Here is a 144,179-nt window from a genome sequence, read left to right on the forward strand (position 1 = left end):
GCGTTTAGGTGGTGGCTGCATACGCCTTTTACAAACTCTACCTGTGCCACGGTAGCACGTTCCGCGATTACGTGATAGGGAAAATATTCTTTTCCCCGCAGATGGATGGACAACGATGGATTTCGATATGGTTTGTTTGACAATCGATGTATAATTGATTTCACAGAAGTGTTTGTTTTATGCGGATAAGATTTACTGGTAATTTTCAATAATAATAAAGATGATTCTTCCCTGGTTGGATAAATAATTATGAAACTTAATAAAATTTTCTTGATTATTTGATCACAGTCTATAAGTTTTCTTCACTTTTTATAAAAGTATAAGTTAAAATTGAAAATTGTTTTTTTATTGTATAATTATTGGATAAAAAAAATACTGGTAATTTTAATAATCGTAATTGATGATTGAAAATGGTAAAGAATCATTCGATTAAATTTTGCAATTTTCCCTTATTTCGTGAAAAATGGAAATTATTTCTTTTTTATCTAATAGACAAAAATTACCAATAATTTCAATGATTACCGATAATTCTTAACGTGATTACGGACAAAAAATTATTCTCACCGTTCAACGAAATTTTTTTTATTTCTTTATAAAATCAATCAAAAATCTATCTCTATCTCCAGAAAAAAAATATATTTACGTATAATAAAACAGATCTCGAATATTCATAAGGTGTCGCGGGAAATTCAAAACGTCCAACTTACGAAACGTGTTCCACTCGTTTAATAAAAGTTTGTATCTGCAAATAAAAGGGAACGCATCCCTCTTATCATACTAATGATCTGTCAAAGCACAAAAGAAGCGAGCCGATGAAATCGATCCTGCAGACGTAACCCGCGCGTAATTTACACGCGAATCGGCCTTCGCCAAAATATCGTACGCTGTCTATACGATAAAAAGATTTCGGGTACATGCAAGGTCAGGAAAGCGGACGTAAACCTTGTTGAATTATAGGAATATGCCCGATGAATACCGCATTTGCCGTTTCCATGTATCATTCTTCTTCGATATTATGGCACAAGGGCGCGAATTTTTACAAATACACATGCTTACGAAACAATTGTGAATTATAATCTAAAACGCACAACCATCCGCAATCTATTCACGTCCATTTAAACGTTTTTCCATTGTTATTGCAAAAACGTTTCAATAATTACTTCGAAACTCATTGAGGAATGAAATTAACAGAAGTATTAATTCTGAATTCTTTTCGAAGATGTTAAACGCTATAAAAAAAATTCAATTATATAAAAATTGTATTACGAAATAAGAAGAAATCAACAATACTCAGATTTCAAGTATCTATTCTATTTACCTTAAAAATACCTTCTTCACACTTGTCATAATTTACATTTTTTTTCTTCTTCTTCTTCTTCTTCTTCTTCTTCTTCTTCTTCTTATGCGCATATAATAAACGCGCAATATTCCCCCTAATCTTCTGCCAATTGAAATGGAAATAACGATCCCTCGTTTCTATAGTTCTTGCAAAAAATTTATAATTGGACAATAAATTTTTTTCTCGGCTTCATCCATAATATATTCTATTCGTTGCACGGGCGTATTTATTTAAAACACACGATTAAATAAATAATCCCGCGGTGACGTAAATATTCGATGGCGGCGCGTGCTCGATAGATTAAAATGTCGAAAAGGAAAACGGCAAGTGTTCCTGTTCCGTTTCACGAGGAAGAAATATGTCTATATCGTGCGTGGATTGATCGATCTGGCTGTGATCGATCGTTCGATAAATGGGGGAAAAGATACCACGCTCGAGATACCTGGGGCATAAACTGGGTATAAAATGAATGTTACGCAAGGGGTGACAAAGCCACGGTGCCATACCATAAACCATATTTTTGTATACCTGTGCATAATGTAAAAGATCATTCCTTTTTTTATATATTTTTAAAGAAAGAAAAAACTTTACGTAAATAATTTTTCCTTCTTCTTTTTCGTTCAAGTTATTTCGAATTAAAAAAAATATATATCGAATTTTATCGATATGGGGTAAGGTAATGTAATATTTTGTATTGCATTTTTTTTTATTTCTTCCAAATCCGAGTGTATTCATTATCAATAATAAAAATAATTGTCCAATAAGTGCGTACGTATTACGTAAAGTTATAGAGCGGTCAATGTAAGAAGAATTTACGACGATGTAATGATATCCTTGCATCCGTTAAAAGGACGCACCGTCGACAAATTACTCGTGCAACAAATTTACGATTAATTTAATGTTATGCAAATACCTTGGGAACCCGTGGTATGAGAATATTCTATCTTTACACTATAAATATAATTTGTACACCATTGTTTTTTAAGCAAACGTGTTTCCTTTAACCTTGTAGCTAATACGAAATTTCCATCGAGTTCAATAATAAAATTAAATTTTACTATTTTTAATTCTCCAATCTCTGATAAATTTTAAAATAATTAAACAAAATTATTAATTCAATTAATTCGTTACATCTGTTACGATAATTGAAAAATGTTGACAATTAACAGATGCTTACCAAGAGATCTGATTTCTATTTTCTCAACAGGAAGTGGAGGAATCGTGGATTCTATCAAGATGTCGACAAAGGCCAGTCAGAGATAAGCCTTTCGAGCTACTTGTTTCAAGCAAGTGAATTCTTGACGAGTTCTCTCTCGATTCCTTTGTGATATGAAAGTACTCGGCAGGAGAGAGAGCTTATTTGCATTCGATAACAACTGAACGGTTAAAAACAGGATCGCAAGTCTTGGAACCAAGTGGGTACCAACTCTCCTGACTATTCGACTGTGAAGACGGATTTCTATCGATTTCGTGCATCTGTAAATTTCGTGATCACTGTATGAAAGTTTCGATTCAATTTCCCTTTGAAACGAATATAATAATTTGTTTTGAAAGGGAAATGTTTGAAAAAATGAAATTTTGTTAATAAAATCTATAATAATAATGTTGAATTGGAATTTAGGCAGAATTCTTTTTTAAGATTATACAAATATTTATATACAATTGATATTAAATTCGAAAAAACTTTTAGAATTCTTTTAAATATTTTGAGAAATTGAGATCAGCTTCTACATTTTTGTTATTAATTGCACGATGTACTGAAACATGTAAAATAATAATTCTATTGTTCAGTGAATAAACATCATTGAAATAATTATTGAAATAAACCTGCAATACACTGGACGATTCTGCATTGTCAAGGCTGTAACAACTTCTTGCCTGATGTAATTGGATAAGAATTTCACAGGATAATTTACAATGTACACGGTTTGTACATAAGACGATTATATACATTCTATCTTACATCTGCACGGCGCCATATTGGGAAAATCTTCATTTTCCACTTACGGTTAAATTATTTTACTAGAGAAATCATTAAACGATGAACTAGATGACTAAATGAGCAAGGCAAGATCCACATTTATAATGAATCTAATCGTTCTCTTGATTAAACACAATATGAATTAAAATAAAATTATTTTATAACAATCTCAAAAAAGTATTTAAAAATTTATTTTCTTTCTCTTGCGATTCTATTGCAATTGAAATGGAACAATCAATCGTGCAAAAGTTATACTATACAAAGTTGAAAATGAATAGTAACCGATTAATTTATAATGAGTATGGAAAATTTACATAAATTTCTGAAATGTCACGTATTACGTACCACATTAAGGAACGTGTAAGAGACCTTAATTGCGTTTGCTAGAGAAAGGTGAGGAGTAATTCATTGAACGTAAATTTGTATTACAAAAGACGCGTTGTGTACGGCATAATTTTCTCTTATCGCGAATTTATTATTGAACTTATCGAACGAATATCGAGCGCGTATCTTAATTAAAACCAATTAAAAAAAATTCTCCACGAAGCGAAGAAGAATTGCTCCTCTTTTTTTTGAACGAGGGAAAGGGCGCGAAATTTATATAAATAAATATTACGAGAAATTTCGCAGACAGATACACAATTAAAACCAATTTCGCGTTTCGTAAGCTGCTGCAATTTCACGTGTTCGCAAGGACCTTGTGTGCACAGGTTTAAAGGAAGCAATTAGATTTGAAGAGGAAGGACAAAGGTTTTTTAATAAGTCATTTTTTTCTTTCTTCATAACGGTACAACACTCGAAGGACGCCTGTTGCAAAATTATTAGGTCTCATCGTTGCAGAATGTCCCTTCCTCTAACGCAATTTCTTCTTTCCTTGTTCCCTGCTGCCTAGGAACACCTGCTAGAGAAAGTATCGGAAAGTATCATGAAATTGTTTCCTTATTTATCTCGAATCACAATAAAATTATATCGAACAATTAGAATTTAAATTGGACACAGATTTAAAGTGTTGCGAATATCGAAAAGAAAATTCGAAATATCGTTTATGGTAATAAATTATCCTCTATTTTTGATAAACAAGCTTCGTTTCAGTTCATTTTCAGTTGAAAAATTTCCCAATCCTCCTTTATGTAATTCAATATTATATTTTCAAAATTAAACAAAAATAATATATTTTCAAGAATTGTGAATTCCAATTTTATCTTCCTACACTAATCCATCTTCCTGTTCTACATTCTAATCTCTCCAATTTTTTCTCAAAATTTTCAATTCAAATTTTACTTTACCAAACTCTTCTACTTGCACGATCTTCAACGATCGTCAAGAGAGGAAAAGAGATCGCTGAAAAAAGAAAAAGGGGGAAAAAAACATCGAACTAATTTCACTTTTGACTCGGTTTCCCTTTACACGTTTCTTCAATTACACACCGATGGATTCGTTCTCGTCCCCCTTCCCCCCCTTCCCTGGGTTGAATCCTGCCTTATTAAATCGTCGCCTGGCGCACACACGCGCGCACGCACACGGTCGAAATCGGGTTTTACGTAATCGATCCACCTCCGAACGCATTTCGCCTCCTCGCATTCCGACGTTGGTAGCACCCGTGTGATGTCCGTTTCGTGGAGGGCCCTGCTTCTCTCCGCCTTCCACTTTCTCCACAATTACGTCACACGCCATGACACCCCATTTCCACAGCCGCGGGTTGCTTTCAGCGCCGCCACAGGCATAAATACCCGGTGAATTATATTTCTGGTCCATCCGGCTACGAATATTAGCGGCGATAGGAAAGTATTGAATTTTTAGGAAACGTGTTATTTCGTTATTTTGTAAACGTAACATTCGTGGAAAAGGATGGATGGATCGAGCGATGGAAATTTTTGTACGAGAAGGATTAAGAGCAGAGTATTAAATTTTGGAAAGAAAAATTATCTTTCATGATATTTCTTGATAATATTTAAATAAGATGATCGATTATCGTTGGGGAATTATTCGAAGATTTATTTTTATTTATAATAAATTTTCTGTCTATCTGTGTATCTTTATGTATCTTTGAATATGTATGCTCGTGAAATATTCTGTAACAAATATCGTCTCGTTGGATTTAATAAAGAGAAAGAATTATATCGCAAGGATTTATGGCAATAAATTTTCGATCTACGGTGTGACACTCGTATAATAAAAACTATCGAAAGAGTAAGTATCGTCAAAACCGATTCGATTTATATCTCACAATAAACGATCTTCTTCCCGTGTTATTTATATACATTTTATACTTCTTCGATTTCTCGTCGCATTTCCTGAGAGAAATTTAACATATCCTCCGATGAACACCGTTAACACGTTGAATCAAAATTTAATATAAAAATTTATTTTCAATCAATTTTGTCCACTCTGAAAAAATAAAAGGATAAGTTTAAGGATAAGTTAAAACTTATCGTTAAAATTCTCAACTCACCCTCGAGTATTACATAATTTTAATCCTTCTTTCTCTCTCTCTTTCTTTCTTTCTTTTCTTCTTTTTCTTTTTTTTTACGAAATCAAGTTTTTAACTAGTTTCTCTTTCCACCATTGTCACTCGACCATCAATCAACACTCTCTCTATTCATCCTATATCGGCGGTATCGGTGCTAATCCACCGTTATTTTAACGATACAAAAACTTTCGCACAGTCATTTAAAAGTAATCGTGATCTCGCCTTACGTCACTCCGTAATTCGAACTATTGTAAAAATTATTCGATCACGAAGGATACGTGCGTGTCAGGCCTTGAATTGTGAATTCGCTCCTGTGTGATCTAATCGGATCGTTTAGATCGTCGGGCAAAGATCTCTTAAATCTTCGAGTCTCATAAGTATCTTCGTGTTATATCATTGATCATGATGCGAGGACAGGAATTTATTCGGAGAAAACTCGAATTATTTTCAACGAAGGATGAATTTTGTATTCTTTAAGAAATTCTTCTCGGAAATGTTCTCTTTTATCATTAGAATATCGACTAGAAAAAAAATCGACAATTTATTTTAATTAATGATGTGTGAAAGAATTAATTTAAAACTTGAACGTAAATTGAACGATATTATAATTTCGTTAATTAGAAAATAAAATATTGTTTTAATTAATTTTAATAAACTATTGTTCTTTTCTTTCCAAGAGTGTAATTTTCTCTCACAAACATGTGTATATAAATTTTTCCTCCACAAATACGTACACTTGTTTAATTCTCGATTAAGGATCGATTTTTTTTCCACAGAATCGATTAATCGCAGAGATTGCGCGTGTGTGAATACGTCAATATATTTGAGAACTTAATCAGTATTAAACAATGGGGGGGATGTTAAAACAAAAGTAAGCGGAAGGAGTCCAGTTTTCAATGAGGTATCATAGGCAGGAAAGAAAGTTGCCTCGAATCGTACACATAGTATCCTTAGTACCACCTTAAAAGTGGTAAAACAAACAACCAAGGTTCTTGTCCAATGGATGATATGGACATGTCCATGTTCGATCGAAAAACGATCTTGATCTTCCCTAAATACTTTCTATGGATCGAGGAAGTAAAAGCCTAACTGTTTGACAAACTGTACTTACGCGCAGAGAGTGATAAAAATGATACTTGTTCGCGTGTAAAATGTACTATGACATACTTTCATGTATGTTCGATTCGAGAATTGCTCGTTAAAATTTTAAATTTGTTAAATAACTGGTTATTGTAAATAATAGTCGTATTGCATTACAACTTTATCATTTTCATACTAGAAAAATGAAAGAACAAAAGAAATCTTGACACTATGTAAGTCATTGTACATTTCTATCTAAATAAATTAATATATTTTTACTAACCGCATAAACAAAAAGTCTGAAATCAGTTTGACCAATTTGATGATTCCAGACTTAATGTTATTGTATAACATTACAATCAAATACCTCAAAATTCGGACAAAATTTTAAAAATCCTTTTATTCTTATTTGTAAACTCGTCCAAACTCGTGTTAATGCAATCGATCAAATTTCCAAATCGAAAGAGGATCAACATTTTCCGAAAATGGACATTGATCATTCGCCAAAAATTGTTCGAATATTTCATCAACGATGATTAATCAAATCGTTTAGCGGATACGTGACACAGTGAGATGTATGTATTTGCATAATTCATGAGCTTGAGATATGGTGAAGCATCGATGCACCGTTTTGGTAGAGGGACAGACGCCATTAAGGAACAATAGCTGTAGATAAATGGCGAAAGTTGGCGTTGACAAAACGTGTGGACATCCGTGTCCATTTGCATGAAAAATATATTTGATGTAAGTTTTTACTTGTATGTATGCAAACGTTTGGACGTTTATTTAATTAAACGATTCGCTTTTGCTCGATGAAACGTGTTTTTTTACTTAAAAATCGAATCGAATTTTTGTTAAATATAAAAAAATCTTAGGATGAATTTTATTTAGAAAAGAAATAATTAACTTTTATCCTTTTCATCCTTTTATCAATCCTTTGAAGTAAAATATAAAATATAAAATCCAATCAATTTTCGAAATTATTCTCAAACTTAGGCCCAATCGTTATCATACTGAAAATTTAACCAGGCCAATTTTGAAAAATTGAGAATTAGTTACGTATTAAGAAGATTGATTCCAAAAATTTCCAATCCTTAAAACAACACATTTCTATTCCATCGAAGCATCAATAAAGTTTCTACGTTTAATAAAAAAAAAAAGAACAAAATCTCGAGATGTATCTTTTACCCAAACTTTCATTCCTTGTCAAATTACAAGCCGTGTAATGTCCTTTGGTTCACGGAGAACCAGTATTCCGTACTAAAATTAAAACTCGCAATTCCTCCGCGTTATCCAACTACACGAAGAGTTGCGAGTAACGAGCTTGTACAAACGTGTGTAAACGATACAATAAGCTCGTAAAATCAAAATGGGCGTTAAAGTAAACACGTTTCGGTCATTGGGACCGGCAGAAATACGGGGGCCATAAAAAAAATTTGGACTTCATTTAGAAATCCTGTATCCCCGATTTTTCTCGTTAATCCTTTCCTTGTCTCTTTCCTTGTATCTTTGTAGTGACATATTTATACTTTTTGCCATTCAGATAAAGGAGATCGAGATACACCATCGTTTCACGTATCATAAAATAACAATTGGATCGTTGATTATCGAGAAACATACGATTTTGTAATAATTTCGTTATCGTGTATAATAAAATGCAACCAGGTATTGAATCAATATCGAATTAAGATCGGATACAATTTCTATTTTTTCTTACTTATTAATTCAAAAATTATGAAGATCAAATATTAATTTAATTTTAAAAAATTAGGGCGAAGAAAATATGGAAAATATAGACAAATTTCATTCCCTCGAATTGATCCAATTTTGTTGTTGATTAATTTCGATACGGGTCAAGATCGAATGTTTTCTTTTCTTTCGTGTATACCGTTGAAAATTTTTACCTTTGTTTCCAGGGAAAGGATACATCTCGAACCGCCGGTTGCCCGTCTAATTTACGATTACGTTACACATTCACATTTCTCCGGTAGAATGTGACTCGTCATGGTCGAACTATCGCCACGGTCGGCCGGCATGCTTCACGGAACACCACTGTCAATGAGCTCGCCTTGATCTCTCCATATACTTTCAATATAATAAACAAAATCGATCGATTTTTTTTCTTTTTTACATCATCGATCATTACTTGGACGATTTCCTTTTACCTGGTTATTAAGTAGTTGTTAATTTGATGACTTAATTAATTTCAACGAGTGTGCATCGATTAAACATCCGATCTCTTCATTCGTCCAATTTAACGATCGATGTGTCGAATTCGTATTGACATTTTAATTACCATTTGAAAATTTCCATGTGTAAATTAAATGTTATTATGCAATTGTATTATTTTCGAAAAACCAACCATGCCAATTTAACTGAAATATTAATATCACAAATGAAGAGTATGAAATGAAAAAGTGAAAACTACACTATTATTATCTCGAAAAATGAAGAAAGGAAAAAAAAAAAAATATTACATAAGAATATCTGCAATACATCGTTTTAAACATCGGATAATTTCCTTTTAAAAATCTATAAAAATAAAAATTCTATCTATACACGCAGAAATTTTCGATCCGAAGTAAAAAATGGACAATCGCAAAAAGTAACAACTAGCCACGTTTCCACTTCTCTTATAAAAAAAAAAAAAAAAAAAAAATAAGAGAAGTTCGTACGTATTGACGATTATTTAAATTGCATCGAGTGAAATCAGTGCTCAGTTTCTTGCGTGTGTATGTAAATTTGCCAGCCAGGTACTTATTTTTTAACTCTTAATTGTCGCTGCCGTTCGACGATGCTGGGGGCTACGTCTTTAATAGGATGGCCTTAGGGAATGGTCTCGATAGTTGGAAGGAAAAAAAAAAAAAAGAAAAAAGAAAAAAGAAAAAAAAATGAGGGAACATTGACGTTTGAAAGGAGAAGGCGCGGGATTGGACGACGTTCGTGTTCGACGCGGAGACAAATTTGTTATGTGAATTTTTTGAAAGGCAGTCGAAGAATAATAAAATTAAAAAAAAAAAAAAAAAAAAAAGGAATGGAAATATATTCATCCGTTTAAGATTTAAAAAAAAAAAAGGATTCTTTTCATATTTCTCTAAATAATTTTTTTTTTATATTAATTAAAAGTTGTTATCACAGGATGAAATTTATCTCGTCGGATATTTCAAACGAATTAAAAATGTATTACACATTTCATATTGTGACTCATTCGTGCAAAGATAACGCACGATAGTTCGAATGAATCAACTTACTCACTCAGATTGAAATGGCATCGTATTGTATCACAGTGACACGATTCTAAATTTCTTCAACAATCGTTCGATTATTCAGCCAGGTAACCGAGAATATTTATCCTTTCTCTGATAGTTTTTAAGGAATGTATTTCCGTATCAGGATGTGGATAATCGATTTTCCACTCTTCGTCATGATATTCACATTTATGAATCGATTTATTACATGTAATAAAACATAATATATATATAGAATAGAAACGAAATATATGTATATATATATATATATATACATATTGAAAATGAAACTACAGTTAATGCCGAGTATACGAGAAATAAAGAAGATTTCTTTTCTACTATTATTCATTCTATTTATCTATTACTACGTTTTACTTAATCTCTTATCGTGAAATGAAATTTGAATTGAAATCAACGTGATAGAAAATGAATGAAATATTTGGCTCAGGTCCGTGGGTACGCCACCACCCAAAGGACCGAAAAAAGAAAAAAAGGATCGGTCCCCCTTGCGGAGCTAAGAACAGCTTAACGATCGAAAATCCATTGCATTTACAATTATACAATTAATTTTTACTATCTCCGTATTTTTATCGCGCGCGACAATTGACACAATGTGATTAGAAAATATTTTGCTTTCTTTCCTTCAACTTTCCTTAAAAAAGAAAAAAAGAAAAAAAGAAAAAAGAAAAAAAGGAAAAAAAGAAAAAGAAGAAGAAAAAAAAAATCTCTTTTATGCGCACCCCGTACAATAAAAAAAAAATCTCAAGTACCAAGCAACACCAAAACACAGTTCCACAATTTCACAGTTTTTACTACCGCTTTAAAAATAATACATCAAAGAGACGTAGTCACGGTATTTTCAAACTATACAACTCTGAATCCCATCTGCAATTACGATTCCTCGTTAAGCGATTGAAAAAAAAACGGCATTGTTCCAGGGTTTACCGCCGTTCGAATTGCTTCATTGGACCAGGGGCTTAACCATCTGAAGGCTGAATAATTCACAATTAAGCAATCACTTCATCTACGGCCCCGTGCTGAACGAAGATTAACACCTTAACACGATTCCCTAGGCTGGTGTACAAACCTATTCGACAACGGGTATATAGTGTGTAGTATAGTATACATTTGTGATATTGCGAAGATATACGGCTTCTACGGTGATGCAATCCACCCTGGCGCCAGATCCCTACGTGCCCCCGTTTTCGAGTGCCGACGAGCTTCGACACACCGGTTCGTATCGACATTGTCAAATCGGCAAGGCCGGTCCATTGCCGCTAACCCAGACCTTCGAGAGATAACTTGAAAACTCGTTTACTTTATGGAGACTGGACCTTGTTGCGAGAGATTCTTTATTTGCGCCTTGAAATATGTTTCAAGATCATTGTATTTTTTTTCTCTCCTTTTCTTTTTCACTTTTTCACTCTCTCTCTTTCTTTCCAGAATTGAGATCTGGAAGAAGGAAAGTTCATCTTTTTTTAGAAATTATTCACTTCGTTTTATTAGAGAGATTCTTCTTATTTTTCCTGCGCCTTTATCTTTTTGCATCTCTTTGAAGAGAAGGAAAAGTTGGAAAGTTTTCGATCGCGAGAGATCTGGAAGAGGAAAAGTTCATGTTAATTTTAGGATTATTGGATTTTGCAGGAAATTCATCGTCATATTTGTTCGAAAGTATCGTGTGAATTAAAAATAAAATTTCAAAAAAGGAGAATAGACGTACGGATGATTGAAGGATTAGGGATTTGAATGTTCGTTTTGAGAATCCGATCCAATAATTTTGAATCGCTGGTGAAAAGTCAATCTCTATCGTCTTCGAACGAATCTTGGTGCGAATATAACAATGGTTCGGCAGAAAGAAATTATTGTGAGGATAAAAGAACGTACAGGAAGCCATGTGTGCCACTTTTATTTCGACATTAGACACATGGAATACCTTCTATAGAACAAACGAAGTTTATTCCCACCCTTGAAACAAGGTGTTTCGTAATTTTCTATCGTAACTGGCCATCACGCCAAAGTCCTTCGCTTGTTAAGAATTCTTCCTACGAATTATTACATGGGATATGTGTCATTTTCCAGAATGTACAATTAAAAAATTAATATTACCGATTAAAATTCTTCAAAGGAACGTACTTAAACAAGCCTCATTTTCTTCTCTATTCATGCCTTTATGATACTCTTTAAAAATTCACAGAAATATGCATATGTATGTATGTTTCACAAAAATAGTACTTGAATCATATAGAATGGAAATAATGAAATTTACAAAAAGACGATGAGATGAATGATGGACTTTCAATCGAGAAATGTAATGATTATCCCACAATTGTGCGATAACTTTATTATAACGATAAACCCGATGGTATCGTTCGTATTCTTTCGAAAAATTGAAAAAAAAAAAAGAAAAAAGAGGGATTGGATTAAGAAAGAGAGGAGGAACGAGGCCTTGCTCGATTCGAAAATTATGTCTTCGATTGTCCGATTTATATCTTTATATACACAAGCTTAACATATTTAAATATTCTCCCTCAAAAAAAAAAAAAAATATCACTCCTAAAAAAAGAAAAAAAATAAGAGAAATAATCAAGTTCCATTCAATTTAAAAATTATTACGACTTCGATTCGTGTGTAACAACAATGTGCGCGAATATTTCTTATTTATTATTATCCTCGCTAAAAAAGAAAGAAAGAAAAGAAAAGGGAGAAGAAAAAATCCTCGCCAGCCAAAAAATTACGCGATCTCAAGAGTGTTTCAATCCCGAAGAAATCGAGCCGAAACTATCGCGCGAGACATACATGCTTACGCATCATGTAACGAGACCAAGATCGAAAGTGTGTTGCATCGTAAATTGACTAATTTGTTTGCCAGAAAATTTGTTCGCCACGGAATGGAAACGAAAGGATCCTGTCCGTGGAACAAACGGAGGGCAGGATCAACGCGAGCGTGTCGAAACATGGTCCACCTACAACAAGAGTTAATCATGTCAAGGACCCATTCAACTCCTTCTCTCCTCCTGTATTCGCATATAATCTTGTTATAATACCCTCTTAACCCTACGCGATCTCGCGCGCGCGTATCAAGTGAATCAATTTTATTCGGCTCTCTCGATCATCCGTTCCACGATAACGAGTTTAACACTTTTGCATAATAGTGAGAGGCTATCATCCGCCAATCAATTTCAGAGGAGATTGAAAAATAAAATTGACGGATTTATAGTTAGAGTCCGTAAATAGTAGTCTTTTTTTACTTAACATTTATCATAAGTTGGATTATCGTATTATATAAGTGTTAATGTTCTTTTCATTGAGGAGGATCGAACGGAGGATTTTTTTTTTTTTATATATATAAAGATATCCTCTAAAGAAATATTGCAATTTCATCAATGATAATCTATTAATTTTCTGATAAGAATAGGGGAGTTATATATCTAATTTTCTTCTTCTTCTTCTTCTTCTTCTTCCTCCTCCTTCTTCTTCTTCTTCTTTTTTTTTTTTTTTTACGAAATATTCTTCATAAAATTTCCAAGTTTTAATGAAATATACGACAATTATATATACATATGTGTGTTAATACACATGGAATTTATTATTTAAATTGCATATTATTACTCGTTTCTATATAATTTCAAAAGTTATTTCTATTATTCTTCTAACAATAAAGTCCGACTGCAAAAGATTAAAGGGATTCGTGCGCATACCGATGCATTGACAATCGTGTTTCGAAATATCAAGGTTTCAGATTTTACATTACGACTTGTTACGAGTCGATCATCGTATTACAGATTATCGACTTCACGCTACTGAGAAGCGGATTATTTATTGTTCCTACGCATTCGTAGAAAACTGTTACACATCTCATCTTTAATACAACACGATCACACTGTTCGTAGGATGGATATTTAGATCACCCTGTGTAATGCAACGATTGTCGAACAATTACCGTAACAATGGAAATGTCACCTGATTTTATAACGTAGTTTATGACGTAGTGAGATAGAAGTAATCGATGATCGAACTTAAATAAGAAGAATTTAAATAATAATAATAGTGCTTCTCAAGTTAAGAATTAATTTCTATATTTTTCATCTGAGAAATCTACATATTGTAAAAAAAAAAAAAATTTCACGAAACACCTTATACCTTTCTGAATTTTCTCAATTCTTGTCAAAGTCAAAGACAAGACTTTTTTCTTCTCGATGATTCATCCATCTCAGAAGAGAAACAATTTCTAAAACTAGTTTAATTAACCAGCCTCTGATAAAGTTTATCCCACGTGTCTGCTCTCATTTCCCAAAAATGAATGTTCGTTTCCAGCCTCGAATAATATCCCAGCAATTAAGGAAAAACATTTATTTCCTCTCAAAGACGAACGATACAAGGATTTTTCTCCCAATGCCATTTTTCCAGATTTCATTGAAATTTCTTTTTCAATAGAGGGCTACATTCCTTCATCGCGATAACATAATCATCGAAGCCAAATATATTACGCGGCCTCGAAAATTCATTTAAATTCCTTTGTAAAAATCTGTACTCAAAAAACAATAAAGAAACTTTCGAACGAATCCTTCTATATAATCCCTGTATTTGTTTCAATACATCGATGCACGTATCGATCGAAGTGTTCGTCACGTATCGAATCACCGGTTGAAATCGATTCTTGCCAAATTTTCTGACGGGCGAATATTCGAAAGATCCATCTCGATATCTCACGAACTCGCAACGTTTCGGCCATCAAAAAAGAAACTCGTACGGATAATCGCATTATCGGATATAAGGTCGAGATCTTAAGATCGTCATCAAGAGTTATCGACTCGATCGACACTCGCAAATTCCATGGTGACGAGTTGCAAAAGCCCTCTATTCCTCGCCCGAATCTCCTCTGTGGCCACTTTCGTTTTTTTTATTCCCTCCTTCGTGCTCGGAGAGAGTAAACGTGGCGGCCATGCCCGGCCAAAAAGTGAAGGCAAAAGTGCCCTGATTTTTCGATTATTGTCGTTGTGATTAGATTAGAGACGTATTGTTTGATATCATCAGGAATATTATACGGATTATGATTTTCTTATTCTTTTGTTTTTTAATTAATTAAATCTGTCGATCTATTTATACGTTTATTTTCGAGGTTCCAAGTATTATTTTTACGAATGATTTGTGCGATATTTCGTTTCGGATGTTGAAGATATATTTGAGAATTAAAAGTTTCGGAGTGATTATATTATGTTTCATCATTAATTATGTTATACAATTATACAATAAAATAATATTTAAGGAGTCACTTAAGTATTAAATTATTCATTTAGTTATATTAGGAGTTAAAGGTGACAGATTTGATTTACTTGAAAATTTCTTAATTTTAACAGTAAAAAATTTTATGGGCTTGATGATGATATGTTCGTTCGCTTGGAGAATAAATTTTGTGGGGAGGGGGGGAAGGAAAAAAAAAATTGTTGACAATATAGAAAATAAAAATTCGTTAAGAGTTTACGATGAATTTTTGCAATTGTCGTGGAAACCAGTTTCTTCTATCTATTTATAAGTTTTATCTTAATGTGTAGTTTCCTCCGTGTATATTTATTTATGAATCACTATATTTTGCATCAAGAATTAATTTTCTGTAAAAGAGATAATTATTAAAGCTTAGTATTTTTTAATAGGAATACGTTTGAATTGAATAGAAATTTAAAATTTAAAATTTTCTTTGTTTCATGAAATTGCGTTATGCATAATAAATTTCTTGGTTTGCCCATTAAAAATTTTCCTCGAATTATTATCATTCGATTCTGAACTGGAATTCTTGCGATGACAACGAAATTATATCGATATTCCAGATAAAAGTAATCTGGAGCATTCTGAATTATTATCTTTTGCGTATTTTCCAAGCGCGTGCCACGTTTTTATGATGATGATGAAACTGATTGTTATTGTTCTGAAATCATTTAACGCGTAATATAATATTTAACTATGTCAGAATTGTATTGATTTATTCTTCGTAAGATATCTTCCGATGTATATATGGTACAATGTTCAAGTACAAATGCATTTGTATGATGGATATGTTGCAATAATTGTTGACATCGAAGAGACTCATAAACTGATATGACGTTGCGAGTAAAAATAACGTTGATTGGAGCAAGAATTAGGTAGCAAAAATGTTGAAACAATTGATCCATTAAACTTATTCTTCAAGCCTTATAAAATTTCTTATTATTTATTTCCATAAATAATTAGTAGATCAATAATAGCAATCTTTCTTGTAAAATTTATAATTTTACATTTAATTTCCATCTATTTCATCATTCTCATCTTGATTTATCATCGTATATTTTTCTTATTTTAATTTATCTTTGATAAATTAATTGAAAAATTTAATACGCTTAAAATTATATCGAAATATCGAAGCGAAGCCAATTTTAAATTTCCCTCGTAATCGAAATCTACCTTAGAGTCTGATCGATTAACGGAGACTTGGTTGCCCTCTGTAGGGAGTTTCTTGAATTACAAACGATAAGTTCCATTCAACAACACTCGGTGCGCTGCTATCTACTAAACTTGACTATAGTACATTTCGATCAATAAAACTTTGCCAGAAAAAGAAAGATGATCAGCGTTAAAGAAAGATCGAAAACAATCGTAATTTACAAACGATTTATATATAGACACGTGTTATAGATCAATTTAAAATGATTGACCCAATAAATTCTTCTAGATTGCGTTGATTCTATTCGAACTTTCATACAACAATCGTCGATTATTTTTCAATTGTAACCACTTTTACGACTTAGATCGAATTCATTTCCAATTGCAAATAAAATTTCATTCGAATATTATCATAATATTTATTTTTCACGGTACTTTTTCAAAAATTATTTCACAGTACTTTTATCCTTCGCAAATTTCGAAATCAAAACAATCTTAATCTCATTTCATTACTTTTTTTTCTTGACGAATATTTTTCCCCATTCTAACTCTCTCTCTCTCTCTCTCTCTCCGACTAATCTATCGTGCGTACAACGAATTTGAATTGACCAAACTGTACTCCAACGGCATCTGCGCCGTGAGGAGCTGAATGAACAGCTGTTACGATCCGATCAGCCAAAACTCCGATTGGTTGCTCGAAAGTGTTGTCACGAAAGTGTCCGTTCGTGAATAGCTAACTGTATAGCGGAGGCGCCAGCCAGTCGTTCTCAGAAAATTCGTATTCAAATATAGAAAGGGGCGCATGCGTGGCCCCGCAGCATTGACACGAGAAAGCCAAGCAGAATTTCACTCAGTTCTCTAGTGGCCGGTTTGAGAAGGACTGCCACGAGACGAGACGCGACTTTTCGCTCCTCTTTGTCACACGCCTGCGCTTCCCTCCACCTATAAACCTCGTTTCGACGAGTCGCAACGTCATCGGGAGGCTGAATCTTCGTCCAGCATAATGTCGTACTGCACCCGTATCCTTCGGGATCAGGTATGCCGCCCATCACTTCTACGCACATAAAACGATAATAAAATTGAGAGAAACAAACAAATAAATAAATAACACTCTACGATCCATCCACAATTTTGACCGCTTGACCCCGTTTATCAAGGTCGATCGTGTCAACTGTTTAACTGGTGGATAGGTCGATCATTAATTATAACGATAATGATATATTATTAATTTGATTTAATTAACAATATACTCCTAGAGAGCAATAATCTCTCAGTGACCAGACCTCGTGTAATTAACCGTTATCTGCTTATCCATTTTGTCCTTCAGCTATTATATCTCAATCGAGTGATATCGTGTTACATCTTTCTACCGTGACACGTTCGAAGAGAATTTCGACGAGGAAATTCATTTTGTCGAGTTGAGTTTTCGAGAATGTTGCGACTGATTTCTTGACAAACTTGTTCGGTTGTGTTATTTTAAAATAATGGCGGTTCTCGAGGAGTTCGGCTACTCGTCAAGAAAAATTGCGACGCGGTTGTGATAAATTGTGCACGGATGATCGAGAGGAACGATTTGAAAGATATATACGACGCGTTACATAATCTGTTTCGACGTTGCTGCTTCATATATTGGGTATATTTTCGAGAAAATTGGAGGTTAGGTCCGCGGCCATTGCGCAGGAGTGTTTGGCGTGTATGGCGGGTAAAAATGAATGGAAAATATGCATCGTTCGGTAATTTGATCTTCTTATTTTCACTGCAAGCTTCGATAAAATTCGTCGCGCGATAAAAACTGTAGTAAACAAGATAAGAAAAATACACCTCGTCCGATCTTCTATTCCTTCTTTTTCGAAATATTTTATATCGTTTTTTCAGGATCACGATTGAAAAAAATCTTTGTCTATGTGAATAGAATTACGTAACTGACATTGTATGAATACATATATGTATATTCGCAACTATTACGTTACGTGTACATACACTTATACGTAACAAGCTAATAGACACGTAGTAAAACATATTTGTCTAATTATTCAGTTATCGTTAAATTTTTAGCAATTTTTAGAAAATATAAATCAACGATTTGGCTAAATATAAATTTTTAATTATTGGTTTATTTATGAACATATTCGACTCGCCTTATCTGCGAAATTGATATTGACAAAAATTGATTGTGCACACGTCGGTGTGAAGCATATCGAAAATTATGTACGGTATAATCAACGAGTTTGAATTTATATTATATCATAAATTAACTCGTGAAATTGCATCTATCAATTTAACGTTTATAAATATATAATTTCTCTTGAAATATATTTTCATTTTAAACTCGACTCGAATTCAATTTTTTTACTTTCCATTGAAAGTATATTTAATTACCAAATTTTTTTGTTTCCAGAAACTCGCGATATTCGTGACAGATATCCAGCAAAGATGTTTCAGCGCGAGCGCGTTGAGTTTTGCCGCCCAAAAGGTGGCGATGTCCAAATTCGATTCGACTAGTTATCTCCCTTACGACAAGTTGGAGGAGAAATTAAAAGTAGTGAGGAAGAGGCGAGTATAATTATTATTCATCCTCTCTGTATCTAAGATATTTTATTCACTCTTGATTTCTTAATCGACCGTATGATCGTTGCAGATTGAACCGACCATTGACGCTGTCCGAAAAAGTTTTATATTCTCATCTCGATGAACCCGACAAGCAGGAAATTCAACGTGGAACCACTTATCTCAGATTGCGACCAGATCGAGTGGCTATGCAGGATGCCACTGCTCAGATGGCCATGCTGCAATTTATCAGCTCTGGTATAGTGAAAAATATTCGATAATTCAAGTATTCCAATATCAAACAATTGAACGGCAGTTTAATATCGAATATTTCGTATTCCATCTTTATTTGCCGTTATATTTCACGCTGTTCTATATTTATTTTTAACCTCCAGTTAACAGCAGATAAATAACACGATCGTTTATCTTTCCACAATGTTTTTTTTTTAGTACGTAGCAAGAGAATCTTATCAGAATTAATTATACAATTAAAAAACATTTTGTGAAAATTTTTCACGAACGATTGTGGATCGGAGAAATAAATAAAGCCTTCCGCTTTATTAAGAGATAGAAAAATAATTCTTCCTTCGTACATTAAAAATCGATGAAAATAACAAAGTTGCACCGCCACTGCTAGATATAATATTTTACCGAAATTCTGAATTCTGAATTATTTACCGAAAATTCTGAATTCTCTTCGCAGGACTGCCAAAAGTCGCCGTGCCCTCGACGATCCACTGCGACCACTTGATCGAGGCCCAAGTGGGTGGCGAGCAAGATTTGAAACGGGCCAAGGACATCAACAAGGAAGTGTACAATTTCCTGAAGACGGCCGGTGCCAAGTACGGCGTCGGTTTCTGGAACCCTGGTTCCGGTATCATCCACCAAATCATCCTCGAGAATTACGCATTTCCAGGTCTGCTGATGATCGGCACCGACTCCCACACGCCCAACGGAGGCGGTCTGGGCTGTCTCTGCATCGGTGTAGGTGGCGCTGACGCCGTGGACGTGATGGCCAACATACCGTGGGAGTTGAAATGCCCCAAGGTGATCGGGGTGAAGCTGACGGGGGCCCTCAAGGGGTGGACGAGTCCCAAGGACATCATTCTCAAGGTGGCCGGTATCCTGACGGTGAAAGGAGGAACCGGTGCCATCGTCGAATACTATGGGCCAGGTGTCGAGAGCATAAGTTGCACTGGGATGGCTACCATCTGCAACATGGGCGCCGAGATAGGCGCGACAACGTCCATCTTCCCCTACAACTTTCGTATGCAGGATTACTTGAGGGCGACTGGACGATCCGAGATCGCAAACGCGGCCGATCTGCACAGGAAGAGCCTTCTCACTGCCGACGCCAACGCTAAATACGATCAGATCATCGAGCTCGATCTTTCTACGTTGGAGCCACACGTGAACGGACCGTTCACGCCCGATCTCGCTCATCCCATTTCTAAGTTGGGTGAGTAATCGATTGAATTGGATTTTCCATCCAGTTATTTCTTTTAATCGATTCTCTTGTAATATCGATCAATCTCTTCGTTATAAAATAACTTCAGGTAATTAGAAGATTAGTAAAAATTTCCTGCTATGTATATTTTACACGAGGGTTAATTTTAATTCCAAGAGAAAGAGGTAAAGAGTTTGAAGAAAAAGCCAAAGCTCATATTGTCTGCACTAATTCGAACCAGGTGAAACTGCCAAGAAGAATGGCTGGCCTAACGAGATCAAGGTCGGCCTGATCGGTTCCTGCACGAACAGCTCTTACGAGGACATGGGTCGTTGCGCTAATATCGCTAAGCAAGCCATCGATAATGGATTGAAAGCGAAATCGGCGTTCAATGTCACGCCAGGCTCGGAACAAATTCGTGCCACGATCGAGCGTGACGGAATAGTAAGTATATATACGTATATTTCTAGAACTAGATGCTTTGGTATAAAGGATTGGGCGGTAACAGTTGCACAGATTACTTTGAACCCGTGCCAGACATTGGTACATGTCACTTAGAAACAAGTTACGCGACCCACGCCAAATTCTTAATTTGGCTTCGATGTATTTTGACAATGGGAAAGGGAAAAAATAGTGACTTGTCGATTCTCGTGATCGGGGGATCAATGGATGACAATCAGATCGATCCGGGTACAATTAGAGATGCGTTTTAAAATTTTTAGCCAAGTTTAAAAAAAGAATGTTAGAACCTATTGGAAAAATTCTAAATATTACAAAGGGGAGAGGATTTTTGAAAAATGATATTTGAAAATCATTCTTCAATATTTTGAAATCGTTAATGTATAATAAAATTATTTAAAAAAAATATCACTACTTAACTTAAGATTTTCCTCGTTTAATTTAGGCCGAAATTCTTCGAAAATTTGGAGGCACCGTGTTGGCGAACGCTTGCGGGCCCTGCATCGGTCAATGGGATCGTAAAGACATCAAGAAGGGTGATAAGAACACGATCGTCACATCGTACAATCGTAATTTCACGGGTCGAAACGATGCCAATCCGGCGACACACGCTTTCGTCACCAGCCCTGAACTCGTCACTGCTCTTTCGCTCGCTGGCCGATTGGACTTTAATCCGGTTACCGATAAGCTCAAGGCCAAGGATGGAAAGGAATTCCTTCTTAAAGATCCGTTCGGTAAATACGACGTACACTCGCGTATATATATTCGTGAATTATTTTATCACAAACATTTCATTGTTTACGAGATAATTTTAAACAATGATTCGATTATCTTGAACTTGAACCACAACTTATGTGAACAAGAATTAATTCAAGAATAATTCAAAATCGTGGCTTCATTAATAACTTCAAATACAAATGAAATTCTACTTGATTTCTTTTTTCTTTTTTATTATTATTAGTCTGCAGACAGTTAAACATGAGTCACAATCTGTGATATTTATTTTTGTAATGAGTTAATCAATATGTCTGCATATTGAATGAAATTGTTGGTTATTTACAACGTTACATTTAATTTTACTATTTATTTAATAGTAGAAGATTGAATCAGATTTCGAAATATTTGATATAATTTCTGTTTTTGAAATTATTTAATTTGATGACGAGAAGAAAAAATGTAGTTAATTATTTCATTCTACGAGATTATTTCGTGGATAAACAGCGAGAGATTGATAAAATATTCGTGAATCTATTTATTCACTTTTTTATGGAAAGAACAAAGTTCTTCGGTATCTTTGAGACAATTATTTCAACGATAAGTGTGTTTTTCGAAGGAAACTCGTTTATGAAATATTTCACGATATATTTTTTACATACTGGCAATTCTCGAACATTATTTTCCTTGGAAATGTACTTTTTGATAATTTCATAATGAAAGAAGAATTTCTTTCATTATGAAACAATATAGGAAATATTGGAAAAATTTTCCAAGAAATCATGTTATTCCAGGTGATGAACTTCCAAACCGCGGTTTCGACCCTGGCCAAGACACTTATGACGCTCCACCAGCAGATGGCAGCAGCGTGAAAGTCGACGTGAACCCGAAGAGCGAGAGATTGCAATTATTAGAACCGTTCGACAAATGGGACGGCAAAGATCTCACCGATTTGACCGTTTTAATCAAAGTAAAAGGAAAATGTACCACCGACCACATCTCGGCTGCTGGCCCATGGTTGAAATATCGTGGCCACTTGGACAATATCTCGAACAATATGTTCATAGGGTAAATGTTTGAAGATTGAAGATCTTTCTTCTCTTCGCTTATTCGACTGTTCTACAATTTAAACAAATATATTGAATTTCGACCAATTTTATAGAGCTGTGAATGCAGAAAATGGCGAGATGAACAAAATAAAGAACCAGCTTACTGGCGAGTGGGGTAAAGTTCCGGACGTTGCCAGGCATTACAAGAAAAATGGCGTCAAATGGGTAGCAGTTGGCGACGAGAACTACGGCGAGGGTTCGTCCCGAGAGCACGCAGCTCTGGAGCCGAGACACTTAGGCGGCCGTGCCATTATCGTTAAGAGCTTTGCACGTATCCACGAGACCAACTTGAAGAAACAAGGATTGTTGCCTCTCACCTTCGCCAATGCTGGCGATTACGATAAGATTCAACCTACTGATAAGATCAGCCTTCTTGGATTAAACGATTTGGCACCTGGAAAAGTACGTTTTCATTAATGATTCAATTATCTTTCTCGAGAAAAATAACCCAACTACTTACATTTTCCTTTATGTATTATTGATTTAATTAATTGTTCAAAATTCTATTCATTCTTTCATACAAACATCCATGTATCCTTTATGCTTTTCGATTATTATTTTATTTCTAGTTTATTTTAGTTTATTGAGTTATAATATGCAACGCGATATATTTGAATTTAAATTTGTCATCCATATATAGTCGATCAAGAAACATTAAAAATATCTAACATTATGATATATAGCTATCATCGGATTCCATTCAAGTATTCAAGGATATGAGGCAATCCTTAGTTCCTATATAACGATTTTAATCCATATCCTTTCTAGAATAAAAAAAATCTTGGCTAACAACCAAATTTCCAATCGAAAGGTTCTATTCTGTCACCTAACAGTGTCGTCATTTATTAACGAGTCTGATCCTAATTTCTTTCCTCTATTACAGCCCGTTCAAGCAGAAATCAAACACAAGGATGGGAAAGTGGACAAGATCACGTTAAATCACACCATGAACGAGCAACAAATTTCCTGGTTCAAGGCAGGTTCAGCTCTAAACCGTATGAAGGAGATCGCCAGTGGGCAGTAATCGCGTTCGTTCATCGAAGAAAATTCACATTTTCGAGGAAACGTGCACGATCTCGTAGTTAATTGTGTGTTTATCGATATCGATGCTGAGAATGGATATAACAGTATAACACACCAATCTTCCTGTTAGATTTTACGTAAAAAAATATTCGTCAAGATGAGGGCGCTTCGATCGTCGCTTCGATCGTCGCTTCGATCGACATGGCGATCGACGAATAAAGTTACTTAAAAGGAGGAAAGGGAAAGAAGAGGAGAGAGGAACGTGCAGAGATCATGCCAGATATTGGTGTGAGTTAACCAATACCTCAATAAAATTCGTAAGATAACGAATGGAAGAGAGCGACAACCGATGATGAACCGAGCCTGAGTGGAAATACTGAAGAATAAATCTAGCCAATTTTCTAGTTGACGTCAGTTTATCTTAGAAAAGAATGGATCGTATCATTCTTTAGACATTGTTACGCGCTTGTTTCGCACCGTTGAGAATCACGCGTCGAAAGATTCTGCGTTGTTTCGTGCAAATTTTCATCATTGTCGACAAAGAAGACAATGCGACTCGCGCGTGCCGTTGTGTGTTCATTTTTAAATCGTGTACAGCCCGATGATGGCATGTCGAGATCGCAATGTCTTCTCTTGTTTCCAATGGCATGAATTTCGTTCTGGTCCTGACAGAATCTTCTGTACATACTATGTATCGTTCGCAGTGTAGAACACATGTTACGATTATACTATTTTCTAGATACGACTGATACCATCGAATGTAAGATTCGTTGTTTATTGCATCAGAAAGAAATAAAAAATTTTTCTGGACAGCGAATGATATCGTCGTCTCGTTTATTTAATATCGAACGTTATTTTCCTAAGAAGACAATTTTTTCTTCATTTTCATTCGATGTATTCTTCGTTCTATATAATTTCAATGGTATCTTTGACTTTGATTTTGGAAAAATTTGGAAATATCTTTTTTTTTCTTCGAATGTTTATGACCAATTTTTATAATAAATAATTTTCCTCGTTATTATCATTTGCTGATAAAGAGAAAAACTATTTTTTTTTTTCAAAAGGATATTATAAAATCATAATTGTAATTGAAGTACAACGAATGAAATTTTAATAAAATATTTATTTAAAATAATGATTACCTAAATTTCAATTATCAAAAATTCTATTTCTTAAAACGAATAAAAAAAAATAGAATAGAAGAAATATCAGAGACATCAAAATATATACACAATCACAATATTGAATAAAATTTTTGAAAAGAACTATAAAAGATAAGTATTAAAAAATTTTGTAAAATTCTATCCAATAAATCAGTGTCCAATAAATTCATCTAACCTCGAAATCAATATAAACTGGCAATCTTTTAATTTCTGTATGAATTAAAATATTAAATAAAAACCAACTTACCCCTTTTTACAGAAGATGAAGATAGATCCAAGAAGATCCATGTTAAAACTGGCGAAGGATTATTTAGTAGCAACGTATGATCTATGACATCAATGTTTTTCGATGACGATCGATGATGATCAGATCCAAGCATGTGCCATGATTATGACAAAGTCTGGAACATAATTATATAATTGATTATGAAAATATTCAAATACGAAAACAAAATTTATATCAAAAAAAAAAGATTTTCATCAAAGATCATTACAGCATAATTATTTTACTGTTATAAAAATATTTAGACTTTACAGTAAGCTAAAATACTTAAATTACTAAAAATATTTAATAAATAATAGTAAAATCTAAATATTTTATAAAAATTCAATATCAACTTGTTTAATTTATTACCAAAAGAAAAATTATTCTATTTTTAGAGTTGCTTTGACATTTTTACATATTCTTACATATTTAATTTTCTAAATTCTAATGTGATTTCTTATTCCTTAAATATAATTGTTTAATCACAAAATTCTATTTTATCATTATATTGATTCATATTTATACCGTCATCTATCTTTCACCTTCTCCTTCCTGTATTTTCGACCATGTTAAATTTAATTCATCAAATTAAACGAGAATTGCACACCTAGAAATTATTTTCCATCCCCATTTCCTCGATTCTCCTCAATTTCTCCAAATATTTAATATCGCGTCAACATAACTGAATAATGCAACCTGTTATATTAGATAACATGACTGACGCTTTCCTGACTACTAAAAGAGAATATTCCACATTATCTACATCTTTTCACCGTTAAAATGAACCACATGTTACACAAAATCGAGGCGCATGTCTCGTTACCAGGACGACCGATTCGCCTAACCGTACACAAAACGTCCATCAGCATAAATAAACCTATTGTTAGTCCCTTTTCCATTCAAAGGTTATAGCACTGTTCGAAAGAAATTAGATTTAATCCAATTTCTATCCCTAGAAATTTTCTGAAAATATCGTACCTTTTAAACAAAATTAGAATACTAGTAAAGAAATAACGCGAATCTACGTTATTTACGATCATAATAAATATAATGAAATCCAAAATAAATATCGCGAATTTATTGACGTGACGAAAGAGAAAAAAATATCGTAGATCTAAGTTAATCTAAAGAAACATTTCCTAAATAAAAAATACAGTGAATGCGCAAAAATAAAATAAACGAAATATTGTGATATAACGCGGTGCAGAAATTTTTCTAAAATAAAATAAAAAAAACTTATTTATGATTTAAAATATTTAAAATAATTATGGAATAACCAATCTATTCTATGATCTTCATCTTATTATTCCTCGAATAAAATATATCGATATCGATATTAATTATCCCGGGAAACGTTCAGGAGGATTCCAAGTGATAGAAATAAATTAAATAAATATAATAAAGTAAAATAAAATCGATCCTCTTCGTATAATCCTCGTCATGTCGATCGAGGGTGAATTTTTCCTCTCAATCACGGGATCCATCGAATACGCGGAATTTTACGACATCGACAACGCCTACTGCAAATATGGATTTCACTTTGGCCCGGAATGGAGCGTGGTCGCGGTGAGTTATTTTGTTTAGTCATTTGACACGACGTCACATCGGCATCGACGTGTGATTCCAAAGGGGATTTTAACCGTCGATCGACCATTGACTTGTGCAAAATTCCATCAGGGTATCGAGGAGGGTTTGACACAGATATGCAAGTGCAGCGATGACCCGCGAAATCTGGCAGTTTGGAATTTCCCGCTGGAAGTCACGTTCAAGAGTACTAATCCCTATGGATGTGAGTCGATGCTTGATTTGTTTGAATTTGTTTTCACGCTTGGCCATGCGCTATATTTCGCATTCTATTTTTTTTAAAACTGTACATTTTCTCTTTTTCTTATTATTCGTCTTCGGCAAAGGATCGGTAGTTAAATTCGACGTAATGTTATCCATTTATAGTTTTTTCGTTGTACGTATTCGAGGATTGAAATTTCCAGTAAAATATCATAAATTCTCTCCCTTGATTAGTTTGATGGACAAATAGGCTGCATAAATTCATATTTATGATCGTTGTTATAATCGAATGCAGGGAAGATATGCAAAGATGCGTAAAATTAAAATTGCAAGTAAATTTGAAGTAAAATAAAATTCATTATTCTTTTAACTTATAAATAATTCATTGTCGAATTGACGCATAGATTAACATATTAAAAATCAGAATGGGGAAAGAAAGAAGAAGATTAATCGTTATTGTAAATAATTTGAAAAAAAAAAGAAGAACAAATTTTGCCATCTCTCCTCCTCCTACCATTCTTTACGATTCAATTTACACTAAAAATTATAAACTTGAAATACGACGTGAAATGTTTGAAAACGTTATGTCAACTTTTTTTCACTTTCTATGCTAAGCCACCCACGCTATGCTGTCAACTCTAACTAAACACGAATGAGAATGCTATGAATGAAAAATACTTGGAATAAAAACGAAAAAAATCTTAATAACATTGAAAAATTCTCTTAACAAAATTGGAAAATAAAAAATTCTTTATCTATTCTCTATATAAAATTCTAGGGCCCCAGTTAATATTGTCCGTTTATGGGTTGGATGTCTTTGGCCACGACGTCATCAGAGGATATGGAGTGTGTCATTTGCCGCTGAAAATAGGTCATCATGAGAAAAGGTATTAGATTATAACCAGTCTTTATTATTTCACAGCGCAACTTAACACCGTGTTATTTATTACTTATTGCCACATCTCGGTGTATCAATTAACGATATTTCAATCCAAGAGATAAATGAAGATCATCATCAAAGGCCTATATATGCATCGTGGCGATGCCTGATTTTTTAACTTTTATATTATTCGATAGCTAAATCAAGATTGCTAAGAGGAACTATCTTGAAATAAATAATCTAACTTTGAATTATTTAATATGATATTGTCAAGAATGCATGTTTAATCATTTCCTGGATTTATCCAGATTTACGAAAATAATGCTTTGAAATGAGGAATGAGTTATAGAATCAAATTTGGAAATTCAAAATTAAAATAAAAATAAACTAAAATTTTCCACGATTTATCTATCGAATTGTTTCTTCGTTGGAATATTTTTAAAGTGTCTATCAAAAATAATAAGATCGAAAAGTAGACCTAATTCCAAGATTAAATAAAAACAGTCTTAAATAAAGTGAATCAGTGAACAATAACGCCACGATCCCAAAGAAAAGAAAAGAAAAAGAAAAGATTCTTCTCTATAATCTTCAAATACAATCATCCCTCGCGCAAAACAAATAAATCTCCCCTAAATACCTCAAATCACGAATAACTCAATCCAAAAACTCAATCCAAAAACAAACACATTCCAAATTCTCGAAATTGTATCCCAAATTACATTCATTTCGAAATCTTCCCATCAAAATTTCGAACAGCCCCTCGAATATCTATATCCGTTCGAAGCTACCCCGAACTATTTGCCAGAATGAGGGGCAACCCCCACCTAATTATTCGGATAATTATTACGTCGTATCTCGAGTAATCTCGGGCCACCTGGCAAACAACATCGAACCACCACCGCCAACCTAGTTTAATTAGCCAGTCCCCCCTCAATCCTTTCGACGAGCATCGATGAAAACAACGATGAACTTCTTGCAGGGTATCCGTCTACGTGCCAGAATCTTCATCGATGTTGCAACGTTTCGCAGCCTGGTTGACCGGAAGAAGGCCAGAACTAATTGATCCAACGATATTGGCCACGGGTGGTGGTAGAGAACGTAAGAACGCAATATTTCGAGCAACTTTCAGTTTCACATCTCATGGCTGATGGCCCATCCCCACTGTTGACGTTGAATTAATCGAACTTGCAAAGATTCCAAGTATTAAGGACAGGATTCGATATACGTCGGTTGTGTCAACGTACACATTTCCGTATCCGCGGACAGGAAGGAATTAAACTGCCCTTCTCTCTCTCTCTCTCTCTCTCTCTCTCTCTCTCTCTCTCTCTCTCTCACTTCGGTGTCGAATCCGTGACGCGAGTTAATCGATACGTCCAACTTTGCTGATATCAATTGTTACCAAGATTCGGCCATGCACTGTTTTTCCTCTTTGAAAATGTCGAACGCGGGCTTGTCTCTTCTTTGGCATTATATCGATGAGAATTTTCGCCCCGGGGTTATTTGGCTTTTTGGTGGTTTCTTTCTTTTTTCTTTTTTTTTTTTTTTTTTTTAGCGAGTTTCGTTGGCGTTGCAAGGAATTTTCTCTCTTTCGATTTTATCGAATTTTTGATCGTATTTGTGGTATATTTTTTTCCTAATGGCTCGGTTTGCACGAGGCTCGAAGGATAAAAGGGGTGTTCCTTTGGATAAATTTGGTCGAATGGGTTTTATATTTTATACAAGTTTTTTTAGAAAAAAGTTTACTAAAATTTGGTAAAATTTGATGTGAAACGGAATTCGATAGGGATAAATATTTCGAGAATTATAAATCGAATTTCGAATTTTCTTATCTACGTGAAATATATATTTCAATCTAATTATCACCTGAATACATAAAACCGACCCTTCAAGACCCTCTATCATGACAACTATATTCAAAGATGTCATAATTAAAAAAAAGAAGAATAACGATAATAAATAAAATAATAGAAAAAGAGAATAATTCCCATAGAAATTTTCGTCCACTTTTTAATTACACCGAGACAAGGAGAATTATACGGGTCGAGAAATCGTCGCGGACATTTTTACGATTTTCGCGATTCTGAAGAGTAACGCGGAATAAAGTGGTTTGAATGGAAGCACTCGCGCCTCAGAAACACAGTTTATTTTCCACGAGTCCCAGACGCCATAAACCATGGCCGAGAAGCTATATGCACCTGATGTTTTGCCTATTCCCCGCCACCCGAGTGCAATAACTCGTTTTATAATTGCAGTCACGCGCATGAGAGTGGAGGGTATTGTTACCGTAACGTTCAACGTAGTGCTGAAAGATTTCTTCAAGTTGGGATACAACAATGGCGATCATCAAAAAAAGTAACGAGATATTGCCAGGCTTAAGTGTCGTGATTCGCGACACTTCCTATCGGAGGAAAAGAATGAAAGAAAAATTTACATACATCCAATTCACTGCCAATTTAAAATCGATAGTTCAAATAATGTTTAATGTTAGTGTTATTTATAGATACGTGTGTAGGTTTTTATGTATTTTTTTTACATATGACAAAAATAAAATAGTTTTAATATTATTGGAAATGAACGTACGTGATTCATTTTATTATTTATATTTTAATAATTATATTTATTTATTATATTTTATATTTTAATAATTCGAGAAAAGAATTATTAAAATAAAGAGAAAAAACTTGAACTGTTATAATTTTAAAGATTCGAGATCGATGGATGGAAGATCGTAAAAGAAAAAAATGGAATCGTGCTCTTTAAAACGCAATTTGATTTATCTCGATACGAGTTTCGGTTCCCGAGATAAAATATCGTAAAATGATGATAAGAAAGCGATACGGTCAAATGGAGATTAAGAAAGATATAGATAAAGAAACGTAAGAGGAAGATATTTTTTAATCGTTTATCATCTTCGTCCCTATTGGATTATTCACAGATCTTTTGTTTGCATCTAACTCACTAACCTATCCCACATCTTTAGATAAACTGACCACGATAATAGATGCGAGTAAGCAGTTTCTGCTTTATTTCTGGAAGAATGTATATATTTCCAGGAATAAACGAAAGATTCATTCATAATTTCTCCATTATCTTAAACATGCTATAAATTCTTACAATTCGGCAATCGAGATGTTGAAGTAAAACAAAAAGTAACTATAATAATTTTTTCTATTTCCTGATTTTGGATTTGAAAAAATTTTTAATTTCTTTTCATATAATAACCATTCTATATAGTGCTCGTTTCTAGAATTTCTACGTATTATTATTTCAACAAATTATTTTACATTTCCATTCTCTCACTTAATCCTTTCAGCAATTTGGAAGTATATGCATATACAATTAGATAAAATATGCCATACAGGATATCAACATGTTTCATTTATGATTGAAATTTTTAATATTATATAAAACAATTCGATAATAAAATAATATGACATATAAATTATATAATTAAATATGCATATTATATCTGATAAATAAATTTTCACAAATTTATTCATCAGACGCATATATTTCTAAAAGATTTTTATTTATATGTGAAAGGATTAAAGAGAAGAGAGAGAAAAAGAAATTATATGAAAAACTATGAATTTCTCTTTTTTTAATCTTAAGAATAACAAGAAAATTTTTCAAATAGCAAAAAAAAAAAAAAAAGAAAATTTCAAATAACAATATACATTTCTATTTCGCGAAAATTTTTTTACAGAAATCAGACGCGTTTGTTATGTTTATCACGATTAAAAAGGACATAATAATCCTAATGAAGCAACGGAAACACAGAAAGTAAATACCGAGATAAAATGCAAATTAACGAGCACCGCCTGAAGAAAGTCTGATCTCTTTGAAATGAACTGCGCAATTATCGCAACGCCCAAGAAAACAAATATTCATGAAAACATTTTCTAAAGTTTATGAAACATTCGCGATGTATAACAACAACCTAAATTAGATTGAAAAAGCAAAAATATGTACAATTGGTGACAAGATTACGTTGATATATTTTATGAAATATTGTATATTATTAATAAAAAGAAAAAATATAATAAAATCAAATGAAAAATTAATATTATTGTGCACAATTATTATAGAATGTTTCATAAACTATTTTCTTTATAATATTTAAAAAAAATAAATCAACTACTTGTATCAAAAAATATATCAAAAAATGCGACTTACCATTCGTAGATAACATCGTGCAATTTACTACCTTTTCGATCCGCCATTGCAGCGATAAAACGTATCGACACTCACAAAGAAAACGCGCGTATTCTAACACACTCGTGAATACAATATACGCACTTTAAACAGTCGCGAATACAATATACGTACTTTAAAACACTCGAGAATGCAATATATGTGCATTAAACAATCGCGAAAACAATGTGTATACTTAAAATACTTAAAAAACACCCGTATAATTTCAAATAATGTATGAAATCTACCGCATAGTTGCAATATATCTACGCCGTACGAAAATCGAAACGTGAATGCAATTATACGTACTTTAAACACTCGCGAATACAATGTGCACACTTTAAATACTTAAAAAACACGTGTACGATTTTAAATAATATATGAAATCGATCGCGTATCGTTGCGACACGACTACGCCGTACGAAAGTCGAAACGAAACTGAGTCCCCCCACCACTCGAGCGTGGCTCGGCGGGCAAAGTCACGCGTTGTGTCGGTAATAACTTTGCGCGAAAAGAAAATATTTATATATTACTATCAAATTTATATAATATTACTAATTTAATTTATTATCGTTTATCTATTAATTTAATATCGTTTAATAATTTAATTAATATTATAAATAATTTATATTTTTACTATTAATATCGATTCAATATAATAATATATAAAATTATTAATTTTATTGATTTTATAAATAATTTATTCTAATAATTTACCAATATTTTATAATAATAATTATATTTTACCTATTTTAATTTTATAAAAATAGAATAATAATTTAAATCAATTCTAAATACTCGAATATTACATTCCACAAACATATAAATATAAATTTTATTATTATTATTAAATTATATTATATAATTATTAATTTTATTATATAATATTAAATTATTATATTATTTTTATTACTAATAATCAAAAATAACATTATATTGAAAATGATTATTTACAATTTCACATTAAATATTCATTTGAACAGCCAATATTCTAATTTTATTATATTATTATATTGTATCGAACCGATACATTAAACCCTCAAAACGATATTAAAATAGTAATTCCCTAGACATGAAAATGCATTAGAATTCTACTCCATATATCTCGCCCGTGTTAAGACCACTTAAAACATACGACTTACTCCCGTCAGACTACATCATACTGCTCAATGACTTACCAAACGACCCACTTAACTACGGAACTAAATCCGATCGAGACGAATGGAAAACGGAGACCATGAGCGAATTAAATCCAACGATTCGAAGCCGGGCTCGTGACACTCGCGCCTTTTACCTTTCATTTATTGCTTTCTAGAAGAGCGAGCAATCACCTTTGAGGCTGGCGAAGCGTAAAGCGTAGCTATGAGCTTCGCTCTCGTGTACATGACATTATACACTGTTCGTGGTAAGTGAATCGAAAGCAATGTTGCGTTTTGCAATTTTCTTTATGTACAATGAGTTTAATATAGATCCACAGTGTGTATTATAGAGGGGACGAAAGCAAACATCGAGATATGGATCTCGAAAGTCGCCTCAAATAATTTAATTCGAGGCAAAAAAAAATTGCTGGTTGGTCATTTTTGCAGTAGCACTTGACATGAAACTTTTTTATCGAGTTTCAGATTATTTTGTTCCATCCTTTCGGTCGAGATACGACAATTTACACGGAGGATGAGTCGAAATAGAAAATAGGACGGTTAAATATCTACGTTCTATAAAAAAGAGAAAAAAAAAAAAGAAAAGAAAGGAAAAAGTTTCTCAGGGAAAAGTTTATAAAAGTATTATCTGAAAAGTTAAGCATTATTATGACGAGAGACAAATTTTTGGGATATTTTTTTAGAAGCTGTAGAAAAATTATTCTTATATGGTGAGAATTATTTGATGAGAAGTAAATTATTAATTATTAATAAGATCAATGAAAATGATTATTTTTAAATGTTTGCTACATTTCAAATAATTTGTTGATACACTTCAAGTTCTATTATATAAAAGGAATTTAATTTTTATTAATAATTTATTTTTGTAGTATTGTGAAAAACAGAATCGTGTAGAATCGTTAGGATAAATATCTATATTTTGTATTCTCTCAATTTCATTTTATTGAATTATTGGAATGCAAAATTTACGATGCAAACGATGGTAAACTGTAGACATAGCAAGTATACCCTGATGTATATATAAATTCAATCGAGAGTTGTTTCATATATTGTTTCAAAGTTAGTAAAATGTAACTTTAAATAAGTATCATTATAAAAGATGAATTTCAGAAATACAAATCAATTTTTTTTTTATGTTAATCAAGTATAATTATTTTATAATCTTGATATAACACGATAATTGCTTTTACTTTTGATTACTGGATTTTTGTTATAATTACATTTTACTTAAGAAAAATGATTCTGTAAATTAAAAATTTTAATAACTTTAAGAGATAATAATATTTAATTTGACCAGAATAATAATGAAAAAGAAATATTTAAATGATAATTTTTAATTATAAGATAAAAAAGATAAGAAAAAAAAGATAATTCTGTTTTAGAAAAAAGAAAATATTTTAATAAATACTAAATATTTATAATGGAAATATTTAAAAAGAATGAAAATAAAAAACAAGAGAAGAAAAATAGAAAAAATTTTCTGATTTTAAACGATAACAAATTTTGAATTGCAAATTTTAATTAATGTTTTACAATATAATATGCAACAGGGAATTCGATATTTGATAAATAATCCATATTTATCATATATGTAAGAAATATTATACTCGTTTAATTATATTTCCATTCTTTATTTAAAAATCCTATTGTTATTTGAGATGAAAAGAGATTTGGTTAGATTTTGTAAAATGTGATACGAGTATTTTGAGAGTGAATTTTAATGAATAGTATATACTGTACCATCAGATTTTAACTGAAGTAACTCAATATGAACAGGAATAATGCATAGCTGACTTTATTAAATGTTGAATAATTATGTTTTCTAGTATGTTAGTAGTATTTCAATAAATATTTCGTTATCCTATAAATTTATATTAAATTTACTGTATAATGATTAATCTTTCTAGAAAATATATTCTCATAAATAATTCATTAATGAAAAATATGATCCATGAAATTTAATTTTGAAAACTTACTTTTTCTTTTTCTCCAGTATTATATTTACCAATTTTTCATGATAACTATCTTTTTTATTTATAGAATTCAATTTGAATCTCCGTGTAGAAAATAGGATAAAAATGAATATTACATCTTTCATCTTGATTTCTTTTCTTTTTTTATTCTTTTTACATACCATTTATCTAATATTTTTTTCTAATTAACAACAGCTCCTCCCTAAAATATTGTTATTAAAAATATATTTATATATATATCAATTTCTCTGTAACAATATTTCTTAATTTTTAATTAAATCGATTCTTATTGTATCATAAAATAATTCATTCTTATATACATTTGTTATACGCAGTTTAATCCCTTATCTTACAATCTTTAAAATTACATTCCTAAGTGTGACTTGTAAAATTTAAATAAAAAAATTTTCAACAATAATAATAATAAATTATAAAATAATATTAATATATTATATTTCAACATATATTATATGATATAATATAATTAATAATAATATAATAAAAATATTATTATTATGTTACAATATTACAATTTTTCAAGTCACAAATTATACCATAGTACAAAAGGACGCAAAAAATATATATATATATAATATTATACATTTATAACGAGCGATCTAGAATTTTTAGGTACGAACGTGTTATAATAGCAAAAATTTGCTGCTTTTTATAGTTTCAAAAAGAAAAAAAAAAAAAAAGAAAAAAAATCATAAGTCAAGGGGTTAAAGTAAAATATTGGAAGTTTGTCACCATTCTCCATGAGAAACGACCAAGAAACTGATATGCTAATTTTCTAGAATATAACCTACTTATCATAACAATATTAAATTAAAATACTGATGAAGTTGCACACGCAATTATTATACCTTTTTGCATCCATGTCTTGTACACTCGTTTGTGTTCGATTAAAAAAATATTGATTGACACTCATAATTCTTCCAAATTTATATCTCAATGCATAATTTTGATTATTATGAAAAATAATATTCATATGATAATATTTTATATGAAAATTCACTTGATGATTTAAAATAAAAAAGAATCATAATTATTTTAATAAATTAGTAACAATTTGTTAAACTTTATAATGCATTCAAGTTTTAAGAAAACTGAAAATAAATAATATATTTAATAGTTATTATTAATTATTTTTTTTTCCTTTTGTATATCAATATAAGTAACTGATAAAAATGTTTGATTGAAATTTCTTTTTCTTATATTTGCTTCAAGATAAAAGCATATCTATTTTTAATTATTCGCATTTCTAATTATTCATTTAGAATTATTTCGATAAATTTTGCTGAAAATATACATAGACTTGCATCGAACAAACGGTGGGTTTTATAAAACGCGCTGCCCTGTATTTCCGTGTGGACTAGAATCGTTGGAAAATACACGTTGCATTATCACCAATGAAACCTGAAACAAAATTTAATCTAAATTTGACACATTATGCACGCACAATTAAATAATTTCCAGATATTCATCATAAATTGATACCTAACGATTTAAGAAAAAAGATATGATTGATGATTAAAAACAATGAAACTACATTAAAATTAAAATAAAAATTATAAACTTTGAATTCTATATAAATATAAATATCTTAATGATTCCAAATTTAACTTTTTAATCCCCCTTCAACATTTGTTAACATTTTATAATTGCATATATTCCCTTTGTCACATTTTAAAAATTAAAATATTTGAAAAGTAAAAATTATAGAATTTTCATTAATAACATTCTTCTTATATTCACACTTATATACCTTCAATAAAAAAATATGATTCAAATGATCAGAAATTATTTATCTATCTAAACATTTCCATTTGTCACAATAAATCACATCTCCCCTCCATCACAATTTGAAAATTAAAATATTTAACAAATGTATGTAATTTAAAAATTTCTTCTCCAATATCTGAACTATATATTCACTGCAAAAAAAGCATGGTAAGCATCAAAGATACATTTTCCAAATAATACTTCCATCCGTCACGATAAATTAAATCTCCCCTCACCAGGTGAATCCACAGATTGATCATCTCACCTGTTATTGTTCAACCTCGGTTAAGTCGTCCTCGTATCCAACCTCCCTCACCTTGATGCTCGAGAAGGTGTTGAGGAACTCTAAGACCACCCCGTTAGTCCATCCGAACCCTGTCTGCACGTTGTATTCCCCTCCGCCACCGCCTTGGCCGGGCACGATCGAATCGTACTGCAATTAAAACGCTAATTACACCAAGTAATCACGCGTTCTTGTTTCTCAAAGGATGGCAGCACATCCCCTTCGTCCGGTAATTAAGTCATGCAGCTCTTCCTTGTTAACTTTCGACTGAGAGCTGTCTTAAACTTTCGACAAATTTTAAGTTCTTAAGAACGAAAGTGGACGAGTTTTAGAGTGAATTTTGAATTCTCTGCATTTCAATCACTGAGATCGTAGAGATTTGGATAAGGGAATAATCAAACGTATTGTGTATCATTTGGTTGCTCAGTGAGAGAAATTATTCTATTTTTTTTTAAATTTTAATCCTTCAAGTAGAATGGTAAATTTGCATTAACTTTCTTTCTTTTTTGATTTTATTCGTTTAATTAAATAAAGTAAAAATTTTGCAGATATGATGCAGATATGAGATGAGTATGTCGAGAAATTTTGAAGTATTTTTTTTATTTTATAAATTTTAAGTGTGAAAAATCGAAAATATCTTGTAGAAAAAGAAATACAAGAATGTATAAAAAAGAGTGGTGATAGGAAAAAGAATAAATTTTCGACATCAATTATTAAGAATGAGAAACGATAATTTTGAATTATATTGAAATAAAGAAATAAGAAAAATTCAAGTGATTGAAATGTATTCAAAGATACATAGTAAAATTCTTATATAAATAATATCACGAGATATTAAAGTTAAAAAGGACTTACCATCGTTAATTTTCCACATTGAATAATTTCTCTTGATTTTATATTTAATATTCAACACATACTTAATGACATTTATGAAATATCAATCGAACAAGCAGTAAACCAAATTCATTAATTTAGTTAAAATTTAAAAATTTGACAAGTTCTGACAAGATTTGGGAAACAAAAAGTATCTCTCGATTTACGAATGATATTAATTTATGCTCGTTACACGGCGAATATTTAACAAAACTGGAAGCAAAGAAACGAGATGAAAATTAATAAATCACGTTTTGGAAGGAAGAAAGAGGATTTTGGAATAAAGCTTTGAAACAAACGATGAACAGAAATTTCGTTTCACTTGTTCATTCGAAGGTTGTTAAAATATATTATTTAAAAATATGTCAACTCGACGGTATTTGCATTTTCTCCACCTTTATCCCGCTGTTTTAAGAGTAAATGAATGCATTTAATTAAAGAGTAGAGTCGTTTTCAGAAGCAGGGCCAAGTTAAATTAAGATGCAAATCTACTTTCTCAAGAATTTTATGAGAAACACTTGATTATAATCGTTGAATGAATATGATAATTGTTTAAGAGCATGTTAATTATTTCTTGTCTCATTAAGTTAAATTAGTTTCTAAGTAAACCCTCTTGTCTCTTCAAGAAAATTTCAAAATCCTTAGGTTAACAACGTTTAACAAACTTTCTTAATTTGATTTTCAATTCATTCAATTTTAGGCTTGTTTCGAAGACATCTCATTTCTCTTTTAGATGCCAATATTTTCTTTGATTAAATTTCTTTAAATTTCTAAAAATTTCTAAAAATTAATTTACACTTGCTCCAAAGAAATCTGCGTTAGAAATTTTACGTTATATTTTTTAAACATCTTTTGACAAATTATTCGTTCTTATCTCTTACTTTCCCTCAATCAATTTTCCCTTCGATCAAAATTGGTAAAATTAATGGTATCTTATTGTTTAATTAGATTGACGACCATTTATCCCTATATATTCCTTAAATTTAATTAAGAATTATCGTCATTGGTAGCACAGATGCAATTACGGAATAGCCTCTTAAATCTTCTTTACCGTTCGTTATGTATCTATAAGGAAGACCACATGAACGCGATTTCGACTCGAGGGAAAACTTTCTAATTGAACACAGTATCTAAGTTACTGCATATTATCATGCTGTACGAAATTATTTTATCGAAATATTTCGTTTCAATTAGAAAATTTTTCAATCCTATAATATTGATAATACTTTCAAACTATTATCTCTTTTCTTAGAAATCTTAATTTAAATTAATCAATCCTTTGGCAATTTAAATTTTCGAATTTAATAAAAATAATAATATTTCACATTTACAAAATATCTCGCATTATAATAATCTGTTTTATTTTTTCAACTTAATAAAACTCTCTATAAACATGTAAAATAATGATTATTTTTAATCACTTTCGTTAAAATTTAGACAAGACTTATGATTTCTCTAAAAAAAAAAAAAAAAAAGAAACTATTTCACAAATTATAAAAATTTAATCACAAGCAAACAGAGAGTTGATATCTCACAATATCAACTCTTTCTTGAAAAATTCAATATTTCCACGTTAAATTCTAATTTCCTATAATAACACATATTTAACATATAAATATATATTATATATTTTCCATAATAATCACATTACACAGAATATTCCGCGAATTATTGGCAAAACTATGCGGTATATCGGTAAAATTTCACGCGGCAATAATTCAATACTCTGAACCATTTGATCGAACGATAGTTATATCGATTGGCAGAAACCTCGATAAACGAAATATTCCACCATTTCTATTCTACCAACGACAAAGGATATATCGATCTTTTTTTTCTTTTTTTTTTTAACGATTGCGACGAATGTTTTTTTAATTATCGTTGATTTCAATCGACACGTTTTTCATTGTACACCGTTTATACATCTCAATTTCTCTCCCTCTAATAGTTATTTTCCTTCCTTCAATTTCTGTTTCATTCACTGTTTAACTATTTACAGATATGTTAACATATCTGTAAGGCAGATAAATTTTCTTTTTAAAATTATCATTCGTTATGAATCTTGATAATTTAATTTTGTTAATTTTTGAATGGAAATTCGAAAGGAATATATTCCATATCGGATGGTTTATACGCGGAGAATTATCTACGGAATGCTGGAACGAGGTTCGGAATCAATATTGAATTCCTTTCAGCTCGATATTAATCTTTGGATCTGTTTACACCTATGTCCTTTAATAGGTATTATTAGAATAAATAAAATGGATATTGGAAAAATTAAAGTAGGTGGAGATCTGAATTTTAATTTATTGAAAAATCATCAACAAACTTTACGTGTTCGTAAAGTTTGTGAATAATGAAAACGTATTATTTAAAAAGTTAAGAATTGAAAGTAACAGAAAATGATGTGAAGATAATCTAAAATTAATCGTTTACACTCAAAAATATTTAATAATACTTGTACAGAAGTATACGAAATAAATATATTTCTAAAAAATTGATCATTAAACTGACCGAGAAAAAGAAATATTTTTTGCCAATCACGATAAAATTAACAATAAAAAAGGGAAAAACGAAATATTTTTCAGAAATTTCATCAAAAACTGGCAAATTAAAAGCGAGAGAAATATCCTTATAAAAAGAATGAAAGGGATACGAAAAATTGATACGAATGTTATTTACAAACATCCACCGCTATATTTCTTCATACCACCAACAGCGACAATTTTCAATTTGTCCTGAGCATGGAACATTTCAATCAATAAATTTACCCTTTGAGAGAAATTTCTGAAATATACCCTTCCCTGAGCTTAACTTGTCTTGTCCAAGACGGGAGAGAGAGAGAGAAAAAAAAAGGGAGAGAGAAAGAGAAGAAAAAAAAAAGGGAAAATGCGTGGCAAAAAAAAAAAAAACGTAAGGATATTTTTCACCAGTAAGCTGCCCGTTGCGAACAAGTTTCATAAATTTTCCTCCGCGTCACGGTATCGTGGTCGAAATGAGGTATGAGAGGAAGGTTCATGGTTCTCTGTGATGTTTTCTTCGTCGAGCATCTTTCTCGTGAAACATAAAAATGAACGACGAAGAGGAAAAAAAAGAGAGAGAAGAAAAAAAAGAAGAGAGAGAGGCAGAAAAAAAAGGAGGAGGGAAAGGATCGAATGGTTCTGACTATGTGAAAATTCATAGACGGTTGAAAAATGATGAGCAGTGATTCATTCTATCCGTGTATTCGAACCCTCTGCGTTTCCTTTGATGAGAAGGGAATATTTTAACGTGAATTTATCCCTTTGTTCGGCAACATCTGTTGCCTTTTTCGGGGATGGACGTGTGAAGACTCGTTTAAGAAATATAGTTGTAATGATATTTGATTATGTTTGAAGTATTCTGATGATTTTAATTTAATAAGGGAAAATAGATAAATTCATTGGCATTTTATTGATGAAGATGTATAGTATTTGTGTGTGCAGGATTTTGAAATTCTAAAATAAATTCTTAGCAAAATTACTTTGCATATTAGCTATTATAGATTTTTTTATTTTTGCAATTAATATTAATTATGATTAATGAAACAGCAAATCAATTCATTTTGGAATAATTGAAACTTTTAGATCACTTTCAATATAATAAAATTTTATGCCCTGCAATTTAAGGGATGAAAAGACTATTTAAGCTAGGTGTGAAATTTTTATCTTTGATACAAAAGATATTGGATTATTTTATTTTCATATCTTTATTCCAGACATTGTATAAAAGAAAGTTTCGATTAAATTACTTTTAACAGGAGTATCTTTTTTAATATTCCGACCTTTTAAGAAACTTTCGCCTTATTGTTTCAAGTACTATTATCTTTTTCTTCCTTCTAACTTTTAAGAGACCAAGATTTGAAATTGAGACAAAATGATTCCAGAGTTAATAAAATTGATGAAATTGATATTCTGATAAAAGGAGAAAAAAAAAGAAAGAAAGATTTGTAAGAATGTTAATTTTCTTTTCTCTCTTGATTGCCAAGCTATTTAAATAGCTTTAATAATATTTTTTTTTTTTTCAAAAAGTATATCAATTTCCATTGGAAATTTAACAATATAAAATATAAAATATTACCTTTTTAACTTATTTAACTTCTCTTTGTTTCTCTCTGTTTCTCTTGATCAATCATTTATCATATTTTAGATTATATAGATCATTATAATGATAGCTTTTAAAATCTTTCTTTAAAATAATTTTTAATTATCTTTATCATTTTTCGATAAACGTTTTCAGCTTACCTTCTCAAACATTTGCCCGGTTTCCTTATAACCAGCGTAATTAGCAGCAAGCCATCTAAACGCCAGTTCATGGGCGAAATCCATTGCTTCCCTAACCCCAGTCCAGTGGAGGCCCATTACGATAAACGATTGTAACGGTGGCCACGCGTTTGGAAAATCCCATTGTTCCCCCGTATGATTTAGCGACGTGGGTGTACCTCCTGCGGGGAAGAAATGAAAACGAATTCGATTAAACGAATTTCCTTTTATCTTCATTACAACTCATTTTCTTACTTATATGTAATTGGATGTAATTACTTTAATTAAATAGACCCTTCTCACTATAATCTCAAATACGAATTTCTAATGATGGGATTAAAAAGAAAAAAAAAAATAGATTTTTAAAATAGATAAATAAATATTTTTATTCCCTTTTTCCCAAGTAAAAATCTCCTTATTTGGAAATAATATTTAAATAAAGAAATAATATCTCAAATAAATCTTTTGGACTCACTGGATTTAACTTATTTATTTTATAAATTCTACTTAAAAAAGAAATCTAGAAAACTAAATATATTGTTCTGTTTTCTCCACACGATAAAAATGTATCCAAACTTATATCATATTAAAACTTCTCTCATTTTAAATCTACGAAATTGCAAAAAAAAAAAAAAAAGAAAAAAGAAAGTAAATAAAGTTGAAATTGTTTTAAGTTTCACAGAATCTTCAATCTTAAATCTCTTAAAATTAAAATTGAACTTTGACCGACCAATGCTGCAGAACTAGTTACGCGATTCCAATAAAACTTTATCACGAGAAAGTAGATATTATCTGCTTTAAAATCGTTTTTGTTTCAACCCGATACGACTCACGGTTCCTGAGATAAAGTCGTTTAAACCGAATACCACAATTTTGTGTGTTTCGTTGTTTCCGTCTCGCTCGCATCCTCGGATCTCTCGCTTCCGCATACGCGACACTGACCTATCACACTCGCGCCACTTGTGACTAGCGATGGAACTAAACAAATCGTAAATAGATTCGAAAATTTAACAAACAAAATTCGAATCTTTCACATCTCTTAGAGAAATAAAAACGATACTTTCAAGTAAATCCTGAATCTAAACGTGACGTAATCGAATCCTTCTACGAGTATTTTCAAAATTGAAAAAAGTATTTCAAAGTAGAATCGAATATTCGATGAGTATGTTTCTAGAGATTTTCCATTTTATTTTAATTTTCTTTATCTATCTCTGAAATTCGTAATTCTCGTACAATTTAAGAAATAATTACACCGTGTCTCATAAAATAGTTTTAATTAAAATTATCTTTCAGAAATGATTCTTTTGCATTGAATTTAATTTTGGATTCACGAGTACACGCTCAACTTGATCCCATCGCTACCTGGATGATCAGTGACAGACGAGTCACCATCTTTTTTCACCACCACCACACAAACCTACATATGTACACTCTTTCAAGGAAAAAATGTGGGTCACGCCGGTATTCCGCGAATTAGGCTACCATTCAGTGTGCTCTTTAAATGGCCAACGCTTTAAAGCTTTAAACCTTTGTATCTTGGTAACCAATTGAGATATGGACGTGAAACAAAAAACGATTTTAAGCTTTTAGTTTTTTTTTTTTTTTTTTTTTGCTAGCTTTTGAAACGATTTTTGAGTAAAATTTTCTAATCTCCTTCGAATGTGTTTCGAGAATAAGAGTTTCGAGATTGGTATCGGGTATGTTGGATAATGAATGCGTAATAGATTAACCGCGTGGAATACTTAATCATGGTGGCTTAGTTGTTTACGTGATATATGATGAGAGAGGTAAACGACAAATGAATTATTGATTTGATATGGTATGATATGGAGTACAATGTGAGAGAGGGGGAGAAAGAGAGGGAGTGGGAGAAGGAAAGGGAGAAGAGAAAGGGAGGAAGAGATGGAGAGAGATAGAATTTTGTAATTTATCACATGCATGTTCTTTGTCCAATATCATTATTAATTTTATATCATATCACTTTTATGAATTTTTAAAAAATGTGTTATTAATAAATATTCTAATATTCTATTATATTTATTATATTATCAAGGAACAATATAATTTTTGTTCGAAAAGGAAGATAAAAAATAATTGATTGAAAAAATAAATATCAATTAATATTGAATACTTGTTGTATTCTATGAATGATAAAAATGTCCCCTTTTCTCGTAACCAAAGGTATAAAAAGATGTAAAATTTATCTCTTATCATTCCAATTCCATTCGATTTCACCCTTATAGAAATGACTTTTGACCATCCACTTTTCAAAAGCAACTTCAAAAGCATATTTTGAATGTGAGAAAGCAGAAGAAATTTATTATTTTTCACGTATATAAAATTAAAATAAGAGTTTGAAATTTGAAGTTAAAAAAAAAAAAAGAAAGAATTATTGCTGTTACAAAAACTTACCAAAGAAGTTGTCGATATTCTGCGATTTTAGATATCTCAGAGTAGCTGCGCCATAATATTCACGTTGACCACGATTATAACTTTTGGTGTAAAGTGGAGCAAGATTCGAAGGGTAGAACATATGCCTAGGCCTCTGGTTCTTCAGATCGTAATCCAGCCATATTCCATCAGCTTCGTTCCACAGAATATTGTCTATGGCCGTTTGAAGTTGTGATGCTATCTTCTGATAATACTGAGATTTCTAGAAAAATTAGAAATTATATTTACAGCAATTGCTTCAATATCAAAAATATATTTTGTTTTGTAATATTAATCAAGAATTTAATATGAGAATTTATAATATTAAAATGGTAAAGAAATTTACTTATTAAATAATAATTACTCTTATTTAATATTTCTCTTTTATAATTTTTCACATATCCTCTTTTTTATTCCAACATTTTAATTTATCTGCATATATCTCAAAAGCTAATATATAACCCATCAAATAAAAATATAATATATATATAAAAATACATCCAAAATATTGAATACAAATACATGAATCAAGATACATGATAAATCACGTTACTCGTCCCCAAATGTGCAAGGCGATTAAACTTTCACATTAATCAATCAACAAAGAATCAGTTTCAGCTCTACGAAACAAATTTATCTTAAATGAATAATCGACATCCATTAATCAATCTTTAAATTCTACTGAATATATACGCCGAAAGCCATTGTGTAGCACAGTTTATCGGATGAATTTTAAAGCGGTATGTTTGTCAACGAATGTTTCGCAGCTTACCGCATTGTTCCCGAGCAGAGTGTGAAATTCGCCGAGGAGCCGGGCATTTTGTTGCAGAATCGCATTAAGGTCGACAGGTATTATGTATTGCGTGGAGATATTGTATAAACTGAGCGTACTGCTATTGTTGTTTCGTATGAACCACCTGTTGGAAAAATCCCAGCCACTTTCGGCGCCCGCCTTTATATTATTGTAAAAGAAATCCCGTGATTTTTCGGGAATCCGCTGCGCCATCAGATAATCCTCTCTGATATTAAAAAGAGAAAAAAGCGTATTACGTACGTATGTATTAGTTGGTACAAGATTGATGTTGGAGGAGAGTATTGGAATATTTATATTTGTATAGAAAAAGATAGGGAAGGATTGAAGAAATAGAATGATTGTAGAATTAAGGAATCATTGGAAATTCTAAAATTCCAAAATTTAAAGATTCAAAAATTGTAATTGTAAAGTTCAGAGATTCTAATAAAGAAATATTAGAATTTTGAGGATTTCAAAGATCTCAGAATTGTAAGATCAAAAAATTGTAATTGTATCCTAAGATTGGGAAATTCATAAAGTATTTTGAAATTTAGCTTAAGAAATTTTGAAATTCTAAAATAAAGAGATCCAAAAGTTAAGAAAAAAGGGAGAAATAATTGAAATTTTAATTGAAGGGTTGAAAATTCTTTAAATTCTAAAGCTGAGAAATATAAAATTTAGAAGAATTTCAAAGATCTTTGGATCCTGAGAGTTCAAAATTCCTAGAATCCTTAGAATGTCTAACTTTGGTATCTATAAAGATTCTAAACTTGTTAAATATTCATATTAAAATTAACTATAAAGCTATCATGTATATTCATTAATACATATCTAAAAGACAAACTAAACTCATCAAAGTTGATTAAGTAAGGAGAACAGTTTGAAATTTCCTCCCTTCATGAAATCAATGCTAATCTGAACGAGATTACCGTTTCCACGTATACACGTAACACAAACAAATTTGACAAATTTTAAATGAATTCGAAATTTATAGGGGGAAGCCTGAATTTAATGACAGTTCGTGGGATCCATTAACATTTGCATTCGATTACACTTCAAGGAGGTGTAGGCTGTGTAGAGAACATTTGAATATTATCATTGCAGCAAAACATAAATTTGTCGTTACAAATTGTTCGCTTGCCATGAGCGTACGTGCCTTGGAATATAATCTAGTTTATTGTGCAAATTCAAAAGTCAATTTATTATTATACTTCATTAAACATAAAAAGGAATATAAACAAATATAATATATTGATTTACAGAATATAATTTGTCATTCTTATGCAATTTTATAAATCAATTCCTTTTTATATTTAGAATAAACTAAGATTAATTGAACATTGGAAAAGTTGCAAATTATTTGAATATTATAGAAAGAAATTGAAATTCAAAAAACATTAGAAAACAGAAAATAGTTTAATATAATGTTAAAGGGTTAAAAAAATGTTAAATTAAATTTCTTCACTTTTGTTAATAAAAATTGAAATTCTTACAAACATTTATAATCTACTGTATCAAGTTTATTCGTTATTACCTGTAACTTTCTGGTCGAGGACTGGTACTATTAACCACGTAATGCGCCATTTTATATATTTTTCCATCCTTCTCAACGTCGATCATCTTCTCTCGCTGCCAGAAAGAAAATTCAGTTTCCAGAGTGGATATAATCGAACGTAAATAATCGTAATCCCCAGTGAAGTCCAAATATCTTGAGACCTGTTAAACAGAAAATATTATTATTAGTAGAACATAACAACCTATTATATTAGTTTCTCGTGCAGAGATATACAATTCTCAATGGATATTCACAAGTATGAAACAACAGTGATAGAAAAATGACAAATGACATTATTTCACGTACACTGTTTTCTTCTGTTTCATTGTATAAATAACAATACTTTTATTTATTCGTTCAAGGATTAATGGAATTAATTAATAAAGATAAATAGGTCAAAGCTTGATTAAAAGGATTCAGTGGAATAATGGTAAGTGCATTTTTCCATTAAAAAAATATAAGAGCAGATAGATGCATAACTATAACGAGAATGTATTACTTTCACTAATCCATTATCATTAAACTACATTTCTAGAGTTATTTATTTATTCATTTATTTTAATTTGAATCAATAAATATCCAGATATTTTCTCACAGAAAATTTAATGATGCAAAATGTGCAAACGTGATACAAAATATATCTCGATATCAAAATTTTCACAAAATCCTCCCATCTGTTCTCGAATATATAGAAAATTTATTCGATCATGAATTTTTGTTTCTCATCAATTCTCTGATTTCAGATAAACCTCACCATCTCTAATATTCGATCGAAATATTTGATATTTACAAACAATATTCATATATGTATCCAACAAACTTCCCTGAAATTCTCTTGTTCAAAACTTGTGCTATCTTCTGAAATAAACAAGCGCAGCAGCAATCCGACCATCCTTACCGAAAACACATTAGAGAGAGGGTTGGGGAGATATGGGGAGGGTAAGCGCACTCTCCTATCGGACTTTTCAAGTGCTGTATTACGGAACAAAAGTTTCGAAATGCGCATCGTGAACGGATATATCCTTTGCCTCCCGATTTACATTTATGAAACAATATTTTCCATCTTAAAAAGAAAGACCATCACTCGAACTTATTGATTTTCCATTAAGTGAAAGAGAATACATATTTTACGATAATCGATAAGTATATGGTATACAGATTAATTTTCAATTGGTGAAGAATAATAAAATATTTGCTAGCAAAATAAATATACATGATGGTATAAGTCACGTGGAAATTATTTTAAACAATTTATACTTTTTTAGAAATGAATATTTAAGAAAAGTTTGAAAATATTTAAAAACATTTAAGAATATATATTTCTATATTTTTCATTATTGGATTTAATTTGTGAACAACAATGTGAAATTATAACACAGTTTTAGTTTTTTATTTGGATTTATGATTCTTAGGTTTATAATTTTATTTATTTTATTGGGGAAACATGAGAGAAGAATACATGGGAATTTGTGTGGAAAATTTCGGAAGAATATTTAAATCTCGATTGATTCGAAGAGAAGAAAATCAAAGTATAAAGAAAGTTGAAGAAGAATGGATTTTTTGAAATATTATTTGAAGAATGGCTCGAGATTGCTCTTTGCTTTGTCAAGGAACTGGCTAAAAGTACTATGAGAATCTTTCCACCAACGTTCTTTACATGCTGGTGGAAATATATTTCTTTCTCGTGAGTTGCAAAGAGTTTGCACGGCTACGATTTTCGTATTTTTCCTTGGTTTTCCAGATTTATTCGAGCCAGCGCACCGGCAGCGATTCTAAATCCCTTGACTTATACACTTCAACTTACCAATCTTATTTCCTTTTTCCTTCTCCTTCATTTTTGATGAAAAATTTTTCGCCCATTTAACGGGAAAATCTATTCAACTTATTCATTTCTTCATCAATACAAATCAATTCTCTCTGCTAAATCCTATTCCAGTATGAATCTTTTCTTAAATTCGTAAAGGTAACTTTTTATTTTGACCAAAATTCAGAAAGTATTTAAAAAATCAGAACACTTTATTCTGAGAATCTTTTCTTTTTGGGAAAATTATTCAACATTCCATACTTTCATAAATCCTTTTTCCTTTATCCTTGCTACTCATCTCTTGCAATCACTGTTAAAATGAAAAATTTTACTTCCCTCAAATTATTCCAATCTAATTAAAAGCACCTCCATTAAAATAATTCAACTCATAATTCAAGCATTCAAATCATCTCAAGAATCCCATAAATTTCATTTTCAATTTCTCTCCTATATCCGCAAAGAGTTTAATTACACCAAAATCTTGAGTGAACATCACCTCTTCTAACAAAAAAAAAAAAAAGAAGAAGAAGAAGAAAAAGAAGAGAAGAAAAAATAAAAGAGAAAGGATCCCATTATGAAAAAAATTGTTTCAGCTTTTCGTCGAACTTTCTCGCCAAAATCAACCGCGTTTCAACCACGTCCACGACAGTTCATATCGATTTCGGTCTTAAATTGCGAACTATTTTCCGACTATTGAATTTCCCCCAACTCCAATTGCGTGGAAATCTTTTCAGCGCCGGGCCCATCGCCTTTCCCCCGAGAAAGGAAAATGCGAAAACTTTTGTTGACTCGTTGAAAGCTCGAGGAGAAGTTAAAATTCCTTGCTCCACCGCCCCATTGTCTTTACCAAAGGAGGAGAATTCGAATTGGATATCGTGGAAATTTAGGTGGACAAGCAATTATCCAGCTGTCGAGTCGACTTGGAACTCGATGGAATGTATATATCGATGGGGAATGGGGAGATGGGGAGATGGGGCAATATAATTGTAATTGCTATTAACACGATTATTATTGAAGAGATTCGAATTGGATAGTGAAAATCTATCTAGCGATTCTTATTTATTGATGATTAATAAAATTTAGAAATTAACGTGACATTTAATTTGTATGGTTGTTCGATTAATGGAATTATATACAAGAGATTATTATGAATTGTGTATAATGTAATATATAATTATTTGGTGAAAGATTGAAATGGAATTATTTGTACAGTAATCTTCTTCAGAGAATGGTTGGTAATTACAGTTTCATAAGTAAAAGTAATGGAAGATTTTCAGAGAGAGTTGTAAACAAATTTTCCAGAAGAATGAACCCTATGGATAACTTGAACGTTTTCAATTAAATTTTATGTGTTTCCTTTCCGTCTAAGTAATTACGTGAGAAATTTCCTTGGATTAATTATTCCTCTTCTTTTTATGTTTCTTTACAATGAATAAAATGAACAATTTGAATAATTGGAATAAATTAATATAATCTATACTATGTAATTACTAGGTGTACAAGAAAGTTCATTAATTATTTTTATCTATCAATGAAATAATATTAAATAATTTAACAGATACTATAATTATCAATTTATAATATAATATATAATTATTGTTTCTGTTTGAATAAAAACGAGTATCAATTTTGCCAACAATTATGCAAAATGAAAACTTTGTAATCAATTTGACTTATTTGATTTACTAGCTCTAATATCAAAACGTTTAATAATTAATTAGTGTCTATAATTTAAATAATATTTAAATTTGCATAAATAACACATTTTAATAATGTGAAAATACTCTTTCTGTCGTAGAAAGATAAATGAGTTTAAAGACAATATAAGAAAAAATAACGTACCATCAGATGTAATAGAGGTGGCTGGCTTCTCATAAGGTAATAAATTCTGCCACCATTGGGTATGAAACCATATTTCTTCACCATGTATAAGAAATTGTCTATCATTCCCCTGGCAGTTTGATACATGTCGGATAACAGCAGACCTTCAATCACCCAGTAACTGTCCCAGTAATAAAATTCTGTACATAAAAAAAAAATATATAATTGTTAAATATCCTTTAGTGTTATAGGTATCATGTCGAATAAAATTTTGAACAAAATAACTAGATCAATTCACACATTGAACATAATGACTGTCAATTTTTTATCAAGCTATATTTTTTGTTTTAAATATATCTTCACAAATTTTTGTTGAAAAATTTATCAATTCCAATTATTTATAAAACAAATAAGAATTATTCTGGTTAAAAATCGAAGTACATAAATACATCAAACGTTTTAAAAAATTTCAAAATTTCCTTTCTAATAATAACAATCTACAATTTGTTGCAATTCACATTTGTTGTAACATTTAGTAGTAAAAATAATTTCTATCAATAAAAATTGAAATACCAGACATTCTTCAAACTTAGATTAGATTCATATATTTTCAATAATATATCAAACTTTGCAAAATTTGTTGAATTAAATATACGCCAAGATATAAAATTAAATTTACCTTTGAACCGACCGCCAGGAACGATGAATCCATTGTCCACGTATATCAAACTATGCCTCTCAGGATACTCGGCCACCTCTGGATTGATCTTCCTCGCCAATTCCTTCCAAATTTCGTTCAGATGTTTCGCCCACTCGCGATACTTGGCCTCGTTGATCCGTTTCAAGATCGAAGGGCTCTCCGTCCAATCTGGCAGCGTCCAGTTCACGAGCTCGTTCGACGAGGCGAAATTTTCATTAACATATCTCGCCAGCTGACTTTTACTCGGTTTGTTCCCCGTTTCATTCATCAAACTGTAGAAGCTGGGATACAATCAATCACCCGGTTAATCAATCACCCATCACAACAACGTGAAACGTTGTAATGATTAGCGGTCAGCCGAATGGAGCCGCATTCGTTAACGAGATAAGTAAGATGTGTGAGTGTACAGCGTGATGATAGTAAAAAGAAATATTACAAAAATGGAGAAACAAAAAAATTTTTTTATATGCATTATTTCATTAAGCTATTGATTTTGGAAGTTCGGTATTTAATTTAAATTGTAAAAAAAGGAAAATTAAAAATGAAGAATGTAAACATTTAAAAATATAATGGCTTATTAATTATTAACAAAACAATTCTTTTTTCCTTCAAAAAGTCTCGATACAAGTGACTTTTATATTTCTGATTTCTATTTCATTTCATGGAACGAAATTTCTGAATACATTGTTGAAGAAAATCAAAATATAAGAAAGAAATGATAAATTACATGACTGGAGATTGAACAGAGATCATACATAATCTATCATAATATGACATCCTTAAAAGATCAATTCCTCTACCAATTAACGCTAAACTTGGAACTCGAGCTCTACTCGAATTCGCTTTGCAATCCCTATAAAACGAGAGGAAATTCACCCTATTTTGTTCGAGCCAGTTAACTACCCTTTCTCGTACCCCTCTGTACGTAACAATCGCCGAAACAATGCTCGCTTTGTACCACTGAAAATCGAACAGGTCCTCACGAAAAAAGCGAAACAATTTAAAAAAAAAAAAAAAAGAAGTTCTGTGATCATAGATGTAGTTAAAGTGAATAAATGGCTTTTTCTCTTTTATTATTTTTTTTTTTAATTCACGGTATTTCTACAATATTCCAACGTAAATACGCGTGTGTCAAAACTTTTTAATCTTATCATATTTTCAATTTTATAAACAAATTTTATGATATTCTTTTAAATTCGATTCTCGAAGAATCAAGATAAAAATCAAGATGCTAAATTCTAAGAGAATATTACAGAGAATCATTTTATTAATTGTTAATCTATCTAAAAAGAATATTCATATTTTTATTAAAAGGGACTTGATATATCTTACAAAATTTATATAGAAAAGAAAATTGACAGGTTAGAAAAATTAAACGCACTTACTTGGAGAGAGTTATTTCGGGGTCGTTCATCTGATGAAGATCGACGAACGTCTTGCTGTCTGGGAAGATTTCAGCCAGCTGTATCGTCTTCAGCAGCTCTCCCGTGCAATAGATCTCGCTGGAAAAATAAAATAATTAAACCTAAAATTAATTGAAAAACTCCGAATTCCGTTTATCCCCGAGGAGGAGGAGGAGAGATGGAAATATTTTAGGTTTTTGTTTTTTTATAACAGTCACAGATGGAAATGTCATCGTCCTGGATGGTGGATACGAATCAATAATCCGTGCACGGTCATTTCCTGAGCCGATTATCCTTTGATCCGATTCAGGTCGTGTATGAAAGTTCGTTTGACGGGGAATAAATAGAATAAAAGTCTATTATAAAATCTTCAACCACTTTCCTCTCCATTGTTATGGTTAATTATTCTTTTTTGATGTAATTAGTGTATTTTTTTACGCGTTTGTTGTATCGACGTATCATGCATGCAAGATTCGAATGGAAGAAGAAAATTGTAGAATTTGTATAATGGCAAAATGTGATGTACAAAGGGAAGGATAAAATATCCGGGGTAAACGCGATATTTGAAGAATAAAATGAAAAATCTTTTATGTTCAAGTGAAATCATTCTTCAAATCGTTTGTAAAAATTTATTCTTGCGTATATAAATAATAATGCAAATTACAAATGGAAATTGCGTTTCTAAAAATTAAAAATATTAAAGGAATTTTGTGTAATAATTGTGAGGTATGGGATATTATTTGAAATTAATCAATGTGATCTTTTATTATATTTTTACTTTAAATATTAAGTTATTATTCTATAAAACTTATATATATATATATATATATAAGTTATTATTCTATAAAACTTATAGAATATATACTTAAAATATATCTGAATTCAAAGTTTGAAGAAATATGAAATAAATAATATGTAAATTGAATTTGAATATTATTTTATCAATTGTCTTATAATGTAGCAAATTGTGTATTATAATTAATTATAAATTTTCAATATATTAAATTCGATTAACATTCTACAATTAAAAATAAAAATGCAAAGAATTTTGTCTGAAACATTAAATAATTATTTAAGATTAAAGTATTTAAAATCTAACTTAACCTAAGAGCAAAAAATTATTCAAAAATAGATACAATAGAAAGAATTTTTTAAAAATAGAATACACAACAAGAAAAAAAAATGAAATGGAAGAATGACAAAATTAAAATTCGAAAATTATTACTTCACATCACGTGTCTCACGAGATCCTCTCTATTTCTATTCCATTAAAGATTACCTGACAATCGCCATCAACGTCCATTTCTACAAATATTTCACCACGAGCAGCACGTCGCCACGACGATAAAGATAGCCGAACGCAAATCCACGGAAAAATGACATCACGATAAGGGGGAAATTTAACGCCGATGCGGATTTGGCACAAAGCTGACAGCAGTTAAGTAAATCGAGCCGAAACACCGCCTCCTACTGTTTGTACGTGTCCGCCAAACGAAAAGGAATTACCGTGGTGCCAAAATCGATCGAGCTGAAAAACAGCTGCCAGTGTTTTTGATCCCTGAACCGAAATTTCTACTCTTTCTACTCCGTCATTGTTACTCTTTCCTTCCCAATCGTACGTTTGAAAAGATCTGTGATTGAAAGAAAATAAAAGTAAAAAGTTATCTAGATATTTTGAAATTAATTTTAAAACAAGAAAATCGAATGTTTCGATAATCGTATTTTAGAGAAAATTTTAAGGGAAAACAATAATTTGATGATAATTGAGGAATTGTAAGAATAAAGTAGAAATATTTTTCTTAGATTAATCTCTAGTTTAACTAGAGATTAGAAATCTTTTTATCTTGTCGTGTCTACTGTTTAGAGAATAAAATCTCAGGTATATGAAAAACATCGTTATCTGGTTTGCATAGAATTATTGGATCATATAAAATTGACTAAACGTAGGTTTTGTTAAATTTCAATGAGCAAAGATCTGTGTTGTTATTCTATTAAATATTCTTCAAGAATTAAATTTAGAAATGAAACATGTGTATAGAAATTAATGCAATTTAATGCAACAATGTAAAATATAAAATTAAATGAATGTAATAAACTTTGAAATGAATAAATAAATTTTTATTCCTTCCAATGAAGAGAGAATGATGACATTTCGAGTAAGAGCAAATTTAAATTTAACATAAAATATAATACATTAGAATTTATATAGAATATAATTAAAATGTTTAAATATTTGTTAATGATGATAATTTACAAAAGAAGATGTATAAACAGTTGAATTTAAATTTCTTTCATAAAACCAATATTATTTTAAATAAATAAAAAACAAAAGAGAGGATTCTTTTTATTTTAGAAATCTCAAAAGAATGAGTTCTGATTTCCCCGGAATGTTATTGTTTCTCGTTAGAGAAAAAAAATAAAGGACCAAGCATCTTCCACCTCTTTCTTATTACTTTTTTTTTCCCTTTTCCTTTAGTCTTCTATGCATTCTTACCCTCCATCCTCAACAGGAGGTAAGGATGATATCGTAACTATGATCATCGCACCCTAGATTTCATACTTACCATTGTGAATAAAAATAGAAAAAAAAAAAAAAGGAAAAAGGAAGAAAAGAGTAAAAAATCGCTATCCTACCGCAATTGTCGACTTCCATCGCTCTGTCATTCATTCTCTCTTCCTCTTGAACATGTTTAAATCAATGTTTTATCTTGATTTATTTAAAAAAAATTAACTTTTGATTGATGGAGGAATCTTGTTTCAATGGCTTTCAAAAATTCTATGAATTGCCTACAATTTTATTCATATTTTGTTCAATAGTTATGCTTGCACATTGAAATAAGTATGAAATAAATGTACAAAATAAAAGAAATTTGTCAGAACGGAAGATTTTCTTATCGAATTCTTTTTTATTATTAGAATTAGATGAAAGAATTATTCTTATTGTTAATTGAAAACTTGAAGAATTTAAATCTCTTCCTTAGAGACATTCCCTTCTTTGTTATCTCATAACATGTTTGAATCTTTAAAAACTCAGATTCATTAAAAAAAAAAAAAAGAATAAATAAATTTGTATATAAACGATCCAATTTTTACTAATGGAAAAAAATAATTAAATTACACTAGTCTATCGAAAACAATTTGAACTTTCTTATTGAACAATTAGTTGGAAAATTTCCAATACTAATAATAAAATGACAAAATTATTTGAACAGGATCAAACCCTTCGAGAAATAATAATTCTAAGAGAAAATATTATGGAATGTAGAAACCGTAGAACAGAGGGGAAAAAAATATAGGAATATGGAGGACACTCGAAGAAAGTCGACGATCAAATAAATCACGAACTGTCCTTCCATTTCGAGGTGGTTGCCTCTCCATAGAGGGAACCACTTCTTCAATCCGTTTTTATCGGAGGGATATTTCGAGTAAAGCAAATCGTTCCACTCGGGCCATGAATTTTTTTTTACAGGCTACCTGCTTCTTTCGCTATCGTTTTATCGTTCGATTGATGTTACCTTTGTCAAACTTGAACATGTCCAAGTAAAAGAAGCAGTATACACAGGATCGAAATATTACCATAAAAATTCTTATACATCTTTCACAACGTCCAAATATATATTTCTATACGTGGAATAAAAATTTATGAAGTAGATTTAGTAAATTTAGAACCTCGAATATCGATATTTTATTTCCAAATATCAAAAATAAAATTATATGGATATTGGATATTATTAATCGAAAGATTTTTATAATTTCTCCAAAATTTTTCATCCCCTGTTTCAAGAGTCGATATTATATTATTCAAACGCTTCTTGTATTTTTTGGCGCAAAATTTCATTAATCCATTAACCCAATTAAATCTTCCGATATTTCTTTTCTCAAAAAAATCTGACGTTCAATCGAACCCACTTTCTTTTAATTAACAATTAAATTTTTGTACTTCACATTCACCCTTGTCTACGTATAATCTACTGATCACATAAGAGGAAAATCAAGCAACATCAAATGTAAAATCATCATTACGAAGTTTCATCATTTGCGTGTTATTATTCCTTCTTTTTTTTTTTTCTATTTTTTTCGTTGAATAATATTTCCAAAGCTCCCCCAACTTGATTAAGGCCATTTCGTGGAATCGACATTACGATACTCGAAGATGGAAAGGGAGGCTCCCCCCTTTTGAAAAAGATTTCTCAGGGGTTCGTTCAATCGGCCTAATCAACACTCCTCCTTCTTTCACGTTTATTTTATCTAGATCTGAGGGATGTAATTCCGGATAAATTACATCCCCTCCCCCCTCGAATGAGAGCCTGTCGCGGGTTTGGAAACGAAGTATTCGTAGTACGAAATGACACGTGGAAATAAATTAACGAAGATTAGGAGATCGAAGATGAGATACAGTATTTTTTGAGCAGGAAGAAAACAAATTATCAAAAGAAGCTTGCTAATTTATCATTGGTAATTGGTGTTATTATTAAACGAAAAAAAAAAAAAAGATTTTCATAATTTCTTAATTCGTATTTTTAAGAATTGATCTGAAGATGAACTCTTTTCTTGACTCCGTGTATTTTTATTTACTTTGAAATTATTGATAAATGTACTCGTATATCTCGAATTAACAATCGATAAAATAAAACAAAGAGTCCTTGATGAAACGACGAGACACGAGACAAGATGGATCAACTACAATATTCAAATATGCAGATTTCTCGACGAGCACTTCCACAAGTTTGATTCCTCTTGAACTCAGATTTCATTCAGTCTCGAGCGAATTAAGGATTGCTCTCTCGCAATCAGTTAAATCTGCTTTCCCTTGTAACCCGAGTTGCACAAGAGATTCGCCATACATTCGCCAGAGAATAAATCATTGCATCCGAGAGACTTCATACGATCCCTTTCCAAAAGAGTTCACCATTAATGGAACGGGTAGTTCAACATAACTGTAATTGGTCTAACTTTGAAAATGCAAATTTTCCATTGTAAACCGGTTAATTAGTTTCGTCAAAGGGTGACGATAAATCAGAAAGAGATTCACAGGTAACGCGGAGATAATTCCAAAGTACGTTTGCTCGATCCATAATGATAAGTAGTTATGATGAAAGAGGATTACACACGTGTAATCAATATAATTTCTTTATCAAGTGTATCGATCGATATATTGAAAGAAAGAACGACCCAAGTCGATAAGATAAATGATGGAAAGTAAGAATCGAGTTTTTATTTCTTGGATGATTGGATGATTGATTTATCCTCGAAAAATTTGTTGTAAGAAATAACGTGACATTTCGAAAAGATGTTCTGTCTAAATTGGAAAACAAAAAAGTGTATAAAGAAATATATTAATATTGAAAAGATTTGGAATTTGTGCTTTATGAAACTTTTTTTATGTGACAAAAATTTAATATTGCATCTTTTGTACATGTAAAATCTAATAGATATCCTTTCTATTTAGAATATTGAAAAATTTTTTCATGAAAGTTTAATAATTCTCCTTTAAACCTAATTTAATTATGAATCATCTTAATTCGTTTAATTAAATCACATATCTTATTTAATTAAAAGAAAAAAGAAAAAAGAAAATGAAGAGCTAAGAAATTTAAAAAAAAAAGAAAAAGAATAAAAAAATAAATGAAAAAACTTACATACGTTACAAAATGAAATGACAATTTTATTTTTCCATAAAACCAGAAATGTCACTATTTATGAATCTCGTATATCATACTCGTTTAAAAGAGTTGCACAAGGCTGCATAAAGATTATTATGCAAAGTGTCGTAAATAATATTACAAAGTAGTCCAAGTAACTTCTTTTTTCTTTTTTTTATCGCAATGTTTCTTTATACACTTTTACATTCCGACATATATATACACATATGTGCAATACAAAAATCTATCTACAAGAAAAACGTTTCCAATTGTCTTCTAGTAGATAAATAATATGTAAAACGAAGCGATATAACATTAAGAATATTCGAAATCTGTGGAAACTGTCAAATGGAATCGAGTTATGGATGTTTCCACTTTTAAACGATTAGAACTGTTTTTATTGAACACCTCTCTCACTCATATCCTTGTAACGACCATAGTCACGAGTATGGGATCATAAAATGGGATTTTTCCATTACGATCGTGTTACACAAGAGGATTTAAAGGAAGAATATATATATATATCTTAATTTTAGGAATAAAAATTCTTTTCATTGTAAATTAAATAAAAGCGAAAAATTTTCGATACGAAAAAATCTATCTACGTGAAATATCTTGCACAATTCGAAACGAAATGGAATAATATAATAATCTCTGAAAAAATATTCGAGAGAGAAAATGAAAAATCACAGTTTTCAAAAATTTATAACACGAAAATCTCACTCTTTAAATCTTCTTTTTACGATTCTCGATTCGTCCACGATTTACGAAACGTCGAACCAATTTCGCTTTTTAAGGCGTGTTTAAATCCTAAAAAATCGAGAGGTCCATAAACACAAATCGGGGAAAAGTGTCACGTACCGGATCATTTTTACGAGGAGAGGAGAGAACAGGACAGGATATAGCGACGGAGAATTCCAAGCTTCGAATCGAAAGTTTCTTCTAACGTTGATCGAGGTTTATTTAACGTGCAACTTTAATTGGACCGGTCTTTCCCTAATTTACGAGATACTTAGCGGGATTTGAGGGTGAACCAGGCAAGGTTTATCCGAGTTTTCGTGTTCTCGCCGTCTCGCCAAAGGCGTTCCACGTAATTTATGTCCAAGGAAGTTACGATACCCCGAGTTCGATTTCGAGTTTAAAATTGGCGCCCAATTTCGATCGGTTATCTCTTTGATTCCCTTATTCTTTTAATTCTAACTGCTTGATAATAATATAAGATTAAAAAGAAAGAAATCTCTCTTTTAAAATTTTGAACACGATCGACAGCAACAAAATAATTTGCCTTTCCAACAATGAAAGATAATTAAAAATTAAAAACGCATAATTATCTAATATTTCAAATACAAATTGTATCCACTATTTTATTTATATTCCTTCAATGATAAATCTTTTTCCAAAATACTACTTTTGGTCAATTATTTCAAATAATTAAATAAATAGTTTAAATAATTAAAATTCTCAAAATTAAATTAAATTAAATTAACTGCACAATGGAAATATTGTTCAATTATTAAATCAATTAAATGCAATTTACTAGCATTTAATGATGTTAACGGACAACTATCTAAGGATAATACATGCACGTCTAAGAAGCTTGTCGATGGTTATTATCGATTACTCGATCCTTGCGGTGGGAATCTTGTTGGTACACGTGAGCACAGTAAACTCATCGATCGGAATTAAAACTGTAAACTGAAATGGAGCGAGCAAGATAATTAACAAAGATAGTTGGTGTAATTGGAATCCTCTCAACTATCCTATTGGCTCGTGGACCAAGTAAATTGTTGTAAGCACGAGGAACAACGGTGTATCATCTTGTAAGTAAGTATTTGAAGGGAAACACGTTTAAGTATTGGGAAAAGGATGAAGAAATTCACAGAGGATGGCATTAGCGAGAATGTGTAATGAGAATTCATAGAATTAATTTCCTTTTTTCAACGGGTTTTTCTCTCTCTCTCTCTTTTTTCTTATAGATATTACATATTTCATTATTGATTAAAACTTTTTTCCAGCATTGCATTGCAGCGGCACGAAAAATGCATGCAATTTTTTTACACGGGAGAAAATTTAAAAAATTCGGATTTTCAGTAATCCGAGGTAAATTAATTAGTCAAGAATCAAGATTAAATTAAATAAATTTATTCGAAATATTTTCGAAATTATTTTTTAAAATGTAATTTTACTAGATATTTCCATTCGATTCGATTTATCGATGAAAAATATTCCCAATTGATTTCCTCTTGATAAATTTCAAATTCAATTAATGAATACAAAAATGAAACAAAATATCGAGGGTAGGGGGAAAAAAAAGCGCCCTTTGAAGAAGAAATCTATCGATACGTGAAAAATACGTTGGTCGTTCATACGTTGTTATCGTTTTCATTCAACGTCCAACTGGTATTCGACACAGTCGACTACTATGTAAAATCTGTCGTGAAAATTTATCAATATCTTTTCGTGGACGCGAAATGGATTGGATATGGGTCGAGAAATTGGGTCGTAAAACAAGAAATCAGATACAGGGATCTAGTTTCCACTGCTTTCAAAGATGCACAATAAATAATACTTTAAAATGGATAAAGTTTTGATGCAACAGGTAAAATTCTAAAGGGAAAATTTAAGACGATGAATAAGACGTTTGTTTCTGTTGATATTGCGATTCTGTAAACTGATATTTTTGATCATCTATAAGTTTTTAATTAAAAGAATTGCTTATCGATGATCTTGAATTAATCTTGAAGGAGAAAGTGATTGATTGGTTATTGATTCTCAAGTGTTTTTGTGAAAATAATTTTTGGAATATCAAAGTTATAATAATTATTATTAATTTCGAATAAAATTTGGAAATTTATTTTGGATATAATTTATACGTTGCACCTTTTTAAATCTTCTCTAAATTTCAAAGTGTACGTAAGACCTCGTGATCCATCACTCAGAGAGTGATAGGATTTTTATCGATCGAAGGGTGTCACGATAGAGTATCAACATGTCAATTATATAGCCTCTGAAGCGTTGAAAAAGAAGATTTGGAGATTGTCGATATAATCGAAAATTTCATATCGAGTGAAAAGAGATATAAAAACTGTTACAGTCTTGAAATAATAATCCAAAAACTATTATCTGTACCATCATTCACGCGCTAAAAATATCGACACGATAAAGTAACGCGATGATAAAATATCTCAATACCTTCGAGATTAATTTAATCCAACGATCAAATTTTAATTCAAATCACAAAGTGCACATTTCTCCAAATGTGTAATAATTCATCCGTTATCATCCAACTCTTAATAAAATAATTGCTGAATAAATTATTTTCAAATGAATAAGAGGTAATGGATGGGAATAAAATGATTATTGACGGGCGATAAGAAAAGTTTTCAGAAGGAATTTTCCATGTTGCGGCGTCCAGATCAATCTGACCAAGCTTTCTGAAGCCGATGAAGGCTGAATAAATCTAAGGAGGATCCGCAAGAGGAAAGAAAATGGTGGATAGATACGGGAGCGCCACTTTAATTGACCCGTGAAACCTCGGAACAGTTCAATCTCATGCCGTGGAGGCGATAAGTCAGGGTGGAAAGGTCAAATTACTTCGATCGAGAAATCAATTCGATTTGCTTCTCGAAGACCGAGTTAGATTCATAAAAAGGGAAGTTAGCTCTCCTGGGAGTTTGGTGCCGCGATGATCGATCGATTCTCGATCAAGGGGTGCGATGAAACCCATTAATGAGAAGTCTGAAATCGAAATATGAAAGGTGAAGGAAGATTTTTTTTTTCTTCTTTTTTTTTTTTTATTTTCGCTATCATTTTTCATCGTGTGACACTTGAAACGATAAATCGACTTTTTAAATTTTTGTTTCACCAAGTTTATGAAACGAATTCGTACGAATATAATTCGTAGAAAGGAAATTGAATCTATATATTTAAGAAAAATATTGGTACATTATTAAAAAAAAAGATAAATTTTTATCAATGGACTTGAAGTTTAATAACAGTAAATTTTTAACTCGAATTAATAGCAACGTAATAAATTCTTCCCTGTTTTTCACGAAAACATTGAAATATATTTTCCTGTCTCTAATAAAATTTTAGTTATTTTTAATAAATTATGAATTTCAATTGCATATGTTCAATTGTGAAATAAATTTTCGATTAAACTTTTGATAAAATTTATTATTCCAATTCCATCATATCTTTTATCTTTTTTATTTAATTCTTAAATTCTAAACACTCGTTACATGAAATAATTCACGACAGGAAAATAAGAATTAATTTTAAAAATGTTGTACTTTAGCGCTCTCAAGCGGCGCGCTCGTTAACTAAATTACGCATCGGCTATGGCGGCAAATTTAAATTTATCCCACAACGATATACTTTATTCCAACCCTGTACGAGTTTAAAATAAAAACTTGTCGATTATCTATTTTCATTGTACACATCCTGAGAAGGATTCTAAGACGTTCAACCTTCTTTGGCCATTTAAATTTCACGCTTTATGCAGCTGGAGTCACGCTTTATCGCAAATACCCGGCTTATTGCTCCAGATACGGATCAGCACGGTTTTTATGAGCTTGAACAGCTGTGAAATAATTTCCTCCGGTATCTTCAGCGTGTGGAAGCAATAAAATTCGCCCGTTTCTATTTCCCGTGTACCATCATCCACGATTCTTTTACGCGACACGCGCGAAATGTTTCCGAAAGGAAAACGTTTTGCAAAGGAAAACGAAGAGGCGGAAATAATAGGAATTTTCGATGCGTGCTTCGGTCCTTCTTTTTATCGGCTTTTACCTTTGATCTTTGGGGACAAATTCTGGAGAATGCCAATAGTTTTCGTCGAATAATATTTGATATGCATTGTATTTTTTATGATTGTTTGAATATTGATAATTTGCAAGGGAGGAAAGTTAGTAGAATGAAAAATTGAAAATTGATTATTTTTTCGATTTCTTGATTCTTCGAATATTAAAAAAGATAATGATTTGCAGAAGGAAGTTAATAGAAATAAAGTGAAAATTGTGTAATTATTTCTTTTTTCGATAATAAATAATCAAAAAGAAATAAATAATTTAAGAAGTGTGAAATATTTATAGTTCTTATCAGTCTGCTTCGAAATTCCTTTCATTCAAAATAAAATTAGTTGTACATTATGAAATACTATTTGCTGAAAATTATTTGGGCAAATTTTGAAAAAAAGAAATCCGTGAAATTTATTGCGATGATTAGGAATTGATAAGATAAAAAATTTGATGAAAAAATAAGGTGATGAAACGAGCATTTAAATAATCTAAAAAATATTTTTTTATACTCGCTAGAGATACGAAATATCCCGAATTTATATGCAAAAATTTATATCAAAAGTTTGCCCAAATAATGCGTATTTATTTCTCGCGAAAACATATTTGCTCTTGGAAAAGAAAACTTTGTACTTTTCAATTTTCATTTATCTTTCTGCATTTCAAAAACTTATATTACAATGATATATCAAAAAAAAAAAAAAAAAAGAAACATATAATTATTTCTAAAGAATATATTAGTATACAAATTTTTCTTCAATTAAAAATATTATTTCTCGTTATGTAAATATAATATTGCTTATCTCCAAATATTAAAGTAATTGATTCTACAAATATTACAAACCGACGTATCGCAAAAAAAGTAAATACATAAAATAAAGAAAAATAAATTAAACAAATTCTACATTTTTCAATAATTGACGTTCAAGCTTAATTATTAATGAAAAATTCATGTTTCTATCTAAGATAAAAGGCGCACAAATACAAGAAAGAACAAAAAATATACGATTTAAAAAATTATTTTCCTTATATATTTTAAATTTCGTTAATAAAATCTTAACTCAATTGGTTAATTTATCATTATCAACTTTGTTTTCATCTGCTGTCATAACTAATACTCTATTTCTACAGCTTGCATTTCAAATTAAATACCGATAAGATATTGAACAATTGAAAATAAAATTATCCCAATACAAAATGTTCTTGTAAATCTTATAAATCTTCAACAATGAAATTCTACAATTCCAATTCAACAGCCATCGTCATTCCTTTTATATACATTAAATCATCCCATTTACTAATAACGATGACGTTTCATATTCTTATCGTTCTTCTTTCCACGTATTACGATCACATTTGCCCGAATTAAATAGATTCTTAGATTATAATTCATGCTTGTAACGAGAAATGGTGTTCAATCATTGAACACTTTGCCTCGACATCAAGCAGAATCACGAATTTATGGGATATCGACGAGCAGGCTTTCATCGAGCTCGTAAAGCCTGCCTTTATGGCGACATTATACCGGATCGAAATGGCTGTTTTTCCATTGCGAATCACGCCTACCACCTTCGACAAACGAAAAAACTGATCATTTTTAAACTACGACGATTCAAACGACATCCGAAGAATTTTTTAAACAACTCCTCTTTCCTTATTTCTCTTAAACTATCCACGACACTTTTGGATATTTCTAATCGTTAATTCATTGAATTGTGAATGTTTAAATAATTTCCAAGACTCCTCCTCCATCAAGAATATTTTAACAAAAATATTTTTTTAAAATTATTATTCTTATTTGTTGTTGCGTTTGTTGAAAAAAGTAGGGAAAGGTTCGATTCTTAAGGGAATGGATGTCATGGGGAGTTAATGGTCATGGTGGCGCTAGTGTCGCATCATTGGTCCTCACAGTGTTAAAAGAAGGATAAGAAATGAAAATGAAAATCTGGTTTAACGTGAAATGGGATAACTTTGATCAGTAATAGAAAGAATGTTTGCCTTTGATTTTTAAGAACTGTTTTCGTGTCGTAGTATTCAATACTAGGAACGAGGAAAATTTTATTTTCAACTGAGTCGATAGCGTCAAGGAAATGGAAATTCTTTCCGAATAGAAACGTGGAATAGTTTGGATAGGCGATAGCACGAGTTTCCTTTTTCGATCTTTGAAAATTATACTTTCATATTGAATTTGGAAAATAAAATTCTATTACGTTTCTGCTTATCTATCGAGTGTTTTATAGTCGACGTGACAATTTTTATCAAATTGTGAAAATTATTTAACGTAAGATAATATCTGGTTATTTTCAAATATAAAGAAACAAATGTGTAAACGAAATTTTGTAAAAGAATCAAAGATACCATCCAAATAATTCACTTTTTCGAATACTAAATTTACAAATACTAAATTTATTAATATTAAAAATGTAAAAATAAAGATATTGATTTCAATCTAATTTCATTTAAATTTATAGTTTTTCCAATATCGTGAAATTTTTATCCAATATTTACTCGATTTTTTAAATTTTGGGAACACGTCAATGTCTCAAATTTTGATCTATCACTTCTAATAGCCAGAAATAAAAAAATTCGCGTGATTCCTTTTTAGCGTGAAATAGTTGCAAAGCGAATGGCGATCGATGAAAAAAAAAAAAAAAAAAAGAAATAGAAATCTCGAGGCAGGTCGGCAATGAATTATGAATTAGCCTTGAACTCGAAGGTAAGCCATTGAACTGAATTCACAGTGGAACAATGAGGTCGGTTCAATTACATTTAATAGCGTTGAAAGCGCGGGACCATTGGCTCTCGTTGTTTTAATCCGCGCCGGTGAACGAGATCACCGCTGTTCTCTCGCACACGCACGTAGTTTTTTCGATGACTTTCCCGGAGAAATCAGATTACCAATAGCGAAAAATAAATTTTAACACTGGAATTAATTTTTTTATTTCCGCAATTATCGCGACGAATAGTTTCAAACATTTTTAACTTTCGGATAAAATATATTTTTGTCACGTTTGAAAAGAAAAAATATAATAATCGAATATTTGAAGAGTATAAAAAAAAGATGGGAATACTAAAGAATTAAAAATAAATAAATAAATAAATAAGTAAGCATATTGGGTGTATAGTAGTTAATGGTCATGTGGCGCTAGTGTCGCATCATATTATGTCCACAATATTGAAAGAATTATACAATTGCTTTTGGAATAATTTAATATTTTGGATTTATTTATTCATTTTTATTTCGTTACCTTAATTGTAATAATAAAATGGCCACGATTAAAGAATCTTTAAATTAATGATTGAATTCTTCAAAATAATTTCACATCAAATTATAATTATATGATAAAATAACGAATTAAAGAAAGTTTTAATATAAAAATTAAAGGTCACGATATTGAAAATGCAACGATATTATTAATCATTTATGCATACTGAATATTTAATAAGTATTTGTGTCGTATAATATAATTTGATATAATAAGTTTCCGATATACTGTGTGTTTGACAACTTGTTCAAGTCTGTGTGATATTATAGAGAAGAGGTTAAGCCATGATATTGCATTTTCGACGAATCGATATCCCGGAAACGATAAATATATGTAAGAATTTATTAATAATTGCAACAAACAAAATTGCATCATGCATTTTCTTATCACGTTTGCTGAAAGTATCATTTGACAATTTCACTTACTTTCCAATATGTTTTTCGAAGAATTTCGTAAGTTTATAAATTACAGAAAGAACATAATAATAATATTAATATTTCTTGTTAAAAAAATTGTTGATAAAAGAATTAAATATATCGTACAGGATATCGTCAAATGCTTTTATACTTTTTCTACTATAATTTACTATAATATTTTTTCAATAAAAAAATAAACATTGGAATTATTCAAATTGTGAAATCTAAAGGATTTTTCGCTTGCCTTTGACGAACAGAAGCCTTCACGGTTGATGATAATTACTTACACGCTTTACAAACCGATAGCATTGAATCAGCACATTGTATATCAAGCCTTTAGTCAACGAAACGTATGCAAACATGAATGACCAAATACACGTGCTCGAGATCTATAACGAGAAGCTGAATTGGAATAGATCGTTTTCATGAATCATCATATTATTTACGAAAATAATAATCTTCTCGCAAAGTGAAATTCTAATCAATAGAAATTAATATGATATAACAAAAATGTAATGAATAAATATTCATTAGATGATCGTATATGAATAATGGCAAGCTCGTTATGCAATAATTTTAATATTATTTACATTAATATAAATACGAAATGCGAAGACTTTAAAAAATACGAACAAAAGTTAATTAAATACTTATAACAATTTGAAGCTTGAAGTTTGAAAGGTTTGAAACAAATTTGAAAAAGGATCCCTTGGTGAAAAAAAAAAAAAAAAAATAGAGAAGTTTTATAATATAATATTTATGTTTGTTTAGAAGAAAAATTGTTAGTATTTTTTTAATGCTAATATCTAGTAACAATAAAGGAATCTTTTGAAAAATATTTTTAATTAAAATTTAATTTTATCTATTAAACTTTTCAAGCTTTTGTTTCTCGTACCAGTTTTCATATTAGATTAAAGATAGATTAGATTGTTCAGTTATTCTATCATATTCAAATATAACTAAATTAATACATTTTAATCCAATCAAAGTATAAAGATAAAAACAAGATTAAACAATAATGATATTCGTTGGATGGTTAAAAAGAAAAATAATTATTTTTCGAAGTATTAATAATTGAAAGCAAGATTATTATTATTTCTACTCTGTCAAGTAAATAATTTCTCGCCATATTGAAAGAAAAATTATTATTTATTACGTTTCGAATAAGATAAAACGATGTAATTTAATTTTCGGTAATAAATGTAAAAATGAAGAAAAATAAAAAAAAAAAGAAAATTCTAATTAATTAAAATTGACACGATGGAAAATAAGTCACGAGAAATAGGAAATATTGATACATCGAAAAATTCGTATAATAAATATCGCAGATGTATCGATAAATGCAGCTGTGGCCCCTGTGCGAGTATAAATGAAATATTGATCGTATTTTCAATGATTTTGAATTGGAAATAACATTTTAAAAAAAAATGTATTATTTCACCAAACATCTGCTGAACAAACTTTTGCTGAAATTGTTATCGATTACTTCGTATCAGACAAATAAATATCGGCGATAATTTTTGTTATTGGCACATTAATATTTAATCCAAAAAGTGATTGCACTTATAAAAATTGATTATTTATACCCAATAATTTTATCTATCGGTTATCTATCTAAACTTGAGATACAATTATTTTATTTCGTGGACTGTGCATTAATAAATAAATAAAATTGACGTAAATTCACAATTACTTTGTAACAAGTACATCGACGTAATAAACGATAATTAATTTGATAACGAGCTATTATTGAAAAATGAAGTAATAATTTCTCGCGAGATAAATTATAATTTTTACGTACTTAAAAATAATTTGAATTATAAATTATCTAAATTTTTTTACCATTTTTTTACGAAAAATAATTGGAATATCTTTAAGTCTGAAATGTACGAAATAATGAAAATAAATTTCTTCCAATTTTTCTTTTTTTATATATATATACTTTAAACATAAATTTTAAAAATTCTAAAATTTTTTCCTTGTCATTTTTTACGATTTCACAATTCCTGACGATAAAATAAGATGAAAACAAATATAGATTTCTCAAGGAATTATTTTAAATTCCAAAATCCTACAATTTCAAAAATTTCTTTACAGAATATTTATTCTCTCATTTCTAAAAATAATTCAATTCCAGGAAATAAAATAAGATGAAAGCAAATATAAATTTCTCAAGGAATTATTTTAAATTCCAAAATCCTACAATTTCAAAAATTTCTTTACAGAATATCTATTCTCTCATTTCTAAAAATAAACTCCACTATATCTTGTTCTCGTCAAATCTGCATGTAAAGACGACCGTGATTTTTCAAAAATCTTGCAACCAATTATTTTTATCGATCTCATTACTGTTCTCATTCCATTTCCTTTCGACATTTTTTTCCTTTGAATTCTCATTCCGTTTAATGTCTGCAAAAACGTCGAATCTAATGACACGTGTGGTCGACTGAAACGATTGCATAAAAAGGATAAACGACAATAAGTACCGTTTCTCAAAGAAACTAGGCATTAATCTTGCATCGAAGAGATATGTAATAAATAAATGATAAAGAAACTCGCTCGTTGCTATGAAATCTATGAAATCTCTTTTTATATTTTGGATTGCAATTAATTACGAGATACGAGATACTACGTTTCCGGAATTTTTTCGTGGAACAAAGAAGATACTATTTTTATCTAAAGACCTAACAATGTTACAGAAAGATACGTGAGATTATTTTATCGAATTCTTATTTTTTTTTCCTTTTCTCTCTTTCTGAAGAGTCATATGTTATATATATATATTTTGCCTTTTCTTTGAAGGAAGTGTATTTATATATGTGATTGATTATTTACAATGCTCTTGGAAAAAGTTTTATAACAATTTAATTTCATCAGAAGTTTGAGATTCTTTTTGAGGTAAGAAGATTTGGAAGAGTTGAAAGGTTAAATAAGTTCGCGAATTGAACTTTCTTACTTTCTTTACTTTCGTTTTAATAAATGAATTGAATTAAATATCGAATTTTCGAGTTTGATATAAAAGAGTTTTGGAAATTGTTACCTCAAAGATCAAAGTTCTAAATTTTAATTGGGAATTTTAAGAATTTCGATGACGATTGGAGGATTTTAATTCTGATTTAAAAAAAAACAGTTCAAATTCCAAATCACTTATTTACAAAAAAACTCTGTGCAAAACTGAGATTAAATTTTCCCCAAAATTCATAAATTTGCGGCTACGTAAAAAAATTATTTTATTACGTTCAAAAATCTATTTCCAACAAATTCCAAATCTATACATCATTCTCCAGAATATTCGAATCTATTGCGAAACATATTTTGTAATATAACATCAATTGTTTATCGCGCTCTCACAAGAAGAAAAAGAAAAAGAAGAAAAAAAGAGAAAAACAGCGTAAATATGATGGAATCAGAGGAAGTGCATGTTTTCATAACAATCGAGTCAAATCCTGTTCATGTTTAGTACTTCCTATATCGCTCTAAAACGTAATATCCCGATGATATCAGAATTTCATTCATTTTATCAACCAACCTCACGTATACGTGTACATATATTCGATATGTAAAAGTGGACTAAGTTTATCTGAGGTTTCGAACCGTCTCTGATAATAATTCCGTTCTGGCGCGGAAATGATGTTGCTTAGACTACGAATTTATCGAGAAAATTCGAATTTTTATTGCGATTATTAAAATATTGGGAGGGGAAAAAAAACGAGAACTCAATTGCAATTATAAGTCGAATATGTTGTCGATTACAATAACACGAGCGTGCAATGACTGTCGAATGTTTGTGGTCGGAGTTATTAATAATTTCTTTCTTTCTTTCTTTTTTTTGCTCATTTTGATACGAATAATTTTTCCAAGAATTTTGAATTATTAAATAAAATGTCGTCGATTGAATGATTTTGATGGAACGATTCTTTCTCTGAAATTTATTAATTTTTAATTTTTAATCAGAGGAGATTGGATACAAATAAGTAAGTAAGAATCTAAATTTTTGAGTGATACTGATAATGATTTCAATCTAAAGAGATATCTCCTACTTTATACAAAACAATTCGAAATCTATTTTTATTTTATCGTTCAAATTTTGATAAAAGATCTATGCTCGCTTTTAAGTAACTTTAATCGATCTTTCTTTTTTTTTTTTTTCATAGATCTTCTCCTTATTTACATTTACACGTTTATCGTTTCACTGTGCTTGCTTTTTTACAAATAGACGATAAAAATAATTTTCAATAGCTGATAAATAACGAACGAGTAAATCGATTCACGAATTATCGTCCAACTTCGATCTAATCGAAATTCTCGCAGTCACAACAATCGAAATTATTTTTCTCGAGTGAGGTGAAAGGAAAATACCACTGGCAAATATAGAAACCGACTATAAACCCCGACATAATTATTCGCTCTCGAGTATTATCGTTATAATTACCAGGCATTGACTCCTCGTTCCTCTTTGTTTAAACGATATCAATTTGCCTGGAATAAAAAGAGGATTTAATCAATCGAAGGCTAATTTCCTATTTAGTCTTCGGACAAATGGTAATTCCATTAAGATCAATTAAGATGGAGTAGGACGATTTGTTAAAAATTTCGACGCGAATGGATGATAAATAAAATTCATCGATTAGATATTAACAGAAGTTTCATCAAGAGCTATTAAATTGAACTATATGTTTACAGAAGAAAATAGTTTGATTGAATCCTGAACTGAATATTATTTAATTTTAATTGGTGAAATTAATTACACAAAATACTGATTTAATGATTTAATGGAGATTAACGTGTAAATGTAACTAAACTAAGCAAGGATTTTTTCTTATTCTTTGTACAAGAGCTGTGCAATAAAATTGTAAAATTATTCTCAACGTGTAATTACTATAATATCAAAAAATTTCTCATTTATCAAAATGTTCAACCACCTTAAATCCTTCCTGAACACGTTTCTTCAACATCCTGATCCAAAACTCTCTTCCTCAATTTCAAATTCATACCCAAGAACAAAGAAACCCCGCTCAAAGAAACAAAAGAAACCAACCCTTCTCCAAAAAGAAAAAAAAAGAGAGAAGAATCCGAAAAAGAACAAACAAAAATCTCTCTTTCTCTTTCTCTATCTCTTTGTCAAAGAAAGAATATCTGGGCCAAGAGTATATATAGCTGGTTGAAACTTCTATTATTCTAATTAGGAAGCAAGACTTATTCAAGATAATTTTTATTACGATAAACCAAGAAACCAAAAATAGAATTGTACGTCTAATTTTGGCGATTAGTGAAATTGCAACGATAAATAAATACAGAAAATTCATTTAAGAGCCCACGTTTCAGATAATCGAGCTTCTATCGTATCTCTCATTACATAACCACCAGTCAGGGACTTTTTTTTATTATATCAAACTATATAATTATAACGCACAATTTTCTTCTTCATAACAAGACTCTTCAAAACAATTATCCACTCCGCTATCCGACTCCGACCATTCTTTTTTTTTAATTCGCTTATTTTCGAATATTATTAATTTCAACCAGAGAAAACACAAAAGAAAAATTATACCAACTTACGATAAAACGTACACACGTGTAAAGAAAAAGAAGGAAAAAATTTTCGACAAGAAATAACCAAGCTTCTATCCCACCACTCCATTTGTACATACAATAACGCGAGGCCAGGGTATCTATTCCACTTGGAAGCAGAACGCAGCGCCTCTCCGCGCCTTGGCCGTTTCCCTTTCACTCACCTATAGCAGTCCATGGCCTTGCGGTTGGCACGTCTGATGGAGGCGGCATCGGTCAAGGAGGCGATCAGAGCGACGCCGAGAAACGCGAAAAGTCCTGGCATCATCCTCCTCGTTTCCTCCCTTTCCGAGGTGGGTTGCCAACTAAACGCGAGACGACGAGACAGATGCCCCCGTGTTTCGATCCGTGTTTATTCCCGCGCGGGAAACAATGCGCTGCTTCTTTCTTCCTTCTTCTCCTCCTTCGTCCAGCCGCGGTTTAGGCTGTTGCGCTAGGCCGTGCACGCGGCTGAATCGTACGACGATCGACCGACCGACTGATACGCGCGTGGAGCGCCACTTTAACGAACGAGCACGGCAGCGTTATAACGAGCGATCGCGCCTCGGCCTTCCGCTGACAGTTGGCTGGCCGCTGGTTGCGGCACACGACGCGAGACGCACCGAGCGGAAGGAGCCTCCAACGTCTGTCGTAAGTCCCGGCAACGTTTGTTGTTAAGTAATAAAAAGGAGCGTTAGTTAAGCCGAGCGCGACGATTTGCGTGCGACGGTTAGATGGATGGGGAAGGAGAGAGAGAGAGAGGAATTGTATGGTTACGTAGAGAAGTTTATAGGAAGTTCGGTTTGGCCGGACCCTTTCTGCACCGTGGACGGAACCGGTGCTCGGTTTATATGTGTGTGGCCAGGTTGATAAGGAGGCGCTGTTCATTGGTCTGGCACGGAACACTCCCCCGGCGTGATTGGTCGCCGATTAAAGTTTCAGCTACGTTTATCTTAGGCCAAGGCGAAAGGCTTCGAGCGTTTTTTTTTTCTCTCGAGATCTTCTTCTTCTTCTTCTTTTTCATCGATCGCACGTGACGAGGATCGAAGGTGTCGCATGGCGCGTTGTCGCGATTTCGTGATTCGGATGTGCAGTAGGAATATTTTCTTTTCACTTCTTTTTTTTTCAAGAGAATTTGGTTTGTGAATTTGGGGATTGTGATGGTGAAGTTCGAAAGTGAATTTAATTTTGATGAATGATTTGTGTATATATGTGGAGAAATTGAATTTGAAAAAATAATATAAGGTGAAAAAGATGGGTGTGTTTAGCTATTAAATATTATCCTTTGAATATTATGAGTAAAGATGCAAGTATGCATTTATTGAGAAATTTGTGAACGTGTATAATATTTAAGGGATGAAAGAGATATTTGCTTTAGTTCTATTTTTTTTTTTTTTTTTTTTTATAAACAAGATATTTTGCAGAAATTCATAATTTAATTAGAATAGTTGAGCTTTGTATATTTTAGATAAACATCTTGTATTTTTTAAAAAATTCTCTTTGTTACCATTTAAAATCATTATTTCTTTGTAACTTGATATATCAGTCTGCTGTTCCATAGTATTTTAATTAAAAGCACGTTAATTATTTCATTTTTTAACAAATTTCCATACAAAAACGAGAACGACATCTCTTCGTTTTCATTATGCATTCGAAAATAATTAATTTATCGGGAAACTAATGAAGAATCATTCGCAAATAATATTTGTTAATGATATATATAAAAAAAATGATTATATATTAATAAAATAAAGGAATAATTTCATCATATAAAAATGTATTTATTAAACTTTCTTCCTCTTTTTTCTTTTTTTTTTTTACTTTTATTTCTTTCATTTATTAGATGTTTGCATCCTCTTCGATCATCGTCTATTAATATTTATTAATATTTTGAGAAAAATACTTAGTCGAAAAAATTTGATAAGATACGAACGTACTTATATAAATTAAAATCTGATTGTATTCTGATAAGTGTTTTTTATTTAGCGAAATACGATTTATATAAAAAATATTGAACAAAAGTTGAAAAACATATAATAGAATAAATATTTAACAAAAAGATAAGTCAAATACCTTTGATATTAATGTCAAGTATCAATTTACAATTTGTTTTTCGCGCTCAAAAATTTCTAGAACTACGTTAAACCATCTAAATTATTATTATTAAGATAACTAAATACATAGGAATTATAAATAAAAATTCTGAAAAAGATAAAAATCTGTCAAACTAAATAATTAATTTTTAATTTGACTGCTAATATTTTTTTTTATCAAGTACACCAATTTGCATAATACATTTAAAAATTTCACACGATTAACTTCCCTTTTTTTTTTTTTTTTCACAATTAATCCATGTTTTAATTGTTCAAAAAAATTCCTCGATCGAGAATTACGAATATAAAAATAAATTCCATCACGAGGAAAGCACGAGTTTACCAAATGGAAAAGTTGATCTGTCCGTTTTTTTTTATTACTCTTGTAAATTTTTCTTTCTCGAATCGATTGCAACGAAGCGTTAAGCAATCGGATAGATAGTAATTGCGGCTTCAGTGAAGATAAGAAAACGAAAAATCGTATAACAGAAACGATATCTATGACGAGCGAGGTCAAGGTAACATTTGTTCCTCTCACATCCCTCGATAAAATACTCTGCAGATTATCTGGAAATTCCTTTTCCACAATGCTAACCACATTTCCACGCTTTATATCCCATTTTTCACTCGCGATCGCGAGGAAAATTAGCAAAATGTCAAGATCAACGTGCGATTCATTCCTACGATATGAATTTCAGTTTTTTAAGATTCAATCAAAAGGAGAATCTTTTGAAAATTACGAGAGAAATTTATTGAAATTTGAAAATTTAAAAAGTACTTGTTTATGCTTCAGAATTTTAAACTAATTGTCATTTTATTAAATAATGAATTATAATTAATTAAAATAATAAATTAAGTGAGACTACTGTCATCAGAAAAGAAAATTTTAATTTTGACAGCCTTTCTCAAGTAAATTCAAAATTCTTTTTATCTGAAATTCTATCATTGGAAATGAATGGTAAATTCTATGTTTCCTTGCAATTAAAAATTCTTTCTTTCAAATATCGAACATCTAAATTAAAAAAATAATTAAAATTCCTTATTAGAATATTAAATTATCAGAATAAAAATATTAGAATACACTCTTTCCTTCGTCAATTAACGAATAATATCAAATCAATAAAAATCGAACAATAATTCTTTTTAAATTTACATAACGAAGTTTATTCAACGCAAATCTCTTCTGCGATAATTTTCCAGTTCACCGCCATTTTTTCCCCAACGAGATCAACGAGATTTCGAAAGTGCCACATTCTTTCCGTTCATCCAACAAAATTCAATTTTCCTCGCGATGTAAGTAAATCCTTGAACGACAATGTCTTCGGTAAAGTGACGTTTAAACGCGGGGGCATTGAGTGGCAATTCGCTCCCCCTCAAAAAAAAAAAAAAATTAAATTGCCCTTTAAAAACGATCTTCCTCCTCGACGAAGTTGCATTCCACCTCGTGAAAAATATCTTTTTCATTTCCATGAATAATTCAGGTAACCAGGAGGCGTGGCAACGAGAAGACATTGTACTTTGCAAATAGGGGACAATGGGAAAATTGCGCTATCCGTTCATCGCCTATTAGATTTTCTTTTTCCTTTTTCTTTTTTTCTTTTTTTTTCTTTTTTTTTTCCATTATTCAATACACGCAAATACGATGTAGAATAGAATTCAAAAATTTCAGGGCTACGTATGTAAATGGTAATGGAGAAATACCTCGTGTGAAGGAAGCGAGATGTTCATGGACAGATTCGATTCATCTATCCTTAATGACTTGCATCTTTAATGATCTGACAACACGTGCGAATCTTTATGGAAAAATTCACCGAGGAAAAGGATTGTTGAATAATATTTTAAAACAATTTTGGTGGGGAAAGATTAGAATTTTTAAAATAATTTCTAAACGATTTTGTCCAGGAAAAATGAAATTTTTAAATTTTGATAAAATGAAAAATGTTTATGAATTATGTTAACAATGATAATCGATTTAAGATAATTTGCGCACAATTAATAATAAATAAAAGGGATATTTAACAATCTCGAAATCCGATCGATTTCTTTTTCTTTTCCTTTTCTTTTTTTTTTTTTTTTTTTGTAGATAAACTTTCCTAGACACAAATATTCGCTCTAATAAATTGAAAGACGCGCAAAACATTTTAAATAACCCGTAATTATAGATAAATATTTTAAACTTTATCGGCAGTTTTTTGCTTTACGCGGAATTATCACTGATAAACAGCATTTTCTTATCCAAACTTGAATAAATGAATATCCTATCAACTGATACACAACCAAGTGTTAGGAGAATTTAACTCAAGAATTTAAATCTAAAAATTCATAAATAATACAACGATTTCTCACTGGAATTTCACAGGGTATTAATTAATTCTCATTGTATTCGCAAGAATACAATCTTTTTGTAATTTAAAATCGTGAAATTATACACGAAATTATACTATAATTGAAACTAAACATTATTTAACGAGAACGTGCACGCATTATTGTTCGATATTCGAGATCTCTCTCTCTCTCTCTCTCTCTCTCTCTCTCTCTCATCTCTCTCGTCATCGTGAATTATGATGTATTTGACACACGCTTCGATACGTGATTGGAATCGTTGATGCGACTTAGAGAAACGTCGGCTCGAGGGAAAGCATCGAAATCGAGTCGTGTTTTTTTGCTTCGGTTAATTTCAAAGATTGGACAATTCGGCATTTGCCGTCTTACTATCTTTGTAAATGGAATTAAATAAAATAAGGAATAAATTGCGATTTCTAATAATTTAACGTTTAGTACCTTGTGTACCGCGCGCCTTAGGAATTTTTAATTTAGAAAATTGGCAATTCAGAAAATTGAATAATTTAACATTTTGTTAGATTTGTTAGCCTTTGTAAAGAAATGAACCGGGATTTTTAATAATTTAATGCCCACCGCTTTATGCGCCTAAGAAGAATGGATAATTTAGTATCTCGTAAGTTTTGTTGGCTTTGTTAAGGAATAAATTGAGAATTTTAACGATTTAATATTCATAATTTTGCACGTTAGAAAATTTTGCCCCCCTCCCCCTCTTCCCTCTCCCCTTATAATCGTAAATAATATTTTGACATTGTAATTTTAAAAAGATTAGATAAATTTGCGCTTTGTAAAATTTTGTTTGCGAGAAATAATAAAGAAATAAATCTCTTATGCATGTGACGCTACCAATGAATTTCAATGACAGATATTGCGTATTCAATTTTTTGATTTATAATCGTTTCTTATTAATCGTATATGGAAAAAGAAAAAAAAAAGAAAAGAAATTTTCTATATTATACACGATTATAAATCAGATAAATTCGATTTAACGTTGAATAATTATAGTATACACTCGTGACATTTTTATAGGAAAACTAAAACTCGAAAATATTGCCAAAGAAGTTATATATAGTTTGAAGGAAGATCAGAGACAAGACTTTGTAAAATTAAGGATTTTTATGATAAAAATCACAACGAAACAAATTAATTATTGGGAAAGATGAATTGAAATTATCTATTGTGAAAAAAAAAATTATGTTTCAAATTTAACATAATTATATGTGCAATAACAGTATTATATCATTAAATTTCTGTAAAAATAAAATGATAAAATATCAGAGAAATGACGAGATTAAAACAATCTTTTCAAATATTTTTCCTCATACTTTTCCACAATTTCTTCTATCACCTATTTTTATCAAGATATATATATAGAAAAATACTTTGTTTATATGATGTTTGCAACATTGTTGGCTTGATAATGATATTTTTTTTAACGATACATTTATGGCACTTTATTCAATTTTTTTCTTCTTTTCTATTTTTATTCCATTACCTTCAATATTGCGACAACATGTGTACATTTATTTACAACTTGCTAAACTTACTACCAGTTTTTATCAAAATTATGGCAAACTAGCTCGTGTATTCAAAAAACGTTTTCTATTTAGATTACATTAATTTTAAACGAGACGTGGAATATTTATCTAGTAAATTGTTATTTACACACAGTTGAAATTTAAATAATACGAGTTTGGGAGAACATTATGTTAAAAACTATTTAGAAATTCTTCTCTAAACAATTAAAAATTGCTTAAATCCTAGGTTTAATTGATTTTGAAAATAACTCTTTTGTTAATAAATTTTATTGCACAATAAAATTAAAATTAAAATTTAATAGGAATAAAAATTGCAGAAATATTCTCTTGTTCTCCAACGATTTTAAATTTTCCTCTTTCAATAAAAATAAAAATGAAATTTAAGAATCAATTTCAAGAAAATGAAGTACAAGTAGTAATTTGAAAATAAATCTGAATCTTACAAACATTCATCATGTTATTTTACTCGAAAATCTCTCCTCTTATGCATTCATTATGCATATATATTTTTCATTATATTTTCCAACTTTAAAACAACTCGATAAAATTAAAAAAAATTAGAGAGGAAAAAAAAATTCGAAAAAATTACCATTTATCGTATATTTCTCTCCCCCTCCTCCCCTCCCCCCTGATTCTCAACTCGTCGATCGTTACTTTTACAATTGTTTACAATATCCAATTATTCAACAGACACTTTATCACAATTTAATCCATCGAGAATGATAATTGGACAGCTATTTGACATCTGTGATATTAAGTGCAAGGGAATTGCTATTAATTGACCAACGTTTATGTAATCGATAAGAGGATGACACACAGAGGATGAGACATTAAATGGCAAATTTGTGACAATCGAGATTCCTCGAATGAATCTTACTTTACTCGCGAAGGATATTCAAACAGATAATTCAAGTGTCAATTACTGTTCGTCGTTACGTAAAGAATTGCTGTTAATTTATTATAAAAAAAAAAAAAAAACTATTTATCTAAATACTATCTAAAGAGTATCTGATGATTAAGGATTAATCGATGAATATCGCATTTTCGATATTAACGAAATTATGATCGATGGTAATCTTCTACGTATTTTTTTCTATTAATGAGCAAAGAAAAATATTTTTACGATACAAAATATTACAAGAGATTTTTGCACAATGGTGTAAATTTCCATAACAAATCCTTTATAATTTTTTACCCTTACAATGTGTTTTAGATATGTTTTAAACTTAAATTTCAGTGGAATAAAAAAAAAAGAAAAGAAAAAGGGAATCGTCGTTAATTTTCAAAATTTTAGATACCAAATTTTTTTCACATTCTTTAATTTAATTTAATTCGCACGGATTAAAACAATTTGCAACGTCAATATTTTTTTCTACCTATCTCCAAACTCTCTCTCTAATAAACTTTTAATCAGACTTGTGTTTCCTGCAAGTGAAGCGTGACAGAGGGGAGGAAAAAGAAAAAGAAAGAAAGAAAGAGAAAATGTGAGCAGAATTAAAAAGTTCTTTAAATACCGATCCCGACAACTTGTGACAAATCGTGGATGGTTAACAGTCACCAGTTTCGTTATTACAACGAAATTATGATATAAAAGCTTGGTTAAGAAATGTAATCCTACATTAATTATCTGCTCATCATATCATCATAATGAAGTTACGCAACGCCAACAAGTTAAAATTGTTCCAGAGCCGAGACTAATTAATTATCCATATCTTGTGAAAATACAATAATGAAAAAGAGAAAAACAATAACAATAATAATATAAGAATACAACGAAATACTACGAGAAGAATTTTAATCACCACGTTGAAATCGACTTGATTGATCGATAATGATCTCATTATTTCGATCCCGCAACTCAAATTACGCAATTCAAATTTAATCGATCCTTCGAATTAATCGATCATTTTATCTATCGAATTGAAATTGAAATTTGAATAAACGCGATATCGAATCGGGAGCCACCGCCTCTTCGAATCTTCCGATCTTATGTAAGATTGATTACTCTTAATAACACGATGTGCTTGTTCAAATCGCTTACATAAAGCGACCGATCGTTTTTCCTTTTTTCCTTTTTTCCTTTTTTTTTTGCACGTGTGCACAAGTATGAAGATCCACGCTTTGCATTCCCCAATGTGTGATTTAATCTGCCTGGACACGAATAATTTATTATAGGATATCGATTACAAGTTTCGTAATAAGATTACAGAGAAATCCACTGTTATAAACAAAGGATATAAATCCATTCGTGTATTCGAAACGGAACGACATTTCGCTCGACGATAATCGCCGAATATAAACACGAGCTCTCGTCGATATTAATACAGTATACGAACGACTGCCGTATCGAGAAGGTTAATTTTTCTCTCTTTCTCTACAATTCAATTTCGCTCGTTTTAAATCTCCTTCTTTTTATCGCGATTGTAAAAAGAAGGGAGACGGATCAAATTATTCGGTGAACGATCTTATCGTGTCTTATCGAGGATGATACTGAACTTGTACCTCGAAGAAAAGAAGAAAAAAAAAAAGACGAAGGAGAATACAATCGCACGAAGAATCAAGAGCGATTTTTTATCGAGTATCGAAGGAAGATACGAATAAAAACGAATACGCTTTATATTCACCGCGCGCAAACCCCGCCCCCGGATCCGATTCTCTCGACGCGTTACATTTGTCATAACTCGAGGCGAGCTTTGAAAAATGTAACGCGATTTCGTCGTGAAACGAGACGAATATCGTTATACGGGACGATATACATTTTTAAATATCGATCATGCAAGGAAAGAAATTTTGTTTTTATTGCAACTGTAATCCTTATCTCGAAAATTGTGAAACAATATTTCTTCGAGAATATTGAAACGAGTGATTTATTTTATTGGAACGAGATGATTTTTTTTTTTTTTTTTGAGAAATGTACAAAGTAATCTTTGTTTGAGCTGCGAGGTGTTTAAATTGAAACGAATTTCTTTTTTTTTAATTTAAATTACACGAAGAAATATTTATATAAGAAAAATATCCAGACGATGTTTATCAGATAAAAATATACAGCCATAAAAATATCATCCCGAATAACGTATCGAATAAAAATATCGATAGCGATCATAAATTGATGAACACGCCCGAATCATACGATTAATGTGATATTGTAACAACTCGTTTATCATTATGATTTAGCGTTTCAAAAATGGAACGACTTTTATCGCAACAGATATAAGAGATATAAGAGAAGAAAAGTTTTCTTTCTCTCTGGTTTTTCTTAATTTTATTTCTTTCCATATTCGACTCGAATAAGAGAAATAGTGAAATCTTTGGATATTTCTTAAGAATGGAAGAAATATATCTCAAAATGATTCTAAATCAAATTATCCAATATTTCAAACGATTTATATTATTCATTTTATCAATGCCCAGTTCAAATCTGCTTTATGCCAATCAACGTATTTCACATCATCCATTTCAAATATTCGAGTCACGAATAATACTGGAATAATCAAATTACATTACACGAAGAAATTAAACTATCATTATTCATGAAAATAATCATGAATATATACGTACAATTATGTTTCTATCCAGATAAAAATTGAACATCCTTACACATTCTTTTCTAATTGCAGGAATAAAAAGAAATCAATCGTCTTTATCATCTCTATCATCTCGAGCAGATCGATATCTCTCTTAACATCCGATACAATTTCCATCTGGCACATTACAGCCACATCCTTTCATCGTCGAAACATAAAATTCCCTCTGCCCTTACGCGTCGTGAAGAAAAAGAAAGTAAGACAGAAAAAAAGGGGGAGAGAGAAAAAGAGAATAAATCTGCCAGCCTACATACTTTTCCCGATCGATACTCGTCGATCGTCAAAGAGTCGCACGACCGTAAAGAAACTGTCGTTCGCCTCGATTTCAATGCATACACATCTTTTACGTGCTCGATAGAGTGTGATGCAGTGTGACGTTCGATGAATAACGATCACCCACCCAGGCCATCGACACATCGCAACGTTATGCCGCGCAACATCAGCAGGAAACAACTTTGATCAAGGAATCGTGACTCCTTTTCTTCCGTTTTCGAATCGAATACATTTTCGACACGAGCCGAGGACAACGTTCGAGGACTCTCCAATTTCCTGTTACGACGATTCTTCGAGGAAGTGGCATACCTTCCTTAAAAATCGAGGTTTTGACCAGAAGGTCTTTTTTATCTTTATATTTTTCAGATCACGTGCGTGATTGCGATATCAAGTTTACGATATTTTTGTTTTTAAAAGCAGGAAATTAGAAGATTGGAAGGTTTGTCGAGTAATTACAAGTTAAATAGAGCGTAGAAACTCGAGTCACTATATCGATTAATATTAATTTCGTCGCGTTATAAATATCGAAATTGCATAGAATTTTATATAAAAAAACGTAAATGAATAATAATAAGGAACAAAGAAAGAAAGAAAGAATCTTTGGAATTCTTTTTCAAGAATAATATGATGGAAGATGGACGAAAAAGAATTGTACGAATCCAATAATTAAAAGGAGTTACATTTTGCAACAATTGCGTTTTGAGGATATACAGCATCTCTCTCTATTTTAATGGTACGTAAATACGTGTACTTTGTTTTATTAATGTATTCATTTATATTAATTCATGCACATTTTAATGCATGAATATATTCAACTCTTGAGTAAATCCCGAAATGACAATGATATTTTACATATTTCCCGTGGAAAATCAACAAACTTCATCGTAATTTCTTTTAACAAAAATTTCATAAATTAACCTTTATTATTATACGATGACGTATGCATCTTGCTCCCCGACGCATTACGAATTCATACATTCAATGCAAAAATATGGTTATTACTACACCCGTAGTATAATATATAAAATAAATTTTTACACTTCATCATGCCCGCCTGAAAAATTTCCCTCTCCGGCCAGACACGGTGGATTGAGAAAATGGTAATAGCACGAATCCGGCCATCTCCATTTTTCTACCATATATAATTCAATGTTATATATTACTATATTTCTTTGCTACAACAAACTCTCTTTTTTCCTTTCTCTATTCAAAGAAATTTTAGTTCTCTAACTAACCAATTTTCTTTTATTTTACAGGCAACTTAAATTAAAAACCACGAAATCACTCTAATTACAACAAAATTCAACAACAAAAGTGAAATGGACACAATTTCTCTTCAATTCTGTCGAGCCCAAAAAGAAAAAAGAACAGATTCCTTGAACAATTATATATTACTATATTTCTCTGATACAACAAACTCTCTTTCCCTCTTTTCCTCTCTCTCTTCAAAGAAATTTTAGTTCCCTAACTAACCAATTTTCTTTCACTTTACAGGAAACAACTTAAATTAGAAACCACGAAATCACTCTAATTACAACAAAAGTGGAATGGACACAATTTGTCTTCAATTCTGTCGAACCCAAAAAAAAAAAAAGAACAGATTCCTTGAACAATTATATATTACTATATTTCTCTGCTACAACAAACTCTCTCTCTTTCTTTCTTCAAAGAAATTTTAGTTCCCTAACTAACCAATTTTCTTTCACTTTACAGGGGATAACTTAAATGAAAAAATCACTCTAATTACAACAAAGTTCAACAACAAAAGTGAAATGGACACAATTTCTCTTCAATTCTGTCGAATCCTCAAAAAAGAAAAAAGAACAGATTCCTTGAACAATTATATATTACTATATTTCTCTGCTACAACAAACTCTCTCTCTCTCTCTCTCTTCAAAGAAATTTTAGTTCCCTAACTAACCAATTTTCTTTCACTTTACAGAGAAAATTAAATTAGAAACCACGAAATCACTCTAATTACAACAAAAGTAAAATGGACACAATTTGTCTTCAATTCTGTCGAACCCCAAAAAAAGAAAAAAGAAAAAAGAAGAGATTCCTTGAACAATTATATATTACTATATTTTTCTGCTACAACAAACTCTCTCTCTCTCTCTTTCTTCAAAGAAATTTTAGTTCCCTAACTAACTAATTTTCTTTCACTTTACAGAGAACAACTTAAATTAAAAATTACGAAATCACTCTAATTACAACAAAAGTAAAATGGACACAATTTGTCTTCAATTCTGTCGAACCCAAAAAAAAAAAAAAAAAGAACAGATTCTTTTTACAATATCAAAATGCAATAAGAAAGGAAGGCAAAGCACACGAAACGGTTGAGGTGATTTCCTTCGGAGAACGCCTTGATCCCCCTCCCTCCCCTCCCCCTCTTCCTCTTTCGAATCGAATCGGCAGCATGAATGGAAACGAGATTTCTCGTCAATCAAGGTGAATGTCTGAAGGCGGAGGAGGAATAGAGGTCGATATCGGAGGCGGACACGACAAGGCATAGTAATTAACAGACGTTTCGATCGCGCGAGTACCATCGGTCCTCAACAAATTGTGGTCTGTGATCTAAATGTGTGAACGGACCAACTCCGGGGGGATTCGACTTGATGGCGGTTAGAGAATTTCAAGGGATCAGGCTTGCTAACGTGTATTATATTCTGAATAGTTGTCGTTAGTTGCTGACAAATTTTCTCTTGTCCCGGCGTGTCGTCGCTCTTCAACAACGGCCGCCCCTCGACAGCCTGCTGAAACTCGAGTATCGTCCCCGTTTCTCTCGATGGAATTATCATACCGACGCGGCGGATTCTAAACGAGATAATATTTCAAGATTTCTTTCCAAAAGGATTTTGTATCTTCGTTTCTTCGAAATTGTCAACTTTTATTCGAGTTATCCATCTAAAAACTATGGATTTGTTTTTCTTTCTGGATTGCAAGAAATGTTATTTCTGAAGATATATATTCTACACTGTTCTTGTATTAATTTCATTTTAATTTTCCCTTTCCAGCGGATTCTAAGCGAGATATTTTAAGATTTCTTTCTAAAAGAAATTATATCTTCGTTTCGAAATTTTTATTGGAGTCAATGAGTTGATTACACGAAGAAAAATCGGAAGTTTTGTCCATCTAAAAACGATGGATTTGCTTTTCTTTCTGGATTGTAAGAAATGTTATTTCTGAAGCTATATATTCTACACTGTTCTTGTATTAATTTCATTTTAATTTTCCCTTTCCAGCGGATTCTAGCGAGATAATATTTCAAGATTTCTTTCTAAAAGAAATTATATCTTCGTTTCGAAATTTTTATTGGAGTCAATGAGTTGATTATACGGAGAGAAGTCGAAAGTTTTGTCCATCTAAAAACTATGGATTTGCTTTTGTTTCTCGATTGCAAGAAATGTTATTTCTGAAGATATATATTCTACACTGTTCTTGTATTAATTTCATTTTAATTTTCCCTTTCCAGCGGATTCTAAGCGAGATAATATTTCAAGATTTCTTTCCAAAAGGATTTTGTATCTTCGTTTCGAAATTGTCAACTTTTATTCGAGTCAATGAATTGATTACACGGAGAGAAATCGGAAGTTTTATCCATCTAAAAACTATGGATTTGCTTTTCTTTCTGGATTGCAAGAAATGTTATTTCTGAAGATATATATTCTACACTGTTCTTGTATTAATTTCATTTTAATTTTCCCTTTCCAGCGGATTCTAAGCGAGATAATATTTCAAGATTTCTTTCCAAAAGGATTTTGTATCTTCGTTTCGAAATTGTCAACTTTTATTCGAGTCAATGAATTGATTACACGGAGAGAAATCGGAAGTTTTATCCATCTAAAAACTATGGATTTGCTTTTCTTTCTGGATTGCAAGAAATGTTATTTCTGAAGATATATATTCTACACTGTTCTTGTATTAATTTCATTTTAATTTTCCCTTTCCAGCGGATTCTAAACGAGATAATATTTCAAGATTTCTTTCCAAAAGGATTTTGTATCTTCGTTTCGAAATTGTCAACTTTTATTCGAGTCAATGAGTTGATTATACGAAACAAGAAAAGTCGGAAGTTTTGTCCATCTAAAAACTATGGATTTGGTTTTTGTTTCTCGATTGCAAGAAATGTTATTTCTGAAGCTATATATTCTACACTGTTCTTGTATTAATTTCATTTTAATTTTCCCTTTCCAGCGGATTCTAAACGAGATAATATTTCAAGATTTCTTTCCAAAAGGATTTTGTATCTTCGTTTCGAAATTGTCAACTTTTATTCGAGTCAATGAGTTGATTATACGAAACAAGAAAAGTCGGAAGTTTTGTCCATCTAAAAACTATGGATTTGGTTTTTGTTTCTCGATTGCAAGAAATGTTATTTCTGAAGCTATATATTCTACACTGTTCTTGTATTAATTTCATTTTAATTTTCCCTTTCCAGCGGATTTTAAACGAGATATTTCAAGATTTCTTTCTAAAAGAAATTATATCTTCATTTCGAAATTTTTATTGGAGTCAATGAGTTGATTACACGGAGAGAAGTCGAAAGTTTTGTCCATCTGAAAACTATGGATTTGCTTTTCTTTCTGAATTGTAAGAAATGTTATTTCTGAAGCTATATATTCTACACTGTTCTTGTATTAATTTTTATGAGATGGAATTAATTAATATTTCGAAAAATCAAACGTTCCTTTTCCTTTTTTTGATCCTATCAAATGAATCACTACAATTTCGACTTCTAATTTCCATTTCTCTGTTAATTGGATCGATTAAAATTTTACCTTTATTTATATTTCAGCGCACGAGCATGCCGCACGAAACAAAGGATTATTAGTATGCCAGGCTCACGTACGCCTTTCCATTATTATAAGTACATATCGTTTGTGCTGGTGAATTTGGATGATATCGCGTAATATGGGTCAGGATAGTCCATTTAATCTTCCCCGGCTCGTGTTATGCCGGTGAATAATGCAAATTAGGCAACGGATAACACGATCGTATACAACGATCATATTTCGATTACTCGAGATCTTTACTCGCTGGAAGTGAAAATTATCGTTCTCGAAGAATTTTTTCCCATTTTATTTATTTCCTTTCTTATTTAAATTGAATTGAATCGAATAGATATCGTTTACGAGCAGATATTCAATTCGTACGTATATACACGGACGAATGAAAGTTTTGCAATTAGTGGATGGCGTTCTAATCGTTAACCATAACCTTGTTTTAACAACTTTGTTTCGCCGATGATAGAACGTCGAGTCGAAGCGAACGAAGATTCGACTCGTCGTGTGTATAAATTATAATCTTCCGCTTTGAGTAATAATATTTTATCGTTGAATCAAAGTGAAGCATAGAATAGAATAGGATGGAATAAAAGTTAGAAACGAAAAGAAACGAAATTGAAAAGATTTGTGTAAACGATTAAAAAATAATAAAAAGAAAAAAAGAAGAAGAAGAAAAGAGTTTGTTTGAGAGCTTGTTAATCACCAAATTTTGAATTTGAATTATTACTTTTTTTTTTTCAAAATTGATTCTAAATATAAATTGTTGCAATCTCTAATATTTCTCTCAATATTTTTCTTCCCCCCAGATAATTTTCTCCCGGTATTGATGCATTTGTTTCAATAATACTTAACAATTGTAACGAACGTGTATTTTTCATCGAGTTTAGTTGTTGACTTAAAAAAAAAAAAAAAAAAAAAGAGAATATCGTGTCAGGAAGATATCTATCCAATGTTGTTATTCACCGGCTTCTGATAATGTTTCGTTCCAATAATGGTTGATAACGAAGCTCGATAAAAAAAAAAAAAAATTCTAACATCGTTCGCTGAAGCGGAGAAAATAAAATTTCAATAACGGTGAAAATGTTAAAGATATGATGATGATGAACCATTTTCATCAACCCTTTACTTTACTACACCCAACCACCACCCTCTACGATATCGATTCATTTCGATTCAACGAAGCATAACCAGAATTTATTTCGAAATTTTAATTTTGCTTTAGAATTGTTTAATTGCTTAATTAAAGAAATTGTAGAAATTTGTATAGTAGATTTTATATCTCGTGGAGGTGGATATTTTCCAGGATAAAAGGAAGGATCAATTCTATTTAAATTTCCACCCCCTCCATTTCATTTTGATAAACTTGTAAAAAATACTCATTTATATTCTCTCATCGAAATAGCGACTAAACAACTTTTCAAAAATTTGCATATATTTTCATCCTCGAATGGAAAAGAAGAATATTTTTTTGAAAAATCCTATCGCTCGAATCGATTATTTATCTAAATAAAAATTCCGCGAATCTTTCGAATCTTTCTCTTTCTCAAAAATCTTCTCAAAGGGAAAAAGAGGAAGGATACGTAACAGATACGTAATTAAATTACCGCAGAAATTTCTAATTAGTTTCACGAAACGAGATGAAATCCGACAATTCCATCCAAACACAACTCGACTTTTCGAGTAAAGAATTAATTAAATATCTTTCGATCGTATCGCGTATCGTTCCATTGTTCCATTAATACGCCGAGGGAACATCGTGACACCTTCTTTGTCATATTTTATTATACCCATTGCACAACAATGTGACGTAACGTCCAGGTTAAATTTAATAATCTCTGCAAGATCTTTGCGTCATCGTCTTACTCGAGACAGCATATTGGCTAGCATCCCTTGGAGAGATATTGCTTTACACTTCGAAAGTAGCCAGCCACTTTGAACTGACGAACTCGACATAACAGTGAGAGATACCGTGGAAAATTGTTGACACGAAATTTCCAGATGTAACTGGCTACCCGAAATAGGTCGTTTTCATTTGTCACCAAGTTTTAAACTCTTCGATTCTCCATTTTCGTTCGTCTTTCAGATTTTATCTTATATTTCATTCGTTGAAAACAATATTGTTGAAAAAGAGAATCAATATTGTGTTCTACAATGATAGAAATCAATTTTTATCCATTTCTATATCTTTTTCGAATTTTCTTAAAATTAGAATCCTTCCTTTATTTTTTATTTAACGATAGCAGTTTGCTCTTCTATTTTTCTAAATTCCATTGAAAAATTTTGGATAATAAACAACAACAAGAGACGTAAAATTTGTCAAATTCCATTGAAAAATTTTGGATAACGATAGTTTAAAAAACGTTGCTCCTTTAATTACTTTCTAAATTCCTATCGTGTCTTCTTTCCTTCCTATATTAATAATAGTCGCGATCGTTAAATATTACAATGGAAGAAGTACGCGAGACAACTCTTACAAAGCGTTAAGTAAACAACTTCGTCTAAAGAATCGGATGAGTAGAACTCAGTTTGCGAGATATCTAGTCCACGAGTGCCACGGGGTTAAATCTATTTGGACAGTGAAATTATTGCTAACAAGCTAAGATAAGAACAACAAGAGACGTAAAAGTAGAGATAGAACAGAGAAATATGAATGATTAAATACATAGTTGAAGAAGAATAATTAGAAATACGAAGATGGACAAATTCCAAATTCCAAAAAAGTTGGGGAATCGATCTTCAAATATTGTTAACTTTATATTTTAAACTTCCAATCGAAGATTTTTAAGTATAATTCATTCATAGCTTGGAAATGTTACAAATATTTTTTTTTCCAAAATATTTGCACAACTTCACACCATTTTTCAACAAGAACCAATGAATCTCGTGTTACGAGAAACAATCGTTTTGCCTCTGTTTGTGACACTCTTTCAACAAATGAAAATTAAGATTTTCTCGAGGTGATTATGAAACTATCAGATGCAAGTGATTAAATCGAATGAAAATGGGGATATGATAATCAGTTTTACGATTTTTACTTTAACTCGAGTAACACGTGAATTACGATCGAGTTAAAGCTTGGAGGAAATCCAAGAAATGCTTAGAGTGTTACACCACGTGTTTCTATTAAACGAGAAAACTGCTCGTTGCCAGTGATATGAAAGAGAAAATTGCACCGCCATATTGGATCGATACCCTTACTCTTTCCTCGTGATTCCTCGTTTGCTGAAGATTTATTTTATTACGTAATGAGAGTATCGATATCTGATTCGATGTAGAGATTCGATTTTGCTTTGAACAATTGAAACGATGATAAATGAAATTATCGCGTTCTTCTCTTTTAAGATCCTCCATTAAGAAGAGAATTTTAATTTGATTGAAAATTAAATATCGGAAAATTATTGAATAAAATGGGAAGTTTAAAGTGGAAACTTTTTTTTGTATTTGAATCTGATAGAGGAAAACAGTGGATAAAGGAAATTTTTAAAAAGAAAGTAAAAGTATCAAGTATCTAAAAGATAATAAATAAAATTATAACATCGAATGAGAAAGAGTAAAATTTTAATCTTGTTGAAAATTTTTTTTCCCCAAGAAAATTTCTACTTTGTTAAATCTCGTTGCATCATCGAATGAACGAAGTTTCGATTAACTATACCAACTCGTTCTTATTTGTCCACAACGAATTATTTTTCTTTCAATTTTATATTTCGAACTATACAACTCAGCCAAACTTCGTTTAACAAAGTTTCGATAAACGAATTCTTCTATTCGTTTACAATAATTATAAATTATTTTATTAAATTTTCCTTCCGTCGATATTTTACAAATTGCAACAAATCGCAAACTATTCACATTTATCCGCGATCTAATTATTTTTATTCCTTTAAATTTAATTACTTTTCTCACAGCACAATAATTCTATTTTACAACTTCACAGTCTAAATAAAGTTTCGATAGAAAACGACCGGTTCCAATATTCTTATTTCTCTTCGCAATTCGGTTACTTTTATTCCTTTAAATTTAATTACTCATCAGTAATTAGTTTCCTCCCCCCCATAATTCTATCTTACGGTTTCATTTAACGAAGTTTCATGATGATGAAAATATCAAACACGCGAATTCACTTAGAAGATATCTCGTATTCGTACTCCTCATTATTATCACTTCCATAGTTTTGGATACAAGTTTTAACTACCTTTAGGCTAAATCGACCCTGTTTTTCACGATTATTAATTAAATTATCTATCGAAAATTTATTAACAATGTGTATGTATATATATTCGCTAAAGAAAAATTTTATAATCTTACAGAATAGATTCGATGAAACAAGAACGAAACTCAATGGACGACGTTAAAGAAATTTTAAAGAAACATTTCATTAGCTAAGCCTTCAACAGGGATGAAATTTCAACTACTACACGAATAAAAGCTACTAGAAAATAGCTTCACGTAAATCTACAATCAAAAAAAAATCAGAGAATGGAAAAATTTCAATCCACCTCCACCATAATTTCTTCACCCCTATATATTAATGGCGCGAAAAACTGTGTCAAAGTCTCGTCCATTCATCGATTGGCCATTGACGCCCTCGATGATGTCCACCCTTTGGTCGATCAGTGGCCACCGGTGGCCACTCGAACGACCACCCCTAACGAACCAACACCCTCCCCTTCCCCATGAAACCTCTTCTCGTTCCAAGTGTCAACCACTTCCGTGCCCCATTGAAGATCGGCTGGGAATAATCTATCACCGGAAAAGGCTTCCTCCCTTTCGCCTATCCTACCCTCGTCCACCACCAACCAACGTGATGAAATTCGGAAAATTTTCCATAATCGAGGAAAGTAATCTCACCGCGGGGAGAGATACCCAAGGGAGTATGGATGGAACCGTGTTTTGAGAGGAGGGAAGGGGTTGTGGATAATAACTGAAGAGAGAGAGAGAGAGAGAGAAAGGGTGCGATAAAAAGGAAATTGGCAAGTGTGAGGAGAAACAAGAGTGCTCGAGAAGGGAGATTGTGCGAGGAATTAAAAGGGGGGAATTTGTGTAGGGGATATTATTGGGGAGAGGGGTGAATTGAAATTAAAAAGAATACGCGGAGAGGTGGGGGTTGTAAAAGGATTTTAGGGGAGGAAGAGGGAAAAAGGAAATAATGGTAAGGGAAATGTGATTCCTTCAGGGAGAGGGGAATTTTTGAAATGTATGTAAGAGAATGGGTTCACACGGATTGGAATAAGATTTATCAATGAGTTGGAAGGAGAAGAGATATTATATTGCGAGAGAACAAGTATTAAATTAATGTGAAAATGTAATAGCTTCGAGTAAGAATAATCTTGAGAGTTCAACACTGTTCCAAGATGCAAATTAGAAACTTTTCTTTCCTGTTCCTCGTTTTTATTACAGAATCAAATTATTGGAATTATCTATGGGCGAGGTGAAATTAACTGATGAGGCTGATTAATTGATTAATCGATCGAGCACCTTCTTTCTTTATTATTTTTATCCTGTATTTCGTGCGCGGCCTGTTTTTTTCAACAAGGATACCTCGACTATTTCTTTTTGTTTATCCGGAATAATGAACCGGAAACAATAGACGAAGACGATACATTAGAAGCAGGAAGTTTGCCAAATTTTAGAAGCGGCATCCACGTCAAATTGCCACAACGCCTATTGTTTGTTTCGACGCTCGAAACTCGGGCCATATTTTTCTTTTTCTTTTTTTTTTCTTTTCCTCCGCCAATTTTCCACCCCGAAATTCCTTATTTCTTTCCTTTTCCCTCACCGGTGTGAAAACGTAAAAAAATCACAGCAGCGCGTTTTCATCCCTCTTTTTTCTTCTGTCGCGAAGTAACGAGTTTCGTTGATCGTCGACGAGTTCGATTTCGTTTTCTTTTTTTTTTATTTTTCTTTTCCAAGATTTACAGACGCGAAACTTGTCGTTTCTCGCGCCAAGTGGCTCTCGCGCATTTTTCCGGCAAAAAATTGTTATATATTTTTTTTTCAATCGTGCAGTTAATTAACTTAAGAGGCAACGTGTTACGTGTAATTTTTCCAATTTCTTGTATCACGAATATTTTACAATATATAAAAAAAAAAAAAGAAAGAAAAGGAATTCCAAGAATTCCATTCTCTTCCATCGATTCCATTCCAAGCAAGTTTCAAAAAATTTTTCCTCGAATTATTAACAATTAATTATTTCGTTCAAAGAAATTTTTTAAACTTCACATTGAAAATTATGAGCGATCCTATTTACCAAGGATTGGCAAAGGACACACGGAAACGTGGCGTAAAATTCGAGTTAATTAAACTTTCTTCCTCTTCTTGAAGCTTGTTCATAGATATTAAAGCCGGGGTATTAAAAAAAAAAAAAAAAAAAAGGAAAGTCCACTTCTCGTTAAAACTCTCGAAAAAGCAATGGATTAAACCGATGAAATGCAATGCTTCGTTTCATCCCTTCTTTTTTCCTCATTTTTTTTTTTTTTCCTCTTTTTTACATGCTTTACGTTGAAAGCTTTACACGGATCGACGATTTTAATGCATCCTTGTGACATGCACAATTGCAAATGTTCATTTTTCGCCACGAGACCGATCGTGTGCGAACCGATACTACTTCGTGTAATCGATGAACGACGCGTGCATTTCACGGATCCTCTTGCATGAATAAAATCGCAACGACCGCGTTATTTGCGTGGAATCCCTAAACTATCCCCAATGAATCGTGGATCGAGCGAGTGTTTCTTCGTAATTGGAGAAGTGGATCGATTTTTGATGATAAATAAGGAGTTTTGACGCGTTTTAAAACGATCAAAGAGTATATCAAATAAGATGAAAGGGAGAAATAAGGAGTTTTAACGCGTTTAAAACGATCAAAGAGTATATCAAATAAGATGAAAGGGAGAAATAATGCATGTGACTTTGTAGCAAGATTTTGAGGATTGATAAATGGTATTCTTTTGAATTAATTAAGAAATTATTATCTATCTATTCCAAACGATAATTATTCTAGTGTATAAGATAAATTTTTAATTATCATTAATTTTAATATTGATGATTTTTATCGTTGAAAGGAGTATTATTTAATTATCATTAGGCGATAGATTTTTCTTCCTACGTTTTTTCACCTCTGATTTTATATACGCGTTGTTAGTTAATTAGTTGTTAGTCAATGATTCATGGAGAGGCTTTAAATCGTACATCTGATTATTATAAAGTAATGATAATTCGCGTATTAAATCATGCGATTTAATTACCGGTTATTTCAACATCGATGAAATTTTTAACGTTTTAATTTAATTTTATTAATTAAATATTATTCAAATTTATTAATTATTATTATTCCAATATCGAGATATAGTTCCAAAATTATTCGATTTTAATAGGACGGGCAATCATTTCTTATTCTCAAACATTTTTCTCATCATCGAACTGAACTTAATGATCGTATATTGCAAATAATTATAGAATTTTTCCAAAAAATCCTATAATCCTAAATTTTGCAAACTCGACTAACAACCAAACGTAACTTTCACAATAAATCCTTCTCAACAATTTCTCCTCGATTTTCCCTCGAACTTATATTTATATCATCTCTCTTTATCCTCTAAAATTTTGCAACTCGTTTTTTCCACGTCTATTATAAATGTTTATCTTATTTATTGTAAAAATCGCAGAAAATTGTTGCTTCCTATTTCTTTCCCCAAGGAAAAGAGCCACATGTTATGAAAGGGAAAAGGAAGCGTAACGAATCTGAAACCAGAGATCGTTGCTGTGCCACACACCGTGAAAAATTACAATATAATAGAGCCTTCCATTATGCGAAACAAGAAAACAAGATCGTTCGGATAAAAGAATTTTCGGATAATAAGAATTATTCTGAAAATAATTTATTCTCAAAAAAAGAAAGAAATTGAGACAAATGGTAAGAAAAATCACTATAAAAATTAAAAATTCCATAAACTCAATTCCCAAACTCAAATATTTTGACAAACATACGAAGAAAGTTTGCAAATAATTTTCCATTGTTACTTTTCCCAATTCTATATCACTTTCATTTTCTCAATTTCTCAAAAATTTCAATATCGAATGTTACCTAACCAATAATTTTATTTCTTTTACAGTGTTCTATACACGGAGACGAAAACGAAACGAACAATCGACATCCCGTGATCTGAGAGTTCTCATGGCCGCAAACTTGTTGGGTAAACAATAAACGTTTCGATCTTGTCGCGCTATTACGTTATTTCCACCATATCCCGATAAGCCAGAACGTTCGTAGTTTAAATTGTGACTTGAAGTGCACGAGTTGGAATAGTTAGATTAGAACAAAACTATCAAATAATTCGTAGATGCGTAACAACATGCGTTGTTTCGCTTCTCTTAAATTGAAGAAAAATCTCCAATAATCTCTGCACGAATATTTTCAATCCGTCACGACGAAGCTTCATCGACATACGTTGTTATTTCTTCGAACAATAAAAAATATCGAAGATTTCTACGATATTTAACGCGGTTCTACTCTCCTTTGAACGTCGAAAATTTGAATATCGAATAGAATTGAATTTTACAATCTAGATTTCGTCCCTATTGTTCTATTTAATTTTCTTAAAGTTCTTCGTTTTTCAAAAGAATTAATAAATTCGAATTAATAAATTTTCGTTATTATATATTTGCGTTTGATGCAATATTTTCTAACGTTACATAAACACGTTTATTATATTTATTTTTCGATTATTGTTAATATTAGAATTCTATTGGAATTCAATTGTAAACTAAATGTGTATCGGATAAATAAACTCTACGTCTACATGATTTCTCGTGATTCTTTTTTTAATAGCGAAAAATGTCGATCGGGAAGGGAATATTTCTTCCTTCGAGTAGTTTCTTCATTAAAACTTTACAAAGTGAGAAAATGTTATTCAAAATTCATTCATAAAGTAAATTCTGCCTGGTTGCAACGCTTTCCAACTTCGTTCTAAACTTATGTATCTCCTATCGAACACGTACAATTATTTGCAGAAATAAAAAAATTGATATTGAAGAAATTATTATGCACAACAAAAGTCAAATCGATTATTATTCAAATTATATATTTGGCAGAATTTCTCCCCTAAATTCGAATGGAAAATATTTAGAATAAATTGTAAGGTTCGCAAGAATACGATAAATTAATTAGAAAATTGATATTGTTATAATTATAAAAAATCTAGATTATAAAATTCAATTCTATTCAAATTTTTATTTACAAAAATCCGGATTAATAAAAAAATTGATAGAGAAATTATTATGCACAACAAAAGTCAAATCGATTATTATTCAAATTATATATTTCGCGTGGCAGAATTTCTTCCCCCCTAAATTCGAATGGAAATTAGAATTAATTAGAAAATTGATATTGTTATAATTATAAAAATTATTTAAAAATCCGGATTAATAAAAAAATTGATACTAGAGAAATTATTGTGTATGTCAAATCGATTATTATTCAAATGGAAAATTATATATTTCGCGTGGCAGAATTTCTTCCCCCCTAAATTCGAATGGAAATTAGAAAATTGATATTATTATAATTATAAAAATTATTTACAAAAATCCGGATTAATAAAAAAATTGATACTAGAGAAATTATTGTGTATGTCAAATTGATTATTATTCAAATGGAAAATTATATATTTCGCGTGGCAGAATTTCTTCCCCCCTAAATTCGAATGGAAATTAGAATTGATTAGAAAATTGATATTGTTATAATTATAAAAATTATTTACAAAAATCGATCGATCCGAATTCGCTAATAATTCAGACGAGAGATCATCGAGAGAATTCTATGAGAAATTGCAAAGGAATCTGATCGCAATTCGGGGAAATTATTCCAAATAAATTGAAAGGTTTAGCGTAACGCAAGGGTATGATAATTGAAAGAGAACGTTAATGATGCGAGCAACGTTATCTGCGCTTCCTTTTAATGTTGCAACCCAAGTTCTCCGTCTTAATTAAAACTTGTAGTCTCACGAGACGTCACTCTCGTGAAACGTGAAGAATGAATTAAACAGGGAGCTGTGCATCATCTGTGAACCTTGCTCAAAAATATTTATAATTTTCTAATTTCTAATTCTTCGCGAGTGAAAAAGATGGAAATAATGATTGTCGAGGATCTTTCGTCTTTGTTTCATTGTCGAAATTCAAATATCTTCGATAAAAAATAATAATACTGTTTCGAGGGAAGGAAAAATCTTGCAAACCTGGATGAAATTTGGAATAATAAAGATTTAGAAGTGTTTGATATATTTACAATTTTTTGAGAATTTAATTTAGAATGAGTTAAAACTAACGAGCAACGATTATTAAATATATTTATTAATATTTATTAATTATGAAAATATTGTACAACAAATTTATTTACGTTTGTATTCTATATATATTATATTTTCGAGTTTTCTTTCTAATATTTCTAACCTGTCGATGAATAAATAAAATCGACGCGAAACATTTTCTTATTTTTATCCTTTTATTTCCAAGGTATGTGAAATTCAGTCGTTCAGCATGGCTAAGAAACGCGCACGTTTAAAGTTATACGAGCAATGAATTCTCGGTTGAAGGAAACCTGCATTCATCCAGAGACACGGTAATTTATGAAAGATGCGATGGCGCGCGTGTAAATATTCATTCTCGGCGAATAGTCGAGTGGAATTAAAAGAGAAACTGGAAAACGACACGAGAACATTTACACAAACAGACGAATTTCTCCGATTAAAATGTCTAAGTCCTCTGAAAAGTTATTAGAAAGTGTGGTATCAGAAATATTAAGTCATCTCAACGAACTCGATGTTGTTTGATGAAAGTGAAAGGAAACAGAATCAAATTATTACAATTGTAATTTATATTTGAAAAATAAAATAAATAGTATGTAATGAAGAAAAAGAAATTCTCTTCGATTATATAATAATACTAAAAAAAAAAATTAAATAACTAATATTTTATTACTCGCTTTTGAAATATTGGCATAATAAGATAAGAAGACAATATTATCAAAAACTCGTTCAGAAATTTTTAATAAAAATTGAATTCAATTCCTCTCAGATTCATCAGTTAACACAATTTTTCCCGTATCAAAAGAATCGAAAGAACATTCTCTAGAATTTCATCGACTAGATGTCAAGATTCAAAAGGAAGAAGCATCCAACGATTCACGGAATTTTCATTACTGGCTGACAAACTTCTGACTGTCATTTCGAGACGACAGAAGAAACTGCTCGCGTTCTTCATTATTTAATCCTAATCTGACCGTGATACTCAAGAAACTATCCGGTATGCAATAAAAGGGATCACCATACATTAAAAAAAACTGGATCTTCGAATTTTTCGCAAACTATAATCCATAGATCCTATGATAAATTAAATTATGACGATATAAAAATATTTTCTCGTCCAATTTCAAAGAGATAAAATAATTTTGTATCGAAAAAAATTATTTGCACTCAATTTAAATTTCAACTTCAACTTTAATTCCAAAATAAAATTAAAAAAAAAAGAAAAGCAAATTTCCATTCCAAAAAATTACAAGTCCTCTCATTTCTTTATTATTTAATATTTAATATTAATTTACATTTCAACTCCAACGTCATTTTTTAATTGGAAAATTAAATTGAAATTAGAAGAGAAGAATTGGACGATATGGAAAATTTTAAATATTTGTAACAACGATCCAGTTTATCCCCGTAAAATGTGGAAAAATAATCATGAAACGGAAGAATTTTCACACGTTCAGGAAATGTTATGACGCATGCTAAGATACACTCATTCAGATGAATAGTAAAAATGAATTCTCTGCCACGAATTATTTCACTGTTTCTATGGAAATTCTATGCTCTCCGTTTCTGCTCTTCATAAGCATCGATCGTATGAGGGAGCATAGATTAAATTCAACTACTCAAAGTAACCACCAAGCTCCCCTGCTTAACTAAATTACTAAAACTAGATCGAATCGAGCAAAACTTTAAGTAATTGGATTGCACTCCTTTTTTCCCCTCCCAAATTATTTTGATTTTACGTTATTTTTGTTTCGAATAAAATAATACAAATACGACAATCATTCAACTCGAAATGAATTACATCGAATCGTTCGTGACTTTATTTTTCTTTTTTTAATTTTTTATGAAAACAATTTCCAATTTCTTAAAAAAAAATTTCCCTCACCTTATTGCAAAATAAAATGTTGGAAAAATTTAATAATCAACGATACGTACCCTAAAGTCTCAAGTATTTCGAGTTATTATACCATGAATAATTCAACAGCTTCGATAATTCATCAAAGATTAAAATGAAGAAAATTAAAAAAAAAAATCATTTCTATGAAATTTCACAATACAATTTAATTTCATTCAAATCTGAATATATGTTTTTAACTAACAAATTACGTTCCTTATGTTTCAATTTGTTATTATTATTCATTAATTACTTTCCCAAAATAATTAAAACGAGCTCGTACTTGAAATATGCCTCAGTTTGCGACGGGCTAATTATTTAACAGACATTTGACAGAATGTGCAACCAAATGGAAATATCCACAATCAAACGTTTCCACGTTCGATTAAAACTATACTACCGGAATAAAAGCATTAAAGTTAACTTCGTTAACTTTTGAGGTGATTTCATTTCGTCGGAAATTCCGCTGTAATTTGAAACGTGTTTATAACGTGTGCAAAAAGGAAAACAACTTTTTAATTAAAACGCGGTTCTATTTCTAGACGAAGTCTGACTATTCACACTGATCCCTCTATATTTTTTTCTTTTTTTTTTTTTTTAATTTATCATTATTATTTCTTATTTAAAACGCGCGAAACGAACGATTTATCATTTTTATTTTTTATTCGAATAATTTATTTTAAATTTCTTTTTTTTTTTATCCATCTAAAACGCTCGACGATACTCGAAATTAAAAAAAGATTTTTAGAGATATAGAATCGATACTCGTCTCGAGAAAAAGGCAGGCTGGAAGTACATTTAGAAGGATTTAAAAGTAGATAAATGCAGCTTCTTAGCCGCTTTCTTTAATCCTAAAACCTTGTCTCACGTCTCGAAAGCTCATGTTCAAGACGTATAAGTACATGGCTTTACTGAATATCGATTGAAGGATACAATGGAAATATGGTGCAAGTATTTCCTTCTTTCTTGAAAGCACGCGACACGTAACATCTGATTCTATATTAAAAACTTTAATAAATTTTGGAAAAGGGAAGAGAGAAAAAAATTTCTTAACTTAAATATCAAATCGTTGAATAAATAATGGTAAAAAAAAAAATATGACTTCAAATTTTTCTGCAAAAAAGTTTGAAGATGGCTTTGAAACATTAATTAAGTTTCGAAAAAAAAAAAAAAGAAAAAAGAAACTATTTCAATGAACGAAAATATTTTTAATTAAACGTTTCTGAACGGAATCTCCATTTTAGATAAAGTTACTTGAAATAATGCACCCAGAGTTTCCTTACATTTTTATCGAGTGGCTATTGGATGGAGCTTATTCGATTCAGGTGGAAAAAACTTTACTGCTTGTAACATTTTTCTCGATAAGAGTCCAACCTTTTATCATCTTTCCGCTTGCGATCTTGCAACCCTTGTCACATCCTGCCTATGATCTTTCGCCCGTTCAATTTAATTGCTTATAAATTTCGAAACATCTTGACGAAAGAAGAAATTTTGTTCGAAAAGTATAGAAAAATTTGCAAAAACTTTTTCCCATTCGACTTAATGTTTATTTACAAGTATTAAAAATAAATAATCTACCCTCCAGACTGTCTGTAATACCCAGCTTTGATCTTTGTTTATTGAAAAGATGAAAAATTTAATAAAGAGAAATGTTATAAAGTTAAAAAATAGAAAAAGGAAGAGGAAGATAAATTATAATAAAAACTGATATACATGGGAATATAATGAATTTAAAACTTATTATCTCACTATCTTCCTCTTCAATTTTCACAAAATGAATTTTTATTGTAAAATTAACGATAAATAAATATTTCCTTATATATCTAATATTCATAATGAACAATGACAAAATAAAAATTAAAAATGAGGAATATATCTTAAGGAATAATATCTTAAGGAATCAAAAGAAACACGAAATAATAATTAATATTAATAATTCTAATATCAAAATACTATTATTGGATTTAATTAATCCAATCCTATTGCTCAACCGCCTACGATTAATCGTCGAGTTAATCGCTAAATTAATCGCCAAGGAACCCTGATAGATTCGGCGTGGCATGGATTATTAATGCTCGAGAGGTAATATTCTGGACGAAGAAATTCCTTCAAGATTTCCATCCCTTCCGCTAAATGTAATCGAATATCATAAATTCATCCCATATTTGCAGCGAACAGTGATTTATAGCCGTACCCACGCCACCTTAATTTATATTTTCCTCTCTTTAAAACCGCTATTATCAACCCTTAAATCTCCTATTTCTACTCCCGTGAAATCTCCATGATTGCGTGAAATTAACTGTCATCTGACTATTTTTTTTTCCCTTCTTCTTCTTCTTCTTCTTCCTTTTCTCTCCGTTAAATTAAATCGATTTCAGTGACTACATTTTCTATTCATTAATATACAGTGGACAGTTTAACGAAATCCTTTTAATGAACGACTGATATACGATTTAAATTTTTATGAAATGACTTTTTTTTCCTTCACTAAATACGAGGGCCATGTATTTTCGTTCTAAAGCCAAGTGAAAATTTTTTAAATCCTTGGTTAAATAGAAAAAAATTTTTCTTATGCAAAAATATTCGATATGATTATAATATAAAGTAATAAAATTAGATTGAAATAATGATTTAAAATTTTAAATTTCAATTTTGTCAACTATGTAATATTAAAACTAAAGTATCTCTAATAATAAAATTTAATAGAATTCATCAATCATTTCATAATAATTTTTTTTTAATTGCTACAATTAATACACTTAATTATCATTAACTAACTAAATTATCAAGTAACTGGTTTCAATTGTATGCAAAATTTATATAAAATGATATAATTCTTAAAGGGTTGAGGAATTGTCCACATATTTATAAATAGATATGCATAAAAGGGGAGAAAAGGGAAGAAAATAAAGAAGAAAGAGAGGAAACTTGGCTGGTATTATAATTTCCTCGATAATAGTTGCCAACGACTTTCGTTAAAAGATTTGGAATAATGTATGTATGTATTCTCTACGTGAAATGGTTCCATAAGTGCTTTCATTTTGAAATATGAGAAATGCAATTCTCGGTTTTCAACGAGTTGCTATGATAGAAATGATAATTCTTTCCGAATTCTGATATAAAATTTACATTATCCAAAAATCCTATTCTACTTACATTTATTAAAATCTATTTGGAATTTTAAAAAAAGAGAATTCAATGTAAAGTATATCGAAAAAGTTCACGAAGTTACATATAGATGTTAATACTTATAACGATGCATTTATCCCTTCAAAAGCAAAAGCAACATTGAAATACTACGTCGAATTGTGTCGAACAGTTTATAACTGGTTCACAGAGAATGATAAATGGATATCGAAGTTCGCTCGAATTTTTCCTTGCCAAGATTAAAACGAAGCAAAGCTCTCACGTATGGTACAAGATAAAACTTTTTATAAAATGAATTTTTATGAAATTAAAGAAAAAGCCAAAAATATAAAAGATTCATGATTTCATTTATAAATAATTCCACGTTACATGTATGAGGACATACGTGAAAATTTCAGTTTTATCTTGAGAAAAAAATATGAACGAAATAAAAGAAGAAATTATCGAAAAAGAGAAAAGAAAAAAAATTGATATTTCTGTTACATTTCGCATAAAAATGTTTTAATTGTTCCGCGGTGCAAAGATTGTTTTTTTATTTATGACAAGAGAATTTATCGCTGCAATAAGTTTCTAAATTTTATCGTAACCCGTAACACGTGCTTTAAACTGCCCGACACTTTTGCGTGAAAGCATACAATCTATGTTTTATAACGTCCATAGTATGGAACATAACAAAATTGTTGTCGTCGTTAGTGAAAAGCATTATCCTTTTTTGAATGAAACAAACTTCGTGTTGTTTAACACATTTACCATGTAATCTACCATGTAAAAAGTTGATTGAACTCATGAATATATTTACATTAATATTCAAACATTATATGAAAAATTTTGTAACAAAAGGTTTTTGTCCAGTTTCAATTGTTAGATGTATAATTTCATGATTCAATTAAATATCTTTTTGTAATTTATACAATATATTAATAATTATACAATATTTACAATAATTAAAATATTTATAATAATTGTATATTTGTTTTATATTATATAAGTTTATATTTAATCTATATATTTATATAGATTATATTCTAACCTATATATTTATATATAGGTTATTATAATGATATTGATATTATAATCAATATCTTTATATTAATTTAACAATGTATAATAAATATTTTAGAAATAGTTTTAAAATGGAACAAAAAATTGATGTGAAATATTTTTTTTCATAAAAGAAGAAGAGAAAAGAAACCAAACGTTAACAATAATCATTCTTGTTATGAATCTTTATTATTTAAATATAATTTTAAATTTGAATAAAAATAGAAACTCATAGTATCATCATAATGATATTCATTTATATAGATTTCAAATAAAAATAAAAAATATAGAAAAAATAATATCCACATCATAAATAATACAATATTTAAATAATATTTAAATTTATTTTCTATATAAAATAATAAATTCAAAAATATTATAATGTTTGAATATTAATTAATAATTAAGAAAATGTTTTCTTAAATTTTATCAATCTTTTGAAAATAACAATGATAAATTATTGAAATTTCAACAAAAACCTACATTACATTAACAACTTAACCTCCAATTCCCAATCCCATATTTCTATGATTTAACTATATTTTTACTTTACAACTAAAATATTTTTACTTACAACTAAAGTTTTCATTGCGTTGATCAAAATTTGATCAGTTTGATCAATGTTGCATGCACTTAACTTTTTTTCTTAGTAAAATTGAAATTGAAAATTTTTACCTTACTTTCGGACTTTATCAGCAAATTCGAGAACAATTCATTCTTCGTAAATGTGATAAAATTCAGCATGCGATTTGTTTTCGGAAATTGTTGCCAAAATTGGCATCGGGATGGACTTGTTGTTTGCATCCTGAAGAAGACAGCTTTCTCGGTCGATTCTCTTAAAATCTTCTATGAATTCATGGATATGCTATTCATGCAAAAATTTAAATGCATGATCAAATTTTATTCAACAAAAAATTTTATTTTTTGAAGAATCAATTTGAATATTATGAGATAAAAGATATAATAATATATATATATAGTTAAATACTAAAGAAAATTAATCTATTAATTGCAAATTAACCTCTCAAATTCTCGAGTTTCGATATTGTATCGATATTGACTCTTAATCATTTTTAGTAATTAAATTCTCGAAATTATTAATCGAATAAATATAATGTTTCCATTTATTTAGGAAACTGTGAGATTTCTAAGCTAAAATTCCTAAATTATTCAAAAACTATCCTAAATTAGTCGAAGAATTTCGATAACCTACAAGTCGGATTGAACGAAAAAAGCTCACGAAATTATATAATTTTTATATAATACTTAATAATTAATTAAGTAAACGTAATATTAATTAAATAATACTATTAATAGTGTATAAATTATAACGTAATACGTACCTATAAAAATTCTGCGCAGTTAGAAATTCCGATCGACGACACACCACACCAATTTTCAACAGACTATGACGCATCACGCCAACTACGCAGTAACAAATTCATCTAGTGGGCCTTAGCGGTCCTCTGATTGGCTGGAGCTGCGCAACTCTATTATTCGAAACCGCGCGGAAATTGAAATATTATACATGCATAATACATTTAACAATTTTGAATTTTTATAATATTAAAATATTATAAAAGTCCTCTGATTAAAAATATAATAAAAATAAGTTATTAAAATCAATTTAAGATAAAAATTAAGCAAATTAAAACAGATTCTAAAATATAATAAAATAAAAATTAAAATAAAAAGATTTGAAATAAAAAGGTTATGTTTAACATTGTTCCACGTTTGTAATTTACATTTACAATCAATATAATTATAATTATATTCTTTTTTTATATAAAATAAAATAAAACAAACAAACTATTGCTACTGAATGACTGTTTTCAAGAAGTTTACGTTTTCTATAAGAGAATTATCCAATTTATTGCAATAATTCTAATTGTTGAATTCTAATTACTATTATAAAATATTATTAAATATATACAAAACTTTAGACATTCGCTGAAAGCTCGTAATTGTACTTTCTACTGATAAACAAGAGATTAAAGAGTTTGTTAACTTTGAATTATAGTTTTGGCACTAGATAATGCAAATGCACGAAAATACATTGTTACAAATTTCGTATTAATGTATACTCTCATGGTGGTCAATGTGCATAAATTTGAAACTCTGTTCAGTACATTAGGTCATCGTAATCCTTGACAATGCAACTTGTACAAGTTACCAGTTCCATAATATCAGCTTAAACTCTTCATCTCCAAAAACTTTTGAGATTCAAAGTCAACAGAACTTTGTCCTTTCAGGTATATATCTTCCACCATTACAACATACATGTGTACATTATTTCACATGGACATAACAAAACTATCCAAAGCAAATGGTCCAAGGAATGGTCTGTTTGCTCAAAAACAACATAAATTAAGAGAATATTATATTATAAAAAGTTTTATATTTAAACCTTTCTTTATAAACTATATTTTAAAGTATGAAATCCTTTGTATTAAAAAAGGATACTTCGTTTCCTTATTATTATATAAATTAAAATAAAGATTGTTTATTTTAAAATAAATTTTGTGCATTGAAAAATTCAAATAGACCTCGAATTATTCAAGTTTTCTATCTTACAGATCTATCAACTTTAAGACTCTCCATGTTCCATGTTCTTCGATCCACTTCCACGAATCTTTATTCATATTTCAAGTCCTCCATTCATCGGTACATTCCACTTTCTCTGAAATACAAAATTCCACCGATTCCACCGATCATATTAAATAGATCAGATATACGATGCACTCTAATACCCTTTTAGACAACTCCTTAGACACGAGATCCAATCATCAGATTCAAACATGATATATTCCCTGGAAAATAAATTGAATCAAATTCGCTTTATTTACCATTCAAATAACTTCTTTATTTCCATTTATTCGGCGAAAACGAAAATTGACATAAATTACTGTTCGAAAATCGCACGAAAGTTAAATTGGAGAAGTTAGAATTGCGATTAACGATGTTTGTATGGCTACGAATATGATCAAATTGAAATAAGTAATTTATTTGAAATTGAAATAAGAAATGACTTTAAAACATTTGAAACAATTGAATAATTCCCTATTTTATTTTCTCAAAATTGGGAAAATAATGATCAAAAACAATAGGAAAATTGCAAATACAAGCCAGACCGTTAAATTTATTTATAATTACTTTTACTGATAATTATTTCAAATAATTATAAAATAATATTAAATTTTATTAAAATTCTTGTTGAAAATATCGGTTAAAAATTATAGAATACGCTTTTATTAAAATAATATCTCACACAACGTCGTTTCAAATATATCGCATCCTGTCTATAATTAATTATTATCGACAGCAGTTCGATGAACACGATGAAGAAAAATATTAAACGCAGATTTTTTTTTCATTCCAACGGATTTGTTGTCATTACTACGGCAATTGGAAAAAACGAAATAAACAGACGATATTGAACACACGTGGACGTAAATTACAATTCCTTTTTTATCGCGAATAAGTGGAATACTTGGAATTCCCGTTTCAAGAATTTTCCACAAACAAACGCCATGTTATGTACCTTCTTTTCATAATAAATAAATTTCCGAGAAAAGACATCGATGCTAATTAAGATGAATCGCGTTCACAGTTTAAGTTATATTACATTCAGTTACTTACAGAACTGTGGAATTTGCACAGGAGGATTTATTGCATTTTTCTAAGAAAATAAATCGAAACGAAGTTATAGAAATTCGTTGAAGGAGAATATACAGTGAAAATGGAATTTAAATGAAAAATCTGATGAAATTGATATTGTCGTTATTTTTTAACGTTCTAAATGTTTCGCGCAAAATGTTTCGAACAATTTGACGACGCTTACGGGCCATTAAAAATGAAAAATTTCTCTCTCGTGAGATAAAAACAATAATTTTAAGTGAAAAAGTTCAACGTCATTAAGCGGATAATGAAAAATTTTCGTTGTATCACGAATACTCGGCTGTTAAAAATTCCAATTTACGTTGTCGATAATAATCAAGGAGAAGAAGTCGACGAAAATATGATTAAAAATTTCATTTGATTAGATATCATCATTCGACGATTAAACAGAATTAAATAAAACAAGAAAGAATTATTTTTTATCGTAGAAAAATTCGTGTTAATAATGATACATAAATATGATGAAAATTTTACTCAATTCATATCATTTTTCTTATTACTAGATATAATTTACACAGAAAAATTCATCAAAGGGATTAATATTTAAAATTTTCTAATAATAATTTAATTTTATTTATTTTCGAAAAAATTCCAAGGAAGAAATGTGCAGTAGAGTAGATGATCTGTAGAAAAATTAATAGGCCTTGATGAATGAAATATATAAATGATTAATTTTAGTTACATACAGAGACACGAACGTATAGAGATCTGATAATGCAAACATCCCCTACATCCCTTAGATGTGTGCGCCATCAGAGTCCAGAGACTGTCTTGCTGTAAAGCAATTGTTAGCTTAAGCCTTTGATCGCGCCGGGACAAGGAATTATCGAGTTCCCTATTTGATCCTGCGGTAATCTCGATTTTCCAAAAAGGAATCCATCTATAACGATCTCGAGATCTCAGTGGATCTTAGAGATTTCAGTTCCCGTATTCACTTTCTATTTACAATTGCACAAGGACGACGTGTGATTTATCGAATCTCATATATCTTACGTTTCGATTCAATTTTGACAGTGTATATGGAATAACATTAATTTGATGGAACAACATTTATCTCAACGATGAACGATTTTCCGATTAGGATAGAATTTAATCGAGGATTTATGCGTGGATTTTTGTTATTTACAAAGATCGAGGGATTGATGAAAATTGTGAAAATAATCGAACGTGGGATATCATTCGTTTTGATCCCTTGAAGGATATTTCGATAATTGAATTATGTATTATTTTACGCAATACTCGTTTATTTTAATATCCTTGCAATTGTATTATTTAATTTAAAGGAATGATTAAAAAGAGAATAATTGAATTTCGTACTTTATATATATATATATATATATATAAATATACTTTATAAATATAGAGTTGTATAGATTCAATAATATCAGAAGTATCAATGTTTGATTGAACTCTAATTAACACGTTGTATGTATTTAAACAATTAATATATCGAAATTATATTTTGTTTCTGTTCAAAATCCATTATAAACTGTAGACAGTGTTTCGAGTATAACAATCAATATTGCCAGTCAATATTAATAACAAACCCTCTGTGGGTTCGGGGGTAGAATAGGCCCACGGTATTTCCTGCCTGTCGTAAGAGGCGACTAAAAGGAAAAAATTTGTATTATTTTAAAAAATAGTTTAAAGAAACATTATTATAAAAATTATTATTCAAATAATTCGTCCATTCATCATATATATCAATATAATTTATTGTGTATCCTACTTAGATTTAATTTAATATTTAGAATATTCTTTGTAAAATTTTTCTTTATTATTTATAATTTATCATTATTATCAATTAATTTGTCAACGTGAAATTCTTCTATCTGATCCAATAAATACTTGAAAGATAATATAAATGATATTTTTCTTAATTGTTTAAAATTTTTCAAATATTAGATCTTTATTTCTTTACAGTGATATGAATTTTAATCAGTTTAATTTCAATTCAATTTAATTTAATTCAATCTAATTTAATCTAACTTAAGAATAATCCTTTTGGCTTAATTTAAAACCTAGTATACGATAGTGAAACATATATAAGATTCACACGAATAAGATTAAGATATATAAATTAAAACTTTTGTGTAAAAAATAATATAAATTTAACGCGAAAAATAAATAAGATACTATTTAATTAAAGCAATTACTCGCGAATAATATAATTTTCACAACACAAAGATGGAATTAATGCTTTTCAAGTATATATATATACGTCAAAGACGAAATACGTCACACTAGCTCAGCATCCAAGATTAGAAACTTGTTCCTTTCTCCTCTCTCGCGAGAAACCAGCGTAGGATCCAATTGTGATTAATACCCTACGCATTAGCTAAAGCTCCTTGATAAATGTTACCAACATTACATCCAATTCATTCACATTTACGTAACAAACATAAAAGAGAATAAAAAAAAAATAATTGAAAACAATTGACAATGCTTTATAATTTTTAATTTTTAAAGCCAAGAATACTCTAATATTTTCGAGTAGAGTTTGTGGAGTGTGCAGCACGAGACGAATATTCAAAGACGACAACCATTGCGCCACTGATAACAATGATAACATTGCGCGCTCAAAGTGGGTGCCATTTCACGGTAGAGATGAGATCAAAGAGGTCGTGTTGTACGTACTTACGTGATGAATAAGCGTGCCTCGAAATGTATTTTACCCGGAAGCAGATTTGAAAAGAGATTTTTGCGACAGTCGAAACGTCGTGATCGATCATCGCAAAGGGGAATACAGAGGCTAATTGAGGAGGGAGAGCCCTCTTCTGTGCTACGTGAAGGTTCTTTTATCGCGAATGGAATTGGATGTCCTTTGAGTCCAACATTCGTGCATCTGAAATACATGATTCGAGATATATGCTCGATCGAGTGAAAAATAGGAAAAATAGGAAGCGTTTTATGCGTTTTATATTTACTCCATAACGTTTAATTGGTGGTGTAATATTATTATTCAAGTTATCAGATATAAAAGTGTACTTTTTGTATTTTATAATATTATTTCAGAATTTTTTTCTTTTTATGATTCAATCAAGCGTTTGTCAAGATATATACGCATAGATCTTCTACCCTTTTCCCTCGCGCCATAATTTTTCTTCAGGCGCCAAATTCATCTCCTCGTAAGATAAATCGGATTCAATTTATCCACGGATTAAAATGTTTCCAATTTCATCTTATTCTCCTTTTATGGACGTTGACTAAAAGTACGATCAATGAGAAGGATCAGAATTCGTCTCCAACTGTTAGCAAGAAAATAAAATGAAATACAGGAATAAACTTTATTTTAATCCAATGCAATCAATATTCTTAATTTATATTTGTAGATTAAAATATGTTGCCAGTTCTTTTTTTTTTTTAAAGTAATTGAATTGAAGGTCTCTTTAATTATAAAAAAATATTGCACGTCTCTATTTTCATCGTCATATATTCTGTGTTGTTTTATTTTATCTTATAGACGCAAATCATAAAATATTTTCTTAAAATATCGTACGTTATTTTATATGGAGAATTATTATCCTACCAAGTCTTTACTACAAGCTTCTAGTGCTCCCTTGAGTTTTTACCGACCTTCTATGGCGAAAGCTCTCCATAAAACGATCGTTAATAATGTTGTTAATGTAAAATTAACAAGTCCCGTATATTATTATATTCAAAGTTAAAAACATGTTTGCGTAATAAGAAATAACAAAATTAATACATTCATCGAGGATATAATTCCCTTTCTCGATGTTGTCCAGAGAATTCGAAAATTTACTCGAACCTTTTCAAAATTTCTTCCAAAATAATAAATTCTGAAAGTTTATCAACTTTCATTCTTTTTTTATCGATATTTATTAATATTGTTATGATTCTAGAGAACGTATCGAGAATTTCGTTTCATAAAATGATGATTTTCCACGACCAATTTCGACTGGATTATCGATTTTTAAATAACGCGATATCGACAAAATTTGACAAAGGAAGGAAATGAAGGAAGAGGAAGGAGAGAGAGAGGAAAAAACTGTTCCTTTTTTAATTCTAGTGAGATCATCATAATCACCAAGTTCTTTCACGTGTATACACATGGAAATGTATGGAATCGATCGGCCGATTCGAAATCATTAGGCTTGAAACGATCCTGTTCGTGGATAATTAAATTTCGCCATTTCAGCTCGATTACGAAACTCGATTACCTTCTAATGAAGCCTCGTCCGTACGACTTCCATTCAAACGCCATTCCATCCCGAATATAAATCCTTGTCTCTGATATCTCAGCACATAACTTTAACCTTAAGAAACAATTATACACTCGTAATTAAGTTAATTTTCGTTTAATTCTGCCTTCCACAATTATCGTTCAAAATTGTTAAGATTATGAGACGTTGCTTGGGAATATCTTCAAAGTTTATTGAATATTCGTGACAAAATATTTATCGAGCAATGTTTTTATTTCTCTTGCGATCAGAGAAAAATAAATAAATCATCCAGAGGAGAAAATGATCGGTTTGACTATATTTTTTTAAAAATTAATTTCAATTTTGAAAAATGTAAGCTGAGAGGAAATATAAATCCTGTGAGTATAATGAATCGATATTGCAGTTGTTCATTTGTTTCAAAGTATTTTAATTCAAGCGTATAAATTTACATTTCAAGTTTCGAATTGCATTATCATAAAATCTTAATAAAAATCTACTTGTAGCTAATATATTATCAAAGAATTTATTAAAACGTCGAACTTCATCAATTGACCAACACGAGAATTAAAATTGAAAATCAAGTTTGAAGTTTTTTTTCCACGAAATGCTAGTTTACATCTCCTCTCCCTCGATCTTATTTTCTCCTTATCTCCTTCTTCTTCTTCTCCTTCTCGTTCATCTTGTTAAACCAGTCCCTTCCTCCCTGAAAATTAAACTTTCACCCCGTTCTTTGGCTTCCACAATGGATCGACCCGTTCATCCCTCTGTGTCCCCACAGATCTCTTATTCTATTCGGTGTTCGCTTATCTTCCCTCCTTCGCCGATCCATTTTCTTAAGAAATTGCGAATTTCCAAATTCCAAAACTCGGAATTCCGTTGTGTACAGATAGGTATAGAGATATGCACCGTTCGAGATAATAAGATCGAAGATAAAGAAGAAGCTCAAGAAACGAGTCAATACTTCCCTGTGCTCAATTCAACTTCTCGGCGACGTGACGTGGATTTTATTGAAAATTTTTATCAAGAATCTATCTTTTTCTTTTTTTTTTGCGAGATAAAAATCGTGAGAAATATTACGTGCGTTTTTTGTAATGAAAATTATAAGAAAAAATTGTTCATTAAAGATATTGAAGCTTTCATGAATAAAAATTATTGTTTGAAATATTTTTCGTTCGTCATCCATCAAAGGGAATATGAAATTTTTTTCATATTATTCACCTCTATCATTTATATCGTGAATAGTGACATATCGTTTGAAATATAAAAATTAATAAAAAAAGTTTATTACCTCTTTTGTTTATGCCATAAAAGATGAGAAATTGTATTTGAAAATACTTATTTAAATTTAAATGTATATGTATATAGAATCTGGATAGATAAAATATTATTGCAAGCTTCTAATTACATAGTGAATTTTCTACTTAATTAAAGATCAAATTAGGAAAATATTTGGATGATATCTTTAATGAAATAACATCTTTCAAAAGAAAAAACAATTTTCTCTAAAAAGTTATCATAAGGGATTAAGAATTCTATAAGATCAGTGATCAAATTGAAGAAAAGGGAAGTAAAGGCTCATTTCCTGATATTTTTCTTTTTATTTTATTTCTCAAATGAACGTACAATCTGTGATACTTGTTTTTTCTTCCTGTGTGTAGGAAGAATATTCAAATTTTTCTTTTTCGTGGAATCTTTTAAATTTCACTTTGAAAAATATTCATTATGAAAAACTGTACAGTATTTAAAAGAGTATTTGAATTATTAAATTATTAAAAATTATTAAAAATTAAAATATAGGTAGCAGTATGGTATTCCAGTATATGATCTTCTTTTAATTAAATTTTGTGATAACTATGATGCAGATGTTTATATATATTCATGAAAAAGACTTCAAATAAAAATAAAAATTTTACGGAATACGATATGATATATAAAAAGAAATAAAATATTCAAAGTAAAGTATCATAATATATTTAAAAAAGTTTTACTTATGCGATTAAAAATTTTTATTCGCACAAACATCCACAATTATTTTTATATTTCATTTAATCATATTTTTCAAAGTATATTTCTCATATTTGATATTACATTTCTTCGACTAATTTTTTTAATCAACCGAGAATCGCAACTTGTTAATTTTCCGACAGTTAAACAAATTTGTAAAAAAATAGATAAAATGAAAGAATGGAAAGAAACGATAGAAATACACTTTATTCAACGTTTATATATATATATTTGATAAGAATACTCCTTTCGTTTTTTTCTCTCGACGAAAAATGGGGCTCTCCAAATGTTTGCCACCCTTTCCACCCTCTGCTCATATTTTTGCACGAATAATTGCTTCGTATAATCCTCTAATATATTTGAATTATTAATTAAATTCCAATGATTCTATGGAACAATGCTCGGCTATTATTAAGTTGGAAATATAGCAGTATATTATATTTCAGGATCTCTTGTGAATATAGAAAATTTTATATTTCTCTGAGAAATAAATATTAGAATAATTCAAGAAGATTAAGAATTTTATTTTTTCTTCAAAATTATTATTTCAAGTTTTTGTTCAACGTTACTGTATTATTCCAGATATATATTTATTTTTAACGAATGATGAGAATTATCAATTACTTCATAGAGAATTAAAAGTTAAGAGATTTCATTATAATTTTTCATCCATCAAATTTCAGAATGGTAAAATTATTACATTTTTTACCATAAAATTTTTAATAATTTTTATGTTAACGTGGAAACATTGATGATTCACAAGTTTAATAATTTATTAATCCATGATTTTATATTCAATTTTGCAATATCTGCGACGCCCAGAGCAGAGGCAGTGAATATTTATCAAACAGTTGGACAAAAGCTGCATTGTTTTCGCAAATCCACCACCAATTTTCGAAATTGTGGAAATGGAAGGATCAGAAGTTAATCAGGTAATTGGTAGTTCGTAAAAGAGGACGATCAATACTTACTACTACTACCGATCTTTAACCGGTCTTTTCACGGAAACATCTTTAGAGTTGACGGAAGTAGGATGAACTCATTGAATAATGAAATCGCCAACCTGAATAAAGTTGAGGGATGGATTATTCGATTAAATTCACCGGTTCAAATAATTATCAACTCGTGGAAAAATATATATTTCTATTATTTCAACGATGATATTTTATCCATACTTTACATTTTTCACTCTTCAATAAATTAAATTAAATATCACCACTATTGTTAAATCATAATTTAAATTTTATTTCGTTTACTTTCTCGAAAAATTTATCTTCATTTCCATAAAAGGGAAAAAAATAAATTATCAATAGAGATAAATTATCAAATGAAAGAAAGGGAAATAATTTGATATTGATTCAAACGACGGCATAAAACCTTCCATCATGAATTATATTTCCATAATTAAATACCGACAGCAGAAGTCGTGATGAAATTCTCCCATTTTTATCGATGAAACTTCTTTCGAGGAAAGAAACTAAACATCGAGAAACGAAACGTTATCATTTGAAAGCTCCCTTACAATTGCTCACCCCCTTTTCTTAGCTTATAGCTAGGGGGCTGGTGCAATTTTACGATCTACGTGGCTCGTATTCCATCGCTTGCCAACTAAATTTATCATCGCAAAAGGGAAAAACACGTTTAATTGGAAATTATCTGGAAGGGATTCGATTCGATTCCACTCATTTACGCCCGTGAATATCTTTGAAATTTTTTCAATCTTCTTTATGAAAATTTGAACGACTCCAATCGATAAAAAGTAAAGTGTATTATTATTGAATAATAAACGTGTTCATTCTTTTATAACATACTAATGATAATGTAATGCAAAATGAATTTTTCAATGATGAAATGTTAAATCGAATGTATAGATTTAAAAAACAAATTTTCAAAAAACCTTTAATCCAATATTTTTTCAAATCCAAGAATTGAAAGCTTGAAATTAAAGAATAGAAGAATCCAGTAATATACTTGTGCTCTATTTACAACGTATTTACATAATTCATATCCATCATATGCACACGTCGATTTAATAAAATCCGACCATTTTTCAACACGTCGAAGGATTCTAAAAGAATATGAAATTCTACGAATTTTTTTCACCATGATGGAATTTCACTTGGACACTTTTCCACGCTAAAATTCCACTTCGAATAAGAAACACTCGCTCGTTAACCGAAACACTGCCATTCAAAATTACTATTATTCACGTTCCATATCCTTTCCCTCCCCACTCTCCCGCTTTTCACTTCCGCGAAATCAAGCCAAATACCATTAATATTCACGCAGATTGCAATTTATCCACGGACATGTCCTCTAACACGATCGTTTAACTAAAAATATCGAGTCATCCCATGGCTCGACGAAAGCCATGTTTAATGTCTTTGGGGAGGGGTTGGAAACGAGCAGGAGAAAAATTAGCATGAGACTTGAAAGAAGGAAGAGGAGAGGGAGAAAGAATCCGAAGATAATTAAATGAAAAGGATGGAAACACAGGGTGATTCATGGTGCAAATAGACTTAGAAAGATTCTGTTGGGGAAATGAGGCGAAAATGATGAATAATGAAATTGGAGGATTTATTTTTGAGAAAATTCGTATTCGTTTATTAATGAATTCTCATTCAATGAAATTGGATAATTGTTTTCGTAAATGTAGTTACAACATATCATTGATTAAAATTGGAACATTGAATGTTAAATAATCAAGAAATTGATTCAAATTGATCCTGAATTTTTCTTCCCAATTATTTTCAATTTTCCATAATACATAAATAATAAAGAATATATAATCTTTCAAAAATTGATTAGAAAATTTTAAATCCATAATTTCACTTAGAGATGATTAAAATATTCTGATAATAGAATAAAATATTTCAATCTCAATTCAGGATCAGCATTATTTGTTATAGTTTCTTTCAAAATTGATAAAATAATGTTCACATTGTAAGCCAAAATTTGTTTCATATAAATTAAGCATGCACAAAAGACTTGAAATTCTGAATCATGAATTGACCATGATTTATAATCAGAAAATATTGAAAATAATTGATCAATATTTTCATAATGAAATTCTTTAACATTATCAAATTTTCTTGTGTCATAGATAAGACAGTGAATATTATTATAAATAATCCCTTTGATATAATCTTACAGTCCTAAAAATTTTTAAATATATTATAAATAACATAAAAAATTTAAAACTTAAAAATAAATTCTCTAACACAATGCCAAAGAATTTAATCACCAATTCATTTAGATCAGAAATTTTGATTCACATTCTTCTAAAAGAACACATTCAATTTAATATATGTCCACTGTGAATATATTTAAAATTAATCAAATACAGACATATATTTTCCTAAAAGAAAAAAAAAAAGAATTAAATTTCGAGCAATAAAATTTAATTATTAATTTTAATTGTAACATATGATTCGATAAACCAAATGTACTTAATTAATGCTTAAACTTTTTCCTGAAAGCTTCCAACTTGAGAGATAATAAAATTAATTTTCGTCCTATTTTGAGCAGCGTCGTCTCCCTAACCTTATTTGCAATTATGGGCCACCCTGTAGAGGAGGCACGTGTACCGTCCCGAGTATACCTAAGCACTTTATTATCGCAACAGCACCGCCTAGCGAAATTGTAATTACGATTTTAATGAGATCTTCTTCCGACGAGACCTCCTCCTCCTTCCTTCTTCTTCTTCTTCTCCACTGCCATTTCCTCAAAACGCGTTTAATCTTCAAGTATAAACAGCAATAGGAAAATGGAACTGTCAGAATGGGGCGGTCAAAGCAGGATGGGAGTGAGATTAAAAGCGTTGAAGGGGTTGTTCCCCCGTTTAATCGACGAGATAATCCTTTTTTCAGGGATTCCATTCGAGATATTAGCCTGGACGACCATTACCTCGTGGCTTTATGGGTTTCGATGACGAGTTGTTTGAATTCCAAGCGAATGGAGTTTCTTTCTCTATTAATTCTCTAATTTTTCGTGCTGAGAAGACGATATTCCAGATTAGAATCCAATATTTTAATACACTATTTTAAATTAGTGACTATTGAATGAATTTATATTATAGAAAGGATAATGAAAATCTTTTTCTTTTCGATTCTCACAAGTTAGTGATCGAATGATAAACGTAGATATTTATTTTCGATAATAAAATTGATAGAAAATTTTTAATGCATTCATATTTCTTATTTATTAAATATTTTTTGAGATAATGTAACGTGTTCGTACAGCCCATTTATTTCAAGATATTTATTGCTTGTAATTATTGCATGTTATGTAAAAAAAAAAAATAAATAAATGCACGTTACGTGTGTATATTTTTTAAAACTTTTCTTATCTCGGTTTAGATAATTGCTCGTTGCACAATATATAGAATGAATCACACAACTCTATTATTTCCTTCAATAAATTATATTTTATATATATATACATATACGTGCGTGTATGTAAAAAAATTGAAAATAGCATCGATTTAAATAATGCAATTTCGTCTTCACCTAAATTATTTAACTAAGACAAATAACGTGATAGATCGATCCAAGTTTCTGGTTAATATTCTGCAAAGTAGTAAACTGCATCAACTTATGTATCAACATATTATACCAAGCATCGCGTAGTATAATCAGAAACGATGTATAAATTAAACACTCTGCTACTTTAAAGCTTGTCCACAGAGAGGGTAGACACACTCAAAAGATTTAATTACAAACTAATCACCAACTCTTACCCGACTAATAAATTCGTCATAAAAGTTGCGATAAATTTTAATCCATCAAACTTTAACACGAATAAAAAAAGAAAGAAAAAATAATAAAGGAGAGGAGAAATCGTATTTGAGAAAAAAAAAAAAGAAAAGAACCTTTGAACTTTTATTTTCTCTATTTCCAATATACACGTTTTTATTAATTAAACTCGTATACTATAAAAAAAAAAAGAAAAGAAAAAAAGTATTCGTTCGCTCTACACCAATCGTTACTTTCGGAAAAATCGCTGTATGGAAAGGAACGACTTCGTCGTGCCGTGATTGAAATTAAAACTGGAACAATAGTCGCGTGCAAATGGCGAGGCATTTGAAACGGTGTCGGCTTTGTAACGCATTTGCATTTAAACCGCTTTGGAACGAACGCCGTGTTTCGTGAACGGCGAGAAAGGATAATGATAGGCCTCCCCTTAAACCTTCCTTTTGAGACCAGAACTTCTATACGCTATGTACACTCACGTTTGCGTTTCTTTTGTAATTCTTTTCCGTGAAGGATTTTAACAAAATTTACCTCAATCTCCTTTCTCCGTAATTTTATAAAAATTGTATCGATTCTTGTTCCTTTTTGTAAAACGTAAATTCAGGATAGATTGTTTACATGATTTTACGTAATTGAAAGCAAGAAAGAGAGAGAGAGAGAGATCCTCGTTCAGACAAAGGAAAATTAGCTCGAATTTCGCACTGGTAATTGTCGCTAAGATACCTATCTAAATACCTATGAATTAAATTTAGTGGTTAGAGTTAATTAAAATACAAATGAAAGTATAGGGTTTAACTATAATTAAGTTTGAATTATGAACGTGTAAATTTATTAGGTGATGGGATATCTCGTGTATAATTTTTAACAATATCACGTATATAGATAATTGGATAAATTGCACAATTCGATCGTTATCCATTCCATATCGCTGGTAATTAAATTTCTCCTTTTAAGTCTAATTTAATTGATTATTTTATTTGAAATAGGGAAACGTAGATCTTTGGGGCGATAAATAAACGGTAATTAATCGCGATAAATAAATTTTAAAATAAATGTGTGCAAAAGAATGAAAAACAAGAAAAGAATAATTTAAAATCAAAGAATTGTACACTTTTCTTATTTAATTATTTGAGATGCAGTAAATAAATCCGAATAAATGATCTGTGTCTTTTAATAAAAATGGAAACGTTTGACTAATTTGGTAATTCGAATCCTAAGAGGATGTAAAATTTATCAAGTTGTTAAATTAATCATGAAAAAATTATTTGAAAATTGTGTTGTTGGTCAAAGCCAATTATTTTATATTAATTTTGTATTTACGATTATATATTTAACTGTTAATTAGTAATTCACATGTTCTCCGATTTAATGCAAACAAAACGAGGTACATTATTTTGTTATGCAATATTAATTGTGTTGAATTTGCGGTAAACTAATTAACATCGATATTGAATTCCTTCCATGAAGTAGAATAAATTAATGAAGGGCGCAGGATAATTCTCTGACAATGATAAAAAAGATTTTCTACGAAATCCAAATAAAACCATTTCGATTAATCAATATCCAGTTTAAATCAAAGAAAGAGTTAAGACAATTTTTAAATCAATTTCAATCCTTCGATATACTATAGATAATATTGTTATAAGCAATATTTTTCTAGAAATAAACGATATCTATCGATATCAACTTATCCAAAAATTCCTATTAAATCTCTTTAAAATAAGAAAAACTTTAAACAGCTATAATTCCGAAGATAATAATTTTCTACGGATGGATAAAAGACCATTGGAAACGTAAAACTTTGCCCTTTAAAACGCCCTTTCATTTGTCCCGATAGGACTTCCGGTTCCCGAGATATCTTCGTGTAAAGAAAAATTCATTTCTAATTCGTTTTACTATAAACCTGATCAAACCCTATTGAAATTAGAAAAAATTCGAATCGCTATAACTCCGAAGATAATGGCTTCCGGTCGACGAATCGACGATCGTTAGAAGCGCGGAACCTTCCCCTTTAAAACGGTTTTTCGTTCATCCCGATACGACTTCCGGTTGCCGAGATATCGTCGTGTAAAGGAAAGGGTAATTTTTAACCATTTATTATCCCCGTCCTTGTCCCTTACTCGGTCCTCTCGCTCGCGCCTCCTTTCACCGACCTATCCCAAATTCCAGACAAGTGACAGACGCGATTCCTGGAAAAACGTAGTACGCATTTCTAAGAAAAAATGTAGGTCACTGGGCCGCGGAGCCATTCATAATTTTTGCACCGCGTCAAGTATCGCGAAAACTTTCAATCCTTATATCTCGGCAACCGATCGAGATATCGGGATAAATCAAAAAGCGATTTCAATGGCACGGTTTCCTCCATCTTCTGAGTGGGTTTAGACGATAAAATTTTTATTTCCTTCCCATGTTTTTTCTATGTGAAAAATCAAAATTCGTTTGTGACGAAAAATATGTGGAATATATCATTAAATTTATTTTTTAAATTAATTTTTTATTCGAATGGCTCGATTTTTAAATGAGTTTGAACTCTGTCGAACTTCGTGTCTCGTTCGAATTTAAATGTAAAAATTGTTCGGGATCATATTTAAACGAGATAGAGGAATTAATGGAATATTTCTGGATTATTGCGATAGAATTTCTACAATGGCTATTGTAACTTGTTGCAATACGTTGTAGAACATTGGGAGTAATTCAAAACAATAATCGTACATTCCAACGTGTCTAAGACTTCAATTACGTTATTAAATGGTTTCCACTGCACACATTGCACGCAGCTATTAATATTCAATGGTTTGTACCATTGTAGTAATTCACGAACGAACAGTGGAGACTTATTGATAATTGTTCCTCTATATATATTGAAACGTTGCACTGAACTATGAGAACAATTATGATGAAATATTAGCAAACGACATAATAAATGTATGATATTTCATTTCTTGTTAATTGCATTCCAATCTTAAATTTAACTTTATATTTTATTTGTAATTTAAGAATTTATAACATTTTAATATTTGATATTATAAATCTGAATTTTTTTACAGCATCAAAGAATTCTAATTTTTTTTAAATTGAATAGTCAGTGATTAATTATAGATAATGATCCAATAATATTAATTAATAAAAATTTGTTGAAAAATATTCTCGTTACAATCTTTCTTCGTTTTAAATTTATAAATTTTGCAGAAAAAAAACTTCCTTACAAGAATTTTAAAAGGTAAGAGATCTTTTAAAAGGTAAAAATTCCGTACAAATTAGAATTTTTTATTATTTCATCGCGATTAAAGAAATTTTCGTTACAGGGGAAAGTTGGTGAAATATCGCCCAACTTTTCGAATCTCCACACTTTCCAAAAGGCAAAGGAGAAACAAATTAAACAAGTTTAATTCCCCAATCGCGAAATTTATCACGGTTAACACCTCGAGTTCGATTCTTTCGAGATTTTATTGCCAATCGAGGAAATTTTATTCATCATAAATTTCTTCCAACGAATCGAACGAGAAATTAAAATCGATGGAAAGATTGGGATGGGTTTCGATGAAGCGACGAAAAGTGGGGAAATGTTTCGAGAATTGTTTGCGCGAACAAAGAATTTCTTCTTCTTCGATTCGATTTCTTAACGAAGTTTCACTGTTCGATAGATTGCTTTCTAATTTCGTGGAATAATTTAACGATGGATTAATAATGAAACAAGATGAAATGGAAAATTTTCGTTGAATTTATTTGAAATTAATGACAGAAAGGAAAGAGTATCGTTTTAAAAAATTAAAATTGGGAAATAAAGGAGAAATCTCTTGCCTTTTAATCGAAATCTCTGTTCCATATTTTATCACATCTTATATCTGTCAATCTATGAGCCTTCTTATTCGAGAAATTTAATTTTTTTTTTATAAATCTTGATTATTCAGTGACAAAGAGATAATTAGTTTCATCAAGCTATTTTATCATCGCAAAATAATCTAACAAACGGAAATATTTTTTAAACATTTTTATCCATCTTATTAAAGCCAAACTTTATCTGTTCAAATATTCGAAATTTTTCATTTCCATTTGAATATCCATCCGAATATCTCCATCTACCAAGTTTCTCCACCAACTCCACTGAAAACTTCATAGACCTATACAGAGCAAATCTGCCTTGTCAAAACCAGAATCCTGTTAGCCACAACGCAAACCTGACCATATCTGATATATATATCATTCTTATCGCATAAAGGATATCATCGAATGAGTTACGCTGTAATTCCTCGCCAATAACTTTGATATCCAAACAGTAAAAAAAGAAAAAAAGGAATAAATATGCTTAATATTTAACATAATTGCAAAAATATAATATAATAGTAAATAAACGTATAAATTAATAATTACATACATATATTTATATACAGGATTTTAATAAAAGTGTTGGAACTTTTGAAGGGTATGTATGAATAAAATAAAATGAGTTAAAAATTGTTGTAAAACATGCTAATAATTTTTTTAAAGTGTAAAATTTATTTGCATAAAATGAAATATATAATTTATTTGCAATTAAGAAAACTACAGTTCATGAATTAATTTTAGTTATTGAAACTATTATATAAATTGGAATAAATTTAATTAATGTTGATATTAAAAAGATTTGTTTTCAGTTTATTATTTCATAAGAGAAAATTATTCAAAAATGAAAGTTCCAATTTTTAGGAAAAATATAATTTGAACTATAAAGTTAAAAATATCTGATTTAACGAATCTAATTGATGATAAATATACAATAATTATGAAGAATAAGAAAATTCTGGAAATTACTGATACTATATAATAGATTAATCTTGGAATCTTGTTTTTTAAGTATCAAAACGACAAAAAAAATATACACGTGCGTCCAATAAAGTTTAATATATTTATAAATAATACACAATCAATAATTACATCAAAAGAAATAATCGAAAATAATACTCTTCCTTTTTATTCACTGATTCACAATAACTGCTAAGAAAGTTCGAATTAGAAAATATTTCGCCACATCTTCCATCATCCTTATATCCTCTTCCCCCTTCTCCCCGAAAGTTTACGCAACACCCTGGTCTTATTTTAAATTCTAATTCCAGGAGAATTCGTGGCAACCGGCGATTATTCAAGAAATCTCTCCACGATTCGATCGACGAGTTCTCCAAAGTTCGAGGAGGGGCCTCGAATTAATCGACGACCACAACGGATTTTATTATACAGGATTTTCCAGTGATCTGCGGTTGAAGGGCGCGGAATTAGATCCATCCCATGCTGTATGAAAATTCTAGCCGACCAGCCATGTTGCGAATGAAGTTTCGCGGTTTAGGGATTCGGACGTCTCGTTGATTAATTTCGATCCCCCCGTGAATTATTCCGTTTGTTCCCTCGTTTAGATTAATTAATTACCAACCATTTCGGTTGTAATTTCGAGGTAGTCGCGCGATTCCACGTCACTGGTGCACCGAATTATATTAACTATGGGAACTATGGTGTAAATTTAAGATAAATTTGACAAGCCGATAAATTTATCGTGTGTAATCTGTGAGTTGTAATTATTATTTCGTCGATCAAGTTTCATTTTACAGGGATTGTTTTAACTTGTTTATTTCACATTTTAGAATTCTATTTTGTTTATGGATGGATGTTGATAATTGTCTGAAGGATGCAAACTCGAGAGACATCTTTCTATTTATCTTATATATGTATTGACGAGCTCTGAAAGTTGTATTAATTAGATACGTTTCTTCCCTCCCCTGTCCTCGTAACAAGAGAAACTTGCCACAGTTGTTTCCATTCCATTGAACGGAGGAAGGGTTCCTTTTGCCTGAAATCAAAATTCTCTATAGAAAGTTTTGCATTTTATCTTCCTTGAGGAAATTCAGTGATTCAAGGAATTTGGAACTTGAGATAGATGAATTGTCAAAATCAGAGAGGAAAGAATCAAGATTTTTCATTGGCCTAAAAAAAAGAAAAAGTTTCGAAGTTTACTTAGTTTCTTCGAAGAAACTAATTCAGTAAATAAGATTTCAATGATTAAAAAAGTAAGAAAAATAAGAATGTGTCTATCAATTCTTCCAATTTCGGTAAAATTTTCACTGTCGACGAAAAAGTTACACGAATCTTTCTGACGAGAAAGAAAGAAAAACAACTACGATTATTTCATCTCTACAATCACAAAAAAAAAGACACGCGAATCTCTTTCACCCTATTTCTTCAACCAAGTTAAGAAAGTTACGAAATAAATAAAAAAGATATATCGCTTCGTCGATCCATCTTTAAATCTTCTCCAACCTGTAATCACGTCGCAAAAAAAAAAAAAGAAAAAGTTATATCGATCAATTGAAAGTTACAAGATATTTAGGAGTTAATAAGATATTTTTCCTCCCCTTCGAGCAACCCCTTTCCTCTCCTTTCTCCCGAAGGGGAAATGTTTTTCCTTTGAATCCATGGAAATCAAAATTCTGCTCGAATCTCTGGCCGAATCTCGGCCAGCTTAAATCCTGTCAGGAATTTCACAACTCGCCGAATCTTTTATTCCAAGAATCGTGCCTTCTTCTAACAACCGACCACGCAAACTTGTCTCCACGAATTTTCTTCCCTCCTCTGTATCTCCTCTCCTTTATCGTCCTACGTGCGATCTTACGATTCCTTTGTCGCTCTCTCTCTCTCTCTCTCTCTTTTCCTCCTCTCCTCTTCCCCTCCTCTTCAGTTCCCAACTCAGCCTGTTTACTGGTGCACTTCATGAATTTCTTATTGACCAACGACACGAGGAAGCCAAACACTCGAAGTTATTTGAACACCACCTTCCCACTATATCCTGGGAATCGTCTGCAAAAATGTAAAGAATTTATTACCTTGTTTAGACACATCTTTGGAATAAATAAGTCGGATCGTTTTCTGTAAAAATTGTAAAGAAAAGAAAAACTTTCCTTTTTGGAGAGAGATTAATAGGACGTTATTTGTAATTTCTTTTTTCTTCTGGTTGTTGTTGTTGAATCTTATGAATATTTGGTGTGGAAAGTATTCGCCAAGTTTGGCTTCGAGATAAGCTTGGTGGTCTGTAAGAAAGTCTGTAGACCCTCGTAATTTCGACCCCAATTAGATTAAGGGCATTAGATTTTATAGATTATGTAAATTTCGTAAGAGATTCTCTTAAAAGTTTTTACAAGGTTTTTTTCTCGTTTGACTTTGTTTTCGCGATGGAAGATCATGTATTTCAACGGATACGGATCTGGAGAGAAAATGAAGATGGAATAGGATATTAAATTAAGATAACTCTTTTTCTTTTCGATAAAAAGACACGCTCAAACTTATCCAAACCACTTAAATTTTATCAGAGTGAAAACACAAATCAATAGAAACATTTGTTCAACATTATACAAAATACCAATTCTTCGTCAAGCTTGATCACCTTCTCTCCCAGTGGAAAATCCATTTCTTTCGAATATATTATCGAAATACGTGGCCAGAGAGACCCACCCATAGTCGCGTTACCAATCCGCTGTTTGCGGAATAGGATTCTGCCCTTTTTTTTTTTTTTCTTTTTTTCTTTTTTTCCCCCGCTTCGAAATTGGATTTCGCTCCATGCAAAACCAGCCCCTTGTCCTTCTCGGAGGCGAGAAAATTTTTCCTTCAATACTAGTATATTGTTGGTCACAAAAGCTGTTTGAACGTGACTTTACGCGAAAGGCTATCCGAGTGTGCTCAATTTCTGACACATCCCTCTGCTCTCTCCAAGAATAATAGGGTATGGCGATCGTGAAATTGGGAATTTTTTTATTTTTAGTTAAACGACTATTCTCTTTTTCGTAATACTTAATAACATTTTTTGATGATGTATTCATTTTTTTTTTATCTGACAATTTAATTTCATATTTTTATTAACATTTCTTCAATGACAGGTTGTAGTGAAAATTAAATATATTCGTTGTTACATCATAATATGACAAAAAATTATTTCACAAGTACAGTTTTAGATTTGAAGTAACAGATTTATTGTATTTCAATATTTTTCAAACGTCCTTTTTTATACGCAAAAATGCATATTATATTCATAGAATTTTTTCATGGAAAAACACTCGAATACATGCGCGAACGAAATAAGTTTTATGTATAAGATTAACCTATCTCGGTCCCCTCGTTTCCTCCCCGACGTAAAAATGGCCTCAAAGGGTGAGGATGAACGAGGCATCTGCGAAAATATACCATTCCTTGGACAGATTCGTTTGCCTTGATTCGTTCGGCCAACGATAAATTTGAAACTTTTATCTCCCTCTTATTTCGAAATTTCGTTTCTTTCGTTGCGTTTGATAAATTTTTGAACATCGTTCGTCTCTGCTGGACATTCGTCTCTTGATCGTTGTTTTATCACAGTGTCTCTTTGAACAGACAATGGATATTTTGAAAAGGAAAGGATTTTACTTTGAAAAGAAAGGATATCAACATCACATACAGTGATGTCGATAATGAGATGTATTTAAATTTTTCAAGAGTATTTTTATCGATAAATTTTTCACATTAAAGGTAATCCTTTAATATATTTATTGAAAAGATTCTTGGAGAATTTGAATAATTTAACATTTTGACGAATTAGAAGAATTTTCAGACGAAGATTCTCTATTGAGAGAAGTTTAAAATTGATTTATATAATTATTATTAATATTGAATTTTAATTTTAATATTGAATTTTTAATAATTATTATAATATTGAATTATAATTTATAATAGATTTTTAAAATGAATATTTTAAGAAATGTTTCAAAACAGAAAATGTCAATTTTAAAAAATTATTTTAAAAAAAAAACTAATTAACTTGGAAATTATTGTAATATGTTTCAGCTTAATTAAATTCAAAATTTATTTTTTAAAATAATTTCTTACATTATTACATTGGACAAACCTGTTAAAAATAATAGATTTTTATTTTATTGGCAATTAATAAAAAATTCAATATCTTATTAAAATTTACAAATTAATACATAAAAGAATATTTACTTCAATTATACAATGATTTTATAATATTTAGATTTATAAATATTTTAATCTAACAACTCTAAATAAAAAAAGATTCTAAAATCTCGAGATCAAGATCTTTTAAAAATTTTAGGAAGCAAATGTCGCGTGGAATTTTCAAATGATTATCTCCATAACAAAAAAAATTTATAATTTCAAACGTTTATCAGAAACATTTCTGATAAAAAGCATTTCTGTTAATTAACATGCAAGACGAATAAAAGTTTATATGCCCGAAGGCAGTTTTATTTTAACGTAACTAATTACATTTTTGCTGTTTATTCTCAATACAATTGAGAGGAAGTAATTTAACGATGCTTGTTCATTAATACGTGAATAAATAATGAAATAATGAGTACCTTTGATACATTATGTATATGTGCATTTTTAAAGGTAACCTGTTATTCGTTTTATTATTTTTTTCTATATTTTACATATTTTTCGTAATGTTGTTTCATTGAGAAGACAGATCATAAATATCGATCTAGATACATTGAATAGATGTGTTTGATAATTTTTAATAAAATAATATCAATACTATTATTAATATTGATTATTTTCTATTAGTTTTTTCTAAATAATTCAATATTATGTGCAAATACTTTATAACGAAATCAAAATTTATATATTATTAACGAAATTACGAGAATAAAGAAAATAAAAATTTGAAGTAAAATCTGAAACAAATGACAAAAGTGTTTGAGTTTTTAGTGAAACTCAAGGGAAAATTAAAGTATTAAAATTGAAACCAAAAATGAGAGTTGAAATTAAAATAGAAAATTAAAATTTAAATTAAATCTATGCTGAGCTAAAAGATAATATATTTTTTACATAAATTATCCGTGATTTAAAAAATAATTATCCCTCAATTTTATTAGATATAATTTTTTTTTTAAGTAATATTTAATAAACAATATCATTAATCATTTTTATAATCTTCTCTTCTTGTATTCAATCATAATATAAATCAATAAAAATAATTTATAGCTTATTACGAGATAATGAAACTTTAAAACATGTAATTGACCAATAATCCATCAATCTTCTCTCGTGGAACAATCCTTTCCAATTATAAATAATCTTTATTCTTCTCCAATCCTTCAGTTTTCCTCCTCTACCGAAAATTCCTATTATCTGTTCTGAACTCCCAATAATATCGAAGCAAATTTATTAGGAGCTTATAATCGAAAGCAAAACTTTCCCTATCCAATACCTTCGTAATCGTATTGTATTCTCACTCAGTGACGGAGAAACGTATCAGAAAATTATAATCAGAGCTAGTAAATCGTATCTCTGTCCTTCTGTAGAATTCTCTCTTTATTAGTTCAACGTTCATCTTCGTTATTATTTTGTATTTTTACTGCAAGAGAAGCACAAGTAACAGAGATGTATGATGAAAAGAGGTGGCATGTCTTTTACGTCTGAGAAATCAGTGCATTGGTGTGTTTGTGTGTGTGTGAGATAACGTGTATGTAACCGTGCAGATCTCTGCTCCTCCACTGCTGTTCTAGTTTCCTGATAAGTGGAGCTGGTTTTCGCTGAAAATATTCAAGTGATGGAAGGAACATTATTACCACTACCACATTATCATAATAATTTTACTGTATCTTATTCCGTAACAGGTAACTTATATCATATACTGGGATAAATTTTCTCCTATTCTTCTTTTATTTTTGTCTTCTGTTTGTTTTTTATTTATTGTCGACGATCATGAATTGTTTAGTGATATTAATTGAAAGTATATAGGTTAGAATATTATTTGATAGTTTATTTAAAGTTCTCTAAATTATCATTTATAAGGAATATAATTAGAATTTTTACAATAAATTAATTTTTCATGAAATTCGAGCTATAAAAGTATCAAGTAATAATAAACGTGTTGATTATAATTTGTTATAATGATCAATGAGAATTTAAATAATTAATTTAAAAAGAGATATATCAATCAGAATCAATAGAAAAAGGTTGCTAAACCAATTGGAGAAATTGGTTAAATTGACAATTCTATATTTTTACTTAAATAACAATCACTAAATTTTCAATAATGTCATTTTTCATTAATTTTTCATTTGTGCAAATAAATATCGAAATTTTTAAACAATATACATCAAACTTATGAATCTTTTTTATCAAAATCAAGGAAGAAAATTTTCAATGACAAAGTGTATGAAGAAAAAAAATTAGAAAAATTCTTCTTAGAAGAATATAAATCAATTTCAAGTATTGAAAGATATTAAGCTTTCTGTATTTCAAAATGTTGAAATATTTTATATTATTTCTATTGTATAATTTTTAAATTTAATAAATAATAAATCTATTAACTTTACGTCATCTTATTGGAATATTAATTTCCTTTAGAAATGGTGCTTTAATTGTTTCCTTCAAAAATTGATCTCTTGGAATAAATTAAATCACGAACGAGGAGAAGATGTAAAAAGACAGAATGGATAATGTAGAAAGGTATAAGGTTGTTAAATTCTCGTACTTTTAATTATATAAAATTTACGAGCATAAATCTCATCGGAACGAAGCAAGAAGTTTCATCAACAAAATGGAAACTGTCACATAAATATCAAAGAAACAAATCCGGACAATTAATTACTTAAACAAGAAAAGTATTCAGACTTGTTTCTTATTACATTATTTGTTTCTTCTCCAACAATTCTAGGAATACATTTATTTTAAAATATTTTTAAAGTGCATGATAATGCAATTTTAATTAACTTTTCTACAAAAAAAAAAAATAATATTTCAATACCTCAAACTTTCAAAATATTAAGTTCATTCTCTTTTCTTAAATTATTCTCTCATTAGCGTTAATAATTTAATTTTAATTTCAAACATTCCAACAAATTTTCTCAAATTTCTTCGTTTTCTTCGTTTAATCATCCATTGTCATTAATAAGCTCTATCATTTTCGCCAAATTTCTCTATTACCTCGAACGAAAAATTTTCTCAAATTCAATTTTCCGGATCTCGTTAAACTTCCATTCTTCCTTCGTTCATGGTAAAAAAAAAAAAAAAAAAGAAAAAAATCGTGAAAATCGATTCAAATTCACCACGGAAATGAGCCACGCTCCACGAGACATCCTAAATACGTCACTGTGAAACCCGGTTGTGCAACCCGCCATTTTTCATCGGTTCTATTTCGATCCGAACAGGCCCTTCCCTTGATCCCGAAACAGGAACCGGTGGACGTCGAATGCTCAATCGAGTAGAAGTCATTCAATCACCCACTAATGATCAAGAATAGATGTCACTTCTGCCAACCGAGTAATTCAATCTCATCCCTTGTGTGGCAGAACGGTATCTTAATGGGCGTTAGCTATCTGGTTCAGGGTTGCGAAGTCGACAACAATACTTTTTAATGGGGAAGAAGGATTTCGTTGTTAATATTTCACACTTGGGACACACACACACACACACACTTGAATGTCTGAAATTTTGAATCGAATCTTTCAATAGAAATGGGCACGTAATAAAATAATAAATGGAATAATTGAATTTCTTTGTACGTTAAAGAGAATAAAATATTTGAGAATAAAATTTTAGAACTTTATTTATTTTTCTTATGATTATTAGATGAAATGTTTATTTCCAAGAGTGAAAAATTGGCAATTGTAATATAATTATTTTTCTTTTATTCATGCAAAAGAGAGTAAGTTGTAAAGTATACTTTTATGTAAAATTGATTTTGGAAAAATATTCTATTATATTCTATGTACATTTCATTATTTCAGAAAAATATTTTTATATTTGAAGTTAAAATAACGAATATTTATCCATTAAGTGAAATAAAAACAAATATTAGATTAATTTATTTATCGTTCAAACGTGTTCAAACTTTGATCGAAATAACACAAATGAAAAGAAAGAGAAAATTTGTGTTTTGAGTGAAAAAATAAAATTTTTGAATACTATTATTTTAAATATTACTACTGAAATATTCTCTCAGTAGTTCTAATAAATCATACAGGCTACGATTCTGTTCCAGGAATGAGATCAAAAATATTAGAGGAGAAATTTTGCACGTTCAACAATGTTTACGATGTTTATTTTTTTTTCCATTTTTGTATAGTTGCAAAGTGGAATTGCACTTTTCACGTAAATAGAAGGATTTTTAACTTTGACAAGATTTTTTTCCTTTTTTTTTATAGAAATTATACTCATGGTGTATATTTATGAAACCAGAATCGTATATTTTTCACGGACATTCGCAGAAAAATCACTGTGTTCCATCACGAGCATGATAAAAATGTTAATTTCAACCACTGCATATGCATTTTGCATTTGGGAGAAAATTTTTTTCATCCTTCGTATTTTGTTTCCAGATGAATAATATTTCTACACTTGCTAATTATCGAATTACGAAACTCGTTGTGTTTCTCAACTCACATTGTAAACTCAACTAAAAATAGTATTTGCCAATAATAAATTCTATTCGACTAAGCAGATCATTAAACGTACGATACAATAAACAATCACATAAATTTTATCAAGAATCATTTCACAACACAGTATCTAATAACTTTATTCCATAATATTATTAAACAAAATTCTCAAAACGTATAATGTAATCATAAATGTTGACTTAATTATTTATTTCTATCCTAAATATATCAAGAGTCTGGAAATACATGAAAGATAGTGTGTACATTGAAATTAATTTATTACTATCTAACTTTGAAACATTTAACAGTTATAGCTCATTAATTGCACCAAACTTAATTTATCATTTGGTGGACGTTAAATAAATATCAATGGATTTCACTATAATTTTCAAATAACGTAAACTAAAAATAATTGAAAATTTATATATTTGAAATAGGAATAATTTACACATATTATTGCTCTTCAGAATATTTTAATTCCAAATAATTTTAATATTTTAATTTTAATTCCAAACAAAAAGAGTTCACTATTCTTTTTTTTAAATAATATATTCTCGATTGATCGAACAAAATGATACACTTATATCGTATACAAATAATTATTAATATATAAAACAGAAAAATTTCCAAAAAAAAATGATGAAATTGATTGGATATTTCAACCAAGTTAAAAAAAATATCGAGAAACGTTCGTGACGTAGGGTTAATGTATCGAGAGCAGAAATAAATTTCACAGGTTGCCTCTTTTTTTCGGTGACAGGTTTGACGTATAAATCTAGAAACGTATATAAACGTATATATAAATCTCTTGAAAGGAGCTTACAGATGACGTAAATTACTAGATCCTAATTTATCGTTGACTATTTCGATCATTCGTAGACAACTTACGGCTTTCGGAATATCCAAAAAATTGGGTCCATCGACAATTTTCGTTACAATATATATTCCAACTTGAAAATCCATTTTCGCGGATTAGGCAAATTTTCTTCGATTATCGTAAAAGTATCGGCTTAACTTTCGATTCCAAGCCTTTTCCAAACACGTTGGTTTGGTTGATTGTAAACAATATCGATCGATATGTTTATTTGGCAAGGTATGGTTTTTTCTGGAATAACTAAGATATTGAAATATTGGAAAAAATCTTAATTTAAAATTATAAGAATGAAAATCAACAGCAATATCTTTTGAGAATGTAAACACTGCACGAATTATTAAAATAAAAATTATTAATAGTGTGACAATCGAGATACCACGATAATTATAATCATTAATTACAATTATATATTTATTATATTTCCTCAATTTATGCATTTCTTTTGTTATTCATTACTTTTATTTTTTGTTTTATTATTTTTCGAATTATTATATTCTTCCACAAATATAGAAAACATATTTTGTTAATTAATGATAAGGAAACTTATGTGTTAAGAAAATACTTATTTTAATAATAGTATAATTATTATATCATATTATATGGTATAATAAAATACAAATGTAAAAATGTTATATGTTTAATTACATCGATATTAATGACGCTTTAACTTTTTATGTATAATAATTCAATTTCACGAAGTTAATGCATTCGATAATTGGCCCGTAATAGGAAGTTTTTAACTTTATATCATTCCTATTACTAACAATTTTGAATTGTTCTGAATGGATAAATTTCACGTTACGAACTTCGCCTTTCGATTAACGTAGGAATTTTTTTAAACGTTAAAAGGTAATTTTCCACGTAACATTTTTCCATTACATGGAATAAATGGATTTTATTATAACTGAATTTAAAAGAACGAAAAAATGAATTTATTAAATTCAAGTTGAGTACGTTTTCGAGAAATTACCTTGTGATTGCCTCTTGGGAAACTAAAATTCAATATATTTTATGTCTATGTTAGAACTAAAAAAAAAAAATATTTAATTAGATATTAAATTGAATTTTCGTGGAATAATTTTTTATTGTTAATTTCTTTACAAGAATAAAGTGCAATTTTTTATTTTAATTCTTCGAACAAAATTTACACGAATTATTACATTTGATAGGATGAAAAATTTTATTGGATAAAATCATTTATGTATAAACAATTAATAATCGTTATCAGAATTGTTAAAACTTGTAATTCTTTTAAAAATTTTTAAAATTTAGTTTTAAAACAATCAAAGTTTTCATATTTTTTTTTTTTTTTTAAATCAAACAGTGAATATTTCAAGTAGACCTTTTAAAACGTCTGCAAACGTTGAATATTTGAAATTTAAAATCATTTGGAAGTTAAAATTTTCTAAAGTTCATATTTTTGAAAGTTCAAAGATTATTCCAGGTACGTAAAAGTTTAAATATTTCGAATTTTCAATATTCAAACAAAAAATACTTTGAATTTTCGATATAAATTTTAACAAATTTGCAAAATCTAATTCTATTCTTTTTTTTTTTGAAATTTTAAATATTTTATTTTGCATTTTATTTATTTATAAAAAATTTTAAGCTTTAAATTTTTTAAATTTTTTAAAAATTTATAATTTTTATAAAATCCAAATGACGAATCCCATTTGAATCTTTTCCACATTAAAAATGCGATTTTTTTTATCTATAACAAATTAAAAATTAATAAATTAATCATAATCTTATTTCAATTTAGAAATATTGAAAATTTTGAAAATTGCTCTTTCATTTCTCCTCGTTATATTTATTACACGTTTCCCGCACGCAAATGTATCATTCATCAAATATGAATTACGTTTCTCAAAGGAATAATACACGTGCAGAAAACAATATTGTACATTAGTAATACATTAGTATCCTCTTGATACTAAATAATCCGTTTGCTGGAAAGCATGACACGTAACAATAATATCAACACGTTTGCATCAGAAATGTTACTGAATAACACGATTATATACTCTCGATTTTATAAATTAATAATTGTTTTACATGTTTTAATAATTGCATCGCTCATAAATATTTCATTGGCTTTGTTGCCATTTAAAATTATCTTTGTATCGTATCATCACATTACTTTAACTTAATTCATTATCCTAATATTACCTTAATCCAATCAAGCTCGAGTAACTTCGTTAATTCTAGAGTAAAATCTAGGGATAACTAGAATTCGTAATGTCGATAACAATCAAACGATTTGATATATTATTTTATTTTTTCTTATTAGCGAATGAAATTTTTTGAATAAACAAATTATTTTGTCGATTCATACGGTTAACAAAGATATTATTTATAAAGTTGACAAACGAGTAAATAATTCTTTATCGTAATAATTATCTCACGTATCGATCATTGAATAGTTTTGAGATTAAATTTAAATTAAATTTAGCATTTTTAAAGCAGATTATTTTTTTTTTTTTTTTTTTTAGATATTGTTTATTACAGAAAATAACTGCATATAGGATATAAACCACTCGACGGTATAAATACCACAACGAACAGTGTATCCGCCTATCGATAACCGTAATTTTATCACAACATGAATTTCTACGATATTGTCAACACATCGATTGATGGCGATTGATGCATCCCCACAGGATTTGTTATCAACGAAGCCAGATATTAATGATATTTGGTCAACGGTAATTGTTATATTATACGGTGAACAACTTTCCAAATATTAATATTAACTCGTGTTCGTTTTCATGTTTCAGGAATAATAACTACTCAACTGATTTCGATGCACATGACTAATTGTAAGTAGAAAACATCAATTGATTTTGAAATATAAAATGATATTCTTCCTCCAATCGAGTAATTAATTAATCAAATGATTAAGAAAAGTTAAACAAAAATATTTATTCTAATTATTATTACTTCAATTTTTTTTTCTACCAAAAAGTTAATCAAAGTATCATTCAAATCACAATAAATCACTTCTATTTAGATTACGAAATTTGTAAATGTCAAAAGAATTGAATCTAGAAGTGACTGTAAAAATTCTTTTTTCAAAATATAATATTCACGATATCTAAAGAATAAATTTTATAAACCATCACTTTGAATAACAACCATAACAAACACGATCATGTACAAATACTTTCAATTTGTTTTATTATTTTATTTCTCTCCTCCTCCCTCCATATATATTGTACATCAAGGTACTCAATCAATCAAACCATGTGACTTTGAACTAAATCCAAGAATCAAACATAACCTTTTCACGCGCCATTTTACGACAGTGATAAATTTAATGGGATAACAGTAAATATTATTCTTTAATATCATCGAAGCAACGCAATGCAGATTAATAGCACTCGAAATATGTTTGTTCGAAACGTCGGCTGGCAAACAATTGCATTTCATTTATTTAATTATCCTTCCAGGTAGGACGCACCATTTCACTTCTTATTTGCCAACACCAACAACACACTTCGAATTTATCCAAGGGAGGAGGTGTAGAGGGTAGCAAGAGCATTCCATCAGTCCATCCGTGTACCCCTTGCTTCGTAAAACAGTCTAGTCGTTGTTGATTTAACTCTTTATCATCCTCTTCTGTGTGTCTTCTCCTTTGTTAACACTTTGTTCTGTCCCCAAAATTCTTTCCAATGATTAGAAAAACACGTATACTACTCTCCCTCCGTGTTATTTCAACTTGTGAGAGTTGTGAAAAGAAAAGAAAAGTTTTTACAAATTTTATCATTTTATTATTCACTCGATTTCTAATTTATTTTTTATTATTTTATAGGTACATTAATTGTAATCGTATCCATTGTTGAAAAATCTTATCGAATCGTTTCACAAAAATGGTGGAAATTACGAGTTCTAAGAAGGAATGAAAGAAATTGTGATTCGTTGAATTTTGGAAAGTAATTTTGAAAAAGTTTGAGTAATTATAGTAGCGCAATTAATAATTTCTAGTTGAGTGAACGTGTCTGTTCATCGACGCTGCATAAGCACAGCTGATATACTGTCATTTGATTGCACAATTGCGAATGATCTATGGACATCTGCCCATAACAGTTTAACCGTATCTTCATTCGTGAAAGCGAATGATTCACGAGAATGTAATTCACTTGTCAACAAAATGTAAAAATGTACAGGTTTCGTTGGATCGATTAATTAATTAACTTTTTTTTTAAATAAAGATTCATCCGAGAATCAATCACGTTAATTCCTTTTAATCATTTTCTGAAATCGAAGAATTCAGATTATTGTTATTTATTTTAAAAATTCATTTTTAAATTCGAAGATGTTATAAATTTCATAAAAATTGTACGCACAATTACGTCTCATTCGTCTTGAAAAATCGATCCAACGAAAAACTGGTGAATTATTATCTTGTAATATTAATCTTTGACGACTTCAGCATAAAATGGAAAGAATAATAATCCAAATGTCGTGACTCGTATGATGCAATGATCCTGAAATAATCGATCGTATCATACAGTTATGCGATTTACCTTTCTTCCGTGATATTTCTTCTGGACATCGAGATTCAATTGAAATTTCAAGGCCAACCTCGCGTGACACGTCTTCCAGGATTCCACATTCGAGCACAACGTGAATTACGCCTTCCTGAGCTTGTACTTGAACATCAGCCAGATAGAGAAGGTAAGGTAAGTCATTTGCATTGTTTAAAGCCAGAATAATCGTGGCTCGCCTCGAAAGATATTTCTATGATTGAGCAAGTTTTAATAAAATAATTCGAATATTTTATTATTTATCTAATATATATTTTTTTTTTTAGGTTTTCTACGATACAAGATATATTATTAGAAAGATTATTGGAAGTTCCATGTGTCTATTTGAAGAAAGTTTTATTTTGTAAGAATTTAAAATTTATTTTTTTTCTAACGATGCAAAAGAAATTTTCAAAGTTGCAAATAGGATATCATTAGAGGAAGAGAGAGTACACTTGAAGATTGTTTCGTCAAAAGTTCCTAGATTTAAATTTCAAAGTCGATTCATCGATTATTTCCAAATAGCTTACAAGAAACTTCGTACAAGATTTTTGGATACGAGCCATGTCATTTTTGAAGCAAAAATTCTAAAGTTTCAGCAAACGTTGCAACCAAGATTATTGGAAAAATATTCAATCCTTGGATAGGATGTTTGCGAGTTCATATTTTCGTCGCAAATGTTTACGAATTTTATTTAATACTTTAAACATCGTAATATATATTTTATTCCAGTTTTTATTTAATTTTACGTATTTTCTATTGTAACTGTATATTATATTTTTCGTAGATTTTCCTATATATTTTCCATAAATGCATGAACATTCTACTCACGAATATGTAACAATATTATTGATTTTAAAAATATGGAAGCAAATTTAAAATATCATTGTAAAACATTATGGAAAATATTATTACTACATTGCGAAATTTTACACATTTATTTAAAATATAAACATATTGCAAATATTTTATAAAATTTGTACAAGGATCCAGCAAAAAGAACCTAAAAATATCCAGTAGAGTAAGTACATATTATATTGAAATGATAAAGCAAATTTTTCTTTCAATTCAACGTAAAATTTATATAAAAGATTAAAACATTTCTGTAAATTTAAATTAATCAAATAAACCAACATCTAATTATTATCAATATTTCCAATAAATATTATTACTTAATTAATATTATTATTTAAAAATTTCATCTAACTTTTTTTTACTTTCAGAAGAGCCAAGAATTCAACGAAGAGAGAGAAATTCGCGTCATTAAATAAACTGAGCAAAAATCACGCGATCGAATCTTCTTTTCCAACGATCGATAAATCGTTGAATCCCGGTCTTTTGTCCGGTTCGATCGGTAAATCGGATCGTAAAGAAGGTAAAGAACAGGTTGCGTTTTTCCTTGGATCCGGTGGAATACGATTGTCGAACGGACAGAAGTATATGAGTTGGCCATTTCGCAAGAGATGAAGAAACGTGGATTGTAAAAAAAAGGGAGTAAAACGCTTAAGAGGCGAGCGGTGCAATGAAAGGTTATAGTCGGCCGCGACTAGATATAATACCTAGCTTTTACCACGAGGTAGGTATCGTTCGACGAAACGAGACCCACCTGCTTCATATCTCGCGTGGAAACGCGAGAGAATACCCTCACCTCACCAGATTCACCAAGGATTTTACTTCTAACTTGAAGTGGAAGTTTCGTGGTTCTCGTTATTGTCGCCTGGATTACGTTTTTTGTGGTCGACCCTCTTTGACAGGAAAGATTATTTTTCGAAAGCGTATCAGAGAATTTAAAAAAAGAAAAAAAAGATTTTCTTGATTTTAAAATTTAATGATATCTTTCTCTTTCCTTTTTTTTTTATTTGTTAAATGTGAAAGAAGAATTTCAACGAAAAAGAGTATTCATTTCATCGTATATAATTTATAAATATTAGAATAATTGTCATTATAGTATAGAATAGGATATGGTTTCCTTTAAAAATCAAGATTCAATTGTTTCAGTCTGTTTGTACAATGTAATATAATAGTAACATGATATCATGTATATTTTGTTAATAAAAATATGTATATATTATATATTCTATATCATGAATATAAAACTTCATATGAATATAAAAAAGTTTATCAATGCTATAAGCATGAATTTAAAGGAATTTCAGAATTTCAACGAAAAAGAGTATTTATTTTATTGTATATAATTTATAAATATTAAAATAATTGTCATTATAGTATAAAATAGGATATAGTTTCCTTTAAAAATCAAGATTCAATTGTTTCAGTCTGTTTGTACAATGTAATATAATAGTAACATGATATCATGTATATTTTGTTAATAAAAATATGTATATATTATTCTATATCATGAATATAAAACTTCATATGAATATAAAAAAGTTTATCAATGCTATAAGCATGAATTTAAAGTACACTCATTCTGTGTAATTAAATTATACATTAATATTAAAAAAAAAATGATTTATCATCAGAAACAGACTGAAATTGTTTCTCTTTGTACATTTGAAAATTTCTAGTACAAATGAAAACTTTCTTCGCAATTTATAAACAATTTTCTTTCGAAATATTCTACTGACTTTATACGTTATCTGAAAAAAAAAAAACAAGCTTTTTCCTTTGAAAAAGCTCTCTAATTTCACATTGTCTCTGGATGATTGAGTTTTACTTTGTGCAAATAAAAAAAAAAAATATATATATATATAAATGAAGTATTTATTATTTTATATTGGCGAAATTGAAAAAAAAAATTTGCAACGAATAAAAATTTTTGTTATCCCAAGGATATTGTATAAAACGAATTGGAAATGCGATAACGCAAAAAAATAGAACGAAAAATGAAATGGAAAAATATTATACAATATTTCTTGTTTCTTGTCAAATTTTTGCAATACGTTTTATGTTTGCGTTTGCGATAAAAATCCAGTTATTGAATATCGTAAAAAAAGTTTAAATATCATAAACCAGTATCATTCACTGAATTTTGCTCCATTGTCAACTGACAAATAATATACAATAAAGAGATAAAAAAATTTATCGTAAATAATTCAAATATATATTGATCATTGATCATTACGTGTAATTCAAAAATTCAATATCTCGAAATTTATAGAATTGGAATTGTCAATTTATAATTTCCAAAATTTTCATAACTAACTATATTAAGAATAAAAGAATTTCTATTTACTTTGTCATCAGAAAATCTTTATCACGATTATGAATTAGAACTAGCATCATCGAATTATAAAACATGTAAATGACTAACCACATTCCACACGTGCAAATACGAGAATTATACGTTACATAAGTAATCTTCTACGTCTTTCGTTTATTATCTCAGTTAGCTTAAATGGAAACTCATTTTCATTCATGGTTAAATTCATCATTACACACTAGCCCTGCACCTCCAACAGGAGAATTAGGATAATTGGCGTAACAGTTTCAAAATGTACTTCTAAATAAAAGTAATAACGTATGAAAATTTAAGAAGAACGAAAATCTTTCACCATTTTGCTACAATAGTTTACAAAATTTTAAAATAAGATTTCAATTAAGATTTCAAAGAGAGATGGATTTTACTTTTTTCAAAAAATCAAATTAAGTTTTAAAAGATGATTTAAATCATGATTTCTTATATATTGAATGAACATACACCGATATCATAACAAAAATTGTATTACAAAAAATATATATATAATTATATAAAAAAAAAATAAGTATATGTAATGATAAATTATATAGTAATAATATTAAATCGTAATACATACGTATACATATATTGAAAAAATTTTAATTAATTTTCCTTCTCAGCAAAAAAATGTAACAATTCAACCCCTACATTTCTTCATATATATATGACCTATTTTTAATTAATTTTTTTTCTTTAAGTAATGTACGTATAAAATAATAGAATTATAAATACGATATCATAACTATACATAGAATTTGTAAAAACGATTTTCATCCCCATTTAGTTTTGATAAAACTAAAGGGTAACATTAAAATGTTACTGTCCAATTTATTCACATACGTTCTTTCACTAAAAATTCACGGCAGTTGTGACAGATATTAAACCGTTCACCTTTGATCCATAAGGTTTTACAACCGTTTTTTTTTTACAGTTTGCAATTACCAATGCATACGAAATGAAGCCACTCTTCAGTATGCACAAGTGTCGTTCATTTTTTTTTCTCACCTACATATTATACTGTGAAATTGTTTCGTTCAATCACAAGCATTTCAAAATTATTAGAAACTTTTTCTTCCTTCACACACGCTCTTATCTTCATCCCCTTTGTCCTCTTCTCTTTTTCTTTTTTTTTTGTAGAATACATTAACCTTTACTTAATTAATTTCATCACTCAATAGAGGCACAAAGAACACGTTTAAGATTAAATTTTATATAGAATTTTATTTATACGATACATGCAAAATTTAATTCCTTTTCGTTGATTCATTATAGTATTAATGTTAAATGTTATAAAATAAAAGAAAAAATAGATTAGAAAAGGCTGGAACTATCTTATCAACTTGATTAATGATTCAAATTTTTGTATATAATAAAATCAATAGAATAATTAAAATTAAATTGATGAACAATTTAAATAAAATCTAAATAAATTAATTGCTCCTCTTGCAACAACAAGGATCCAACAACAGAACAAAATTCTAACAAAAACAAAAGAAAAGCAAATAACGCCGTCTCACTCTATCCCATCCATCCTGTAACAAATCTTGGTCCAGGAAGCAAGGCAGCCCTCTAATGATCTAATACAAGGCTTGATTAATGATTCAAATTTTTGTATATAATAAAATCAATAGAATAATTAAAATTAAATTGATGAACAATTTAAATAAAATCTAAATAAATTAACGCTCCTCTTGCAACAACAAGGATCCAACAACAGAACAAAATTCTAACAAAAACAAAAGGAAAGCAAATAACGCCGTCTCACTCTATCCCACCCTATCCTGTAACAAACCTTGGTCCAGGAAGCAAGGCAGCCCTCTAATGATCTAATACAAGGCTTGATTAATGATTCAAATTTTTGTATATAATAAAATCAATAGAATAATTAAAAGATAAACAATTTAAATAAAATCTAAATAAATTAATTGCTCCTCTTGCAACAACAGAACAAAATTCTAACAAAAACAAAAGGAAAGCAAATAACGCCGTCTCACTCTATGCCACCCTATCCTGTAACAAACCTTGGTCCAGGAAGCAAGGCAGCCCTCTAATGACCTAATACAAGGCTCGATACGAGCGAGCTACACCACCACTACACCCGAGTCGTTGTGTTCCTTTCCGTTTCCGAGTCCCGCTTGTTGCTTTCCACCCTCGAAGCCCAGCATCCACCCACGTGTCCCTCTCTGCTCCACCCTTTTGTTGCCGTTATAAGGACAAAGTTCATCGATCTTTCGACAAAGCGAGAAATGTCCTACCACCACCCACCCCGGCCGCGCCGCTCTTTTCTTTTCGTGGAGAAAAACGCTTCCGGGTATTTCAACCACCTCAACGTCGCCACCCCTTTTCTCCTATCTTTTCTTTTTTTCCTTCTGTTTTTCACTCTTTTTCAGAACACGCGTTATCATCGTCTCGATCTCTTCCTTCCATTTTTCTCTTCCTTTCGTTCGTTTGGTCATTTGGAGAAAGAATTTGATTCTTCTGATCGATTAAAAAATAAAATTCGATAGCGATATTTTTATGAAAATTTGATCCAGCTCGAGAATAAAATTTATATTTATATTTCCTTTTTTTTTTTTTTCACGTGGAATCGGTTCACGAATCGGAGGACACCCTGTATGGATCGGTATTAAACGGGGACAACGTTTTTCGCTGGCACGAATTTATGGGTCATTAAGATTTAATATCCGATGGTGTGCACGATTTTTACGATACCGTTATTATACGAAGCAATCGACGGGATATGGTACATTTAGAGAGCGTGTGGGCTGGCTTTTGAATGATCTCGAACTTGTTTTTTATAATCTTAGGTTTTATGGATTTTTTAAGAGATTTTCGGTTTTGTTTTCAATTTATGAAACTGCCCTAAAATTAAATACTTTTCAGAATATATTCATCAACGATCGATCTTGCCTCGAATCTGTTCAAATAACCCAACAACTGGTGATTTAATTAAGAAACGCTCCTTCGAAATCTCCATAGCGAAGGAGACGATAATCCCTCGTAAGAAGAAGAAGAAAAAAATTACCCATCGTCTTTACATCTTTCATCAAACATCAATCACTCGAGCAAATACCTTTCTCTCTCTCTCTCTCGAGCAAATGATAATAACTTCAAATTCCTCTAAATTCCATTTCCAAAAATCCTCGCCAAAGCTTGCCAAACTAGCGGAAAGAAGGAAACAATTCGTCACGCATCGACGTCGCATAATCCTCCACTTCGACTCGATCCCACTATTATTTGTAACTCCATTTCCCGAAATTGTTCCGTCCAGATCATCCATCCATCCATCCACACACATATATACACACGCACACCCTGGCCACACCGCTTACCCACCGATTCACAAACGACCCGCGTTAAAACGGGTAAAGGATAAAGAGATTACGTTTGGCGGAATTCAGATGATTCGATAGGATATCGATCGATCGAGCGGCGGTCTCTCCTTTGATTTTTCCTTTCGAAAGGATTATTCGCGGTTCTCCAAACTCCATACGCGAGAATTAATAATGGATATTCAGGCTTATCAACTGTTAACGAGAGGCCTCCGTTAATACCTCCGTGTTTCATTCAGCAACGTTTCATTGGTAATTTGATTAATGGGCATGCGATCGATATATATATATATATATATATGTATATATGTATATGTATATGTTGTAGATTGTATATAAGCGGCCATTAGAGGTTAATTTTCCACGTTTCCATTTACGGATCAGATGTTGGCCGAAAGCCGCTTTCTTCGTTGCTGAAAGTAATTGAGTTTATTGTTCGAATGGATGAAGATGCATGTTTCGGGTCGTTAACTGGTGGCTTCTGGTTTTCGAGAAACATCGAATTTGAATGGAACCAAGTTAAGATATTTGAATTTGGTTATTTTGCTACAAATTTGCAACGCGTTGAAATTAATTAAAATTATTTCTCGAAGATAA

At 30.2% G+C, this 144,179-nt stretch overlaps 4 protein-coding genes and 1 long non-coding RNA gene across 11 annotated transcripts; 3 read left to right on the forward strand and 2 right to left on the reverse strand.

Moving 5' to 3' along the window:
- Nucleotides 1-3,487: 3,487 nt before the first annotated feature.
- LOC107965489 lies at nt 3,488-32,565 on the reverse strand. 4 transcript variants are annotated; one of them, XR_003306087.1, is made up of 3 exons: nt 32,101-32,565; nt 25,242-25,395; nt 3,488-4,218 (listed from the first exon to the last, which is right to left on the reverse strand). XR_003306087.1 is itself a non-coding variant. In XM_026445190.1 (3 exons), the coding sequence occupies exons 2-3, from the start codon at nt 25,372-25,374 to the stop codon at nt 17,315-17,317; spliced, it is 405 nt and encodes a 134-aa protein (XP_026300975.1). In that variant the 5' UTR covers nt 25,375-25,395; nt 25,785-25,805; the 3' UTR covers nt 16,065-17,314. The 4 variants fall into 4 exon arrangements, 1 of the variants encoding a protein (XP_026300975.1); XR_003306086.1 differs by having other exon boundaries at nt 3,488-4,221; nt 32,101-32,564; XM_026445190.1 differs by lacking the exons at nt 3,488-4,218; nt 32,101-32,565 and adding exons at nt 16,065-17,586; nt 25,785-25,805.
- LOC408446 (probable aconitate hydratase, mitochondrial) lies at nt 17,214-24,651 on the forward strand. Of its 2 annotated transcripts, none has more exons than XM_391994.7 (9): nt 17,214-17,568; nt 18,931-19,085; nt 19,171-19,337; nt 19,783-20,538; nt 20,768-20,970; nt 21,431-21,719; nt 22,494-22,767; nt 22,862-23,210; nt 23,692-24,651. In XM_391994.7, the coding sequence occupies exons 1-9, from the start codon at nt 17,536-17,538 to the stop codon at nt 23,830-23,832; spliced, it is 2,367 nt and encodes a 788-aa protein (XP_391994.1). In that variant the 5' UTR covers nt 17,214-17,535; the 3' UTR covers nt 23,833-24,651. The 2 variants fall into 2 exon arrangements, with proteins under 2 accessions (XP_391994.1, XP_006560252.1); XM_006560189.3 differs by lacking the exon at nt 17,214-17,568 and adding an exon at nt 18,239-18,265.
- LOC410483 (B9 domain-containing protein 1-like) lies at nt 25,928-30,495 on the forward strand. Its single transcript, XM_393962.6, has 5 exons — nt 25,928-26,825; nt 26,937-27,048; nt 27,823-27,931; nt 28,904-29,022; nt 30,177-30,495. The coding sequence occupies exons 1-5, from the start codon at nt 26,700-26,702 to the stop codon at nt 30,278-30,280; spliced, it is 570 nt and encodes a 189-aa protein (XP_393962.3). The 5' UTR covers nt 25,928-26,699; the 3' UTR covers nt 30,281-30,495.
- A 2,809-nt stretch (nt 32,566-35,374) lies between the features above and the next one.
- LOC410484 (trehalase) lies at nt 35,375-105,069 on the reverse strand. Of its 2 annotated transcripts, none has more exons than XM_006560197.3 (10): nt 104,981-105,069; nt 52,958-53,074; nt 51,552-51,853; nt 50,894-51,072; nt 47,227-47,408; nt 45,672-45,918; nt 44,882-45,122; nt 42,452-42,651; nt 37,299-37,466; nt 35,375-36,667 (listed from the first exon to the last, which is right to left on the reverse strand). In XM_006560197.3, exons 1-9 carry the CDS (start codon nt 105,052-105,054, stop codon nt 37,302-37,304), a joined length of 1,707 nt encoding a protein of 568 aa, XP_006560260.1. In that variant the 5' UTR covers nt 105,055-105,069; the 3' UTR covers nt 35,375-36,667; nt 37,299-37,301. The 2 variants fall into 2 exon arrangements, with proteins under 2 accessions (XP_006560260.1, XP_393963.3); XM_393963.6 differs by lacking the exon at nt 104,981-105,069 and adding an exon at nt 72,831-73,554.
- LOC100577863 lies at nt 82,184-88,033 on the forward strand. 2 transcript variants are annotated; one of them, XR_119935.4, is made up of 5 exons: nt 82,184-82,813; nt 82,894-83,206; nt 83,730-85,639; nt 85,716-87,063; nt 87,269-88,033. It is a non-coding gene; the product is annotated as an uncharacterized LOC100577863 (long non-coding RNA). The 2 variants fall into 2 exon arrangements; XR_001705494.2 differs by having other exon boundaries at nt 83,730-87,063.
- Nucleotides 105,070-144,179: the final 39,110 nt, after the last annotated feature.

Source organism: Apis mellifera, linkage group LG14, assembly GCF_003254395.2.
Source record: "Apis mellifera strain DH4 linkage group LG14, Amel_HAv3.1, whole genome shotgun sequence".
NCBI classification, from domain to species: Eukaryota; Metazoa; Arthropoda; class Insecta; order Hymenoptera; family Apidae; genus Apis; species Apis mellifera.

Bases quoted from the DNA above. Each gene is read 5' to 3' on its own strand.
- LOC408446 (XM_391994.7), top strand. From the start codon at position 17,536: ATGTCGTACTGCACCCGTATCCTTCGGGATCAG. The intron at 19,338-19,782 runs GTATAGTGAAAA...TTCTCTTCGCAG, and splicing joins GCTGCAATTTATCAGCTCTG to GACTGCCAAAAGTCGCCGTG. The intron at 21,720-22,493 runs GTAAATACGACG...ATGTTATTCCAG, and splicing joins CCTTCTTAAAGATCCGTTCG to GTGATGAACTTCCAAACCGC.
- LOC410483 (XM_393962.6), top strand. From the start codon at position 26,700: ATGTCGATCGAGGGTGAATTTTTCCTCTCAATCACGGGATCCATCGAA. The intron at 27,932-28,903 runs GTATTAGATTAT...AACTTCTTGCAG, and splicing joins ATAGGTCATCATGAGAAAAG to GGTATCCGTCTACGTGCCAG. The intron at 29,023-30,176 runs GTAAGAACGCAA...TTATAATTGCAG, and splicing joins CACGGGTGGTGGTAGAGAAC to TCACGCGCATGAGAGTGGAG.
- LOC107965489 (XM_026445190.1), bottom strand. From the start codon at position 25,374: ATGCTTGGATCTGATCATCATCGATCGTCATCGAAAAACATTGATGTC. The intron at 17,587-25,241 runs GTAAGTTGGTTT...TTATGTGCGTAG, and splicing joins TTCATCTTCTGTAAAAAGGG to AAGTGATGGGCGGCATACCT.
- LOC410484 (XM_393963.6), bottom strand. From the start codon at position 72,934: ATGATGCCAGGACTTTTCGCGTTTCTCGGCGTCGCTCTGATCGCCTCC. The intron at 53,075-72,830 runs GTGAGTGAAAGG...TTATTTTTCCAG, and splicing joins AAGGCCATGGACTGCTATAG to CGAGATCTATTGCACGGGAG. The intron at 51,073-51,551 runs GTAAATTTAATT...TTTTATGTACAG, and splicing joins TCCTGGCGGTCGGTTCAAAG to AATTTTATTACTGGGACAGT.